At 38.9% G+C, this 143,753-nt stretch overlaps 8 protein-coding genes across 11 annotated transcripts; 4 read left to right on the top strand and 4 right to left on the bottom strand.

Annotated features, from left to right (window-relative positions):
• The first annotated feature begins 1,333 nt into the window (after positions 1–1,333).
• On the top strand, positions 1,334–16,352 carry lhx6a (LIM homeobox 6a). 3 transcript variants are annotated; one of them, XM_061061652.1, is made up of 9 exons: positions 1,334–1,879; positions 2,757–2,828; positions 3,040–3,222; positions 4,917–5,038; positions 13,549–13,769; positions 14,098–14,198; positions 14,328–14,423; positions 14,613–14,818; positions 14,943–16,352. In XM_061061652.1, exons 1-9 carry the CDS (start codon positions 1,802–1,804, stop codon positions 15,001–15,003), a joined length of 1,140 nt encoding a protein of 379 aa, XP_060917635.1. In that variant the 5' UTR covers positions 1,334–1,801; the 3' UTR covers positions 15,004–16,352. The 3 variants fall into 3 exon arrangements, with proteins under 3 accessions (XP_060917635.1, XP_060917634.1, XP_060917636.1); XM_061061651.1 differs by having other exon boundaries at positions 1,335–1,879; positions 14,613–14,787; XM_061061653.1 differs by having other exon boundaries at positions 1,337–1,879; positions 14,613–14,787; positions 14,899–16,352.
• Positions 16,353–17,304: 952 nt separating this feature from the next.
• morn5 (MORN repeat containing 5) lies at positions 17,305–26,518 on the bottom strand. Its single transcript, XM_061061336.1, has 5 exons — positions 26,406–26,518; positions 26,095–26,242; positions 24,523–24,634; positions 23,942–24,073; positions 17,305–17,560 (listed from the first exon to the last, which is right to left on the bottom strand). The coding sequence occupies exons 1-5, from the start codon at positions 26,450–26,452 to the stop codon at positions 17,448–17,450; spliced, it is 552 nt and encodes a 183-aa protein (XP_060917319.1). The 5' UTR covers positions 26,453–26,518; the 3' UTR covers positions 17,305–17,447.
• A 268-nt stretch (positions 26,519–26,786) lies between these two features.
• Positions 26,787–31,434, top strand: ndufa8 (NADH:ubiquinone oxidoreductase subunit A8). Its single transcript, XM_061061106.1, has 4 exons — positions 26,787–26,975; positions 28,185–28,348; positions 29,975–30,140; positions 31,043–31,434. The coding sequence occupies exons 1-4, from the start codon at positions 26,925–26,927 to the stop codon at positions 31,178–31,180; spliced, it is 519 nt and encodes a 172-aa protein (XP_060917089.1). The 5' UTR covers positions 26,787–26,924; the 3' UTR covers positions 31,181–31,434.
• Positions 31,435–66,097: 34,663 nt separating this feature from the next.
• si:ch211-243g18.2 (uncharacterized protein LOC559906 homolog) lies at positions 66,098–75,530 on the top strand. The gene is made up of 10 exons (XM_061061663.1): positions 66,098–66,243; positions 67,862–68,136; positions 68,262–68,387; positions 68,805–68,887; positions 69,641–69,797; positions 71,050–71,214; positions 71,794–71,919; positions 72,825–73,042; positions 73,978–74,006; positions 74,876–75,530. Exons 2-10 carry the CDS (start codon positions 67,873–67,875, stop codon positions 74,989–74,991), a joined length of 1,284 nt encoding a protein of 427 aa, XP_060917646.1. The 5' UTR covers positions 66,098–66,243; positions 67,862–67,872; the 3' UTR covers positions 74,992–75,530.
• A 5,891-nt stretch (positions 75,531–81,421) lies between these two features.
• rbp4l (retinol binding protein 4, like) lies at positions 81,422–83,985 on the bottom strand. The gene is made up of 5 exons (XM_061061053.1): positions 83,896–83,985; positions 83,383–83,500; positions 83,141–83,277; positions 82,008–82,120; positions 81,422–81,919 (listed from the first exon to the last, which is right to left on the bottom strand). The coding sequence occupies exons 2-5, from the start codon at positions 83,497–83,499 to the stop codon at positions 81,696–81,698; spliced, it is 591 nt and encodes a 196-aa protein (XP_060917036.1). The 5' UTR covers position 83,500; positions 83,896–83,985; the 3' UTR covers positions 81,422–81,695.
• A 16,868-nt stretch (positions 83,986–100,853) lies between these two features.
• On the top strand, positions 100,854–111,374 carry pde6b (phosphodiesterase 6B, cGMP-specific, rod, beta). Its single transcript, XM_061060661.1, has 23 exons — positions 100,854–101,316; positions 101,397–101,708; positions 103,143–103,295; positions 104,508–104,597; positions 104,686–104,826; positions 104,926–105,000; positions 105,109–105,173; positions 105,256–105,322; positions 105,430–105,477; positions 105,597–105,746; positions 106,237–106,380; positions 106,603–106,668; positions 106,805–106,954; positions 107,036–107,143; positions 107,255–107,364; positions 108,876–108,963; positions 109,078–109,178; positions 109,296–109,403; positions 109,480–109,543; positions 109,665–109,739; positions 110,395–110,478; positions 110,744–110,888; positions 111,015–111,374. The coding sequence occupies exons 1-23, from the start codon at positions 101,158–101,160 to the stop codon at positions 111,071–111,073; spliced, it is 2,562 nt and encodes an 853-aa protein (XP_060916644.1). The 5' UTR covers positions 100,854–101,157; the 3' UTR covers positions 111,074–111,374.
• Positions 111,375–116,177: 4,803 nt separating this feature from the next.
• On the bottom strand, positions 116,178–131,506 carry fyb1b (FYN binding protein 1 b). Of its 2 annotated transcripts, XM_061060662.1 has the most exons (19): positions 131,345–131,506; positions 125,819–126,818; positions 122,802–122,928; positions 122,603–122,679; positions 122,185–122,207; positions 121,982–122,034; positions 121,239–121,371; positions 120,571–120,730; positions 120,261–120,381; positions 119,929–119,948; positions 119,725–119,797; positions 119,493–119,579; positions 118,983–119,023; positions 118,313–118,394; positions 118,102–118,201; positions 117,666–117,828; positions 117,531–117,564; positions 117,400–117,431; positions 116,178–116,841 (listed from the first exon to the last, which is right to left on the bottom strand). In XM_061060662.1, the coding sequence occupies exons 1-19, from the start codon at positions 131,345–131,347 to the stop codon at positions 116,819–116,821; spliced, it is 2,352 nt and encodes a 783-aa protein (XP_060916645.1). In that variant the 5' UTR covers positions 131,348–131,506; the 3' UTR covers positions 116,178–116,818. The 2 variants fall into 2 exon arrangements, with proteins under 2 accessions (XP_060916645.1, XP_060916646.1); XM_061060663.1 differs by lacking the exon at positions 119,493–119,579.
• A 1,176-nt stretch (positions 131,507–132,682) lies between these two features.
• On the bottom strand, positions 132,683–139,298 carry ccdc80l2 (coiled-coil domain containing 80 like 2). The gene is made up of 12 exons (XM_061061560.1): positions 138,600–139,298; positions 138,428–138,516; positions 138,155–138,328; positions 137,903–138,054; positions 136,808–137,122; positions 136,376–136,616; positions 136,092–136,248; positions 135,355–135,491; positions 135,088–135,239; positions 134,336–134,439; positions 133,511–133,591; positions 132,683–133,335 (listed from the first exon to the last, which is right to left on the bottom strand). Exons 1-12 carry the CDS (start codon positions 138,880–138,882, stop codon positions 133,004–133,006), a joined length of 2,217 nt encoding a protein of 738 aa, XP_060917543.1. The 5' UTR covers positions 138,883–139,298; the 3' UTR covers positions 132,683–133,003.
• Between the last annotated feature and the right edge of the window lie 4,455 nt (positions 139,299–143,753).

Below are 143,753 nucleotides of genomic sequence, written 5' to 3'. Positions count from 1 at the left end.
TTGTTTTCTGATAGACCATTTATTATCAGCCAAAGGGCCGCTGCAGAGCTAAGGGTTCAAAAGTCTAAAAGAACAACTCTTATATTAGGCGAGATGAACATGCAGCAGGAGATGATTTGAACATTAAATCCAATCCTACCTCTTGATATAGCAAGCCCTTTCTAAGTGTGTGTGTGCACGAGTGTGTGTGCGTGTGTGTTGCACAGCAGATCTCTGGGCTACAGACCATCCCTGAAAGAGAGATGAAACGATTGATTTGTTTATAATGTGTGTATTTAATAGATTGATTAAAGGTTAAAATGTACTTTTGAATTATTAAATTTTTTTTAAATCTGTAATGATGAATATATTTATTTTTTTCCAGGTCGGGTGTATTTGGATGGGTTATTTCCTGATACAAAAAATGCACGGTTGATTGTGCGATCCTGCCGTGATTGACACGCTGATCAAAACCGGGGCGCGCGCTCACACATTTCCTGTAATTATCAGACTTCCTCTTTGTTAAATAACTCCGCGTGAGCATTTTTATTCATCAGCATCAACTCATCTTTTGTTTGCATAAATATCCTACAAAAGAGGCTCTTTTCCGTTTTCTCACAATCGTTATGTTAGTTTTGGTTAGGCCGATAGGCATGGCCCATTTGTGTCAAAATAAAAGTCCTATTTATAGGCCTAGATCAGAGTAGCCTACAACCATGACATTTAAAAAAGTGATACATCGGAATTTCAATTATTTTGTTGAATTATTGTCTTTATAATTTTTTCTGCCCTGCCAATCACAATAGCGACATTTTTATTATGTCGTTAACCTTAATTTACATTTTTGATAACCATTGTTAGAACGAAAACAAAAGCAGTTAAAAGTGAAATGAATTAACTTTATATTAAGTGATTAATGGGTCGAATCCGTAAGATGGCTTTAAACATTTTTATTTAGTTTTGCATTATATATTTTATTCATTTATTTTTAAATAAGCCTATGGTATCGTGTTCGTTTTGTGTGTGAGAATATCCATCATGAACCTACATATGCTACAGCCTATGGAGACGCTGCATATAAAAATGTCTATTTATATGCCGAGCATGTTAACTATTATGTTGCAGTCGATCCAGGTCTAGTTGTATATTTGTAGTAGCAAATATAGCCTATGACAATTATATGAGTAACTATAATTTGCATTTGGTATTTTCTTCGCTGGCAGACGCTATAAATGTGTGGGATATCGAACAGAGTAGCAGAGTTTGACTGAGTTTCTGTCATAACTGTTCCAAAGTGTGTCCACCCTTCTCACGCATATGAAACTGTTCACCCTCCCCCTTCTTTAACTGTGAGGCAGGCCAGAGAGCCGCGCAAACTTTCACTAAAGCTCTGCACAGTCACTCCGCTCCTCTGCTCTCTTCGACTTTGCATTCTCTCCTGCACCAACGGAGCCTTGGAGTAAAAACTGCCAACCCCTCAATCTGATTCATTTCCTGTAGTCAGACTCTTTCCCTAAAGTGGATAGAGGGGGGACACGGGAGAAAGGAAGAAATCTTTCTGTTCTAAATAAGGCTCTCTGGAGCAGCAAGCAGCTCCTGCACTCTGCAAAGATTCAGATCTTATCCACTTTCTTTTAGTGGCAGTCACAACATCGCTTGCAGAGAAATAGCATTTTGCGTTCAAAACGAGCCTGTGAGCCAGTTACCCGAACCCTGCACGCATAGTACGGATGCTACAAGTTCAGACGCCCATCGCCGAGTCTTCTCCTGAATCCACGCACCGAGTTTGGAGACACTGTACGCTGTGAGACTGCAGGGGTTCATGTACTGGAAAAATGAAGTTTTGTCCCCTCTTTCAGAGGGAAATAAGATTCTATCCGAAGGAATTCCCACGAAACAGGTACAGAAAAGGCTGTGAGTTCAACTGTGCGTAAAAGTTTAAATTTGGAGGCGTAGCATATTTAGGCTCGCTGAGCCTTTGGTGTGTGAATTAGACAGATTTATTTGTGTGTGTGTGTGTGGTGATGCTGAACTACGAATGTTTTTACACAGGTCTTTTTTATAGGGTAAGGCCAATTTGAATGCAACAATTTTTCCTTTGTCTTTTAAAAAAAACCCTTTGATCCATTTTCCGTATCAAACACGAGCAGTTTATTTGCAGCCCGCAGCGTTGTGTGTGAGTTTTGTTTTGTCTCTCTGTGATGTCACAAGAATCATCGCTTGTGTACTGAGATCAGCTGCACGCGCCAGCCGCTGTGAAGAGGCACGCGCCACTCTGTTATGAATAGCGTGATTTGCGGTCCGCGAGCCCTCTCGAGCGCTGCCAATTCGCCTGAGAAGAATTGGATTTTAATTACAGCCATTAAAAATCAAATTTGCAATTCTTTGGGTGACCCGTTGCCTTTTTCTGATTGACAGTTGAAATTGACACTCTGGGTCCCTCTTATCCGCAGCGTTTCGAGCTATTTGTAATTACAGGTAGTTTTTCCCCCCTCCACTCTCGTGTCCTGGATTGCGGAGAAAATACTATTATTGTGAGAGGCATGGGTTAAGGGGAAGGGAAAAATCAATCCAAATTGAAATAGCTTCATTAAAATGTGCCTTTTGTTGCGGGGGCCCTTTAACAGTTTTAACCGGGGTTTATTGTCAGGACTAGCCTACTTTAAATAGGAGTAGCCTTGGAGAGCTGTCTGCAAATGTGTCCCGAGGATTTCTCAGCTGACGATGAGACGGGGAAAGTGAAGAAGACCTGTCGTTTACTGATCGTTGTCTTATAGGTGATCTGTACGGAGCATCAGGGCACACCGGGAGGCTCGCGCTGCAGTGTGGACTCGAAACACACGCCAATGGTGAGACCTTTATTGCTTATTTTTGCTTTGACTACATCTTCAGTTTTCAGTGCAAGTTAGAACTGATGTTAATCGCCTATAGATCTTTACACATGTGGGAATTATGCACGCGTTTTTACAAATAACATAACATACTGAAAATAGCGACATGTGCAAACTGTGGGTTGAAGAGTATTCAGTAACATTGTGTTGTGTCGATGATCTCTTGCAGTCTCATTCGGACGGAGAATCGCAGCGGTCCAACATGGAGCGGGAGGACACACGCTCGTCTCCCAGCACCCCGTCCACCCCCTCCGTGTGCTCGCCCATCTCCACCACCAGCTCGGTGCCCTCCAACGGGAAGAACGTGTGCGCCAGCTGTGGGCAGGAGATCCTGGACAGATACCTGCTGAAGGTGAGAGGCAGAGAAAACTGTGGAGGGGTGGGGGGCTTGTTAAAAAAAAGTTTTTTTATGGCCATCTTTTTAACTTAGTGACATGCTTAGTCCCTGGGAGACCTACTAGGTTTGGGACTGTTCTACTGTGTTGTTGAATAGCCATTCACAAAAAGCCTGACATTATCTTTGAATTTAATCTTTATGTGAGAATGAAAAAAACAACAAAGTAAAAAAATACGAAAAGGGGAAGAAATATCACCTAACCTATAAATATATAAACCTACCAAATAGAGCACAGTTGGACTACACTAATAGCTACACACGTATACTTTAACTTATTTTATAATTAATATAAATATATTATAGGCCTAATGAATTAATTATAGTTCCTGAATCAATCAGTGAATTAGGCCTAAATGTTTGCAGAATTGTTATATTTGAGATAACAAAATAAAAGCAGCAGAGCTGTTTTGGAGCCCGCAGATACAACCAGGATGTTTTGGTTCTCAGTTTTAAAGCCCCCGTGTAGGCTAAATACGCGTCTTGTCGCGTGCGCCCGCGTGCTTCCAGCAGTCTTTAGTATTGCTAATGGGTGTGTTTGTCAGGAAGTGAAGATCATTAGTTGATAATCTGACGGAGGAACAGATAACGCAAGGAAAACATTTTTTTTCTGTCGGCCAAGAAATACTATGACAGTTAGACTATTTCATTTGAACAGGCCAATATAATTTTAAAACCATATTCAGAATATAACAAATATTTGAATATTTTTAGAATTGTCAATTAAATAAATCTATTTATTTTTGTTGATGTGTGTAGCCTATTGAAAGCCCTCTGATGATATTATCTAAAACTTCTATTCATATGGAACGATCTTTTATTTTCGTTTTAACTGACTGAAAAACACGACATTTAAAATGTTGATAATAAATAATGAAAATACATAAAATTGATGTTAAATTAAAATCTCACTTTTGTACCATATTAACCTTAAAAAAAGTCAATCTAGTAGTAGCCTGCTAGTTCCCTTTTCATAAAACGAATTATTCTCTATAGTGTTTTATGTCAACTGTAGACACCTTAAACACTAGTTGTTTATTTAGCAATAGAAATATCTTAAGTTCCACTTCAACTTTTGTGTGTATTATGAATAAGCTGAGACTAGATTTTCGGTTGAATATATAACACAGTAGCCTAAACATGAGCACAAATAATGCGGCTAATTTCAATCGCATAGCCTACAGGCTAGGCCTATGCTATATTTTAAAATTTGCTTCTGTAAACATTCAAATTTGTTCCAATAATTTTATCAGTTATTCTAACATATTGAACATTTATTTTCAATGACTGACATTTATGCTCTGATTTCCGTTATTACTAATTGTTGTAAAATAGCATACTAAAGATAATACAATGCTAAAGAGTCTATTACAATGTTCAAGGGCTCGAAGTCAGCTGAAACCGTCGATCCTAAAACTAGGCTATAAACCTATAATAAGATGTAGACGTGTTGGCCTATAGCTTTACAAAAAATCAAAATATATTTACTCCAATATAAACTCATAGAGGCCCAAATGGGCATCGCAGATAAGCTGCAAAAAAATAAAGAAACATTATATAAAATCATCAGAGCAACACAGGCACGCTTTTAGTCCCTGCTGCAGTGATACATCATCAATGTGTGTGATGACATATCTGTCGCCTCTTCGCAGGTGAACAACCTGATCTGGCACGTGCGCTGTCTGGAGTGTTCCGTCTGCAGGACGTCACTACGTCAGCACAGCAGCTGCTACATCAAAAACAAAGAGATCTTCTGTAAAATGGATTATTTCAGGTAGGGTAAGTTTATGACCCTATTTTCAAAATACCACGTCCACTCTGCACACACAACCCTCCCTCGTCTCCCTATCTCCCCCATCTCTTACTCCCTATCTCACTCTCTCGCTCTCTTTCAAACTTGCACACATGTACAAACTCTCTCTCTCCCTCTCTCTCTCTCCTTCTCTCCCTCTCTCTCTCTCTCTCTCTCTCTTCTTTTGAGATGGATGCGGGTTAAATGTGATCTTGAAAGACCTTTTGAAAAATCCTCAAAGTCTGTAACAAAGTATTTAGTGCACCCTGTTAAGCCTGGCTGAAAGAGGTTTTGTTATGACTATTCAAAACTTAAAATATGCTACAAAAAGAAAACGTAGGCTGTTTAGGAAATTCTTTAGTTAATCTTAAGAACGTGGCAAAGACTGTGGACTTCTACTATAGCCCTGCCTACTGTGTTTTTTAACGGAGATTAACGGAGATTTTAAGAGGCGCATTGATATGTCTTTTTCCGGTTGATCGTGCCAGACCCTTGACCTGATCTTTTTTTGGCCACAAAATGAAAGGCCTACACTTTCCGTCTTGTAAGAGTGTAACTCACACCCAACACACGCACATGCACACACAAGCACGAGACGCACCCAAACACATTAGGCAGTTATCCACGCAATATAAAGCACACAGTGGCGATTTTATTATACCGAGAGGGACACTATACACTACTTATGCAGAAATCTACAAGGTCAGTCAAGACGTTGCCTAGTTTAGTTGGTCCATGTAGGCAACAATGCAAGAAGTACAAAATTCACAACAAAGAAGAATTGCCACATTTATAATAGCATACATGTTACTTCATTCCACTTGACATCGTTGTGCTTTATTATCTCCTAAATGTGGCAAAGTGAATGGTTGCTGTCAAATAAAAACATAGGCCTATCACAAAGTTGATTTTAATTGTCTGAGATTCAAACAAAGCAAAGAGAAATAATCATGTTATGTGCTTTATAACTACTACTTTATAACTACTGTGAGGCATTTAAGCAGGCAATCTGTTTCATAATAAATTAAACACAAGTCACACTTTATCTATCTATCTATCTATCTATCTATCTATCTATGTGTCTATCTGTCTATCTATCTATCTATCTATCTATCAATCTATCTATCTGTCAAGAGAGAACAGGGTTAACAATTTACAATGAACAAGTTGCATTCATTCAACATGTACTGTAGCTGTTTCTTTTTTCTACTGCTGAGGAGGAATTAGTCTTGGTTGTCAGATTTATTTTAACTCATAGATTCTAATTCACTTTCATTTTTGACTGTGTGTGTTTGTGCTTGTGTGCATGTGTGTGTGGTATCTGAGGTTAAATGGGGTTCACACCAGCAACAGTATTTAGTCAAATTCTGTGCCGTAGCCTGAAGGTGCTGCATATGTTGTATAGACCCATGTTTTGCACATCAGTTTGTGTGTGAGTGCTTGGAGCAGTGAGTGAGCTTTGGTGTGTATCGGATCGAAACCTGAGACCAGTCCACCGCTCTGAGGTTTATAATCACCAGCAATTAGTCGTCCTCCACCCCAGACCCTCAGGCCTCCAGACCAGCAATTAGACCTCCCCGAGTGCCTGGTCAGCATGTTTCTGATCTGAATGAGACTCTTATCCAAACTTAAAACACACACTAAAACAGTTATGTACACACTTAAACATAGACACACAGCTAAATATGAAAGCATGAATATGATTTACATGCCAATATTAGCAAGGAAGCACTGCAAACATTGCCTCCTTTTAAAACTCAAAAGAACGTACACACAGTGAAACACAGATAAACATACACTGAGATCTCTGTTTATTTATGCATGTCCAGAAGCTGCCAATCATTTTGCTTGTTTTTTCACAAAATGGAGATTTGTGTTTGCCCGGCCACATCATAATAATATTTTACCTGACCCTTCCCATTTAAATGCTTCTTCACCGTTCGCCCCTCTCACCCTCAGCTCTGCTCCCAGGACTGTGAGCCGCTATTGAATATGCAAAGAGGATTCAAAATATGTCCGAGTGTCAGACAAATGGTAATGAGTGGCAGCGATGAAGCTGTTACAGATAATATACTCATCAGTGAAATCCTGCATTGTAATTATGTGAAATAGAGTAGTTGTGAATGCAAAGCAATGCAATACAAGTGTTAACATCAGGATAGGGATGAAAATGATTAGCATATAGTAAAGACAGAGTACACACATTTAAACAGCCGTTTTATATTAATCTGTGCGCAGAGGGGTTCAGTGTCTGTGAACCGTAACTCAAATCGATTAAAAAAAACATGAAGTGGAACAGCTTCAAACTCAAACTCTTGAGGCTTTAATGGCTGCATTGTACTTCTAACATTTGTGAATTAGCCCATTGCCACCTAAAGCCAAAAAACAATAACAACAATATGTCGTTCTGATTGAGTTAAGGCCTGAATCAGACCTTTGACATTAGTTTTTATTAAATTAAAATCCATAAGAACCAGAAATTCGTAATTATTCAAAACAGTATGTGAAAACAAGAATACAGAAAGGCTAGTCATAAGTTAGCTCTTGAGCTACAGCTAGCCTTGGCTTAAACAAAATTATCTTAGCCGATGAGATATAGCCTATACCTGTTACCTGGGATGAAAAATGTTTTTTGATGCTCCAACATCTTAGTTATTTGTTACACCACATAAATAAGGTAATCCTGTTCCCTACATCTGTAATAATGGAGAAAATAAATGGGTGCAGCTTACAGCTAAATAAATCATTCTAAAACTGACTATTTAAGCAGAGTAGCCGTGATTAAAAAACTAAGCCTAAAATCATGTGAAAGTTAGATTTAAATCACACATTACAATCCTCAGATTTTCTTTCATTGGTAAAGTATTTGTTTCTACTGCATTCATGTGCTACTCTTTCAACCACCTTAACAAGATAAAGAATTTGTAATTTTGAATGTCCAAAGCCTGTACAATAACACTGCATTTATTCAAGTTTCACTCCTGGCTGTGGGATAACTGTACTTACTGTGTGAAGGGATGAGTGACAAGCAATGTGATAAGGAATTACATTTGATAGTCAGGCCATATTGAAGGTCAAACTGTTGACCATGGCTGTAATTTTTTTCCTAAAAATGGTTACAGTCATGAGAGAAAAATTCTCCTTTGCATAATAATATTTGATATCCTTGGACGTCACACTGGTAAAGAAAAAATATTTAGAGGCTCTGGCAGTAACAGTGCAGCTTTGCTGCAGTGAAGGGGCCTGAACAAAGGTTACCTCTGTAAATATAAACTGTATTTTGGGTTTAGGCCAGATTTAAACAAGGCTAAACACCACTGTGAGTCCAGATCCTCTGGGCTGGTTTCAAACCTCTGGAGATATTTCCTCATCTGTGTCAGCCTCTCATCTGGCTTTGGACTGACAGCTACTTTAATGGGGCGTAATAGCAGGAAATCAGACTGGGTTGCCCTCCATATATGTGTGTGTGAGTGAGTATGGTGGAGGGGGGGTATATGTGTATGTCGGGATAGGGGGGCGAAGGACAGAGCCCATGCTGTGCCTCTCAAACCCATGTCAGGCCTCAGGGGCTTACACACACACACACACACACACACATACACACACACATACACACACACACACACACACACACACACACACACACACACACACACACACACACACACACGCACACACGCACACACACACACACACACACACACACACATTCATACCCAAACCTTGTCTTTATCAGTTTCTTCCCCTGACCCCCCTCGCCTCGATCCGCCCCTCCCTCACCTCTCTCCGTAGTAACATCATCCTCGTTCTTGAGCTGCAGGCCACACAGGAAGTTGCATTGCTGAACTAATCAGAGGCACCCTGGGATACTGACAGTGTAACCAGATTCTGTGTATGTAGGGAACTTTGTGGGTGAGATGTGTGCGTGTGTGTCTTTCTTTATGTGTAAATGTGTGTGTATTGTAATAGTAATTATTCATACACCCACCCACCTCTGGTATGCTGATTAGGTATCCATAGCAACAGTGACAAGAGACAGTACAAAGAGTGATCTGACTTTTATAAAGAACTGAATTAACTGAAATTCTAATAAGACATCTGTCACACAATACTACACATTTAAATAAAGACTGCTGAGTTAATGAAGTTTAATGGAGTGACATTTGTAAAGAAGAATTTAAGTCACAGTTATGGAAGTGTTAGTGCATTAAAAAAAAAATCATGTAGGCTTTAAGTTAAATCCTAATCATTTGTAAAATCGGTGAAAAGAAGTTGACTCTAAATTATTTAGATCAATTTTCCATTCTCAGATTTCCACAAAGGCCGAACATGAACCTTGCGTTTTAAAACCGCAGTCAAGCAGGGAATATCGTTGGACAAATCTAATAAAGATTACAGTATTCTCATAGCACATCAGCAATAATCCAAAAAACGTGTACCTCCTCAAAACCTCCTTGAAGCAGCAGGTGAATTACTGATACATAGAGAAAAGATTAGACAAAAGAATGTAGCCAACAGAAGCAAATAGGAGAGATCTGGGGGGGAGTTTTGCTGTGCATGATTTCCCTCTTGTGAGTGATATGGAGGCTGTAAGGATTGAATTGCTAAAAAATAAACTGCAGGTTTTTTGTTAAAGGACAAACCGAGACACAAAAAACACAAGGAATAAGAAGGGTGGGAAGAGGGGATGAAGATGGAGGAGAAGGAGGGGGGTAAAAAAAAGGGATGATTTGCAGCTTTTCTGGGTTCTGTCTTGGAGCATGAAACTGACAAGCTGTCATGCTAGATTAGCTACAACGTTCCACAATATTTTCCTCCTTACTGTAGGAACAGACTTGAAATCCTCGTAACAATTTAAAATGATACTTAGTACATACTGAACAGTAAGTCAAGTAGACGATTTGTCTCCGGAATGGCTTTATTGGGTTTTAAGAGGTTTTTTTTTTTTTTTGCTTAAGTTGAACATATTTGTGAGAACTTAACTTGTCAGTGCTATGCCAGCTAATTTTATTTAATGGTAACTACAAATACTTTAACCTCACATACGGTAATTTGTTTGTAATGAGAAATAACAGGCGTGGTGAAATGTAGATTCTTTGACATTGTTGTATTAACAGTGACAACCATAATTCACACATTGGACGTTTCGCTCAAGGAAAGCAAAGCTGAAATGCTAATGTAAAATATTGTATTGCTGTATTTATTTCAAGTTGTAAATTGTTATTATGTAGGTTATCTGACAATTACTGAAATTATTTAATTGCTTTTCAAGTTTTCAGCAAGTAAAACACAATAAACAGTGGAAAACTGGAGGGAGATTGGGCAAAGTGAAACTGGATATCTGATGACTTGTTACCTAACATTTCAAAACAGCTAATTATAGCAAACAACACCTCCTAGCTAACATTACTTAAATTGGGACATGGTTAAATGAGATGACTTGAAATTGACTCTTACTGTCAATAAACTAAGTCAGTGTTTGCTATATATTAAGTAGTAGGCGTAAGACATAAGCAAAAGCAAATCTCAAACGGTTGTCTCATGGGAATGAGGTATCAAATATGTTGGGGTTTTTCTTGAGTCAGGCAAGTTTCCCTGTGGATTTTCACTATCCATTTATATCTTTGTGTTGGCTAGGAATGTAAACTTTTCTTATCGTGTTGTTTAATGCTACAAAACAGTAACATTTTCAGTTAGCACAGTGTTAGCCTAGCCAATGGTAGTATTCTTGTCTCTGTGTCTTTAAGTGGCTTATGTTAATGTGTGACTGTAGATAGTGTGTTATCAAATGTATGTTTTTTTACTTGTACTTAATAGTCTTTTTGGTCACTGATCAATATAAGAAGTGATGTGAAAAGATTGTTGATTACCCTTTATTTATAAAGCCTGGGGGGGAAATCAGTATAACATTATAACAGCATATAACAGCAACAACATTTGAGCCTCCCACCATGAGCATGACATCAGGGGAAATGATTGTTTGAATATGGTGAATTAAATGTGAAGGCAGATGCTGAATGAAACAGATCCTCACACGGTAGCCATTTAAAGATTCCCAACAAATATTCTCTTCCATATTGTACACAGGAAAATGAGTCTTCAGCTCAACAAGCTAATAAACATGAAAAGAGTCAGGAGTTTTTGAGATGTCAGCGATATACTATGCTTTCATCCCAGATAGAGTGGACTTGAGAGCACTGATGCACTGCCAAACCCACTCACTTGGCAACCCGTGTGCTCTCCGTCCCCATGCTCTCTCTGCCATCCACGCTATTTACTTTGCCATTTCCCTCAGCCACTTCGTTCCTCTCTCCATGTCTGCTCTTTTTATCCTGCCCTCACCAGTTCTAGCCTCCTTCATACCTTTCAACTACTGCCTGCTATTTGAATTTGGCTCGTGTTTGTGATGCTCTGCTTTTCTTGTGTGAGTAGCTACATGTGCTCGTACGACTGTCAGAAATGTTGAGTCACATACGCTCTAGAGGTCTCTGTCTGTTTTACAGAATAATCCCATCAATATGGAAATGCTTCCAATTTGAGTAAGAAAAAAACGAACATACAATCCGCTGTTATTCAGTTTTACTCTTGAGGCAGCACTTTTTCTCAAGCTGCCTCCCACTCCAGAACTGGCAGCTGCTGACCCCAACAATGGCTCTTAACCTAACCATAACCTTCTCAAACCTAAAGCCTTTTATGCTCATTAAACCCCTAATGTGCTATTTAAAAGAGGCGCTTATTCACTTTTGTTTCTAGTGTTAAGAAGGAAATTTGTATTTTATTTCAGTTGTGTTTGAGTGTCAGCTGCTCAGTGAAACCTCTCTCACTTAGAGAATAAGGATGCAGATATTTGACGTTTTCATATTTTTTTTTAAATCCTAGTAAAAGACCTAAAATAACAAAGTGATGTGTGTTCAGACAAGGTTTGAAAAAGCATATTCCTTTTTGCAATAGAACCCTCTTGTTATATTAAAACTATATAAAACAACGAGTCAATCAGTACACTGTTGTACTTATTGACCTGTTGTTTTTTTATTACAATGACCGTTGGCAATTATGTGTGAGATCTATACCTGCTGCTGTACTCTCACTAAACACCCAATGTGTTTTAAACAGCTGCTGAAATTGCTCTAGTCAATTACAGTGCCCAGCTTTTAAAAAAAGGCTCTTTTAACATAACTATATTTTTATGACAATTTTTCACAGATTAAATTTGATTTAGTCAGCGTACCACAGTTATGGTATGGAAAAGAATATTGGAAGGGAGTATTGCGTTGTATGATTTTTGTCTTTTTAAGAGGACTATTTGACATTAACAACAATAAAGAATAACATCAGCTTTAACCTTATTATTGGTGACTTCATGGCGATATGTTTCAATCCCACAATCCTGCAACTGTAGGTAACATCGAGTGCATCATAATGCACTGTTTGAATTAAATTTGCAAAAATGACAACACCCAGATGTAATGGAAGCTACTCAGCCTAAAAAAACAACAACAAAAAAGGTCATAGTTTAGACCCATTTTAACAAATTGAATTGTAGTTGGGGTGAGTGCCACACAGTGTAAATGGTAAATAGACTTGAACTTCTATAGCGCTTTTCTATTCTCCTCAAAGGGCTTTTACACTACATGTCACGTTCACCCACTCAGGCAACATTCACACACTGATACCAGAGGCTGCCACGTTAAGGACCCAACTGCCCATTAGCACTAATCAATTCATGCACATCACACGATGCTGGTGGAGCAGTGGGAGCACACTTATGTCAATAGGAATCTTATGGTTATTCAATATTTACAAATTATCTAAATCTGTGAATTTCAGACATACATTTCTTTGAGGAATTGTTGTAATTTATTTGATAAACAAATGTAGGCCGCCCGCTCTCTGACCATCTATCTTTCATCGCTCCCCCCTCAGTGCCCCTCAACCCCCTCACCCATTTAGAACAGTAAGTCAGGTGGTTTAGGTTTATATGCAGCCTGACCTCACTGTTGCTATCAGTTACAGCGCGACAATCTCGAGTGATGTCATGCAAGTCTTTCTTCGTCTTCCACTTTGTGTAAAACCACCCCGGTTTCCATGTGTGTTCCCCTGTGTCTGTGTTTGTGTGTGAGCGTGTGCATGTGTCAGGGCCTTCATGCATCAGCCAGGAAATTGCAGGTGTTGGTTTGTTTGCATTCAAAGCTCAGCTTGCAGCCGCAGCCAGGAGTCTTTTTCTGAGGGTCGATATCCTCCTCCAAGGTTTCTTCCTTAAACCCCTTTGAGTTCTGCCAAAACTTCAAATTGAAAAACATTTATTTTGACTTCAGCTCTCTTGAGATGTTCCAAAAGAAAAGGACGTTTGTTAAATTCTGTGTCCGCTACCTGGAAATGGCCTTGTGATAAAATGTGTATTTTCTCCACTGTGTTGCTTATACAGTATAAACTAATACCTCGTTCTTTTTTCCCTCCCCTCTTTTTCTCTCCTCTTTTTCTCTCCCTCACAGTAGGTTTGGTACTAAGTGTGCCCGCTGCGGACGCCAGATATACGCCAGTGACTGGGTGCGGCGTGCCAGAGGAAACGCATACCACTTGGCATGTTTTGCCTGCTTCTCTTGTAAGAGGCAGTTGTCGACGGGTGAGGAGTTTGGCTTGGTGGAGGAGAAGGTTCTGTGTAGGATCCACTATGACACCATGGTGGAGAACCTCAAACGAGCGGCTGAGAGTGGTGAGTGCTGGATCAGGCAGATTTAATGTAATGGCTCTTTGTGGATGTCCAGATGTTTGTTTAAGCGGTTATCAGAATTTGTGGATTTTATTTTTTTATATTGCAGCTCCATAAAGTTGTCATAACACAATTGACCTTTGTCTTAAGTCATTTATTACAATGTTGTTTTTAATTAACACGTTTGCCATGTTTCCTTCTGTTTCCTTTTGATTCTGGTGGATAAATATGATTAGAGGCTCACTTGGTCATGTTTCAAGAGTTCAATACCCTTTTGATACAAAATTCAAAATCTTCATTGCAGGATCTAATTTCTGTCTTTGTTTTTCAGGTAATGGTATCACATTAGAAGGAGCCGTTCCGACAGAACAAGACAGTCAACCCAAACCAGCCAAAAGAGCACGGACATCCTTCACTGCAGAACAGCTACAGGTCAGACACAGAAAACAAAGAACATGTTTTTAATACAGCTTATTATGTAAATAATAATGTCAGCAATCTCGCCTTGATTGGATCTGAGAAGCGCTTGATTTTGTGCTAATAATCTGACTCAACATGCAGATCATGCAGGCTCAGTTTGCCCAGGACAACAATCCAGATGCCCAGACGTTACAGAAGCTAGCCGACATGACAGGCCTCAGCAGGAGAGTTATACAGGTCAGTTCACACAAATACTCATCTCCTCTAAGTCTAATCTTAGTAGAGTGCTGATAATAACAAAATAAAATACTGAATATATTTTTCACAGTTTTGTCCACCCTTCATGATTTTGAAAATGTTTCAGATAAAATGAATGTATTTCAAGGATAAAGCGACATGATGTCTGGTTACATTGCGTCTTCATAGGTGTGGTTTCAAAACTGCAGAGCAAGACACAAAAAGCACACCCCCCAGCACGGTGGGGCTCCCCAAGGTCATCCCCAGTCCAGGATCCCCTCGTCCCTGCCTGATGAGCTGCATTACTCCCCCTTCGGCAGCCCTGAGCGGGCGCGCATGGTGGCCTTGCATGGTTACATCGACAGTGAGTTTGGATTTTGTGCAGTGACTCCTAGGTATTTTCTAAAGCAGATCTGTCTATATTTCATTATTCTGATTCTTTTTTTTTTTTTGTATTTTTGTGTGTGGTCTTCAGGTCATCCTTTTTCTGTGCTGACCTCTCAGGGTCTCTCTCACCAGGCCATGTCACTGCCTCAGCTCCCCCTCAGCCGCTAGCGTTCCACCACTTTGGCCCCTGTGACCCCCAAACCTCTGGATCTTGGACCTGCCCTGGAGGTCACGCAGAAGTCAGCTTGGAGAAAAGAAACATCTTTTGGTAGCCCTGACTATTTGGAAACCGCAGAAATAATTGGAAGGCAGAGGAAGAAACCAAGATTTATCCGTCCTTGTTTTTTTTTTTTGTCACTCTGGGGACAGGAATATCCCTCCTGAAGTCAAAAACGAGAAAGAGGCTTTCAAAAGCAGGAACTCACTGACTGAATTTTACACCACCTTGAGGACCTGTTTTGCTACACATGATGTACAGCATCCTCCACTCCACCGCACATCCTCCAACTTAAAGGTGGAAGGAGTTTTAAAGGACTGATAGCTGTCAGCTGTCATAGAGGGGAATATGAAAGGGGACTGTTATTGTGCCAGGCACACAGTAGACCACATTAGAGGTAAGACTCCGCCCTCTTGTCTCTCTAAGCAACCATGAAGGAAACCTACATGTAAAAGAAATATGTTGACTGTTGAAATATTTTCTTTAGGAATGACATTGTCACATCTCAAAAAATTCCAGATACAAATTTTCAGGACAAATAACCAGAACATTTGATTTTTGCAAAGTAATGAAAATAATGTGTGCCTTATCTTTTCCATTGTTATTATTTAAAACAAACGACTTGGACTTTAAATCTGCTATTGTAAGAAAATCTGATTTTATGTCTACAAATGGCATCTGGTTTGAAATGAAGGAAAGGCACAATGCCAGGGCATTTATATCAAGGCTGTAACATTAGAGGCAGTTGCTAATACATTTTAAACCGCTACAATCCAGCTACATTTCTTTAAACTGCCAGAGAAACAGAGGGAAGTTTGAGATAAGCGCACTTGTTGTTTCCTATAAAATCTGAAATGTTACAAGTTACATATTTTCATATTTCCAAATAATTGTATTATCACTAATTTATAATTTCTACAGTTGCTTGTTCAGCCTCGACGTGTGTCCACGAGTGTCTCACACACGAGGAGGACTATTGAGTGTTGGTGTATTGGTACAATATAAAACAGACTGGGTTTGTATGTGTGTGCGTATGTGTGTGTGTGTTTCAGTGTGCTTGTGTGAGTGTGTGTCCTGGGAGGGGTCGAGAGTGTGCATCTGTATTTTTGTGCCATGGCCATTGTGTGAAGAGCAGGATCCAACAAGACCTCAATGTTCATGTATTTATTGAGATGGTAAATCCCTGTAAAGCACTTTTTCCCCTCTGAAAATGGTTTTGTTTTGTTAAAAGAAACTTTGAATGAAATAAAACAAAAAAGTTTATTTGATAGACTGTGCATCCTAAATGTTTTGTGTACTAAAATGCAATAAAATAGAAAGTGATATTTTTGTGGTTATGTATCATTTTTGAGGAAATACAAATGAAGAATTATTTGAATTCTAAAGTTCCGACAACAACACGAGTGACACAAACAGAAAAATTGTCACAAAGTTTCTATCTAACTCTAGGTTAAGTCTGGGTTTAACTGGAGGGTTTTTTCAAATGATAAAACTGCAAATGATACAAAGTAACGGAATTTCCTTTTTTTTTTAATCCTGCATGATGTTTAACTGCTTCTCGTGAGCAGGTTTGGTTCACGATTAGGTCCTGGTTGTGCATTAACATAATCCTCTTATTCTGTTATAAGTGCTTTTTTAAATTTAAAAAAAAAATGTATTAGCCAAAATGCAAGAAAGGTGCATCTAAGGACAGATTCACTGCTGTGGATAAAATAATTTCATTTTTTTTTTTTTTTTAATGAGATAAGGGTAGTAGAGCTGGTAGATTGGTGTTTAATAAGTACATGATCTGCAAACTGTATGAGTGTGCTCTCTTAACATTAGCTGCACAAAAGCGAAGATATGATTTGGAAAAGTTTGTCTTTGAGAGCATGCAAATATCTACATTAAGCATTGAATTATGATTTATGATTAGTGAACTTTTCATTAAATTATCACGCAGCTGCCTTATTTGTAGACTGTGAATGTCATATTTCTACATGGATATTTATTATATTACCTTTAGCTTAGTTTGTTGGGATTCAAATGTTCATCACAGGGTATATGGCCCAAAAAATATTCCTATCTGGGATGAAAATCGCATCATAAGGTCATTTAAGTTGGACATAAAGGGAGTCCATGAAAGGCATTTTTTTTAGTTTAGATTAAGATTGTATCTAATCTGTTCCTTTTTATGGATTTTTTTTTTTAACGGGAAAGATATATTCAGTCATGGAGTATACCAGTGAGATCACAAATACAACAACAACAAAAAGCATGCAGATTTAGAATTCTCTCAATTTATTGTATCGCTAAATGAAAGAAGGGACATGTAGGCCATATGCTTTTATAAATAAAAGACAAAAACAAGTGCAACAATTCCTTTATTTTTACTAAGCTATCGCTAAAAATGAATAGGCGAAAAGAGCGGTCTGAACTCATCATTTGCTGCTTTCTTTAGGTCGGGTTGCAAAAGAGTTTTCAGGATGAACGACAACAACCTCGTCCCAAGCTTTCCGACAAGTCCGCACAATCCACTCATGCTCGGAGTCATCTGTTGGGAAAAAAATGAAACATTAGGTATTATTAAGACTTTTGCTTTTACTATGTGAAGTAACCATTCAATATTGTGGTCAATAGTGTAGTCCATCATTTTTACCTTATAGTGAATATGAAAACTGTAGGCCTAAACAAACCTCAGACAGAAGGAGCTATGTGCATTATGTTGAAATCACTTAAAGCGTTCAAATCAAATCTCTAATAGCACGTATAGGCTGCATAATTAAACCACAGGTCATTTGTGTGTGTGAGCCTGAAAAAGTGAAGTGCCATTCAAGTGTGGGGTAAATTTGTCAAATCAAGATAAGCCTGACAATTAGGAGAAAATAACTTCTCAGGGCCACTTCAGACACCAACAAATAATAACCCAAAAAATGGACGACAGTTCTTTAAACCGAAATGACTGCCAGAGGAGCTGATAATAAACCAATTTTTCATTGTTAAAACTGAAACGAGTAGCTAATTGCAGGGGAAGTGAGCCGTCTCTGGAGCGCCCGCAGCTGCATGCACTTGAGGAGCACGCGGGCCTCACCCGCAGGTTCCACAGCGCGAGGGACTCCTTTTGTACGGAGGAGCTGGTCTGTGGCTCTCCGACTGATTGTGAGTAATTGCCCGCGTTGGGCGTCAACACTAACTGCCACTTCAAGTATAAAAACACCTCCTACTTATTTCTTGTCTCTCCCTACTACCTGTTCTGATCGCGAGGTCAATTGAACGCATCGGGCTCGCGGACAGCTGCCACACAAACATCCCCGGCAGTCTTTATGACGCAGTCGTTAGCGGAGAAGGTAATTATGGAGTCTTAAGTCTACGTAGCTGCGTCATTACGTGTTGACTGACCTCAATTAGCGACAAAGCACAGCTTCTCTTAATGATAACTAGATTGGAATATTTCCCACCTCAGTTAGGAGCGTTGATTTCAGGATTAAGCTGTATGTAGGCCTAATTGGTAGAGGTGGCTGCTATTACCATGTAATATCCCCAACTATAAGTAGGCCTGAAGAAAGACAATTTATGATTTCATATTTTTCTGTAGTCAGTAAATTGAACTTTAAAACCTGCCAAATGTTTTTTATTTATTTTATTTTATTTCGTGCTTTGGGATTCTGCAGGTTAAACAAAACAAAAAATGTATAGATAGGCCTATGTTTCATATTGTTCTATAGGGAAAGTATCAAATTTGTAGTGCAAATTTAGAGTGAAAAAAAAAGGTTTGTATTATCGCCTTCATTTATTGTGCAGACCCTATCACCTTTTGAACTGTTTTCTGGTTGACAACATCTCAAACGTACCAACCTTCATGTTGGACCTTTGTACAACGTGCAAGCGAGAGAGAGTGTGTGGAAGCGATAATGGCACCTTGTTAAAGTCTGTTTACCTTAATCCTTAAAATACACTCAGAGGGAAAAGTGTTTCCTTCCAGTCTAATGGCTGTGAAGTAACACACACACACACACACACACGCGCGCGCACACACACACACAATGATTTGCATAGGGATGAATCTATGAATCTATTTTGCATTCAACATTTTTGATGAAAATTGAAAGTATTCAATAAAATTGAAAGTATACTGAAATAAAAGAGCTTTAACTCTCTGTGACATCATCAAGAGACAAACTCTGAACTGTGTCAAATAACATTAACTACAATTTGCACTTATTTAGGGTCATACTTGTTTTGGTTTTCAAGTGGAGGCTTCAGTAAAATCAAACTTACCTGAATATGAAAGCTCAAATAAACATTCAACTGTACATACTACACAAGTCTGTCTCTGATTCATTGCAAGCAGAGCAGTTCTTGGTTTTGTTTCGTGATGACGTCATAGAAAAATAGCTGCAGCTTCCTGTTTCTAGCATGGAAATATAGATACTTTTATTTAAAAAAAAAAAAATCAATCCATCCATAACATTTTACAGGATTCATTTAATTGAGGGGATTTTTCTTTGTCAACGAGATGTTTGAAAAATGAGAGTTTCAGGAAAGGCAGCGTGAGGATACGTTCCACTCCCCAGTGGCCCCGACTGATCTTATCTGTCTGTGAAACACCTCGGCTGGACGGGGACAAAGGGAGGGGCTGCAGTTCGGTCACCAGAGGTGTTTTCCTTGGCTGAGGAATGTTTTCAGTTTGGAGCTCTTTCTGTGCCGACTTTCAAAGGGAAGCGGTTCTACCAGAAACAGGAAAGAGCTACAAACAACATGGCAGCACATGCTGCTGCTGCTGAAAAGTGTTGCTGTATGTTACCATGAGAGAATATACACAACTGACCATGTGTGTGTGTTTGTTTGTAATAACTGAACACGCTCAATCAGTCAGTGGTGGAAATTTGATTGTGCAGATGTGGCCTATGTATCTTTCCCCTCATTCTTTTGAAATTACACTTATAAAGTTATGCAAATGTTTTTCATTCTAACTCTAAATGTAGGCAACCATCTTCATCAGGATACAAAATTAGGTCCAATTATGTGTCTCTGGAGGCTTGGAGGAAAGCAGATAAAAATCATCGTTGTTTTCTTAATATGTGATTTGTGTTTCAGATGTTACAGTAATCATCTCATTGTGTTTCAGTCTGTTGGCTTTATTTTAGATGGACTACTCTACTATGATATAGTGACGTAGCACTATGCAAGCACATGTTTGTTGTAATGTACTCTCAAATGATTGAACTCTGTTTAAAAAAGTATCTAATCCAATCATACTGAAATTCAGTTTTGTTATTTTTTTTGTATATCAAGCACAATCTTTGTCTTTTTAATGGAACCAGAGTTAATCCATCATTTTAGCAAAATATTAATATCTATCTGTAAGACGTATCATCTTCATTTCAATCCAGTTCAGATGTTAAACACACATGGTATTGGCCAGAATTTAGGTATCGCCATAAGATAAAGATCACATTTAAATGAGCCCCATCAGCTGCAAAGAGGACAGCGACGTCGTCTTCTTCCCAGAGACTTATTGCAAGCAAAATAAAGTAGAGATTAGACTCTCACAAAGAACATTAATCAGAAACAAAAGTCTTCAATGCTAATTTTTACCAGCTGCAGCCAGACACACTCACACACACCTTTCTTTTTGTATTTTTGTGTAAAGCATTTTTATTCAAATCACGCCTGACTCCTCAACCAACTTCTTTCCAAATCAAAAGATCAACCATAAATTGGACAATGATGTTACATTTTGCTTTTTGAAGGCTGTATATTCTAATAAGGGACATTTTAAACTTGGAATTACCTATAAAAATCACTGCCTCAAATGAAGTGCCAATATCAATTCTTATTTAATATTAAATCAGAAAATTAAAATAGATGATTTAAGTGAAATATGTCATGGGTATTTGAATGACCTGCCGAGTTGACTGTTTATAAAAAGAGTTTGTCTATGAATAATTAGCTGTTTTCCAAAGTTCACCATAAGCCATTAAGAGCAGTCCATTTAAAAGTGTTGCTTGGATTACATTCATTTGACATGCACTTCCATCAGAACTGACATTTATTCATCATGGGTCAGGATTCTGTTTTGCTCAAGGATTCTTCAAAATGTGTGTACAAACCGCCCAGCATCTGGGCGAAAAATCTGCGCTTTAACCATTTTTACAACATCATGTAAAATAAACAGGATCAGTACAGTTTGGTTCAATGCTGAGACATTCAGTGATGTCATATAATGGGGCAGTTCCCCTTTTAATAAGATTTTCTCAAACCAGCCAACCTCTATCATCCTACATTTCTACATAGTGCATCAGTATTCTTGACAAATCCCTCCATATACGCAGTCTGCAAAAAAATCTGTTCAAGTCCAGAAATAATCCCTTGCCTCTTGGGGAATATTAGAAACAGATCCCATTGTTTTGCTAGATGGCACTGTGCCAAGATGGATTGTTTGTGTGAGTTAGTAACAGTTGCTAAGGAGGTCAGGACTCTGCAATAAGCCGATTCTGGATTGTGAGTAAAATCATTGAAACAATGTTTAGTTCATGGGGTCAAAACTCGAATCATCTGCAGTTGGAACAAGTTCCATATGCATCACTTCTGCAGCTTCTCCAGATCATCCAACATGTTTTTTTTCTTTTCGCTGTCCTATACAGCCACCACTTGTGACGGCTACACGGTGAGCTCCTTCCTCTTTCCTTGCAGAAGCAGACGTCCCCTTTGAGAGGGTGGGTCTTCCCTGTGTCCCCTCGTCCTCGCAGTCCTCATCCTGGGAGGAAGCCATGGGGCAATAAATTCTGTCTTCACACCCACTCTGACAAATGTGCCTTCACCTCCCGGGTTTGAAAAATAAATATGTACAGGATACAGGAGCATCCTTCACAAGAAATGTCTACTAAGACATGAGCAGGGGCAGACAGTAGTCATAAGTAGTGCATGTGTAAGCTACATACATCCCCCACACTTGTAATGCTGCATATTAACCTGAATCAAAAGAGAAAATAGCCGTGTTGTTAGACAGAGTTTAGTTCTTCCTCTTAATTCCTTCTATTCTTCCGCTGTGTGCGTTTCTCAGCTGATCACTACCAGAGATTGTGATGATGAACAAGATTAGCGCATCAAGAAAGGAATCACAAAACATGTTTTTGTTCTTCTCACACATCCCGATGACATCCGCGGAGGATGTGGCTCTCCTCACATATGTAAATGACACGTGTGCTTGTGGAATTAATCTGTGTGATGTGGCGAGTAGCTCGTCTGCAGACAAACACTTTGCCCTTAAGGAGATTGTGAGTCTCAGCTGAACTTCTGCAAGGAATCATGGCTTTACACATGTCTGCATTTGTAAAGGTTAAAAGAAGTCAATGGAATTCACATGCAAACTAAAACGGATTCAGGAGACGTCAGATGAGACTCCAGACATTGAAGATGTGTTTCTGGTTTCTTTAAAGATGAAAGAATACAAGACTGTAATATTTCATATCTTCCTGGATTAATGCAGTGAAAAGCAAAGTTACAAGAGACCAGCAAGATTCTACAACAACCCAATGAATGTTCTTGTGATTGAGGCTTTGTTAAGATACAGCAAAGCATGTGTCTAATAAAAAAGTAGTAATGTGAATGATGCACGTAAATAAAAGTGGCCGTGTTTTCAGTGTGGTGATGTTAAATCACAGGAGACATGACAGGCAGAGGATGTCAGAATTTAGGAATTATTATCTGGACTCCTGACAGACTGCATTCACTTCAAATCAGGAACGGCAACAGCAGACGTTCGATCAGTGGAAAAAATGTGTCTTGAATTTTCCACTTTTGACCAATAACAAAAGAAAAAAAAAGTTTTTTCTTTCAATGGCTGCGGCAGCCTATAGCAGCATGCTTATCAGATGACTTGTAACCATAAGCTTCCATCAGAAAATCCAGGGATAATCCATTTAACATCACTCCATAGGTTCACTGTTATTAAATCTTTCCCATATGGACACACTATATGCGTTCAGAGATGTAGTTGTTATAAACTGGGCAAAGACATGATTTATTTTGAATCAGGCTTTATCTATGAGTGTGCTTAAGCCAGGTTGCTAAAATGGCTTTTATTTTTTTAAGAGCTACTATTTTGTACAATAAGTCAACAACAGTAACTCTCTCTGTATGTATTCAGCTGATTGTTCATCTGTGTGTAATGAGCCTGCTTCAGTATTTAACTCCCAAAATAATACAACAATATCAGTAATAAAATAAAATGGAACATCTACATGAGGAGTTTCCACTTAAGAACTGGAACAGTTTGTTCAAGTGTCATCACATGTCCATGGACCTGACTGTGTTCCTCTATATGGAGGCACAGAAACAAACCACTAGCTTTACCAGAGACGGACATTTTTGTTCTTTGCAAATAAACTAAAGGAGGTTTGAAAACATCTAAAAGAAATGATTACTGGAAATTTCGCAAAATATTGCAAACAAGCCACATAGTCACTACATAAATAAGTTGAATATTCAGCCATCTATCACTGTCTAGGTGCTTCATTTGACATTAAACTTAAGTTTGCACACTCAATTTGCAATGAAAATACATGTTTGCTCTAGACTTTCATCTTCCTCGTTTTCGTTGGCTGTTGCACCTAAGATGCCTGGATATTACTCAACAGAGAGATGGAGCCAATCTGGCTTCAAATTAGTGGAACTAAAAATGTGCACGAACTAATGTGGAATAAACAGTAAGAAAAAGAGGTACCATTCTATATCATGTTATCCCTGTTCATATCTGGATTGTGGAGTGTAGAGAATAATACAGTCTTTAGTTCAAATCCTGAAATATGTCCAGGTTGGAGGGTATCCATTATTGAAGCGATTGTTATTATTACTATGAAAAGTAAGAGGGTAGCCGTTCATCTTTAACAGCGCTGCAACAGTGGAAATAACAGGATATTTCATGTCTCACCTGCATTCCTGAGGAATCTGCCAGTGTAGGAAGTGACGACTTTGGTATTGGGGTCATAGAAACCATCGGCACAATCGTAACACCCCTCAGGAATGACACGTGGCGGATGAAGATCAGTTAGCTGAGATTCCCCTGTATGAACAAAGCAGAAGACCAGTCTTCATGAGATTTACAAGTACTCACACTTACTTCTATTCTGCTATTCTATTGCAGGCAATGTATCTTTGCATTTAATCCCTCTCCCTTGACATTGTTTTGCGTAGTCTAATTTTAATTTACCTTGTATTTTATGCTTTGTGTTGCTCATATTTTGTACTTTAATTTTGGAGCAACCTGGCTCTAGAATCACCTTCTTCAGGATTTTTAAGTAAATCGGATCATATTGTACAGTATCAGTCAGGCCAGTGATATACATAGCTCCTGAATCATTAAGCACTATATATATTAGAGAACTGAAATAATAGTTAAAGATGAATGAGGGGGGTTTGTTTGTTAGTCGGATGGAAGGAGACTACTGACACTCTTTATAAGTCACTCTATACACTATAAGTGAATACTCAAGCACATAAAGGAATTCCAACCTGCAGGTCTAAGTCCATTGCATCGCTCACTGTAGAAGCACCTATCATAACCATCGCAGTAGTCCCAGTTCTGCTCCTCGTACTGCAGACCATCAGCAAAGGTAAAATAACCCTTTTGAAAAAAGCATAATGTCAAAATAATGCTCATTAATAATAATAATAATAATAATAGCTTTATTTATATAGCACCGTTAAAAACAAATGTTTACAAAGTGCTGTGATAGACAAAGCAAATACAGCAACACAACAACAGAACAGAGATCAACAGAGGATTAGTTAGTCGGTTCATCCAAATAATAAAAGAATAAACTTACTTAAACTAGGTGTGTTGTGTATGTATTGAGTTACATTTTTTGCAACTCAAAGCAGTGGGGGAAAAAATAGATTTTGAAAAAGTCAACTGAAGAAGTGGGGTTGTTCATGATAATCCAGAAAAACTCACTGTTTCCCTGACAGTTTTCCTGGAGGATGTTTCTTTGGCGGAAAGATGCTGTGGTGAAAACTGTTGAAAGGAAGGTCTTGGGTTTATACTACTATATATCCCAGACACGGTTTCTTGGATAGATAACTTGCAGTTGAGGTTTCAGATGTCACTTTTCAGTGCTTTAAACACCACAAAAACTTTTTAATTTTTTCTTCCATTGTCTTTGGGTAAATGCAGAAGTCTTGGAGATAGAAATCTCCAAACCTCAGCAGATAAAACCAAAGATGTCAGCACAGATACATTCCACTTGAGGAAAGTGGAAAAATGTGTGCAGCCTCTAAGGAACAATACAACTTTAACTGAGAGTATGAATTAAATAGTTATTGTTCAGCAATTTTGCACAAAAAGGGATGCGTAAAACATATTTTGCTTAAGTGTTATAGAAAGAATATTTCCATCTTGATAAATGCATTTATTTTGGGTAATTTGGGGTAATTGATTAAATACATACTCAGGGCAAAAGGAAATGTTTTTTCCTACTGGACATTTTCTTCTGTTTCTTGACGTAGAGAGAATAAAAATGCAAATGGGGGGGAATAAAGGTCAAAGATCTTTACCCCAGGCTGAGTGCTTGAAGGGAAAGGTGCAACTACAGGACAACATTTCCAGAGCTTGAATTTGAGAATTGATTTGATGTTTTCATGTCTGTTTTTAATGGAAATACGTTTTCCAGGGCTGGTATGGATGCAGGTGCAGGGTCGCCTGGGCTGATGTTAGTCATGGTTTAGAGCTGCTATCATGTTAAATGAACCACAACTCAAATGTTGAAAATAATTGGGGGTGATTGCTGTTGTGGCAAAAGTCCATAAAGATTGCATTAAAGCAGGAGAGAGTGTAGTTTCATGCAGGGAAAAGGAGAGACAGCAAATAACTACACCAATAATTGTGAGTGATTGCTAAAAGGGACCAGACGTTATATCAACTATATCCAATGTGAAACACACAGCTATGCATCTTGATGCAAATATTGTGACATGCATGCAGGAACACACACACACACACACACACACACACACACACACACACACACACACACACACACACACACACACACACACACACACGCACACACACACATAACTCCTCACCTGTTTAGCTTTGCCATTTTCCCAGGTGGCCTCATATCTACTTCCATTTGGAAAGTGCAGCACTCCTTTGCCGTGGAACATCCCATCTTTCATCTCTCCCACATACTTAGTTTCTGTAGGGAAAGTGTACTCTCCTTTTCCATCCATTCTAAGGAAGAGAAGAGACAGTCGCATACAGCTTTTTCAATTTTTGCCTACCAAAGATTGCTAGTTTAAATCTACCGTAGAATATGTATTTGTTATAGGCTATATCCCACCCGGCTCTCTATGGGATCATAATATAAACATAGCCTACTAATATATCAATTTACCTGTCATTTTTTGTATCTCCTTTGTAACTGCTCTCAATGATATCCATTTCTACACTGACTCTCTAGCGCCCTTTCTTCTGAAAATTAAACCAACATGTATGAAGCGTGGATTTAATAATGGACTAGGGAGAGTAAACGCCGTGCACCGTTGCCATGGCAACATAGAAACAAAGAGCACATGCAAAACCTAACAGCTTGAACGGTTTTTCCTGGTGAAGAGTAAACGATCGACTGAAACACTCTTCAGTTCTCATCTGTTAGAAAATTCAAATTGGCAAAGCGAAATATAAGTTTTTCTACACTTTAACTGCCCCACAAGTGCGCATGCGGCGGCGGATGGAGCAGTTTGGTCGCGCTTTCGGACGCGTCATCAAACCGCGCCTCCCAGCTGACAGCAGCAGGCGCTGTAACCTTCTCCGCGGCCTCGTAGCTCGTCCTGGAGCTAGACGAGGACCTTGAATGTTTTTCTGCAGCTGTACATAATCTTTGCCGTTCGTGTTGCTTTACATACGCACAGCCATGCCCACAACGCCGGAAGCTCCTACACCACAGGAGCTGAATGTGGATGAGGTGAGTTGTGCTTATTGTTAAAACAGTGAACACAGCAGGTCAGAACATGGTAGCTAACTAGCTTCGGTAGCTAATGCTAGTTACTAGGTTGGACAAGACAGTCACTTTTAGCTGTTTAAAACTTTTGCAAGTTACGTTATCTGTCTTTAAAGTGGTGAAAGTAAGCGAGACATATTTTTTTAATGCAGCAACTTGTAAATATTTCGTACGCAATTAGTGGGCCTGAGTAATCCTGCATTGTTGTGATATCCGACTTGGCAACATTAAATAGAGGAATCACGACATCTTGTATGTTTTACTGCAGTCTGCATAGTTCATATTATTTATGTTATTTGTCTCTGCAGCGACATAAATCACATATTAGCAGCCTCAAAACAAATCTGTGGTCGGTTGTGTTAGCAGCAGTGTTATTTAGCACACTGAACTTGTCCTTGGAAGTCAGGTGTTAGCTGGCTTGTTATTTTCCTAAACAGATATGGAGGTGAAGAAGCTAATAAACGTCATGCTTTCAGGTAGCCTACTCATTTCCCTTTTCAGAATTCCTTTACCTCCCACTACTATTTTCAGTAGGTTACGTTTAAGTTACGTTTTTTTTTACATTTTTCATCTGAAATGTAATTGTTTTATTTACTTAAATGATAAATTATACAGAAACATAGTTTGTTTGTTGCATAACATTCTAAATATTTAGTAATTTGTGTTTGGTATGCATTTGCTTTAAGTACTGCATTATATTTATAATGTATTTCCAAAGGGTCATCAGTGATCAACACAATCTGTGCAATACTGCCTTCTGCAAATACTGTCTCAATTCTCAATTCCCCCCCCCCCCCAGTTAACTTCATCATTCATTTTGTACTGAAAATACCCCCTGTTTTTATTTGTATTTTTATTTTTATTTATCTTATCTATTCTGTTTAATGTGTATTTTTGAGCTTTCTTGTCTGTGCTGCTGCAATGCCCGAATTTCCCCTCTGGGGATCAATAAAGTATTATCCTATCCTATCCTAATACGCCTGTAACAGATTTTACAAAAGGAATGTCTGTCAAAACATAAATGTGTATTTCCAAAAATATTGTGGAGACCTCAAATATTCGACATGTGCCAGGGACTAAAAAAATTACCATCTTCAAAAAACAAAGTATCTTGATGAGAGTAATATTTTGTTAATTACTGTTTTCCATTTTTCTGTCCTTGTGTGTTTCTAGATAAATGTTTCATCTGCAGTGCTGAAGGCTGCCGCTCACCATTTCGGCTCCCAGTGCGACAAACCCAACAAAGAGTTCATGCTCTGCCGCTGGGAGGAAAAGGACCCCAGAAAATGTCTTGAAGAAGGAAGGAAAGTTAACGAGTGTGCACTCAACTTCTTCAGGTATTACAAACAAGATGTTGTAATGTTTTCTTATGGTTATAAATAGACACAATGTTCAAAACATCAACAGCAGTACTTCACATGTTCTTGTCCTTTTCCTGATAATACACATTCCTTTCAATTTACTTTTGGTTGAAGTGGAATGTAGATGACCTCGCCAAGTAAAATGAATTGCCATTTAACATTGAAGATTCAAGAAAGGCAGAGAAAAAGTTGTAAAGTTTGTAAACCATAAAGAGACATCAACATTCATTTGAGTTTGTTTAATAGCAGAAAAAAAATCCTCACAGTTTGTTTAAGCTTCCAAAAAACTCCTCACAGTATGTTTAATTAAAAAAAAAAAAAAAAACTCCCCCATGAGAAATATTCAGGGAGGGAATTTCCCCCAATTTAAAAAATAAAAAGATCTGCAGGTCATGTCTCCAAACAGTTGGCACTTTAGATCCAGTCAAACACAATGGCTTCCCAGACCGCTGTGACTCATGTCTAAGTCCACACAAGTTGATGTGAACATAGAACTGAATTGATTGATTCCTGTTGGCACAAAACATTATTTAGTAAAATTATTTAATTATTTACCACTGTGCAAGTGCATTTTGTAAGAGACTAATCATACACCTTTTTAGTTTTTTGTTGTTTTGTTGTTTTTTATTTTGAGGGGGGTTGTATTTTTCGTCTCATCAAATGATAATTTACGCAGGATGTGTTTTCTACTTTTTTTGCTTGTGAAGAGCTCAGCTCCAAATTCCTGAAGTAAATTATATAAATCCTTTAGTGGCTGTGACATCAGGAACACATGGAGAACACCTCTGTCTTTTTTCTTCGCTACTTTTTTACAATGGACAGTAGAAACAGATATTTCTTCAACTAGAATAATTACAGATGCTATTGTGTCTTTGAAACTGCCCTTGGGGGCTATTCGAGGAAGTGGTCTGGGTATTTTCACTTCTAACTGCAGTGTCTGTGTTTACTGAAAGTTCAAAACAGAGCTTTGGTTTGTCATCCAGAAACTAGGGTGCTTGTGTGTGTGTGTGTGTGTGTGTGTGTCTCAAACAGTTTATGTCACTGGTTCTCCAAAAACACATGACCTCTAATTCTAAAGCCGAAACAAACAACCGACACTCTCACCCCAAAGATAAACTGAGTGTTATTGTGAAAGAGCAATGCCTGTAATTATTATAATAAGGAAAGCTTTGAGCAAAGCTGTAATTACGCAGGGACCTGGTTTGATTCGTAGGTGCTTCTGGCAACTGCCAGCCACCTTTAAGTAGACTAAATTTAAATGACCAGTTAAGATGTTTCTGTTTATGGGACCCTCAGAGAACCTGTGACTTGTGAAAAATAACAAGTATAAACCAAAATTTAGTTACAGTTCTGACATGGGTGGTTTTAAATGTTTTACTTTCATCTTGTGAATTAGGTAGTTGGATAGAAGATGAAGCATTAAAAAAAATATTCAACCGCTGCATGATGTCATTTTTATTTATTTGTTCTTTCCAGAGTTACTTAATCACCTTAACCATTTATGATTTTAGCATTTTTAGGGGAGTTACAGCTCAATCACATCAATGGAGTTCTATAGTATGCTTTAATCTTACTCTTGGATATTGGATTCACTCCTTTCAGGCAAATCAAGGGAAACTGTGCTGAGTCCTTCACCGACTACTGGACCTGTCTGGATTATTCCAGCTTGGTGGAGCTTCGTCGCTGCCGTACGCAGCAGCAAACCTTCGACAGCTGCGTCCTTGATAAACTGGGCTGGGAGAGACCTGACCTGGGAGACCTGTCGAAGGTGAGACTTGTGACTGAGTGACTGTGCTGTCACAATGTGAGCAGCCTAGTTGATGGGCTCTATTCTTGCTGATTGTGGACTGTGCAAGAGGCCATGATTGGATCTGCATAGTTCTCTCGGTCAGCTGAGGGTTTGAGTTCTAAATCATGTATTTTATGATGCTTTACTTTTGATAAGTGGTTATTTTTGACAGACCCACATAACTACTTTATAAGAAGCGCTTATTAGATAGCAGCAATAAAAACATGACCAAAAACTGATCGTGACAAGAGCACATTGGACTCAAATTTCTTGACACTATATTTCTGTGACTATCACAAGAACATGACATCACATGAACGTTCAGGCCATGCGACAATCATGTTTCAAATCACATAATAGAGGAGACAAACGAACAGAAATTTGACTCCAGATTTACCTCAGGTTTACTTTTTTTGTATGGCTCCAGAACAAATGAGAAGACGTCAACTTGTGTTTCAGATTAAAATGTTGGATATTTAGAGTATATTTTGTTTTTGTACATGCTGTGACATATAGAGATAGACATTAGCATGTGAGGAACAAATGATGAGATTAAAGTTTAAAAAAAAAGACCAGTAGAAGAAGTCTTACAGTAAAAATAAGGATGGGGAAATCAGAGTAGAAGGTGGTAAGGGTTTCATGGACTTTGAGGCTTATGTGGAGTCATGTTAGTCAGCCATAACACTCAGGGATTTCTCAGTGAAGTGTAAGTAATGGATCACTCACACTAGTCAAACGAACTGGACTTCAGGGGTGAAGCGTGCTTGGGCAAAGTAAGGATTACCTAGTGTGAGTGCACCCTTAAACTGTACAGCGCAACCAAATGTTAACATTTTGTACCCTTTACAAATCATGTCATATATCTTCCATTTCCTCTTCAGGTGACCAAAGTGTCAACTCCACGACCACTGCCTGAAAACCCCTACCACTCTAGACCTCGTCCTGAACCAAACCCAGCCATCGAGGGTAAGCTGGAGCCTGCCAAACATGGCAGCAGGCTATTCTTCTGGACCTGGTGATGCAGCTTCAAAGTGTCAGTTTCCTTCCAAAGGCATGAGCCCTGTTCAAAAATACCATTGTCACCATTGTGATAGTTGAGGGGGTTTAATTCTTGAGGTGCAGACACAAGCAGAGGGAGTTTTTGCCACCTTAATGTCATGTATGAGAGTTGTATTTTTGGGCAGATCTCTTCAGCAGCTGTACATCCAGTAACATCAAAAAGTTAGATAAAGGAAGGAAGGATGGATGATTATGTGAACAAAGTCCATTGATCCAGAAAACTTTCCTGACCACTTCTGTAAATGTAATGAGTGAACAAATACAACATGCTGTTATTATTGTTGTCAAATAATAAAAAAAGATAAATTATGTTTCTTGATGAATGTCTTTATTTTAGTTGACATCTATCAAAGAGTCAGTTCCTTCCATATCAGCAAATCGAAGGCAGCACAAGCGTGTGTGCACATCTGTGTTTTGTCAGCATGTGTGTTGTCAAACTGACGGAGGCTGAGGTTGGAGGTCAAGGTTGAGGGTCACTACCTGCAGCCAGAGAGAGCTGTTTCTGCTTCCTCCTTTTCTCCCGGCTCACTTCCTGACTCTGACTTGGACTGGAAGAAGACTGGAGGAGTCATTTTGCCGATGCACGGAAAAGTATGTTATTTCTGCCCACACATATGCACACAGTCACACACGTACACACTCATGACCTTAAGTGGAAGGAGATGAAGAGCTCATTCAGAGGCATGGCGGCCTGTGGAACAAAGAGCACTGTGCCAATGCAAGCACAAAGACACTCATGTACCACCAGGACATTGTCCAAGATCAAAGTTTTAGAATGACATTATGAGGGTGCTCTGATGCATTCAAGTGGTCAGAAAAAATGTTTTTTTCTAAAGCATGCATCAGTAGTTAGGAGTGTGGTTTGACTTGCTCAACTACAAACATAAAGGGAGGTTAAAAGCTATCTTCCAAAGGTCATGATTTTAACACAAGTATTAAGAAGATTAGCTTATTCTAGCTGGAACATTGATACAATTCCAGTTGAACTTTCCACAACCTCATGCCAGAAACATCCATATACCGTTCCTATTATATATTGTTCAGTATTTCCATCTGCATATGTAGACATGAGGGTGCTTGTCTCCTTGTTTTTACAGGGTGTCACTGACAGTAGTTGCAGAAATCCCCTCTCAAGGTGTGGTGGTCTGGACCTGCTGCTTGTCAGGAAACGTCTGACGGACCCTCTTCTGACCTGGACAGTAGGACAAAGGGTGAAGGAAAGGAGGTGTGGATGAAGGGAAACACCGAGGAGAAGGGGGTGAGGACAGACGGGAGGTGGTGAAGTGGAAAATATAAGAGGTATGATGATAGAATAAGGATTAAGAAGTTCAAATAAAAGATGCAAATAGAGAGGCCTTGATTTTTTTTAAATTTTAAATGAAAAGTGGGACATGACCTCTAAGCAGGCAGACAAAGTGGGGGCTTAGAGGTTGTCCGGTGGCTGGTGTTAAGGCCCCCGGGCTCGTGGCAGGCACATCTCCATGCGACTTTCAGGAAGCAGAGGGTCATCGTTTGACACGGCACCGCCACAGGAAAATAGGCTCTGGCACAGGAAAGAAATACAATACAGGGCTTTCACAAAGCTACAGCCCACCTGGGAGCTGGACGCACTAAAATACTCAAACAACCCGGGTTGTACATGATCGTCAATATTCCCATTGTTGAGTGTCAGGTTTGACATATGAATGCTTGAAGTAGAACTAAGCGACAGTCATCAGTCAGTAGATGTTTTTTATTTTTTATTTTCCATCAGGTCACCTACATTTGAGACCAAAGATCAAGGAGTTCAAGGAGACATTAAAGAATTATTTTTGTAGTCAACTTCTTTGCTATTTTTTTGTAAACACATCTTTATTAAAATTTGTGAAATTTCCACAATATTTGTCATAAACTTCCATTTTCTGGGTGTTACATTTTTGGTTAATTAAAGTTATTTATTAACAAAGAAGAAAAAATTACAAAAACAAACGGTGAGGCAAAATGAACCTGAAAGGAGACGAGTGCTGCTCTAATCCATGAAGTAAAACAGAAGGACTCTAAATTAGTGCTTTCACTACTTACTTTCAAATAAATGAAAGTAAATGAAAATAGAACCAAACTAACGACACTGACTAATCAAATCAAACAACAAATGAACAACACCTCTAAACCTAGTGTTTCTAAACAAAATGTGAATCCTAGTGTGTGTGTGTGTGTGTGTTTCTAAGAAACCTAATACCTGACCCCAGTCGACACAAATCGAGTGCCTCATAACACTTAAGACAACAGGACAGCGTATTCTTTTTAGACTTTTAACATATACAGACTCAGACAAAAAGAGGCACAGTGGGAAACTGAACACAATGAAGCTGTTCCCTGAATGATTGCTGGCCAAGCTTTGTAAAGGTTGGAGTCAGCAGGAGCTCTCCTATAATTGGTTAATTGATTCACTGCAGCTGTGCACCAATCAGGCTTCTCCATGCAGCACAGGTGAAATGGCGTAATGCTGGATTCATGTGCTCCACGGGTGGTTAATACAAATGATCTTAACGTTAACAAAACATCTTTTGCCCCCTATGTGATGTCGGATGTGACATCAAGTTGGCAAGTCGGACACCCACTTCTTTAACGAGATTCCGAGGTGTTGATTGGAGTTGTTGTGGATTTTCCGACTCAGAAACTCTGATGTGTCCGACGCCACATTAATGCAGGGCAAGTCGTGGAGGATGCAACAACCAAGACACGCACAGACACTACAAAAGAGAGGTCAGTATACACACAAGAGAGTGGGTGTGCAGTTTGACTGCATATATTAACCAATGCATTACTTAAACAACATCACGCAAGATGGATTGCTGTTTAATTGAATATCAGTGCTGATGTGATTTCGAGCATAGCTTTGTGACTGCCGGCCATGTGAGGGAGAGCTAATCACAACCGTGCTAACATTAATTATAACAGAAAAACCTTGAGCGGGATTTTGCTTTTGTACAACCATTCCACAAATAGACAGTTTCTCTGGTTGCATATGGGGTGAGAAGTCCCAGCTTGAACAGTATAAACTTCCTAATGCTGTTGTTCTCAATGTAGCGCTAATGGAATGCATCTTGTCCAATCAGATTACTTGGTGATAACGAACTATTGTATACTTTTGTATGAGTAACACATCAGTGCACTACTCCTCCATGAGACGTCTGCTGCATCCATCAAAAGCCCCTAACATGTGGGTGCACTTGTTTTATCAAAATGTAGGTATGTTTGATTTGTTTATGTTGGTGTAGCTTCTTTGCCTTTTCGCTCTGTGATCTTTAGACTGTACATGTTGTTGAGTGCTGCTTTCATGTCTCCTCATCTCCCCTCGTACTACACAGGGTGGCTTTGAACTACCATGCAGGTTGCTCTATGTATAAAACACACACACACACACACACACACACAAGACACAAGTACCATCACTACATCCACTGCCACCACTCATCGAGATTAAAAAAACCCCGAGAGCTTCAAAAGAGTAAATCTCCAGGCTAAACACACTCACACATGAGCATGTGCTCACTTACACAGCAGACTTTGCTGTTTTTAGCGTTTGTGTTTTTCAAGATTAGCGACAAAGTCAAAATGTATATGAGACAGAACATCATCGCAGAATGAGATTTCATGAAGGCGTGCAAAGTTAACTTCCACAACATGGTTGTACCTGATCATCTTTGGTGAACTTTAACACAGGAGTTTTGCATCTTCTCTGTGCTAACTTTTTTGGGAACAGACAACCACTACAATGAAAAAAAGCTATAGTAATATTTGTTTTGCAAAGTTCAATTTTCTGATTTAACAGAGGTTGACTTCCTCTTGGAGGCTATGCAGCAATCTCATTTGTAGTAAGAGGCGTGTGATAAGAGCTTGTATTGGTATTATTTCACAAAGTGTAAAAAACTGTAAACATGACATATTACTTTTAGCTAATAGTGTAAGCAAACTGTTTTTTTTAACCCATCCAGTAGACACTGGGTCATATTAACTCTTGGGGCCATGTATCCTAGAAATGCTAGTCCACAATTCACTTACGTTTTGCCCAGTTTCTCTTCTCCATTGACCTCTGAAAGACATATCTGGCTATTTGGCATCTTAATAGGTAACTAGCATTAGCCTGTTGTTAAAAGTTAGTTTGCCATTTGGCAGTAAGCTCTCTTTGATAACCAACCGCAGTGGCTGACAACAATTTTATTTAGATCTCTGTGTGTTAACTATAACAGTTAAGATGAACCCATGAAACAAAACAATGAGCATTTGTGATAAAAAAAAAATAAATAAAAAAAATAAAAATCTCTGGGTCCTGATTGTCTGTGGGTCTCTTTGAGTCATCTGTTTCAATTTACACAATGTCATTTAAGTTATTAACTTGTATTATGTTTGAGATTTTTTTAAAATCAATAATGCTCATTTAGACTGAGAGAGTGAGAAACATTATCAAAGAAATTGGGTGTATAACTTGAATTAAATGAATGAAATTAGGAAAAACGTACACACAGACCCTGGATCCTCAAAGCCTAACTTTGTGTGGTGACGGAGTGACGGCCATGACTTGTGTTTTGCATTCCAGCCGGACACGCTTCGCAGCCGCTCTTTCATGCCGCAGTTTTGCCAAACGCCTCTGAATGCGGCGCTAAAGACAACATTTGGCAATTTTTTAAAGGTTTCACTCAAGGTGTTAGCTGGTCAAAGACAAGACAGAGCAGGAGATCTTTCGCTTCATAGCACACGGATGAAGCTCAGTCACACTCTCACTGACAGACAGTGAAACACACTGACACATGTGCATGCTGATAAACACACACAAGCACACACTCAAACAACTACACGACAACAAATACGCATGAAAGCTGCAAATTTAACACAGTTTGTATTAAAGGTAAAATTACAAAGATCAAATACTTTAAAATAAAGGGAGTTTATGGACTACACAGAGACACGAGGAGGGATTTTCCAAGAGCTCAGCCCTCTTTTGTTCTGTTTATTCCAAGTGTTTCAGAATAAAAATCCAGTGATTTCTTTTCACTGTGTGTTTATTCTGTTGTATGTGAGCAAATGGACTAATGTGAAGTATGTGTTGAAAAGAGGCGTCTAAATGACAGCTCAGGCTGTTGTCACACAGCTTAGCACTCAAGAAGTTGCGGTCTGGGAGCCTTACAGTATATTGTTTATTTGCCTGCAGGTATGTGTGTGCATGCACGAGTGTGTATATGTGTTCATTACGGGGGTATGATGAATATAAAGTGCCTGCAGCCTCAAGTGTTTGTATGTTTGTGCCTTTGTAAAGTTCATATGTGTGTGTGTGTGTGTGTGTGTGTGTGTGTGTGTGTGTGTGTGTGTGTGTGTGTGTGTGTGTGTGTGTGTGTGTGTGTGTGTGTGTGTGTGTGTGTGTGGTGCTGCAGCTCCTTCTTGGCCAGCCTGTGTTTATCTTGGCCTGATCCCAGACCTTCATCACTTCTCCGCTGATAGCTCCATTCCTCCATCCCTCCGTCCCTCCGGCTATTTACAAGTCTACCGCAGACCGCCTTTCCCTGCGTGCCAACATCCAATCCTTTTTCTTCCCCTGTCCTCTCCTCTCTTTGCTTTCACACTGTCGTCATTCGCTTTATCTCACTCTGCTCACTTGAGGAAATCTTTCCTGCCTCGCTTGTTCGTCCTCTCGGCCAAATAGACCAAATCTAGCCAAATTGGAACATATTTGCACATCCACCCTTTACTCATTCTCTCCTCTGAATCATATGTTTATGCAGTACAGTGAAGGGATTTGTCTTGCTGTGCTCCTTTTAGAGACAAAAAAAGAAGTTAAGTGTTTACAGAGGACTCTAATTTCAAACTTTAATCGGGACTTGTCAGGGGGGAAAAAAAATGCTACGACCCTGCTCCAATAGTCAAATGCTGACAGCAAAATAGCTGTTTTAGCTCACATCAAATCACATGTAAAAGGGGCGCTTGTGGCGCAGTGGTTATTGTGGGCGCCCCATGTATGGAGGCTATGGTCCTCCAAGCAGGCCGCCCAGGTTCGAGTCCCACCTGTGGCTCCTTTCCCGCATGTCATTCCCTACTCTTCTCCTGATTTCCAACTCTATCCACTGTCCTATCTCTCCATAAAGGCACAAAAAGCCCCAAAAAAAATCTTTAAAAAAAAAAAAAATCAAGTGTAAAGGGTAGAAAGACAGCATTACGCTTATTAATGTTATACTATCTACCAAGCGACCAATTAAAGCTTGGCTATAGCCGGACATACACATGCTATTAGAAACATTAACATCAGGTCTGATCAATACACTAAAGTTGCTCCCTCAGATAGGCTTTGAAACTTCAACAGGGTTCAAACTTTAAAAAAAACAAATGTCTGCATGTCCTCTCAGGATTTTCGATGCACAAATTGAAAATGTTTGTAAAAATGTGGGTGGAAACATTCTATTGTTACTACCAGGCTGCAACAAAAAAACAAAAAAAACAAGGACCCTGAAACTAAGAAGAAAAAAAAACGCCTTCATTGAAAATAGCCTTTTGGTTGTTAATTGGCCTCCATATTTTTAAAATATGACAATACCTCTCGTGTGTGTGAAGAGAGTATAGCAGTGCTCATCCAGGTAAGTCCGATTCTTGTCCTCAAACAATTTGCAAGAAAGGAGAAGAAGTAAGGCATTGGAGTATATTAATGTGTTAATAGTGCTTATAACACAGCATTATTTGCAGTGCATTTGCTTAATACTTTTGCCTTGTTTTACTATACAGTCAGTTCTGATATGTTCTTACTTAGTCACCAACACTGTTGAAAGTTCCTTTCACACATGCACCCCCTGATTTCTAGGATAATTTTTTAGAGAATTTCTGGACACCCTGCCTCCTGAGTTGTTCACTCACAGAGAGTTTTCCCTGTCTGATAGAAGGACTGCTTGATGTAAAAAGGACAGTCATAGTAATGTTTACGACATATCAAAGAATGTGAGTGGACCAACCGAGTCAACGTGTGAATTTTCCAGATTTTTACCTTCTGCATTCTCACATGGGCTCACCCCGACTTCATACTGAAATTTCACCAATGAGCTTGCAGAAAAAAGTCAGAATAAAGTTCTAAATTCTCTTTAGTTTTACTTTTTGTTAACTTCCTCACAGAAAGTCGGTAATTGGATCACTGCTCTTAGTCCTTAAAGTTCAACATTTTCCCCTATAGTGTCATCTCAAAACTACTTAACACAAATTAAAAATGACCCCGAACCACCTTAAGGTCACTTTTCAATTGTCACCTCTTATCTTTTTGACGGAATAATGGCATCAAAGAGACTTTCACAAGACTATAATGAGAACCCCCACAGCTTAACTAACACACACACACACACACACACTGAACTGTAGCCGGCAGTTACTGTATAACCCAGGCAGTAGCCAGAGTTGACTTATTCCCATGCGCTGTGAAGCCGATGTCGCCCTAATGCTGTTGTGCTTGTGGTTTCTCGAGGTACACTGAAGCATTCCTCAGCCATGCGCTCATCTAAACAAAGCTAGTTAAAGAGGACACACGGGGGCTGGAGCTCCACAGTCGTGGCGGGGCTCCTCTGGGTGGCTCCTATCTGACGGAGGGCTCACAGAGTTTTGGGTTTCCTACGCATGTCAAGGTAGGTTAGCTGTTCCCCGTGTCTGGCCGCTTGGAGGCCCTGGTGGGCTATCACTCAGACTCCTTTCCTCTCCCTCCACGCCCTTCACCCGCCCTGCAGCTCGCCTACACTGACGCACAGGCCGTCTTCTGGCTGTCGTCCCTGGTTTACATGTCAGAGTTTGCACTTTTTTCCCTGTCTGTGTTTCTCAGACCTTACATCCCCTCTTTTCTTTCCACTCAGATCATGGTGTGTCAGAGAGCTCGCTTGTCAGATTTCATTTTGATCTCAGTCTTTTCCTGCATTAAAGGAAACTCCGGCTGTTCTCCAATTGTCTGAATCTCAATACAAGAGCTGATTTTATATCCACAGGTGTTGAGGCCTTAATGAACTTATGTTGTGTTATTTTTTTTTATATCTTGCTTTCAGCCCGAATACATCTTTTCAGACTCTTAATTTTTGTATCAATTTTGAATCATAAGCTGTTTTCACACATGCACAAAACTCCTGAAAATTTCCCAAAAATTGTATGGTTGATTTTCATGTGTGAACGCATATGGACATTTTTCTGCCAGTCCCCAAGTACATTTCTCTCTGAACTTAGGGTGAGCGGATGTGTGAGACCCCCGTCGCCCTCCCGTTTGACAGTGACAGTCTCCCCCTGTGAAGTGCGTAATGTGAAATAGCAACTCGAAAGACTCAGGGAGCAGCCTGTCCTGAAATATTCAGACTCAGAATTGCAGGAGGGCATGTGGGAAAAAGGCTACATTATTTTTCCTCTTAGGCATTTTGCAGACAGAGTAAATCTTTGTAGCTTCTTGCTTTTCTTGTATTCTCTGCATTTAAAAAAAGAGCTGTTTTAAATCCTCTGGATTTCACAATAAGAACTTTTTATAGCCTTACCCATTTTGGCCTTACTAAAGTATATTTTCTGTTTTCCTGAAAATGTCTTTTGTGAGGCTCAAATGTATCTTCCCAGGCTGTTAAAATTCTATATTTTTAACAGCAATGTGTAACTGCATTTTTAAACCATGTTTTTTTTTTACCTGGTAACATCTTATAATGCTGCCCAGGTAAATCATTTCGGACTCTTGCTGTTAATTGCCTTTATTTAAAAACAAGAACTTTTTGAATAGCCAGATGTGTTTCCTGGAAATATCTTTTATGCTGTCCAATTATATCTTATCATTCTGTAGATGTTAAATAATCGTCTGGAGTTCAAAATAAGAGCTGATGTCACAGATCTAGATATTCTGCCCTTGCTGAATATTTGTATTAGTTTTTTTTTTCTTGCTCGGTGCACAAGTAGGACTCTTCAGAGATGGTAAATAACAATGTTCTAAGATTTACTCTGATATATTTGGTTGTATTGATTACTAGCTTAGCCAATGCTAACTAAAATGAGGGGAACACCTCCTTTTGTCACCTCCCGGTTGTGTGCAACTTGTTTTGTTTGGGTTGCTGTGAGTTAGCAAGAAAGAGACAGTCCAGTCCTTAAACCTCACACGTCTACGCCTCAGCGCATAAATAATCACACCACTTCCACGTTTACTGAGCCTGTTAGTGTCCTTCACTAAACAAGCCGTGTTACAACTCTGTTGCTTAGTTGTGAATGCAGGGAGTTTGTGAGTCCAAACTAAAATAACTTTTTGCAGAAGAAAAATAAACCGACAGGGATTTTTCCTGAGAGGAAACCTTTAGTTTACTATATGACATGTTTCTTAATAGTGCTAAAGTGTTCAGTGTTCTTTAAATAAACAATGTGGAGTTTTGCATAGTGGGGCATGAAAGAATGCAGGAGTCTCGCTGCCCCGCTCACACATGTCAGCAATTTGGCTGCCTTGTGTATTTTGGATGTCGAGGAAAAAAAAGGAACATTTCAAAGTAAACGAAAGAAGGAAAGTCTTATCCGCCTGGCAGCTGCGCTCCGGACCAAATTGCTTTCAGCTGATGCGCTGCAGCTCAAACTTGCTTGGGTAATGTCAAGTGATGCATTGCAATACTGAGAAAACAACACAGACAAAAAAAATAAATAAGAAGGGAGAGAAAGGCTGGAAAGTTCCAGGGCTTATTCAGGCAAAGACCACAAACCCCCACAACAAGTCGGAATGCTCATGGACACTTTCATTTTCATTTTGTATTTTTTCTTTCTTTGATTCAGTCTTCATCCAGTCTTATTAGGAGTCACTCAGTAGAGAGTTCACTTCCATTTAAACAGAACATTTCTGTGTGACGTTTCTGTGAGTATTGAAATGACTTTTAAGGTTGTACATTATTACAAGCATAAATATATATATCATACTATAATATTTGGATCGCCAACAAACATAGGAGCAGCTGTAGGCACTTTTTGTTTTCAATAAAACAAGATTCTGTTATCCAAGGATCATTTGGAAAGACAACAATGGAACTGAGATTAAAGGTGAAGATCAACTTTTTTTTAAAAGGAAGGGTTTGCAGATTTAAATAGCATTTTTTTTAAATTAACAAATTAATCAAAATTTTCTAAAGAACCCCATGAACAATAGTCAAATTATGTTGTTTGAGCAAAGCTAAGACACTTCATCATCCTCCTCTGGCTTTAATGATGATGATGATGATGATATGATTTATGTCCTATTACATTGTGTAACTACATGCTGGCATCTTCAGCCACCTGACAAACATGCACTTAATGCCAGTGCAAACAAACTTGTGGGGAAACAAATGAAGTTGCAAATGAAGAATTATGCAATATTTGTTTTTCTTCCTGCATGCAGGCGTGCTTCTACAAATACACACAAATATGAAATCCTCCAGCACATCAATAAAACCCTCCAATCACAAATGAAACTGAAAATATACAGCACAATTAGATAGTTTCCAGGCACAAACACATGGAGTGAATACAGCAATGTTTCAAGGGAAGGGAAGATAATTGAATTTTCCACGTTCAGGGATTTTAATTGTGTTTTATAATTTGAGCAGAGAACATCTGTAGAAAAAAAACTACAGATTTTAAACCCATAACCTTTTTGGGCAATTACATTTTCTACACTGAAAGCCTGTCCTTCAACTCAGTTGTAGACCTCAAATTTCACACACTAATTTTTCAGTAAGAACATCCTGTTATCCTCTTCAAATGTTTCTCTATTCAATTTCCCTCCAGGTAAACACATAGCAGAGGTGTTTCTCTAAAATCAGCTAGCAACAGACCAGAGGTCCAGCATTACATTACAAAATAGTTCAGTACACCGCTTGAGAATTTTGAATTTATGATATCATAAACATGCTTTGAATTGACCTTTGTATTTAACTCTAAAGACAATAATCAAAAGCTTAGCTTGTACCTGTGGTGACTAACTGTTTGAAGGGGAGTAAAGGTTATTACATTTTCAGTGATGGATATGATTTCACATAAAATGCTGATGATCTATTCGAGCATTCCAACTTAACCACTGAACTTCAAAAGCTTTTGTAGCAGACAGAACTACTGTGTTTGTTGTTGTGGGAACAACTCTAATAATGTCAACCCTTAGCATGACTGTTTGTATTTACAATCATTATAAATGCCATGTTTCTGGGTATGAATATCATGTCATCCCCTTTGGACAACACTTTACTTTGTACCCTCGTGTTTAGCATCTATATGCTTTATATAAATGTTCAATAAATGGTTAATTACACACTGTAATGTAGGTGTAAGCAGATGTAAAAGTGATTATTTATTTAGTAGTCAACAATGATAGCTTCTTGATTTTAAAACCACTCAGGGTTGTGTCCAGAGTGGTGGCCAGGGCTGGGATGTGCTCCTCTTGATTTCTTATTATCCACTCCTAAACTATTGGTGCTTTGACAGTTGCACAAACGTCATGAAAACGCTGCATGTGTGAACTGTGAGCTGCAATTCCTGCAGCCAGCACACAAGCATAGACTCTTTGCGCACATCCGGTCTGTCTTCATGCTTCAATTAAAACAGCTTCATTATGTTTTTTTGTTCACCATTATGTTCTTCTCCACTTTTCTGTTGATACCGTGGACATGTCGATCTAAAAACATAGCACTGATATACTCCGATATAAAGACAATACGTGTCATCATAGTTATGGACCCTGTTGATTGTTCGCCCCTTCCACATCATTTCTCCCGACATGTTTAGCCTCCAGCTGTGAAGTGCATGTGTGAACAAGCAAGTCAGCAAGAGTGTATTAGCCTCAGGACATGCCAGTCTGCTCAGCCCCTTTATTGAGAAACCAGTCAACCAGTGCTTCCTGGAAGCTAAGGCTATACATCACTACAGATTGTGGGCCATTTATACCTCCTAATTTAGTTAATTTTTCGAAAAAGCAACATAAAAATCGATGACTATGTATGTGTACTGTACACTATATTTAGAAATGTTTCAGCACAGTAAGCCAATCTGTTTAAGCACTCATTTTGCAAAACACATTTGTGTTCCTACACCTGCAGCATATAGGTACAGATAATGGCTCGCTCTTCTTCCACAGCAACTATGACATGCTGTTTACTGTGGATACAATAGGATACTTTTCAGTACACACTTTTGAGTACACAGAGGTCTGAAACAGGAAGACATATCAAAATTCACAATATCTATCTGGCTACTAAAATTCAGATTGATTTGAACACTGTAGACCAAGTAGGCGGATGAACACGTGCTGCCCCGAAGTATAGTACTAATACAAATTAGCTTGCTGGCGGTAGAAAAATTCTGAATATGGCGTCTGTTACGTCGTCATTGACTTTTAAGGTTGTATTCTTCTTCTGGTATAAGAGCGATGTATAGGCTATCTTCCGTGCTGGGACTCCGACCAGTTTGGTAATAAAGGGGCTGAGCTGAGATCTCTTGTGGCTATTACACTTACTATGACAAGTACCTCATGCTATTTATTTGTGTGTGCACAGAGTTCAGGCGGCCCCTTCATAAGTCAGTGCCCAAGTTTGGCCACTCCTTAAAAAAGTCTGGACATGCCCCTGAAACCACTGATGAATGACAATACAGTCAATGCTCACAAAGTTATATCTTCATAGAATGAGTTTAATCATTTCAAATGTCCTTATTACTAGATGATTGTTTGTTAAGAACCTTAAATAAATGTTACAGTTTTATGCTTATCGGGTGACTTTATGAAAAGTGTTATGCAACTGAGCAAGGGATTATTGTAAACATGCAGGTTGCTATGGGGAAGAATATCACTTAACATCAACATTAAGCTTAATTTGTTGTATTTTGTGATGCAGGAGGATTAGGAGGGATATTTATTTTTATTAGAAAGTATGATCGTAAAGAGTAGCAGGGAATGATTGGACAGACAAATATGAGGTAAGCAGAAGGCCACATCATATTCTAGACTGCAATTTTCTGTTTCAAAATGTTCTTGAGACGAAAACACACCCTTGTTTTCTCACTGTTGTTAATTTTAAACATGAAGAAATGACTCTGCTTGAGTCTGCTTCATCTCACTGGTTCTCACTCTGACAAAATAGTTCCCCATCCAGACTCCTGCACCTGCACACCCTGGACCTTTTGAGCAAAAACAACACACTAGTTTTATATTAAAAATAAAAAATAAAAAGTTTTGAAAACCTTCTGGTCCAACCAAACTAGCCAGATTGCTGCATGCTCGGTTGTGTGACAAGAACACAACAGGTTCACTAAAGTCTCCCCCTCAGTCCAGGCTCTGTTTACATTTAGCTGGCAGGGTGATCTGGAAGTGTTTGGCTCGGCTCTGCGCTCACTGGGAACTATCAGGCGATTTACATTTTAAACTATTTTGATATCAGCTCTGTGGAGAGTTGCCGTTTCCCTGAGAACATGACTGGCCTCTGGGCTCTGGGGCCTGTCGCACCGCCAGAAGAATAAACACAGCAAGGAGGAGGAGGAGAAGAAGAAGGCAAGGGATGGGATGGAAAGAGAGAGAGAGGGAACTTCTGTGATTGAAAAAAAAAAACAAATAAGTTTAAAGAAGGAGTCTGAGGATGAATCAAGTGTTATTGTTGTAGAAAAATAGGATGAGTGCCTTAGTTCTTCTATTTGCTCATGGATGAATTAACACTAGAAGATTGCACAGAGCATATTTGAATGGACTAACTTGATTCATCCTTGGTTGGTACTGTATTTTTAGCACTGAGAATCTCAGGTTGAGGTTTTATGAAGAGTGAACGATCCTTGTGCAGAGGCTAAAGGTGACTGAATTAAAGGGGAAACCTTCAGTCTGGGTTAATTAGGTGGGTTGTTAAGTTTCACCCTGCTCATAATACTGCCTGAAGCTGTGTTTTGTTAAACTTTTGCTGAGACTGTCAAAGGATCCGATTGGACTCAACTATTTATCTTTTTAACCTTTTTTTTTTACCAGGAATATTTGCATTAAGATAAAAAAAAAAAAAAAACCTCTTTTAAAAAAGGAGTCCTGGCCAAGAATACAGCATCAAAAACCACAAAAAGAAAAACAATGGACTAATGTCTTGCAGAAATTACAACAGACAATGAATAAGACGCATTCAGCGATCAAATGTACATACACCACACAGAGGATTCTTAACCCTAGTTTTAAAGTTGTACAATACATTTGTTGAATCTCACTTTAATTTGACATGTTCCTTGTGGTGATGGTAACACAGTCAGGTGCTTGATTGTATGATTTATACATTTATAGAAGGACAGTTTTAAGGTACTTGAATATTTGTATTCAATGCTACTACAGTACTTCTACTCCACTGCATTGCAGAGGGAAATATAGTACTTTTAACGGCAAGGTATACTTTTTCTGTTTTTCAAAATGATATGGTTACAATTCAGAATACAATTTTACATGAAATTCTGCTCACGTGATGCTTTGCTATAGATTAAATGATGTAAAAGTAGCTGCAAGATTAGAGAACACTTTACATGTAAATGCATTAAAAAATAATCATCCAATAGATTTTTTTATGGATCCCACATGGCCTGATCAGCTCTTATAATACAATTAAAATATGTATTGTTCAAATTCTTCACCTTGTTTGAAGACGGTCTCGCTTTTCAACATAGCCTAGTTTTTAAACATCTGACTTACAAAACAGTAACTCAGGCAGAAACTTAAAGTGCCTTGTGTTGGTTTAATGTTCTATTTCTGACACACACTCTGCTAATTGCAAATCATCTGCATGGCTCAATTGTGCAGCTTGCTTCCTTTTGAACTGTGTTTTACAGCAGGATCATTTCTGTAACCACCTGTGACAGTTCTAACATGAAAACAAACACTATTCGTTGTTGTATTATTATGTAAAATTATTGTGCTGTTTTGTCCGTTTCACATTCATGCATTTGGTCTTTTGCTAATGCAAATACGTAACAACCTTCAGGCAAATCAACAGACCCGCCTTCTCCGCTCCAGGTTGGATTGACCTATTATCCAAATGTGTTTTTTCAGTGTTTAGCACTATTACCCTCAGTCTGATCCCTGCGCTAAAGGGCTAATGGCTGAAAATTTCCCCCTCGGCCCGACTTCACCGTAAAATAATTGATCTCATGTGAGAGCAACTGGCACGCGTTTCCTCTTGTTTTCCTCCAGAGGTGATATCATGCGGTCAGGCCGCTTGTTCGTCACTCAGATAGCGTGATTGCTTCCGGTGCCGAAGAAAGGAAAAAGAGGGGAAAGAAAAGAGGAGATGGATGAGAGGGCAATATGGTTCTCAGTGAGGCACTGCGGTATTAAATCACACATCAGATTATGGAGAGTTATCGCTCTAAGGACAGAGAACACAAAACTGCCCTCTGGGAAGTAGCCCAAGAAAAATACTTGTTTGGTTTTTGTGACCACATGGGCAGGAAATTGTTCTTCATAAAAAACTGAACTAAGCTGCTAAATTTTTTCCCTCTAGATAAGATTTCAGCTGCAGGTTTATTTGTGTTGTTCCCCCAACACACACACACACACACACACACACACACACACACACACACACACCTTCTTTATAATATCTGAATAATTAGATATTTATGGATTAAATAGTATTTTTGTTTTCATCTTTTTTTGTAAATTGTTTTTAGATCGTTGAATTTAATTGTAAATCCACACATCAGCTTCCTATACCCTAGGAAGGTGAGTGTTCTTATATGTGTGTGTGTGTGTGTACGAGTATGTGAATGTGTGTGTGTGATTGTAATTTGATATACTTCCCTCTCTGTTTGATGCTTTGTGCATTTGTAATTATTCATTGTGAGCATCCCATGTAACACTACCCTGAGCTCGGTGTGTGTGTGTGTCCAGTACAGGAAGGGGTATGTGTACAAAGGTGCATGTGCTGTGTGTGTATGTGTGTGTGTGTGTGTGTGTGTGTGTGTGTATTTGTGTGTCCTATATGTTACATTTACCTAAACTGCGGCTCTCTCTTTTTCCTGCTTCTTTTTGACAAATTTGCGTTTCCAGGAAGCCTCTGAGGTCAGCGCAGCATCTGTTGCTACTTAGGTCCAAGATGCAGTCATGAGCACTTGCGCGCACACACACACACACACACACACACACACACACACACGCATGGTGCGGGAGCTGCTTTTTGTATAAGTTATCGGAGAACTGAGACCCAATCAGACATGAAGGCGTGTTTAAGGTACCCAAAGAGACTTTAAAGGGGAGTCCAGGTCTAGACCTCCAGATCTAAGTCAGAGGTTAAGAGGGTGTAAGAGAAACAAGTGGACCATTATTTTATTGAATACATTTTAGTATCACAGCTTTACAAACAATTACACGTGTTTATTCTTATAGAAACCTCAGGGGAAGATACAATATTAGTAACATGCAATAAAGGGACATGAAGGACACAGGAGCTCATTGAACTAAGACTCCCCAAAGTAACACAGGCTCTGGTCTAAGGTAAGCTTAAATCAGCCCTATATAATAAGCCTTATCAAAAAAGATGACTCTTAAAGGTAGAGAGGATCTCCGCCTCTCCAACCTAAACCGGTATGATTCCCCAAGAGAGAGGCCTTGATGGCTCTTCTCCTTTTGGATACATTGTTTTCATCTTCTTAGCCCGTGTGCATTTAAAGCAGAAGTGCATTCAGTCTTTATATGTCAGAATACTGACATGGAGACAGTTGTTTTCTCTCAGAGCTTCAGCCAAAGCAAACAGAAAACCTGGATGGTTGGGTTGGCCAAAATGACCAGTCCACTGCACCAGCTCCTCTGTTGCATGTTCAATCTGTCAGTTTTCATTCCCCTTCATTCACGTCTCTTCACCCAAAACCACATTCATGACCAAACATGGCCTGATCCCATCAAAGTGAAGCGTCAGACTACCTCAGTGCGAACCTCAGAAACTCCAGAGATACTGCAGCTAAAGAAGCAGAGAAGAAGAAGAAGCCGGTTTTACCCTTATGGTTTCACATCAAGGAGACACTGAGCAGAGAGATGAGAAAAGCCAGACATCATAAAAGATCTGTTAAAGGGAAACTGTTTCTGTTCTTGGTTTGGTCCGAAGCCACAGGAACTGGGCTTCACGGCCAAGTCCCCGAGCAGAACCGATGTAACCTCAGCTGGTTAAACAGAACCCAGAACCGCGAATCGCAGAGCTCTGTGTTGGTATGCAGAGGGGTCTGGATTCCAGTTAAACCTCATGTTTGGTTTTCACATTTATGCCATGAAGAGAAGCAGAGATTAATTCACTCAGACTAAATTCAAGGGATTTTACTTGATAATTCAAACAAGGAACTGTATCTAATGCACCATTTATCACCTGTGAACCGCTCCATCTATAGTAATGAAGCCAAGCTGTTTTGTGGAGCTCACATAATGGCGAGGATAAGACGAGTCTTTACACGTGTTCAAAACATACCCTTTCAGCTTATTGTTATGGACTCTAAAATATTTAAAATGTTTTTATTTTATTTTGTATTTTACCTTTATTTAACCAGGCAGGACATTAAGAACAGAGTTGTGTTGGAGGGATGAGCAAGAAAGAAGTTGCATTTAAATGGACCACCTTGTTGTTAGAATTAGCCATGATTGTTTTTTTTTTATGGATATAATTGATTATTCGCTGAGCAGGCTGTCAGCTGGCCACAGCTGGGGGGTACAACTCCTGTGTCCTGCATGAACTAACACAAAGCTTTATTAGTTTTTAGTTTATAATTGACTGTAAGTGACCATCACCTGTTCACTTTTGCTTTATTGGACAATCCATATGAATTTGATTTGATAGTCATAACTAAAACATTTCATTTATTGCACTAGAATAAAATAGTAATTGCAACAAGAGATCAGGAAGCACTCTAGAATGGATGTCAAACTTTATAAAAATTAATTTTCCTGAAGAAAGCATGAAGAGGCTGTGAGAGGAAGTGCAGCTGAAGGTTGTTGTTTGGTTCTGGCAGATCAGCAAGAGGGGAACCAATGAGTTGTCCCGGTGGGCTGAGAGTCTATGATGCATACCCTTTCACTGCAAAATGTATCTTTCTAGCAGCCACCATATTTGAGTTCCACCCTTTTTTTAGTGTTGCTCTGAGCTGTGAGCTCAGCTGCACAGAGCTGAGATGTAGAGATGTAAAGATTTTGCCCTGCAGGGAGGTGGACTCTCCGTGGCCTGCCGTGTTAACAGCACAGACCTGTTAGAGGAGCGCGGACCACCCCAACGCGGCTTCCCTCGACAAAACTCAACCAGATGTGTAATGAAGGCCGGAGTACGCGTGAGGACAGTGTGTGTGTGTGTGTGTGTGTGTATGTGTGAGTGTAATCATTTTCACCTGCAGATGCCGTGTGTGCTGATGCGGCCCCCTGTGTGGAGGCTAGTGGAAGCAACCCTGCAATCCTCTATTAGGTGAGCAGTTTCTACTTGTGCACCATTTTTTCTCTACCTTCATTTTCTGCAGATATAGCCTCAAGTCTTCTTCTTCTTCTGCCCCCAGCGTTTACATCCTGAATTAATTTTCATATATCCTTCATTTTCTTCCCAAAATCCTCCTCAACTGACAGCCCACCTCCCCCCTCCTTCACTTCTTTTACCTCCCCTCCCTCTTCCCCCCCCTCCTCCTCCTCTTCATCCCCTCTTCCCTACCTTACAGCTGTTGTTTTGGATTAGTCAAATAGCTCCTGTCAAATCCAGTGATCCCTCTCCTTTGCCACCCACAGAGCTGCAATGCACACTCAGTCTCTCTTTGAAGCACGTGCAGCGCAAACGTATTGACGTCTCTGACAGGTGCGTGTCAAGGTGTCTCTGTGGGCAGGGCTGTGAGGTTTGTCGTAGTTTCTGAGGGCTCTTTCTTTCCTTTCAGGTCCATAAAGGCGCGACGGTGCTGGTGTAGCACTCACACCTCTTGGCAAAAAAAAAAGAAAAAAAAAAAGGTTTTGTTGTTCTAAACCGGACAAGGAGCATCATAAATTCCCAGCGTTTCACTTCCCTGGAATTCACCTCACCTTTCAACTGCTCTTCTGCTTGTTCGTCGTCTTCTGCTCTTTTTCTCGAGGAGTCTTAATTGTTATTCTGGTGGAATTTTGACAGCTGCAGATCTGGTCATCCATGCCGGGGCGAGACAGACTGACACTGAAAACAGTTTTGACATGATGATGGCAAGAGTAATAGTGTTATTTCAGTCATTTGGAGAAAGGGAGTTTCTGTGTGTGAGCAGGTATTTGTGTGTGTGTGTGTGTGTGTGTGTTATAATAAGAGAGAAAGAGTCCAGTTTCAGTAGCACAGCACAGTTACACTGAAGCAGAGTTAGGATAGGTGGTCAGTAATTTGACAGAAACTTGTCAAATCTATGATGTTGTTTCAGTGATTACAGAAATATGTTGCATTTAGTTTAGAGTTTCCGTGATACAGTATAGGGGTGTGATGCAAAGATAACAAAGTAGCTGTAACTGTAATGAATGAGGGGGAAGAACATTTTGACCACATCATTCGTAATTGTTATGAAGTGCATTTTAAGTTGAATTTGTATATCTGCGTGAGTAAGATTTGTGTTTGGGATTAAGATGAGCTTGTACTCAGTAATCCACTTCAGGGAATTTCTCAATTACAGGTTCCTATATTCTTCACAAAAAGAATCCACTAAATAGCTGTTAATATGAAACATTCAATTTTGTTAATTTTAATTTTGAGCAGCTGTCAGGAACTTTAAGTTTGTGGTGATTTAGCACCCCATGTGGACAAAGAAGAAGAAGATGAAGATATACTTCATTAATCCAGCGCGCGGAAATTCAGTTTTACAATCACACACAGATGCGCAAACAGGATCCTATGGACGTGCATTAATGGAGAGATGTCAGAGTGAGGGGGCTGCACACAGCGAGCACTCCTGAGGTGGTGGGAGGGTTTGGTGCCTTACTCAAGGGCACCTTGGCAGTGCTCAGGAACTGAACTGGCACCTCCCCAGCTACCAGACCAATCTCCAGACTTGTTCTTCACCAGGACTCAAACAAGTGACCTTCCGGTTCCCAACCCCAGTCCCTACAGACTGAGCTACTGCCACCCCACCTACAAAGTATGTAGTATCAGTTTCATTAAGGGCGCAGGTCATCCAGATTTGGTAATCCTTAACAGTCTGTATCGGGAGCAGGTTCATATTCTTTTTTTTTTTCAAAAGAAGGCGGCCATGATCCTGTGACATCACGCTCAGGCTGTAAAGCTCAAATGTTATCATGTTGTACTTCTCTGTTTCAGATTGTAAGTCATGTTAACATCGAGAATCTTACAAATTGCTTTCATTTCCTGATTGATAAGACACTAGAAAGAAAATGGATACTGAAAATTAGGATAGAGATCTGGCAATATTATCTTTAAAATAAATAAAAAACATAATTTATAACCCATCTACCATCTGACTGTACAATTAATGTTAGAATTAAGCTACTCCCTTAGCTTACATTTACGTTGATAAACATGAATATGAAAGAAAGGCATATTAATTCATATATTCTAGACAATGAAACATAACTGTGTTGATAAACTGGATCACTGGTCACCAGCACAGCATTCTCAAGATTCTAGAGATGTTCTTAGCAAATCATTTCGCTGTCCATTGAACAGTAATTTCAATTCAGACTCGTTTAATCGTTCAGTTGACTAAAGGCACACATTCATACTCTATACTATACAATACCTAACCCTTGTGGGATACTGAAAGACTGCAACATTTCCCAGCAATAAATCTAAAAGTTGTGAAGATATTTCAGTCTGATCATGCTGAAAGAGAAGCGGGGGACAAACAGATCGATATGTGTGCATGATGCATGTTATTACATTCACAGTATGGAATTATAAGGACTTGAGCTCTGAAGGCTAAAACGCGGTCTCTTCTTTTGTTTTTCCATTTACAATTTACTTTCCTTTTGTTAAGCTACTGTCTGCTTTGCTTCAGCCTTTTAAAGGATAGTAGCTGTCAATGGTTCATGAGCATATAATTGATATATTAATCACACACACACACACTTAAACACATAGACTGAAGTGGTGGCTTTAATCAGTTAAACAGCTCAGTGGTAATGAGAGTCTTTCTATCTAGTCAGCAGTCAGTATTATAAAGCCATCAGAGCTTTACACGCTCCATGTGTAAGTGAGTGCATGTGTGTGAGACACAGAGAGTCATCGTTTAGTTTAATATGTAATGAAATTCAAGATATTCTTAATAAATGTCTTCTTTTTTTCAAACCTCAAAGTAAACAAGATCCTCTTACACAAATGTTTAATCATTTAAACCTTAATGAACCAGTTGTGGAAGTTTCCTTCCAATTCCATCTTTTTAACTCAAGACTTTTTAACATCTTACCTCCTCCTTTTTTTCCCCTCTTCCTTTTCCTCCTGTGCCTCCTCTCGGCCTCGTCTTTCCATCCTGCTGTATTCTCTCATCCTCTCATCCCTCATCCTCTCGGCCCTGTGTGCTCCTTCAGCCGAGGACAAGATCCGACCTCCTCCATGTCTCACAGGCTTCCTCTGAGAGACAATGGTAGGGCAAAAGAGCTGTGTGTAGAGATGTGTTGTGTGTGCTGAGAGGTGTGTGGGCCTATTTATTTTACTTTTTTTTTATGTTGTCTTAATAAGTAGCGTCTATTCAATATCATTCCTGTACAATGACTGCACATGTTTTTTTATGTATTGTGTGTGTGTGTGTGTGTGTGTGTGTGTGTGTGTGTGTGTGTGTGTGTGTGTGTGTGTGTGTGTGTGTGTGTGTGTGTGTGTGTGTGTGTGTGTGTGTGTGTGTGTGTGTGTGTGTGTGTGTGAGAGAGAGTTCGGGAAAGTGTTAAAAAAAAGAGACTGTGGCGGAGGAGTGGAAGGGTTCAGTTGATATGGCATGTATTTGCGTTTGAGAGGAAGTGGCAAAGTTAAAGTGACATTTAGAGTGGCAGAGGTAGTTTTTAAACACTGACCAGCATCAACTGATCTAAGTGTACTTATGAAGTGCAGCTATTATACACAGTATACTTTTATTATAAAAAGTGCAAAAAGTACATATCTAATACACAGATTTTTTTTGAGAAAGAGTGTGTAAAGTGTTTCATGCAAAATATTCAAGTTGGAGGGGAGTAGAGTGGTTTGTTTGATATTGAATGCATGAGCGTTAGAGAGTGTGTGTGTGTGTGTGTGTGTGTGTGTGTGTGTGTGTGTGTGTGTGTGTGTGTGTGTGTGTGTGTGTGTGTGTGTGTGTGTGTGTGTGTGTGTGTGTGTGTGTGTGTGTGTGAACATTTTGATTTATGATGCAGGAAACAACGACTCTGTCCGTGTAAAACAATAGAAGATTCACAGCCAATACTGCAAACAAACACAGACATACATATGCATTCACTTTTCCTGAAACCCTTCATATCACAAGACACACCCTTCCTGCTGCACACACACACGCTCTCTCTCTCTCTCTCGCTTTCTCTCTCTCTCTCTCTCTCTCTCTCTCTCTCTATCTCTCTCTCTCTCTTAAAAGTATAGTTACAAAAGTCAAACTAGATAAATAATGCACAAAGGAAACAGGAAATAAAAGTGAGAAGGCTTGCATGTCCACATCCGATCTTTCAGATTAATTTATGAGATGACGGCTTTGACTAGAGGAGAATAATGTCTGGTATGTGTCGCCTTCATATATCAGCTTTCCTGTTTTGATAAACTGTATCACATGCAGCTGTACGCTGTCCTCCTACTGGAAATCACCATGTTATTGTTGCACAGAAAAAGGTAGCCCCCCCTGTGTTAGCCTACCCACTGTGTGTAATCTCCATGAGACAATAGGCTTGAGTGCCAGTGTTCACTTATGGATGTACAATAACCTTTCTTCCATGTGACCCCTCCCCCCTCTGCCTCCATGGACGTACGAAGGCCCACTTCAGACGGGCAAAGACATCTTAGTGGGTTTTTACCCCCCCCCCCAACCCCCCACCCCCCATGCACCCCGAGATAAAGGTGATATAAAATACATGAGATTATGCTCGTTTCATTGAGCTTTTCCCTCAATTCTCTGTCACAATGCGGTAACATCCAATCACCTGCATTAAACAGCCTAAATATAGGGTCTGAGACTTGTTACACCACTACTCGCAGGCTTGTAATTGAAACTTTTCCATTCTTTTTTTTTTCTCATGCTTTGGCTGCTGAGGGGAGATTGGCAGCTCTGAGTGGCCAGCAGATGAAGCGGCTGGCGCGCTAATGAATAGAACACTGATTGCAGGATCCCCGAGATGCAAATTACCATGCCTGCCACCCCTGACGACCGGCAATTACCGGGCCGCCGCCGCGGACGCCTCGTGCATATTCATCGTACCCGCTGGGCATATTGATCAACAACTTACTCCAAGCAACAAGCACTGAAATGTATCATGTCAATGCTGCAAAGCTAAAAGATTCTTCTTTCTTTTACTTGTGTAAATCGACACAGCTACATCCGCTAAGACAAACCTTTTAACTATGAGTATTTACTTGAATTAATCTAAGGTATAGGGCCTAATAACCAATATGTCAGACTCACAAAAATTGAAAAAAGACATGTAATTCATTGAAAAAAACTATCTAATCTAAATTTCTATTTGATTTGCTGTGGAAAAAAGTCAGACAAAGAAGCCGTGTATTTTTACTATTAGTTTCCCCCTGTGAGCTCATTAAGGATTAGATCACTTTCATTTAGTTTGAACAGGAATCACTTCTATTTAAAAGTCAGAAATATGTTATTATACTAACAGGTATTCATTAGGGACTGTTCGCCAATAAGACCCTACACTTACCCAATCAGTGTTTAACCCTCATAACTGACAACCAAAGTTTTCTGTTTAATTTGAATCTTTCTGCGTTTTTGTTTTGGAGTGCATCCATTTAGACTCATTCAAGAAACATACACACGCACGCATGCAAGCATGCACTCTCGCACACCCACACACACTACACTATACAGACTTCAGGACATGCAATATGAATATGAAAGGGCTTCTTTCAACAACAACGGAAAAACAAGAGTGCTGCCAGCGCCTAATGGGACCAAAATGCAGGAAAGCTGAGCAACATGGGATTTTGAGCTCTCTCCCTCAAAACAAACATCCAATGATCACATTAGTGATGGATCATGGAGCTGTGTCATTACTGTCTTGTGTGTCCTGTCTGATTTAGAGCCTCAGTCCCACTCATTTGGGGGTGTAAAAAGAAAGATTTGAAAAGACAGTGACAAAAACTTCTTCTCGAGGGTCACATTTTCAGGACATGTTTATGTTAATGTATACATTAGCTTAGCTTCTTCGATAGTAGATGCTATGGATGTAATCAACCAAAAATCAACCCAAATTTCATAAGGGACCATGTTAGAGTACTTTTACTAAAATATATAACAACACCCACATCCGAAGAGTTGAATACTGGGTGCTGGACAAAAAACATATCCAAAGACAGAGGAAGACTAAGTCCACACAGTACAGTAGAAGCTGCACCAATTTACATTTAATGGGAATTATCACCATGGTGATAATTAAATGTTACTGGAAAAACCAAGGAGCGTCCAAAACGGCCTTGTGGGGGTGTCTTGAGAACCTCTTACTTTCTCTGGTCAAAACGAATACAGATCATTCTTGACCAGAATTGAAACTTAGAAGGAGGACATACTGGCTGCTGCATTGTTGTCAGGGAAACCAGCTCTTCAACAAAGCATGTTTCCTTAATGTCTGATGATAGAGTAAGGTCATTTTATGATTTAGTTCAGTAGATATCTTACATATTGCATATTAAAGGGGCTATATGTAACTTTACACTTTATACTACATGTATAAATTGTTTTTTTATCACCCATTAATAAGCGAACAGTTAACTGATGTGAAAAAGTAGATGTTCACTGTCTATCTGTGTTGCCTGTATTAAAACTTTCCCCGGGTCGTATTTTCCTCGAAAGCACCAGGAAGTCACATTTTATGCACGTTCTCAACGTCCTCCTCACTCCGCTCCGCTTACAGAGCTCAACAGTACAAACTCACAGCCAGAGGCCGTCTTCCACACAGTTCTATCCGCCCTACGAGCTCTCAAATGCGGACAAACTCGTCACACACTCCCGCTCTCAGCCAGTGCCTGCAGAGACTGTCGTTTGTAGGATGGAGAATTAATTCAGACACACAGACTCCTTCACAGACTTTCACATGTGTATGACCACTTACCTCCTCTGTAAACATTATGCCGGTAAATATCCAGTGTTTCGCGGCCGATGATGATGCTCGTATGTGTACGTACGAGCACGTACGACAAGCGCGTAATGGAGAGCGAGCAACAGGTTACTGGTGCAGTTCGCCTAACGGCCATGTGGTGTCGCTACAAACGCACTATTTTTGAAAGTTATATACAGCCCCTTTAAGTTTTTCTTAGAAAATGTCAAAGCATCATCTATAACTACTGCCAATGTGCCAGTGAGCAAAGCATCAAACACATAATAGTTGCACTGGCTCAGCTGTCAACAGAACAGGAGAAGCTCCCGGGGATGAAGCCCCCCTCCTGCGGCTGAGAATCCCTACTCCCGCCCCGCACTGTGAAAAGGATAAGAGTGTGTTCTCAGAAAAGTTTCCTTTCTAGAGAAGCTGTAATTCGCACACAAACTCTTTCCTTTTCAACTTTTCATACACTCACAAGCTCTGCATACAGATCCATATCTTAAATATAACCAAGCCTCCTGATAATAATCTTTACAACACACAGCAGTAGAATGTGTTTCTTTCACACAAAAACAACCTGCACTGCAGGCAGGAGGGGAAAAGAACTGATCGTTAAAGCAAAAGAAAAGAAAGGGCGAGGGCAGGTGCTGACCTCCAGAGTTGCTCACATATGTGGTTATCAGTATAATTATTCTGCTGCAGATTGGTATCTTCTTATCACAGAGAGGCTGGTGCACTGAAGTCCGCCCATCAAACAGCGACTAGGGGCCCAAATTACATCAATCAGGGTCTGGAGTGCAGCGGCGCTTTGAGTTCTTTAAATTGGTGGAATAACAAATCTACATCCCTTCGTTACCTTAGATTTCAACTCTAGATTGGAAACTGTGAGAAACTAAGCAGAGGTGGTAAAGAAACAGCCAAAAATGACCTGAAACCACCCCCAAAGAACAGCCTGCAACTTGTTTGCATTTTGCAACTTCTGGCTGCATCAAAGAACTTTTCAAATATGGTGTGTGTTAAAATTGTACTTATTCGAATACAAGTTCTTGTAAACAACAGATGCATATCAAACAATGAAATTTCTTGCATAATTGAATCCGCTTGCAAGACTGATTTCACAGGTTGATGACATTTTAAGAAATATTCCCTTCATCAGCATGCATTGTTTAAAAGCTCAAATCTGTCCAATAGTGTCATTTGACAGATTGCTGTGGACGACTGGCTTAGCATTCTGCCATGCTTCAGGTTATCATATTTTTGTAATCTGCAGTGATCGGGTCGTGGTTTTTCTCAATTAAATGTCCGCATTCAACTGATAACAAATACATAAACATATGTTGATTGATAGATAGATACTTTATTGATCCCGAGGGAAATTCAAAGCATCCAGTAGCAGGTGACAGAGACGTACATGACATGAAACATTTGTTACAAATTAACCACAAACCAACGCCCCCCCTCCCATACATATATATTAACTCGGAAAAAAGATGTAAAGACTACCCCTCGATGAATCAAACCTAAACCTGTGCAATTAAAAATAGACTTATAAGAGAAATGTGCATAACCCATGCAGGGATAAAAATATATGTGCAATTTAAACAAGAACCTTTAAACAGTTGAGGAAAAAATCTGAAATTAGTGTAGACCTTCTGAAGTTGTGTTGTTAATATATGTACAGCAATGTTTAAAAAGAAGGTAGTGCAAAATTATCAAAAAACAGACATTAAATAACAGTCAGTGCTAACAATGAAGGTGCAATTTAAATAATTGAGGTTAGCATTAAAGTGTCCAACTCGAGGCTGACTCTTGGGACAGCTGTGCAGCTGGGAAATGGAAAAAGGAAGATTTAGTCCAAGAGTCACTGTGTGTTTTCCCCCTGCCATAACCGTGAGGTGTTGTACAGTCGTATGGACAGGGGGACAAAAGAGTTCTTAAGCCTGTCCGTGGAGCAGGATAGTGACAGCAGTCTGCCACTGAACACACTCCTCTGCCTGCTGAAGGTGCTGTGCAGAGGGTGGTGGGGTTGTCCATGATGGAGAGCATTCTGTTCAGGGTCCTTCTCTCTGCCACCGTCACTAGAGAGTCCAATTGAGAGATGTACAATTAATCAATACTGCAAACATTCCTAAAAAAGTATGCAAGTATCAACATAAGGGTCATTTTCAAAGCATACTTTAAGACACGACAATGTGACAGTGAGCATGCAAAATATCAGGACCTGAAACTGAAGAAGCTAAAAGGAATTCATCCTTCATTAATATTACTTACACCTGTGCTTCAACACAGACTCATTAACACATAGTAATGTCAGTATAGTAAAAATCACAGACTTTATGAGAGAAATCTGCTCGAATCCACTGTAATTGATGGTAATTAAGTAATGTTTAATTCAGGACTACAATTAAGATGACTGTTTACCTGTTTTTAACTCAATTCTGTCCAACACTGTGTTTTTTCTCTGTCTTCTTCTCTGTGCGTCAGTGTTTGCTTTTCCATCCATCACCCAGCCAACATGAATGCAACTGAGTCCTGGCGGCAGCAGAATTGTTACAGGAAGCAATCACTTCAGGAGCAAAACGACTATCGAGAGGTGTCAGTCATGTTCACGGCCAGAGCAAGCGAGGCTGCTGCACAGCTTGAGGCAGAAGACATTTCAAGTCCAGTTTAAAGGACTTCATTTGATCTAAGTAAGAAAATATCATTTTTTACATCACTTTGAAAAGGAGGCTTTGCATTTTAAATGGATTGATATGCTTATTTGGTAAAAACAATTGTATATTTGTGTTTTTTGTGACTCTAAATATATAATTGGCCATTGGTCATGTGCTTAATTGCTTGGCTGATTTCAATTGAATCTCAAGTTAAATTCCCCTTTCATCATCCCAAACAAACCACATCACATTCAGTCCATATATGGTTAAATTATTGTATCATTATCAAAGTGATGACCTGACCCGGATGTTTTCAGGACCACACTGTGACCACTCTTCCCTGCTGGTGTGTGCTTTTTGGTCACATGATCACTCGTGACAGGGGTCACCAGGGGTCAAGTGGGGTCATGAGTAGTATCCTGACATCCTGCTGGTCTAATCACCTGTTTATTTTTTTAACAAGTAAACTCTGATCCACTCCAGCAGAAGGACAGAGCGAGAAAGTGAAAGTGTGAGCAAAGGTTGATTAGGGTTCGACTTGATCAAGATTCATGATTGATTTCACGTTGAGATGTGCATCCCATTGTTAGTGATGCTTTAATCTGGAATATTTTGTATCAATGCTTTTAACAAAGTTAAAATGTTTCAAGATGTAGAATAGGCTGTTTACTGGGAATACATCCATACCCCATTCCCTCTTCACCTTTTTGATCTCTGTTTATAATTTCATTGTGCGAGAGTAAAATCCATCAATCAATCAATAAACAGGCAGGTGCTGGGAGTCGTTAGTGACACTTTTAATTACAATATCTTTGTATGTCTTTATTGTCTTTTCTTTTTTTCTTTTTTTTTTAGATAGATTTGACCATTGTTTCCTTCATTGGATAGATCAGCTGAAGAGAGACAGGAAACATTGGGGGGAGAAAAAGGGGGGAAAGACATGCAGCAAAGGGCAGAGGTCAGATTTGAAGTTACAAAGTAAAAGGATATTATTAAAATGGAAAAAAACTAATCACCAGGAAAACAAATTCAACAACAGACAAACGCATTGGAGAAAAAAAAAAGTTTTATATCCTTTATTTATAACACCTGACGTTTTGTTTTGTAATTTCAGCTCTGATAAAAAAAATATTATAAACCATTCAAAACAAAAGACTTTTATTTTGAAAACCGGGGTAGATCTGGAACATTTAAAAGTATCAGTTATTAAATGTGTTTTTTTCATGGAAATATATATAAAGTCGAAGACCAGAAATGTTTATGAAATAAATAAGTAAAACTAATGAATTAGGTGTTAATAGAATTTTCTTTTTTTTTTACTAACATCAAACCCGAATGAAATAAGAAAGTAGGCTACTTAAAAATCACGGATAATTCGTTCAGATAGTCTGCTGTAATAGGAAGACTCTAACAAGCTCTACAGTTGTTTAGCTCGTTGCTGCCCTCTTTTGGAAAGCACTTTATCTCGGCTTTGTCAGGTTGTAATTACCAGCCTTCACCACACAGTGGCACTAGAACACAACTATAACACTGCAGCTCATTGACGGTGAGTGATGGGTGGCTTGAGAGGAAATGTGCACCAGGCGCAAGGGCAGCATTTTTAACCAATGATGACTGAACATACTTTCAGAAAATCAATTACAAAATGTTTTTTTATTTTCTAACTTTGTTGTCTGTTAAACCTAAATCATTTTCTGTCATGATATTAGTCGCTGTATCTTTGCTCTGTTGTTTAATTACAGCGCTGTTAACAACACAGAAACCATACATGTAATCACTATCTTCCTTTGATAGGCAAGGCAAGTTTATTTATAGAGCTGGATTATATCTTAATCACCTCTTAAACCTTTACTGATTACTCTATTAATGACTTTCATATTTGTTGTACTTTGTTACATCTCATGTTCTATATTGAGTGCGCATTTGATTTCATGCTTGTGTTTCCTTTTCTAGAGAGTTGATTTGTTTGTTAAATGGCTTTTTGGAAGTGCTTCATAACCTTTTAAAAACAAGGGATTAAAAGGTGCTTTGACACATACACGAGCATAACAAAGCATAAGAACTAGGGCTGGGCAACGATTAAAAGTTTTAATCGCGTTAATCGCATGAGTTCCTGTGATTAATCACGATTAATCGCATTGTTATACGCAAAATCCAATAATGAATTCAAAAGTAGTGTATAGCGCACTTTTAAATGTACTTCTCAACTTAAACAATGTAATCAAAGCAAATAAATACAAAACTAAAGCTTATTGCCACTGCAAGGGCATAATGTCATCCTGTTTGTTATATAAAAAAAAAAAACTGCCCAGAAAGGTTTTAGGCTAAGAGGTACAATGAAAATGTCGGGACGCCATTTTTAAAGTGGGGGAGAGTGTGACAGGTCAATTGAGAACATTGATGTTTATTGTTTGGTTATCAGGGACCCCACAAACAAATTTTTGTTGTACTTGTCATTTTGAAATTCTTTAGTTTATAATCTTTTTGAATTCATCTTCAAAGTTGCTAATGTTAATGTATTTTTCTGAACTGCAACATTATTCAAGCAGTTGATGTTGACATGTTATTAATTAAATGTGCTGCATAATCTACACCACTAGGTGGAGTCTGTGAGTGACAGTGACATGCAGGAGTTCAGAGAAGAAGAGTTTTGTTGTTGTGATGCGCTGGAGTTAGCAAGAAAGCTGTAATTATTATTCAGCATCTGAAGAGACTCATAGGCAGAGTGAATGAAGGTACTGGGTCTTTGTTAAACGCTTATTTTTACAAAATAAAAGCCAGTGAGCAACAGACTTTTACTATAAGAAAATAAATAATAAAAACTGCGTTAATGCGAGATAAAATAATTGTCTGCGATAATTAATTAATGAGTTAACGCGAAAATAACGCGTTAACGTGCCCAGCCCTAATAAGAACACAAACAACAAGAAAACAACAACAGAGCAACCCACAGATGAGACACCCAAACAACAACAACAAAAACCCAAACAGTTAAAGAACCCAAACACCTACCCAACCAACACCAGAACCCGAACATCATCAGCAACAAAATTGCTCATCATAACTCAGGCAACGCAGGACACAGGCAATTTATGTTAAAACCAAAAAGACTGAAGATGTAAGAAGATAAGTAAGCAATTAAAAGAGATCAAACTATAAAAAGTGACTAGAAGCTACAAAAAAATAAATCTTAAAGAAGATTAAACATGAGATTAAAATTATAGAGGGAATATTAGCTATAAATTGAAATAAACAATACAATTAGCTGAAGCATTAAATAGATGATTAAATGAAAATATAAAAGCAATAGCAGCAGTCAAAAGGAGCTGGACTCAGAGAGATAAGTCTATAAAAGTAGGTTTTAAGAAGAGATTTAAAAGAAGTCACTGATTCTGTAAGCCTTATCTCCTCAGACAGGTCGTTCCACAGTCGAAGGGTCCTAATGGAAAAGACGCCGTCACCTTCAGATTTAAGTCTCAACTTTACAAAGACATTATTACTTATTATGGAAGATAGATCATAACTGCTCAAGTAAAGGAGATACATTAATTTGGATTACCGTAAATCCATCAGTAAATTACAGTGATAACTCTATCATTAAGAATTGTGACCAATGCTTGATCAATATGCTGTTGCAAAAACAACATGACCTAACAAAGACTTGATCACATGAGGATGAAGTCTCTAAGCTTGTACTAGACTCTCGGCCCACCATCTGTCCTCCGGACCCAATACCTTCAAGCCTCCTGCAGACCATTTCCTCTCCGCTTAATGCTGCACTTAAGCATATCATCAACTCCTCTCTGTCAACGGGTGTGTTCCCCACCGCATTCAAGCAAGCTCGGGTCACCCCTCTGCTCAAAAAACCCACACTAAACCCAGCCCAGGTTGAAAACTACAGACCGGTTTCTCTTCTGCCCTTTCTGCTAGACCTGTCTGCTGCCTTTGACACAGTCAACCATCAAATCCTCCTATCCACGCTCTCTGAACTTGGCATCTCAGGATCTGCCCTCTGCTGGTTCGTGTCCTACCTCTCTGGGCGATCCTTTAGAGTGTCGTGGAAGGGAGAAGTGTCCAAAGCGCACAGCTTATCCACAGGGGTACCTCAAGGGTCAGTGCTTGGTCCCCTTCTCTTCTCCATATACACAAGCTCACTTGGTTCAATAATCCGCTCTCATGGCTTCTCATACCACTGCTATGCTGACGATACCCAGCTCTTCCTGTCATTCCCGCCAGACGATGTTACAGTCTCAGAAAGAATCTCGTCATGCCTTGCTGATATCTCTAAATGGATGAATGAACACCACCTTCAACTCAATCTCTCAAAGACTGAGCTCCTTGTCATCCCAGCCAGTCCCTCTATGCAACCACAGATCAATATCCAGCTTGGAACAACCAAACTCATGCCCACAAAGTCTGCCGGAACCTGGGTGTCATGATTGATGACCAGCTAACTTTTAAGGTTCAAGTAGCATCAGACCTTACCTGTCAGAACATGCTACACAGCTCCTGGTACAGGCTCTTGTGATATCACGCATCGACTATTGCAACTCTCTACTGGCAGGTCTTCCTACATGCACTATCAAACAACCTTCCTAAAAGAGCACATGTCTCTCCGCTGTTCATCTCCTTACACTGGCTCCCAGTTACTCCTCGCATCAAATTTTAAACTCTGCTGCTCGCTTACAAAACAGCGACAAAAACAGCTCCTCCTTACTTTAACTCTCTCATCCAGGTCTACACTCCCTCCCGCCCACTACGCTCTGCCAGTGAAAGGCGTCTGATCAAACCTTCACAACAGGGTCCTAAGTCTCTGACTAGACTCTTCTCCTCTGTCGCCCCCCGGTGGTGGAATGAACTTCCAAACTCCATTCGATCTGCAGAGTCCCTCTGCACCTTTAAGAAAAAGCTAAAGACCCAGCTTTTTCATGAATACCTACTAACTTAATGATGATGGTCTCCATATTATTGATGATGATGATGGTTGTGACGATGTTTTTTGTTTGATAACAATGACTTATAAGATGGTTTCTATACTGATTAGAGCTCTCAAGAACTGCAGTCAATGTTGTGCTTTGCCTCTGTGCAATGCCTGTCAGCACTTGTGTGTCCAATCGGACTCAAAGTCGATCGTTTGCTCTTACTGACATTGTTCCCCATTTTTCTAGATCCTTGCTTGTGTTGTACTTACTCTCTGATGTACGTCGCTTTGGATAAAAGCGTCTGCTAAGTGAATTGTAGAATTGTAGAATTGTAGAATTTTTTCAAGGTTTGGATTAAATAAGAAAAATGAAAGACAGGAATAATAAAAGTCATGGCATAACTTTTCAAGCTCAGATATAACTACTGAATGCAAATGGAGACATTTGCAATGCTGACAGAAACAAGGAATATTTTCATCTTACTTGAATTTGAATATGATAATATGTGGCAAAGACATGCTTCAGTCACTCTTTGTTTTCAATGTCAAACATCCCTCAATGTTTCCAGAAAACTTTTCATGGACAAAGTTCAAAAGAGTTACTGTAGATAGTTGAACAGCTGTATTAGGAGCACTCTGTAAACACAAGGCTTCGTGTGTAAATGGAAGTAAATATTGACCACAGCAGTGTGTGTTTGTTGCCGACCTTCATGTGTAATGTACACATGAAGGTCGGCCCAAAGATATATATTTGTAAGTGTGAGTAAATAAAGTAAATGAATGGCAGGAAACAGTAGATCAGTTCAAATTTTCCCCCTTCTGCCCATATACAGTAACCCCAAATTTGCAGTTTTTTTTCTGTTATACGCTAACCAGCTATTCTGGGCATCCAGACCTGTTTGACCACTCCATGATTGTTTCAGAGCAGGTTTGTTCGTTTTCAGAATCACTTGTTAAATATTTTATCACTGACAGGGATGGTCGGGTTACAGCGAGATGACTGATTGTAGGACAGGAGGGCTGCAGAGAAGCACAGAAATCTATGCGCAATAATAACATTAGTCTCTTATAGCAATGCATGCAAAGAATTAGCATCCAACTCTGCACCTCTCCTCAGCTCTACTTAGCATTTTAGCATCTTTTAGTTTATTATTTTTGTTTACAGGAAACAGTTTTAATGTTTTAGTTTCACTGCTGTCATCAACCTTTTCAACATAGTGAACACTAACAAAAAAGAAGCATTTTGAAATAGCAACAAACAACAGACTCACTTAGTTGGTGAATAGTGGATCATTTTTGGACATGGTGGAGACCAAAACAGAGCTAAAAGGAGAATAGATGTTGAATAAACATTCACATAGACGAAAAAAGCAAGTTTCTGAATTAGTAATTACATTTTTGGTCTGTGGGATGGACGTGAAGCTTAGAAGTTCTTTGTCAACATTTTCATGTTCAACATATTAACCTTGGACTTTAATCATTTTTCATTTTTTGTGTTTTCAACTTTGTTGCTTGCTTCCAATGTTTAAACCATCCTCACCTTTAAAAAATGTGTTTTGCAAGTTGTGACTTAGCTTTCATATTTGAGCTTCCACTGTGCATGCAGGATGTGCAGTTAAACACCGTAGAAGGCCGTTGATATCAAGTCTGTTAAAGAGAAGAGTTACTCTGTGCTAACTTTAGGTCAGATGTGTATGTTGTATGTTATCGATCTTTTTCAACATTACTGTTAGTTCTGAGGGCAAAAGCATTACAAATAAGCAAATCACATGTGTGATGTAAAAAAGGAAAGCGACAGGCTATAGAAACTTTCACGCGAGAGGACCATATCACACACCACATTTTATATTATGATATGGAGAGAGACTTGCAGCCTTTTGTGAGTGGAAACAAAAGGAAAAAGTTTAGAAAAATAAATAATGATCAGTTCAAATTCAAGCCAACCATACGTAGTTAATGAAACTGAGAAGACCTTTTGTATGCATTTAGATGGCTATTTCTGCAAAGTATGCATGTAGTACCTTAGCATAAAAATAAATTAATAAAAGGCGAGCAAGTGGATTGAAAAGTCTTTTTTCAGTTTGATTACAGAACTGGACACCTACCTTTGTAAAGACCGTCAGGTGTAGTGTACACACCTCCCGTTCAGAGCTAGCTCCTCCCACTTCCTGCATACCTGTATATATGCTCACCTGTAGCATCAGCAGCACAAAGCCTCCTGTATTCCTCTGGACCTCACTGATCCTCCACCTGAAGATAAACCTGGTGAGTACAATGTTTCTTTTATTGTTTAGAATTATTATTTTTTAAGAAAATTCATTTATAATTACTGAAGATTTAAAATGTCTTTCAAAAAAATCACTTTTTCTTTAATATCTTTTAATGGATGAGATTGTGAAAAACTTAAGCACTAATGAAAATAAAAAGTACAATTTGAGAAAACTCTTTAACCACTGTTTCCAAGAAGATTTTTTTTTTTTTCGTTCCGAGTTGTCATCACAGCTATCTGTGAGCTAATGACAAGATGGTTTTAGAAAAAAAGAAATGCAATGACAGTCCATTTCCTTCTGAACAAAGTGTCTCCTTGTGTCCCTGGAATTCACTCAGAATATTTTCCCGATCATTTTCCCAAAGCTGTATCTTTCATCTGAACAAGGAGCTGTCTGTCTCCTGCTTACTCCTTTGTAGTGTTGTGGGAACGGTGTTGCGAGGATCAGGTGACAGAGACACAGAGAGGTTCTCTTGACTGCTAACACACAAAGGCAGGCATGCGCGAAAAACAACACACGCGCGTGCACACACACACACACACACACACACACACACACACACACACACACACACACACACACACACACACACACACACGCAGATGCAGTGAAATATGAAATGAGGCTAATGGGACTATTAAAACATCTTTAAATTATTATTTTCAATTAGAACTAGAAACAACTTTAATGCTATTTAACCATCTAAACCTCTGAAGGAATTTAACAATGATGAAGCAGTACACCTTCACTCAAATAAAATGAAATTGACTAAACCCAAAGACTCAACACCAAATCCAAAACACCATTAAATTGATGATAACAAGCTGTTTCTTAATTGTAAAACACAACTCCATCCTCAATCTGATACTGAATATGTAGCATTTGATGCATTCATAAAACAAAAAATGGAAAAACAACAAGCAATAGAAACTGTAAAAACTACAAACTTTCAAAATGTTCTCTGGTAGGGGAAGGCTTTCATTTTTGAGTCACGATCATGTCTTTCTTTTTTCTCAATCTTTATGAATTCCCCATTAGTCTTTCCTTGAATTTAAATGGGTCTCATTATCATATTATTAGACTGTATGAGAGTGTTCTTGGTGCTTTTAAGTGCCTCTTGTTCAGCCCTTCTGTGAGCTGAACTTATTTACATTTTGAATCTACACTGACTATAGCTGAAGATGAATTTTGAACTGAGCTGAGATGGACAGACTGAAGTGGCTCCGACCTCTCAAAAAAAAAAGTCCTCTATTTAAAGGGCTTCTCTCATCATTTTCAGCAGCTGTCAGTGGTCTTGACTATAAGGTCCTATACTTGCTTTTAAGTCTGGCAAAATACTTAGAATAAAAGACATTTGCTTGAGTGCTACACAAGAGCTTTTCTCCAGCTTTAGCTCATGTTACAGTAGCTTTAAGTGACTGCAATAGTCTGGCTTTTATTTTCCTTATGACATAATTTGAACATCCGTTTACTCTCCTCTATGAAATATGAAATAACACCTCAGGAGCTGTTATAGGTGTGACATATGGGATTTTTGTGCTTCCTTTCTGTCTGTACAAGTTCATCAACAAACATGGTCTAATTTCTGCGTGTCGCTCTTTGTTTCTCTTTAGAGTCGTCCATCATGGCCTCCAGCATGTCAGTGAGGAGTTTCTCCATGAGCCGTCAACCTTCCTTCTCCAGTCGTTCTCTCATGGACACCGGCCGTGCTCGCTCCAGAGCCTCTGTCTCTTTCGCCGCAGCCAGCCCGCTGAGTCGCTCAGCCTCCATCAGCCAGGACCTCAACGGACCGACCGGCCTGCAGCTCAACGGTCTCCACGGCAACAGCGCCAATGAGAAGGAAGCCATGCAGAGCCTCAACAGCCGCCTGGCGAACTACCTGGACAAGGTGTGACTGTCAAGCTATTGGCCATCGGCCAGCAGCCTGATTGGAAAAGAAAAGGAGATGTTAGGATGATAAGCAAGCTACACTTTCATCATTTAATTTTTCTTTTTTTTCACTTCGTCTTTCAGGTGCGTTCACTGGAGCGCTCCAATGCAGACCTGGAGATGAAGATCAAGCAGTTGATGATCGACCGCATTCCTAAAGGTCACGACCTTGACTCCATGATGGCCCAAGCTCATGCTGTTGAGCAAGAGGTAGACAGTTCAATAGACAGCTTTATGTGTGTTCATGGGCAAAGGTCAAGGTGATGATGACTTAAGTTATTTTACATAGACAAGACATTCATGCAAATGTTTGTATTATAGAGGCGCCTGCAACTAATCTCCGAGTTAACTTGTGCCAAACCTAGCCTGGGTGGAGTTAATGATTGCTGTTTTTTTAAACAGTTACAGTTTAATAACACTGGAATGCGTGAACTTCTTGGTCATGAATTCAAATGTACCTATTTCTGTTGTAATCATTAGTTAATCAACTACTGTAAAAATACCCTTCACTGTTACTATAATACATACATGTGTTTATGAAGTATAGATTTAGGAGTAAAGATACACTTTAGTGAGATACATTCATTTCTGTTTTAACACTTTCCACCCCCTGTTAATATTTGTCAGGTGAGGAAGAAGACCTTGGAAAGTGCTCGTCTCATGCTGGAGATCGATAACGCTAAACTGGCCGCTGATGACTTCAGAATCAAGTGAGTGATTCAAGATTACGGCATGTTTTATTTGCATTCCTTATATAGACAACAAGAACCATCAAGTTTCATCATTGCATTTTCATTAGGTTCCTCTGAAGTTAGATTCATGTGTTGGTGGTGACAATTTGCCTCCATAGCTTGGTAGAATTCAAATAATATGTTTAATCACTGTCACATTTCAGAGATTTATTGGATTGACTCTAACTTTTGCCATTTGTATATTTAATGGTGATTCTATATAGATATATTCTATAATGTCTATATTTGTATTGTATCACTTCTTGTGTATTTCTTTAAGTCTAATTATTCTGTTTTAATCCAAAAAGCTGAGTTAGGGACAGGGGTCGCAAATTAGACATGGTTAGAAACCTGTGTGCCTCGCATCTTCTTTGTATTTTAAATATGTAGCAATTTTCATTGCATGTGTCCCTGTTAAATAAAAGAATAAAACATAATACTGATGTAGAATTTTCACAGCTGCAATCGTTGATTTCCTACTTGTTGCTGTTGTTTTTGAAAGTGCATAGAGATTTTTAAGAACACTATGTTTATTACACTGAGAGATCAATGCAGTTGTTTTTCTGCATTTATATTCACATGTTCACTTTCTATCTCCGTACCAGACAGACCTAAAATGAATATGTATGTGTAACATTATAGGTCACTTTTTATTGATTTGAAAAAAAGGAGGTGAATACACAACGATGTCCTTGTTTTTCTGCTGTGTTTCTTTGATGTGGACTTTTCTAGGTGGGAGACTGAGATGGTGATGTGTCAGTCTGTGGAGAGAGACTGTGTCGCTCTAAAGAAGGCAAAGACCGACCACGAGCAGATCATCGCCTCTCTGAGAGGAGACCTGGACAGCTTGAAAGAAGAACTTTACTTCCTCAAGAAAAACCACGAGGAGGTTTGTCAGTGAACTTGAACCACCTGTCCTCTTTTAATCCCTTTCTTTTGTTTTTTCCCTCTATATTAGAAAAGCATGCAGGGGTCCTTTAACACTCTGCGTTATTTGGCTTCTCCATTACTCAACATTTTTCTCATCTCGTTTTCATTTTGACCCCTCTTTCTTATTCTCCAACCTGCCCTCACAAACAACAAGCTGTTTGATATCACACTGACCTCATTTGCTAGACTTAAGAGGAGCTTTTAACAGCTTGAGGGGTGAGCAAAGAACATGTAAGGAGCGGGTGAAAGAGAGTGAGAGGTGGTCTTATGGTTACTACAGACAAAAGGAGCAGGTAGATCTGGTTTCCCAAACCAGCTCTTTTTGTCCAATCAGCTGATCAGTGGCGCCCGGACTGCTTTGCTCTAAGGGGATGAGGAACTAAGATAAACTTACCCCCTCTCTCCAAAGAAAGGATTGTTTCGCTACTTATTAAAACAAGGTGTGAATGGCATCACATTTATTAAGATAGTATATCACTATGAAAGAACTGTGCTGCAAAAACAGTTTAAGCCAGATTTGGTTTTGGTCAGAGACACAATTTGACCCTCCAAGAGAGGGCTTTTGAACAAATAGGGCTGCAAGTATTGATTGTTGTGATTGTTTTTCTTCTTAACTAGTTCACTGTGGACTGTGAATGCCCCTTTATCTATATATGTCAGTCCTTTTTGTTAGGAAAATAGACTTCTCACACACCGACATAGAAAAGTAGCATCTCTGGGGGTTAGCTTTGAAACTAGGTCACAGTTCTTTCTCACAGCCTTCCCTTCCCAAGCAAGGATACAACGTGCACAAAACAGAGTAAATAATGAATTTATTATCAAACCATGTCTGTAATATTGTGTTTTACGAGCATTCAAATAATACAGCATCACATTTAATGATTGAATTATGACATGTGGTGCAATGTCACAGGCAAGAGAGAGTAGAAGAGACCCACAGGTGGCATGGATAGAGTGTAACCTGTGTGGGTAAGCTGATCTCTGCTCCATTAACTATTGATGGAAAACAGCTAAATTATGAAGGTGCCCTCACATCCTCTCTGCCAGCCTGTGGTGTAGGATTCACTAAACTAATAAACAGGTGTCAAGCACATAGACCAATTATTTACACCTGGTACTGTAAGGTTTAGAGCCAGGTTTATAATGTACCCATAATGCATTCTGCTTATAAACAATGAAAGTAAAAAAGTACTGTTTCTCCACTCCGGCAGGAATTGGAGCAGATGAGGTCCCGTATTGCTCGGGATGAGGTGAATGTGGAGGTGGACTCTGCCAGCGGACCTGAACTGGGAACCATCCTGTCTGATCTGCGCTCCCAGTATGAGGGGATTGTCAAGAAGAACAAGGATCAAGCAGAGCAGTGGTACCTCAAGAAGGTGTGAGAAAACACCACATCTTCCTTTTTATGACTGCGATTATTTTCTCCAAACCTTCTAATCCACCGAAACAGGAAACAAATTTAAGATTGTGTTGATAAGCGATTTATTTTTTGGAACTACAGTACATGTATTTTTAGTTTGTGTATCATAAGCCCATCCTCATCCTTTTCAATGAGTAATGACTCAAAATCATGACTGAAAAAAAAGGATGAGGATGAGATGGCTTTACTTCAAAGGACAGAAACCTAAAACCTCTCATTCAAGTAGCTCAAACTACAGAATGATTGACAATTTTTTCATTGAAAATTGCAGAAATAATTCATCTATTTTCACAATGTTTGCAGATTTATTTTTGTTGTTTGAGTAAGCCACTACAAATGATATCTCCTGTAAATTGAATTAGATTGTCGGGATCCTTATCTTGTTGTATCAGAGTTTATGTCAAATGACCTTAAGTTAGAAAAAAACAATATTCTGAGAGTCAGTAGAGTTTGTGACATTAAAAGAATATATATATATATATTTTTAACATTGTACAGTATGTGTATTTGATGTCATATTTGTGTTACTGTGCAGCTGGAGACGGTGCAGAACGAGGTGAAGGAGAACAACGAGGCTCTGAGAGGAGCTCAGAGCGAGCTGGTAGAGAGGCAGCGCTTCCTGCAGAACCTGGAGGTGGAGCTGGAGAGTCTGCACAAACAGGTGAGCTGCTGCTACACCTGACAAGTGAAGCAAAAAAGATCCCATAAACACGCTGCTACATGTTCACAATAGAAAGTCCAACACAATGCATGTGGTGGATTTAACGAGAGCTGTTGGAGCATGACACGGTTGTGTTTTGGATTATAAATAATCATCCAGGTGATATTTCTGCATCTGGAGCTGTGCAAACAAATCTAAGACACAGAAGGCTGTGCAAACATCAAAAAACTGATTTTAAGATATGGTTATTACCTTTTCACAAAGCCCTGTAACGTGAGAGAACATGGCTCTGCTTTTATAAGGGATTTCAGTGATGACAATACAGAAAATCCAGACAGATGTTCATATTCACTCTTACACCCATTTTCTATTTGTGCACATCAAATCTGCATCACATCAGTGTCTGGGAAGAACTGTTTTGTTTTTTCTTGCCTCTAATCCTGTGTTGACAGTAAACATGTTCCTCCACACTGCTCCAGCCATTCAACAACGTCCTGGATTCAGTTGCTAAATTGTATAGGGGTTAGTTTCGGTGGTGAGATGGGTAGTCCTGTCTGAGCAGCGACTGTTTGTTTTGGATGCCAAGGCCGTATCAGTCCACAGGTATTTGTTGATAATGGTTTTAGGGGACATTTCAGACACAGGAGACAATGAGGTTGAAAAGCCAGACTTTTTCATACCAGGAAGCCTGAATCATCCCTTCACTTTACACTGGATACACAACAGTCAGTAGATACTGTGATGATGGGTAAATGCTTGGAATCACAGAATAATAATTTTGGAACATTTCTTGAAAAGAGTTATTCCTGCACCCAAGGTCAAGCACGCTATGACGATATCAAACCTGTAGCTGTGTGAATAAGAAGGTCGGATCTCTATATTCTTTTCTTGTTACCCCTCCTCAGATAGCAGCGCTGGAAGGGAACCTGGGTGAAGCGGGTCAGAAATACTCCGGTGAGATGGATCGGCTGCAGACCACGTTGAGCCAGATGGAGGATGACCTCTCCCAGCTCAGGCTGGACATGCAACGCACCAAGACCGACTATGAGCAACTCCTCCGCATCAAGCAGAACCTGGAGATGGAGATCGCCACCTACAGGCGTCTGCTGGAGGGAGAGGAAACGTGAGTTATTGCCAGTTCTTAAAGAGATGGCAGAATCATTCAAGGTTTACATGACAAGTCCGGTGAAGCACAAAATGATGTTTATTTCCATATTTGTTTACTTACTTTTTAAACTGTATCCATTGAGGTATTTGCTGTGAATTGTTGGAATGACCTGCATTCCTAAAGGGAAGTCTGTTGGGAAAAGAAAAACAATTAGCCAAGTGATCATCAGTTAAACTACAAAGTTACTAACTAAATTAAACACAACAGACCAACTTGAAGGTTTACTTGTGTAATAATGAATTAAGATAAGCTGCCAAGAACCCCAGCTTTTGTGTTTTTGCATAAAAATAATTTTGCATCTACTTTGTGTCCATTAACCACTGCCCGAACCTTAAGATGTACAAAAAACAAACCACATACCAACACTTATTGTTCTAAAGTTGCAGGTCTGTACAATAACAAAATGGCCTTAGCCTATATTGAAATCCTGAAAAAGACATTTACCTCACAAGACACATGATTTTTATGTTCAACAACACACAATGATATGTTGAAATTTTGCAACCTTCTGCTTCTGACATTAAAGGTGGACTATGTAGATTTGGTAGTGAAATTTGAAAGTTGAAGTGAAACAATTCAATGCTATATTTTCTGAACTAAATACACAAACTTTACTAAAAGAAAGAAATTGATCCCTGAAACACTGTTTGGAGCTAAAAAAGTTACCAGGAGAGTTACCGTTTCACTGTTGTTTTCTGGCGAGTTAGGCAAGCTGTTTCCCTCCTTCTCAAGTCTTGAAGCTAAAGTAGGCTAACTGGCTACTCCAGACTCATAAAGTGTAGAGAATGGTGTTGATCTTCTCGCCTAAATCTGGGCAAAAAAAGTTGCTAAATATACATCTATCTTGTTGTCAAACACCATTCTAACATTGGTTTCCTTTTGCCCTTCAGAGTCAAGGAAGTTGCGCCCCCACCAAAAAGTGAGTACTTTACTTTTTATATTCTTTTTATATTTAATAGATAAAGCAAAAAAAAAGGTTAATAATTCATTTTTAACGTATTTAAACACAGCCTGAGGATGAAACCAAGGCAGGAAAAGGGTGACTAAAAGATGGAATAATGAATAACCAAACCTTGTGGATCTAGAAGTGAATATGGGTCAGCGTTGTAGTGAGGTTGCAGACAGAAACAAACATATTGGCTTTCCTTTCACACATACCCATGAGGTGTGGGCATGGCTGTGTTATCGACCTCAAAAACAATGCAAACGCTGCTAATTCCAAACATCCTACAGCAACAAAAGTGGGTGTCAAAGCATGTATGCTTATGTTGTAACCGGCTGTACTCCCACTGACTGATGCTGAGGGATTAACAAACTGCAAGGTGTTGTGAAGATGATCAACTTCATCTTGCAACATTGGACGAGCAAACCCAACACAGAATCAGATTGTGAAGTCCTCTGTGACACAGGGAAGTTGATCTGTCAAAGTAGTTTGTACAAACCTGATGTTATCAGTGTGAAGTGCACAAAGTCCTTCATCCAGACAATGTTGAGACATGAATTTGTTACAATAAGTTAATCATGGTAAACTTTAAACTATATTTCATTTCCTTCCATCTTTTTGCTTTGTTTGTTTTCCTTCTCCTATAATCGTCTCATTTTATGTATTTTCTAAAAAACTTTTTCTCAAAGGATTTTTTCAATATTGGTTTCTTTAAGTTGTTTGATCTATGTGTCTTTCCTCCCCATTTCATCTTTTGTTATTAAACCCTTCTCATCTCCCTCAGTAATTAGTCTTTTAAAATCGCTCATTAAATCACACCACTAATCTCGCTTGTTTCCGCGCAGAGGAGCCAGATGTTCGCACCAGGAAGATTGTGAAGGTAGTGACTCAGACAATGGTCAACGGCAAAGTGGTGGATGAATCCAGCGAGGTGGAGCAGATCGAGGAGACCAAGAAGTAAATACACAATGGAGGAAGTGAATGCTGAAAAAAAAAACAGAAAGTAGCTTCAGATGATACATGGAGCAGCAGATTGGGGGGGGTTTGAAAAAAGACTAGTGTCAGAATATTACACATAACTGTGGAGGCTTATTTGGAGCATCATTTATTCTTGTATTGTTATTTTGAACAGGGTTATTGTGAGTTCTTTCTGTTCTGTTTTTAGAAAAAAAAATTTCCCGCAGTTGACTAACAAGTTACAATTTGATATATTAGAGAAATGTTACATCCAGACTCTCTGCCCACCACTGCTGTACTATAGCTTAGCATGCTTACAATAGAGTTGTGTGTGTTTGTGTATGTGTGGGTTTGTGTATAAGCAACTAACTAGCCATCTTCCAACTATTTAACTAACAAAATGCTGTCGTTAAAGGATATTTATTTCTTACTGTAAGTTTACGTTCATTTACTTTAGTGATACATCCTTTAGGTCATTTTACAAGAATATAATTGTATTTGCTGTTTTGGTGTTTTTACTCTGAATAAAGTTTCTTAAATCCATGTCACGTCTTTACCTGTCATTTTTACAGTTTTTTAGCCCACTGAAGTGAACAGAATGCCAATAGACATGGTGCCATCAGTTTGACATGACATCAGTATGAAAGATGCTCATAATAAAAATGCAATATACAAGAAAAATGATTTAAACATAGTTTTACTTTTCTGTTGTTGTTGGTTTTTTTTAAGCTTATAGAGTGACATAAAGAATGCTGATGGTTGATCTTTGCTTGTGCATTTGATTGTTGGCTCTGTATCTTTGCAAATGTTATTTAATGTGTGAGGTAACATTACAGCAAGTGTCAAGTTAATTTGGTGAATTACTACAGTATACAGTATGTTATCGATAAGAACTAAGGGAGAGCAGGTATTATCAGAATTATCAAAGACTGGTAATTTAATCAACATCAAAATGATTTCCTTATATAGAATTATCATATTAATGGTTAGAAACCATTGCTTTATATATTTGTGTGTAGTATTTGAAACCGTCTAATGGCTTGGTGGACACATCTTCTGTTATAAAGGCTAGGAGTGAAGTCATGTCTCTATCAGACTGAAATATTCTGCAGGTTTTTATTATAAAGCTTTAAAGGGAAATCACTGTCATGAGACAAAGTTGTAAACTAAAGCATTCAATGACAGAAAATAAATGTGTTAGTTTTGCCTGATGGGATGTGGATTAATGTTTTTGTTTTTAAATGTAAGACAGATAATCCTGAATGCGTGATTGTGAAGTTTTTACACGCTCAGGTTTATCTCTGAGGTGGTTACATAAGGTAGAAGGGTGCAGTCACTCATATAAAGACACATTAAAGGATTTTCTTTCCCCTGCTCCACTTGAGAGTAAAAATGTGACTCTTTATCCATTGATCCCTTAATAAGCACCTACTTTCTGAAACTAAACACTTTGTCTTGACATAACAGGCCCACTGTGACTTCAAGCAAACCCTGTTATTTAAGGTCAAGAGCTGCTGAAGGGGGTCAACATGCTCCAAAGATCATGATTACAAAATCCAAAAGATAAGGAAACAAACTGGAGCAAGAATAAGGAGGTACGTGAAATGATTAGATGTTATCAGTACTGATGTGAGAAAGAAAAACACAATACTGAAGATACATTTGATGGCTTTGGAGTGTCACAAATTTCCTCTTCTACTAAAATCTTTTCACCCCCATTGAAATTGTAGCAAAACAACTTGCATTTGCAAATTCTGGGTCATCGGGGTCAAAACTCTGCTGCCAAGCAGGTTCTTGCAATTTGTATTTGTTGTTTCTTGTCGTTGTTTACTGAGCAAACGTGACGAAAACAGTGGTCCAGCAGAACACAAAAATAATACATCAAGAGATGACCTGAGTGAGAGAGGGGCCTCTTTGAAGCAGTGGTTTTAAAACCCAAAGTCAAATTGGAATTTTACAATTCTTTAGATTAAAACTAATAAAAAAAGAAAACAAAGTAAATGTTCATGTCCTTGTTCTGTGCAGAGAAGCTGAATGTGAGCAGTGAAAAAAAAAAACTGCTGACTCGAGCCTCAGGTTATCCTCCTGAGCTGCCCCTCCCCCAGGCAGAGTTTGTTTACAGAGCTGTTAGCTAGATTTGTCAAGACCCCTGACAGATTTGCACTTTGGCGACTTGAAAGAGTCATAAAAACCGAGACAGACAGTCAAATGAGTCAGGAGGAGCCGAGCAGAGAGACAGGTAGTCAACAATGTATAGGCAAGTAAATATTTGGACAGACAGAAGGCTGGCAGAGATGTCTCACTCTGGTGCCCTGTGATCAAAATAACAGTCATTAAACCTCAGCAGCATTTATTATTTTATTGCCTGCTACATTTACAATCCAGGTGCCCATGACATAATGTAAAGGTGTCTATTTAGTGAAATACTGTAAGCACGCCCTCTGTACCTTCTGTGAAGGAACTGTTTCCCTCAAGCGGAAAATATTTCTGCTATAAAAATGAATGAGCTATTAACCTTCCAAAAAAGCTCATACATTTAGTGCTGTTAAAGGGACAGTACGTAAAGTATAGCATGGCATGGCGTTGCATGGTGCTGTTTAGAGAAGCAGCCTTGAATACTCACACTGCAGATGATGTTACAAGACACACACACTTTACCAACTAGAGAAGTCCTTAAATACTATAAAACATTTCAGTTTGGGATCACACTATAATTTAGAACATTTTCACCCCTTCACCTTGACATGGATGTTTTGTGATCTGTAGGGTTGTAGGTCCTACACATAGTACACTTATTCTTACCCTAACCTGATTTTTTTTTTATAAACAGAACTTTCCGTTTAAAGCTCACGTCAAGCCTGTCAAATGTCTGGAAACAAGATCTAGTGTGTGCGTGCTTGTGTGCTTGTGTGTTTGTGTGTGTGTGTGTGTGTGGGGGGGGGGGGGGGGGGGGGTGTCTAAGATTGATTTTACAATTTCAGATGACATATTTTTGTTGAAAGTTGATAATCAATCTGCTCTAAATTACAGTACAAGATACAGACACTCATCCCTAAAGCACCGATAACTGATTGAATCATCTCACTTACATAGAGTTTAATGAAGCTTCTGTAGCTCAGAGTACGTTAGTAGCCCACTGTATGTTATTAGTTTCTTGCAGTTATTTTGTTCACTGAGCGACAGGTTTAGGAAGATTATCCCTAAAAGAATTGCATGACTTTTAGGAGAAAACGCTGCATTCCATTTAGTAACCTGAGTAACCCCATTGTGTCATTTTCAACAACACAAGAAAGAATACATCTGTCTTGGTTTGGCTTGAAATTAATTGAAACATTTAATGACTTTGTTCCTTTTGACAATCAACTAGCTAAGTGACTTTCTTGATAAACTTTTTATTTTTACTGTTACTGTTTCACAATTTTCTGAGCTAGTTTATTTCCCATAATGTTTGTCAGTTATTTAGCGGCCATTGGGTATCCGAAAATGTTGTGTTCAGCTTTGTCTAGCTTTGCTTTCCCTGTCGAGCAGATTTATGGGATCTTGGAGTGTCTTGGATCAATTCAATGACGGCAGCTAGAGTACACAGGCGGTCGTCTTCTTTCTGATCTTCTTTGACACGAACAGAAACTAGAAAAAGAGGGAAGAAGGAAGACGAAACAGATGAGCAGGAGACACACAGATTAGTGGATTAAACGGTCTGGCAATGTTTCAAAAACAAGCACACCTTCATGTATTCTCCACGTTCAGACGCTGCAGCATTTAGAGGCTTACATCTAAAAACAGCTCCGTCATATTTCCCTTTCTTCTTTCATGTGTTGTCTGTGTGACAGTATGACATTTTAAGAGTACAACAGAAATCCCCTCAGTCAGATCAAATCTCATCCCCGCCCTTAGACCACAGACGGAAGCACAATAGAACCAATTATCTCTCAGCGCCCTACACCCTCAATGTCTTCACTCGTTTATTCTGTTAATGACACAGAGGTACCAACATGAAGCATTCCATCAAACGTATGCTCACATCCCTTTTCATTTGTTTTCCCAAATCTTTTGCTCTAGATCCTGTGAGGATTTAGCTTTATTCTCAATACCCCTGTGGGAATCTCCAAAAATACATTTATGAGACAAAAAAATCAAAACACTGGGGAGAGACCAATGACAAATATTAGACAGAATGTAGGACATTTATCATTATAACTATAAGACTGCATGTACAAATAAGTCAATTAGAAGGTCTCATAACTTATTGTCACTATGGTGATAAGTTGACATTAATTGATTGAAAATCTGCTTAAGTGAACTAGAGTAAATGTATCAAATAAGTAACACTGAATGTTCAATAATGAAAATAAATAGTTATACAGTAAAATGCCATAAACTATGAGCTTTAAAATCATTGCAAGTAAAACATGTCGCTCATGCTTTTTTAATGTTTGATGTGGTTTGACTGCGCCCTAGTGGACAAATCTTATCACAGCATTCCACAAATGATCTATTAAGCAAAGGTAGATGAGAAATTTTAAAACCTTCACAGTGTAAAAATATGTGAAAACACTTAATGCAAGGCCAACTTTTACTGATTTATATATAAATAATAAAGTCTGCCTCAGATAAAAGACAAACACATTCTTAACACAAATGTCTTCAATATGACAGCAAAAAATAAAAGACAAAAATAAAATGTCTTGAGGTTATAATATTTCTCCAAATGTGGGTAGTGACTATAGATCAGATCATTTTGTAATCTTTTCAGACCATGTACTACTATGCACAAGGCCAGATTTCCATTTCGAAGTGCAGAAATCAAACAAAACAAATTCTAGAGGCACATGTCTATGTTGTTTATTGTTAAAATGTTAAGTTTCACAAGTCCACCAAACATGATAAAAAAGGCAAAACAAATTGAACACATATCTTAATGATTAACCACTAACTTTAAAATATTGTTATGTACTTGTAGTAAAAGGTTGTCTTTAAAATATATGTATTCTTCAATGTACGGCCCTTGTTCATGGACTTTTGGAGTACAATTGCTAGGCCTCTCAGTAGAGCTCTTGAGGTGACGCTTTTAAAACCTGTGTGACACTAACAGGTAGTTTGGTGTACTTTCCACATTTAATGAATCACTGGGGTTGAGTTTTCTCTGTTTCTTCAGCCTTTAGTTTGTTAGCCTTTTCTTTTTAAGACCATCACCTCTTTACTCTGGCCTCCAGACATGAAGTTTTTAAGTGTGAGCTTCACACACCCAAGCAGATAAATCCACTTATACTCTTACCTCAGGCTTGGAGCCTGTTTATGTGAAAGCAGTCAGGCTTTCTAACATAATGTCTGTTACTTCTTAATGTTTGTGTTCTGGTGGGCTTTTGTTTCGTTTTGTTATTTAATCCAAATTAATTTGCACACAGCGAACTTCTATAATGCCTTAAACCCTAAAAAGGTGCGGGGAACAATTAAAACTATGACAGACATTTCAACTCCAATCAAATCATTCGGGACAGACAACAGTCTCCAATTTGCCTGAAGCCACTGAAAAAGAGCTTGTAATACTTATTAGGATAAGTACAATATCGGTGCTGTCCTGGAACACTTGATACTTTTCGGTTGAGGATTGAGCACCCATAGATTTGACTGTGGGTGAGAGTGTTTTACTTTTTAGATAACAGATTGTCTCATTTCCAGTAAGGCCAAACAGCTGATCCCATCAGAGGTAAGCTAGTTTACAGGCAGACTTACTGGAGCTTTGACTTGCTGGCCTTTGGATACGCACTGTCTGGTGACGATTAAGTCCCTAAGTTTAATGACATTTGGATTTCATGTTAACTAACCCCAGTCTACTTCTTTTTCCTCACCTTTTTTTTCTGTTTTGACTGGTTGTCTTCCATGAGGTCAGCCAGGACATCAGGTGCACTGTGTTGATTCGCAGTAAGGAATGTAATTGGCTTTCGCACATTACCTACAGTATGTTGCATAACATCAACAGGATTACAGAGCAGCTACAGAAACAAACAAACTGACACTGTCTGCAGTCTTTCTTCTTCTCCCTCTCTGTTGGCCAGCTTGCTATACTTATCCTGTTTCCTCAGTTGACAACATTTAACTTTTTTTAGTGATGTCACATTAAATAAATCTTTGCTGTCCAAGAGAGATGTGGATTCAGAAACTTCCTGTTATGACCCTTGACCCCCCCCCCCCCCCCCCCGGTCTAGCTCAGTGGCCTAACAGTTGATTTAGTGTAATAGGACTAAGGGCTGTGAACATCAGGCCACCTGTAAGCCTGTTACTGCTCAGTGGGTATTGTGTCGGGTTTGGTTGCATTCTCCTGAGCTCAGGAGGGATCACAGCTACTCACACAGCCATAGTGCAACGTGTTTTCAAGCCTGCAACTTTTGACACACATAAACATAAAGTGTTTTTGCTTCGAGTCGCTTTCTTAAAAATTCTTTGACAAACAGTGGATGTACATGGAGTGATAGAGGAAGAAATGGATAAAAAAAATGCAAATTGTAGAAATCCTGGTTAGACATACACAGTGTTTATCCTCCTCTCCTTATTATTTAATTGTGTCTGTCCATTCAATGCAAACCATCGCTCATACATGCAGGCCTTCTGTCACATGTATTCTCATTCTCTCTCCTTCAAGCCTCCTTTACTGCAGCCAGCTGGCTTTCTCCGCTTCACACTCTCCTCACTCTCTTCTCCTCTCTCTCTTTAGCAGGCATCAGACTGCAGGACAGGCTGAAACTCTCCGGCCAGGCAGATTTCCTCTTGTTTCTGACGGACGATGCGCTGCATGGCAGGAGGCAGACCACGGGGGTTCCTGGAGAAGATGACGGCATAGCCGTCATCGCAGCTTCCGTCTTCCTTCAGAGTGCGGCAGGCGTAGGTGATGGCATAGTTGTCGTAGTCGGTGTCGATCACCCAGTAGTTGTCATCTGGTTAGGCAGAAAGTGAACAGTTAGTTGCTGTGGAGAGGATTGAGGAGATTTAAGAGGATTGCAGGTGAATTGGTGCACAGCTGACCTCCACTGGACAGGTAGCTTGCCAGTCCCTGGTATTTCATGTACATCTTGCCAGGGGTGGCAGGGTCGGGGACAGTGTACTGGGCAGCCATGTCAGCACACACAACCCAGAAGCTGCAGCATGACAACCCAAATACACGTTAGTATTAAAACAAAAAAATAATTCTTCAGTTCAATTTTTGTGGCTGTTTCATATTATCTCAATTCACTGCAAAGTGGACACAAAAGTTGAAAAACAAAGCTGAGTAGTTATTTCTGGCAGACCAGACTTTGTGTCCAAGGATATGAATTTCTCCCTGTGTTATTATTCTTGTGGCCTATACATTTGGTCTGTTTACAGATAATGCAAATTAATTCTGGATCAAAGCTGCATGTCAAACAACTGCATGAAACAAAGCTCATTCCAGGGTTTCCTAGTGAACCTTTAGACACTGAGTAACACTAAAGGAAGCTGAGGCTATAGTGCACTGTTTCTGTTTCTCTTTTTTTAATTTACAACACTGTCTTGAGAGAAAATAACATATTACAAGTGAAGAAACAGAAAATAAAACCAGAATTATTGAGAAATTGGACATTATCGATTACAACCATCTTCCTGTTCCCACGGAATCCATATAAAAGACACTGAAAAACAACCGTCTTTATTATGTAACTTCTAACTCGCAAACCTCAAATATTTTCATTTACAACTTAATCTGCATGCAGATGATATACACATTTCTGAAAATGAGGCCTAAGTAACTTTAAGGTCATGAGCACTTAAATCAGATGAAGTTCTTAAATGTGTTTGTGAAAGAACACCTAAACCCACATTCCTGTGTAAAAACCCATTACTCCAACCTGCATTTCTTCCTAATCCTCCATAATACAGGGAAAACTCAATTTGTAGCAAATGCTGTTAAGAATGTGCTTCTAGAAAATGATACCTGTTTCCAGCTAAACTCTTCAAGGGTCTTGGTTGTGATTCTTGACCAGGATCCTGCATGTCATCTTCCCTAAATGCTGACTGCTGCTAATCCCTCCAGGTCTCAGTGTCAAGAAGGTCTCTGTGATCAAACTGACCCTTTGACCTAATAAGGGGGGCGTTTAAGATGACGATATCATCCTGGTTTTGCTTTTGATATATTTACTCACCCAAACAGATTGACACGTCCTTTGGTCAAGGCGACCATGGAGCCGTCGTCATCGATGGTGTACTCGGATGAGATGTTGTCCTGCAGGAAGAGGCCTTCTGGATCTTTCTTCTGCAGTCCGTACCACTTTCCTGCATACTGCCACAAAAAGAAAGAAATTCTTATTGTAATTGATAATTACAATTACAATTATTGTAATAGATTTTAGATTTAAGTGTTTATGGAGTTCTTTTTTTAACTCACCCTATTGGGTTCGAAGTCTTTCTTGACTGTGAAGCTGTCAACAACACAGGAGGAAGAAAAACTGCGCTCCACACAGGACAGAATGACCAGCAGCAGGGCCAGCTTAGAGGATCCCATTCTACCATCAACATGAAAAAAAATGTATTAGACCAAGACGCAGACTTTGTGTTATTTATTTTTTTGTATTTAAAAAAAGCATGGGACCAACATAGCATTACAATACTCCCAACAATCCCTTATCCTATAGAAATGTATGAACAACATATTATAATGTTTGATTTTTTGTAAAATAAACAAGGTGCACAGTGTAACAGCCAATCATATGCTGGACAAACAGAGTAAAGCCTAAAAATGCAGTTCTATGTTAAAATGTCTTGCAGAAAATGACAGAGCTGACTGAACAGAAAGTTTCCATCTCTCCCTGAACATAAACTCACATATTCTGCTGCTTACTTCTTTAAAGGAATCTTCAAATATGTCGCCACTTGTATAAAAGAAGCATTAGTGTCTTACCTGTTTAAGATCGGAGATGTGACTGTGGTTGTTACTCGACAACTGCTTGTCTTGGTGATCCACCAGAATGGGTTCTGCGTCCGTGACAGCCTTTATATACACTCTCCCCAGACGAGCTTACCACTAATTTTCATTGCTTGGAACTAAATAAGGTTCTTAAATCTAGAGGTAATCCTGTTGGGTTGAAATCCTTACTGTAATCTGGCTTCTGCGTTCAAACCTACCCAAGAGTTACAATCAAAACAATTAGACCTTTATGTAACTGACTGGGAACACAATGAAACACATGTTTGGATGGTAGTGATTTAACATAAACTGAATTTGAAAGCATGGAAAGCTTATGCAAACAATAAGTGAGGTATAAGATTTACATTTTCAGTTTTTAACTTGTAGGAAACAGCAAGACAGATCTTGAGGGGGCACATTGAAAATCTGGTATTTCTATTCTTTTAGCATGACATTACATGAGACAAAAAAACAACAACTGGGATGCACTGTCTTCATGTCCTGTTTATAACATATCAGGTAGCTACAGCCACTGTTGACCTCTGCTCCCTGATGTCTGGCTATGTTGAGCGAACCGTCTGAGATAATACTCAGATAATAGGATAAACAGGGAAATATTTGGTAGAGGAAAGTATCTAGATTGCAAATGTCAACATAAAGGAGGCAGTGTTGTACTCGTAAACCTTATTATATTCACTTCACCAAGTGTCACAGTTTTGAAAAGGCCAGGAGAAAGAAATTCTTTGTCTGTTTTTGCAGATTATAGTGTTGTCATTTTGGGATTTATAGCAAAAATTGAGAAAAGGTTGTACCAAAAGAGAGTTTCATATTGAAGACAGGTAGGCAAATATCAAAAATCAGTCTGCCTGATTAAACTTTTAGCCTGTGCAGGTTCAACAAGCATCAAGGTCGACAGTACAATATCTAAATGTAAAATATCGCTACTTCCTATACTCTTATTTTGCTGATATGACATTATTTAGCTTTTTTTAATCTGTAAATTAAAACCTCATTATGTTGTTAAATCATATACTGTATATTATTATGTTTATAAATGAGTTTATCACAAAAATGGTGAGATTGTGATGTTATCAAACTAGCAAGCTGGCCTTAAAGTGTGATTCACTTTAACTTTACATCTATGAATGCAGATATTCACGTACAGCAGAAACACACAAACACCGGTCTCTTTCACGCTCTCTGCTGCGAACTTGTGAACTCTCATTACCTGGATTAACCCCAGTCACATGAGTCTACTGCTTGCATAATATACCATTTTAAGTGGGGTTTTTTTTCTTTAGTTTCAGTCATTCAAACTGTTGCTTTCAAGCACACATAAAAGTATATAACTGCTGACTCATCCAACCGCTGTTAGTAAAGATAAAGATAAAGATAAACTTTATTGATCCCCCGTGGGGGAAATTTGTGCATTACAGCAGCTCCAGAAAACAGGGGACAGGAATATAATTATTAAAAATAAAAATAGAAGTTAAAATCAAATCAAACATATTTACATCAGTTAAATAAAAAAATACAATAATGTAAAATTACACAGTAACTACACAGGAAATGGTTATTGTTCTTTAAAAAACACACACAGTGTGTAGCATGAGGTGGTGATGCTGTTAAAGAGTCTGATTAAACAGTCTGACTGCAGATGGGATGAATGACCTGCGGTAGCGCTCTGTCTCGCAGGGTGGGTGTCTCAGTCTGCTGCTGAAGGAGCTGCTCAGGGCCCCCACAGTGTCATGCAGGGGGTGAGAGGGGTTGTCCATGATGGATGTCAGCTTCACTAACATCCTCCTCTCACCCACCTCCTCTACAGAGTCCAGAGGACAGTCCAAGACAGAACTGGCCCTCCTGACCAGTCTGTTCAGTCTCTTCCTGTCTCTCTCTGTGCTCCCTCCTCCCCAGCAGACCACTGCATAGAAAAGTGCAGACGCCACCACAGTGTCATAAAAAGTCCGTAGCAGAGTCCTGCACACTCCAAAGGACCTCAGTCGCCTCAGCAGGTGAAGTCGACATTGGCCCTTCTTGTACAGGATGTCGGTGTTGTGTAACCAGTCCAGTTTATTGTTGAGGTGAACACCCAGGTATTTGTACGTCTCCACCCTCTCGATGTCCAAGCCCTGGATGTTCACCGGTGCAGTCTGGCAGTCTTCCTGCGGAAGTCAATCACCATCTCCTTTGTCTTGCTGGCGTTGAGCTGAAGGTGGTTGAGCTCACTCCAGTCGACAAAGTCCTTGATGACCTGCCTGTACTCCTAGTAAACACGTCTCATCAGTGAAGATAAAGACAGACAAGCCAATTAAGGATCTAGAATAGAATTTAAATTCCTTCTTCTCACCAACAAAGCTCTAAATGTTCAGGCAGCATCACATCTTAATGGGCTCAAAGTGCACGTTTAACCCTTTGGAACATTGTGTTGCACACTGCAGGTATACTACAAGAATAGTACCCAACTAGTACTTTGGAATCATCTACCAGTTTGGGATCGGGGAAACAACAACTGTATCTACTTTTAACAGTGGGACATTTCCTTTATAATAAAACTCACGGTCATGGCTGCCTCATGCTTGAGTTGAACAGGCACGTGGTTATCCTGCTATAGGCTCACACTGCTTGGAGACTATACACCTAGAGCTGCAGTCCTCTGCTCCTCCTCTGTCTCCATCTGTTTTCAATCATGTCTGCTTAATATGTGTCACTTACTATGTATCTTTCAGGAAGTTTTTGTGCTTTATTGTCTGTTAGTAATTGTGGGGTTTTGTCCATCTCTCTCTCTCACACACACACTCTCTCTCTCTTTCTCTCTTTCTCTCTCTCTCTCTCTCTCTCAATTCAATTCATGCATATCAATTCAAAGGGCTTTATTAGCATGGAAAACATACGTTAACATTGCTAAACCTTAAGTCAAAATAGAACACAAAATTACGTACAATTAAAGAATACCAAAGATTAAATATTTAACTAACAGAGCTGTGCAGGTTTATGTTGTTTTTTTGTTTTTTTTTAATATAAGAAGAAGGAAAATAAATAAATAAATGAATAATAATAATTTCATTCAGCTTTTTAAAATATTTACAGATGACTACAGATTACTTACAGAAATATAAAATAAAAATATAAAGATTTAAAGAGAAAAGGTGTACAGCTCTGTGGTGTGTGTATGTTGATTATTTACAGATGGAATTAGTGCAGGGATCTCTCTCTCTCTGTCTCTCAAATAAATTACATGTAAGGGGCTTTATTGGCTTTGGAAACTTACATTAAAATTGCCAAGGCAAGTGTGAAAAATAAAACACCAGATCAAGTACATCAACATGATTTAGATTAAGAAGATAGAAGGAAATGTGTAAACTAAGTTGTGCAAGTGATCGCAGCCTTACAATCACTCATAAACTTCAACTTATAAAGACAAATGGAAATGTGTAAGTTTGCTCTGTTTAACAAGACGTTGTAAAGGATTAAAAAGTGTGTAGCCTAGGCCTACATAATTCATATAAATGTGTATTGTCTTAAGCTAAAATAAAAAAGGCTATCAAAAAGTTAACAGAGGATTACAAGATTTGAAAAATTGCATAAATACATGTTAAAAGTCTAAATAGCGAATAGGGTACCCCGTGCACAGTTCAAACACGTTCTCAGGTGCACACGGTTGCAGGATCATACCACGAAAAATAAATCAAATGTCTGTGGCACACTGAAAATAACTTTACTTTTTATTGTGAGAGAACAACGTGTTTCGCCTGTAGCGTCCTCGGGTTCGTCCTCGGGCTGCGTAAAGTTATTTTCAGTGTGCCACTGACTTTTGATTTATTTTATATGTTAAAAGTCATCTGGACAGTGGAAAAGTTCATCTTATGATGGAAATACAGTTCATTGCTAAAAGAACAAGTTAATTGAGTTAAAAGGAGAGCCCAATATATTTTGTATATGTTTGTGTCTAAAGCCACATTTCAGTGCACTACAATATTATTGCGATACTCAATAAGGTCACTAGAGGGCGCATAGCAGAATAATCCTGCAGCCGAGCTGAACCTAAGTCTAACTTTGTTGCCTCTTTGTATTTACATACATACAGGTGGGTTTATTGTCCTCTAACATGCATTGACACCAGTATAATGATTAAGAGTGTTGTGAATTTTGTCAGTAAAGTATAATGTTCGAAGTCAAGTATTTTTACATTTATGTCTGAAAAATAGAGATGTTAAACCGTACACTAGCATGCTAGGCTAGCGCACCTGTTGCTAGTAACTAGTAACATTACGGAGCACGTGGAAATGCTGAGACACACTGAAGGGTTTTGTTTTGTTTTTCTAATGATTCAGAAGTCATACAGATAACTAATGTGAACATTACATGTTCTGTTTAATGTGTGGATGTTTCTTATAGACTTAAGAAGAGACATTAGTTATGTGTGAATGTGTGATACTTGAGACTGAGTAATTCAGGTAAGAAAAGACAACAGCTACTCAGGGAAAAGATGTATGTTTAATATGTATGTTTTATATTAAAGATGTATGTTTAATATGTATGTTTTATATTAAAGATGTATGTTTAATATGTATGTTTTATATTAAAGATGTATGTTTAATATGTATGTTTTATATTAAATATGTATGTTTAATATGTATGTTTTATAATAAAGATGTATGTTTAATATGTAAAGGAAACTGAAGAGTATTCACTAACAGACTTTTATGGTTATTTACTCTACTTCAGGGAAACATTTACATTGTATTAGGTGAAGATATTGTTATGTGAAAACTATAGAAGTTACTGGATTCAACTTGTGTATTTCAATATCTCAAGAAGTCATTGTTAAATGAATATGTTATGAGCAGAATAAATCCTCCAGGCGAGCTGAACGCAAGCCTAATTTTGTTGTCTCTTTGTATTTAAACACAGAACTATTCAGGGTTTAGAAACACTCCTCCCTGGCACCCCTAGGCCAGGTCGGGGGAGCAACAACATATGTTTGGGTTTAGTTGTATATCGTCTATATCTCTGTCTCTCGGCCTGTTTCTCTCGGTAACAGGCTGATTTTTTTTCTCTCCCGTCTTCTTTTAGGTTGTTTACTGTCAAATATGTTGACCATTTTATAAAAGAATTCTGGACACACATGAACCCAAAGGTGGACGGTTTTGATTGGTTGATAAGCACATAGGCCCGGGGCAGGCTGTCAAAACAACCGCACTCACATGGCAACCTTCATATTTTATGCATGATTCCCACAATCCAGCGCAGAAATTCAGGCCATCACATCTCATATATCATTACTAAATAATCTGATCTGTATTACACCTATTTTTTTAGAATGCACCAACTCCAGTGTCCTCGACATCCTCTTCATGGAGAATCTGATCTGCTGCTGTTGACCAGGAGCTCAGGTGGTTTTAATGACATTACAGACTCTGGGTCATGTGGTGACTTGATGTATTCTTGTGTCTGGGTTTTTTCATCTTTTTTTGTACCTGAGTCTCTGTGCCTGTGTTTTCTATACTCTTTATGGTGGGACCTGGCTGAAGACTCATTTCTCCTTTGGGATAATAAAGTTGGAAGTTGAAGTCAGCTGGTGTTTTCATCAAATCTAACTTTAACATTAAGCATAAACTCTGTGGTTTACAGATGTTCTGACAAACAATAAGCCCTTTGAGCCTTGTGACAATCATTGTCCCATGAACCACAACTCCATGTACAGCATCTATATACTGTATCAACAGATACTTGATATAATGTAATAGAAGGATTGTTCATACCACACTGAAATATCCAAAACCAGTTAAAGTCCTGGTTTTAAAACCAAACTTTAGTATTATCAGAATGAATTTAAAGTACTTAAAGTGAAAGTTTTGCAGTGAAATGTTCCATGTCTTTTTAATTTTACTACTATTTCTGATCTTTGGATGATTATTAATGCTGTTTATGTTTAAGGCTGTTTATCATTTGAATGACTAAAGATGTCAGACGAATGCAGAGGAGTGAAGAGACACATATTGACCTCTGAGTTTAAGTGGAGTAAAATGTACAATCAAATGTGAAAAACCACAACCACAACTTAAATGCAAAAAATAAACTAACATTGTCTCAACCAATCAAATCATCGGAGACATTTAATGATTATTTTATGAATATATTTATTTTGAACATGTTAATGAGTACATAAATCTCTTGTGTACAACTTTTAATAACTTAGTAAAATGATGCTTTATAAAACTTAGTTTCAAAAATGAGTCAAAACACAGATAACAGGATATTTTTATTTCAATATTCATTTTGTGAAGTGTTCTTTTAAATTAACAAGCTTCAACAACAATAACATTTTACAAGTTTGACATTTTGTGAACAAGTACATTTATTTTTTAAACTTTTGTTTAAATGTAATCGTTATTTACGTTAAATAAATAAGCTGATATTTTTACAGAAGCTTTAATGCAAAAAAGATCAAATCAAGGTGAAATAATGTAAGTTTTTTTATATTTGTTATTTATTTTGGGGGATTGTTACGATTATTCTTTTTTACTTTATTGTTCCTATTTGTCTCAGTAAATTAAAAATAACCTGTAACTCAGATGTTGTTGTTTTTTCACTTTCCCTGAAAATTCAAATAACTACAATTATAAATCTGTTTGTTGCAGGTACTTTGTTAAATTCAGAGCTCGCCAGCCAGTCAACTAGCAGCTTGAAATAAAAAGTTCTGTGCTGAAATACATTTTTCACCTTGACAAATAATATTAAAAAGAATACGTAGTTGTTTTAGTGATCAATCTTTGCATATTGTTTAAATAATATATACGGACAGATGCTAGCTTATCAAACAAAGTATTGAAATATTTGAGCACAATATTCTATTTAAACTCAGTTACATTTGATTTATAGAGCCTTATTTTAATTAGATGTTAAATTGAAAAACATTTCCTACATTTTGAGAGAGAAAAAAATACTTTCTTTCATTTATAAGATAAAAGTTTTTGTTTGTCTAGTTGTAATAATTTTAAGATATTTGTAATTTTTCTGACACTAAATATTTGTACCTTTAAAAAACATCTACACAACTTACATATTGAGTTATCTTTGCAGATATTTGAGCTGTTTTTAAAGTACCAATTGTCCAATGTTTTCTCTGTTTTGGAGCTGACTTGTGGAGGGGATCAGAGGAAGCTCTGTGGAGTTGAAGGGCCCATGTGACGAGGAGCTTTCAGTTCAGGAGAGGAGCAGGAGTCACTAGTGATCATGGAGGATGAGGAGGAGATAAAGACATCTCTGGTGCACAGATCTTGTAGCAGAAGGAACTGTCTGAATGGGCCTTCATCAGCTCCTGTAGATCTGGATGTCCCTGAATTCCAGCAGGACCTGAAGAAAAGCACAAAGAAAATCTATGATATAAAGCACCGTACATCAACAAAGTCCATTAAGAAATCACACCAGAGTCAACTGTGGGGTTATTAACATTCAGGAGGAAATCAGACCTGCAAACATTTGAGATTGTTTGTGATAAGAGGTCTAGTTGAAGTTGTATGACAGAGACATTTATCATTCCTGTTGTTACTTCTTGACTTCTTCAGGTTTGATCATTTCTTCAAAACATAATCTGACAACTCATTTAAACCCTGAGACGCTCACAAATATCTCATAGAGCTGTGCATCACACTGAGTACTTTAAAGTCGAGTGGAAGGAGCAGACTGCAGGTGGAGACAGAAGTGAAGGTTGCTGGATGAAGGTGGAGGCTGTTAGGAAGAATCATCAGCAGGATTAGAAGTGGAGGTAGCTGGCTAAGGCAGGAGGCACAGGAATTTTAAGTTGGCAGAAAGCAGGCAGGGGCTTTTGGTGGAGATTTGGCCCGGGCTTGCACATCATTGTAACTGGATGTGGACTTTGGGTAGAAGGCATGGCACTGCTACTGTTTGTGAAGTAGAAGGAGGAAGAAGCTTACAGGTTTTTCTCAATGCTGGAGATGGAGGAAGGTGGAGGCAGATATGCAAGTTGCTGCATGGTTGGAGCTTTAAGTGGGTGATCCACAATCTGGTGGTGACAGCAAGTGTGCTGGCAGAAGCTTAAGGTGTCGGTGGCAGTAGTTTAGAATAAGTAGTTGGAGACTGGGGCTTCAGCTGTCTGACAGAATCCGCAGGTGGAGGCGGCAGCTGCTGATATCTGGCAGAAGCTGATGTTGGAGGCTTTGCCAGCAGTTTCATAAAATAATATGCTAGCAGAAGCTTTAAGTGCAGGTTCTTGCTTCTGTAGGTTTAAGGTCTGAGTTTTCTAGAACAGGAGGTTCATGTAGTTCTCCGCCTGAACCTGCAGATGGAGGCCAAGCTGCAGTCTGTTGGTAGTGGCAGCAGTTGGAGGCAACTATTGTTAGTGTAGTAGAGGACAAGCGGTGGATGCAGCAGATGCCTGTGTGTTTCACAGGATTGTTGAGGTGGAGATTAGGACTGTAAGTGTCTGTATGCAGTCTGCAGGTAGAGACAACGGTACAGGTGTTATTCAGAAGATTCAGCTGATGAAGGCAGACGAGTATGTTTTGTCAAAGTTAAAATTGAACAATAAGTCTAGAGCTGTCTGCCATCTTCAGTTGGAGGCATTGGTTGCAGGTTGTTAGAGTCATGGATATGATGTCTCTGGTGGATTTTGAGTATCAAGAGTACAGAGTTGCAGGCTGGTGTTGGACTTGACTGACAAAGTCTGCAGGTGGCGGTGGCTGCTGCAGGTGTCAGACAGAGACTGGCTGAAGTGGCTGGTAGAAGACGGTATCAGGATGAGTTTTTGGTTGAACTCTTTGTTTTCAGCTATCCTCTGAATCTGCAGTTGTATGCTGCGTGTGTTATTAAGGATCCCTGAGGTGGAGTTGACAAAGGCCTGTTGTTCTTAAAGGCTGGAAGTGGAGGCTAATGCTGCAGCATTCTGCCATGTACTGCAGGTGGAGGCAGAAATGTCAGGTTGCTATGACAGCTACTGGTGTGTTCTAGAGGCTGGAGTTTGAGGCTTATGCTCTCTGCCAGAATCTACAGGTGGAGGTGGCAGCAGCATATTACTGGCAGAGGCTGTTTCTTAAGGTTCAAGTTGTACCTATGTGCCAGAATCAACTGTTGGTTGATGTCAGGTGTGACAAATTGAATCAAGACAGTACACACCGGAGATTGACCAAATGGTTGTGAAATCTTACGTTTTCCATGACAGAAGTTTGTAGTTTGGCTGTGGAAGACTTTAATACTGTTCAGGATGTCAAAAGTTCTCAGTTGAGTCGTTTATTTTGTAGAAATCGTGGAGATGAAATCGTGAAACAATTTTCGTGGCTTATAGAGTTTTTGTTTGTGTTTAAATGATGATCTGATAAAAATGATGCACCTAGAAACGAACCATAGCAACCATGAAATCCTCCACATGCATACGTATTGTTACGTTCCATATATGTTAAATGCAAAATATAATGTATATGAGACTGAGACAGAGTTCATTGAGTTTATTCATTTATATGAAGTAACAACACAGCAGCTGGATTCATATGTACATCTTCAAAGCGGGAAAGGTGTCGTGTGCATTTTACACACGTGCACAGCACAGGTATTTTCGTGTAATAGTGTTGACCCTTTTTTACATGTCTACATATCAAGCAGGAGTGCACTTATAACCAGAGAACTAGTTGGATAATCATTTGAATATTGCATCTTTATCTTCAAGAGTTTTCCGGATTTTAAGCCACAACCTCATTGACAGATTCCTCCAGAAGCTTCTTATGGTTTTTCTTTTTCTCTGTGTTCAACAACATAACAGTTGAGACAAATATGCCAGGGCCATATTTTTTCCCTGCCAGCCATTTTTGTAGAAACTTTACAGCAGCAGGATCGATACGTGCATTTTCTAATCGAGAGGTGCTGTGCGCATTTTACACACGAGGCACAGGACCAGTGTTAATCATTAAATCTCCGCCTGACACGGCAACAGGATAGATAACGTTCTAACTTTATTATCTTTAGTTTTTACTACATTTGTTTTTAATTTTCTTTTATTTAACCTTTATTTATCCAGGAAAGCCCCATTGAGAGTAAAAACCTCTTTTTCAAGGGAGTCCTGGCCAAGAGGCAGCAAAAGTTACACAGTCACACTCACAACATACAGACAGCAATTCAAATTATAAAAAACAGTTATAAGTGAAGTAGGTCGTCTCAAGTGCTCTCTAGCCTGGATTTAAAAGCATTCAAAGAAATCAGTTCAGTTATTTTCCAGTCTTTTTGCAGCATGTTCCATGTAGAAGGAGCAGAGTAGACGAAAGCCCTTTTTCCCAGCTCTGTGCGGGCAAATGGAACAGACAGCAACAACTGATCATTTGAACGCAAACCGTAAGAATCAACAGTTCTCCGTGTGATTAGGTTACAGATGTAGGAGGGCAGTAGCCCAAGCATGGCCTTGTAAATAAAAGTGCACCAGTGTCCCAGCCTCCTGGTAGACAAAGAAGGCCATCCCACTCGAGAATACAGTTCACAATGATGGGTCAGGGCTCCACAGTTAGCAATAAACCTCAGAGAAGCATGATAAACAGCATCAATCTTACTTAGACATTTAGCTGAGACATTCATATACATCAGGTCTCCATAATCTAAAATGGATAAAAAAGTTGCAGTGACAAGCCGCTTTTTCACCTCAAAAGAGAAACAAAATTTGTTTCGGAAGAAGAAACCCAATTTAAGTTTCAGTTTCTTCATAAGATTGTCAATATGGGGCTTGAAGGTGAGGGAGTCATCAAGCAAGACACCAAGGTATTTGTACATATGAACCACCTCTATGACATTTCCCTCAAGAGTGGACACTGTGGGGACAGTTTGAGGTACTTTCTTAGTGTTAGTCCTGTTTGAGAACAACATTAGTTTAGTCTTGTCAGTGTTGAGAACTAGTTTTAGCTCCAGGAGTGTGTGCTGGACCACATCAAAAGCTTTCTGCAGAGATTCAACAGCTTTAGCAGGAGTTGATCCAAAACAGTAAATAATTGTGTCATCGGCATAAAAATGCATGTTAGCATCTAACACATTTTTTCCCAAATCATTAATGTACATAATAAACAGGAGGGGTCCTAATATTGAACCCTGTGGCACCCCCTTGTGGACACTCACAAATTCAGAACACAGACCATCATATTTAATACACTGAGTCCTGTCACTCAAATAATTTGTGAACCAGGAAACTACATGATCTGACAAACCCAAACAAAGAAGCCTATGCTTTAGAACAGCATGGTCCACAGTGTCAAAAGCTTTTGACAGATCAATAAAAAGTGAAGCACAGTACTGCTTTTTATCAAGAGCAACAAGTATATCATTGATCACTTTTGTAGCCACAGTGATGGTACTGTGCTTTTTCCTGAAGCCTGACTGCAGTTTTGAGAGAAGATCATTTGAGGTTAGAAACTCTTTTAGTTGATCACACACAAGAGATTCAAGAATTTTTGACAAGACACACAAATTTGAAATTGGCCTGTAGTTAGTTAAAGCTGCTGGATCACCACCTTTTAATAAGGGGGTAACAAAAGCTGACTTCCAGACGGATGGAATTTCTTTGTTTTCGATTGAGAGATTAAAAAGGACTGTTAGAGGCTGTGCTACAAACTCAGCTGCTATTTTCAAAAAGTAGGGCTCTATCAAGTCAGGTCCAGGGGGTTTTCTGTGATCTAACGTTTTGAGGGCTTTATGCACTTGCTGCACAGTAAAAGGTACAAAATTAAAGGGTTCTCCTGAAAACCTTGGGGGGTCTGTGCAGGCAGTCACAGGGGCAGCTCCTGTAGAGTCAAACAAAGAACCAGATGATACAAAATGCTTGTTAAAGCAATTTAGGACCTCAGTTCTATCATAGACTGGGACCGAGTCTTTTAGAACAAATGTCGGAAGAGCCTGAGGACTTTCAATTACAGATAAAGACTTAATCACTTTCCAAAATTTCTGTGGATTATTGAGGTTCTCAGTTGTGACAGATAAGTAATATTCTGATTTAGCCTTTTTGATAAGAGAAGTGCATTTGTTCCTTAGTTGCCTGAAAATAGACCAGTCAGAGGCAAAATCACTTTTTCTGGCTTTGGTCCATGCCACATTATGTTGATGGATGGTATCTGACAACTCTGGGGAAAACCAGGGGTTTTCTTGTCCCTTCACCCTGAATTTCCTGATAGGAGCATGTTTATTTACAATTTTCACAAAATTTTCCTTAAAGAATGTCCAAGTTAGCTCAACATCCGACAACAGACCTATATGCCCCCAATTAACCAAAGACAAATCATGGTGATAAGCTTGTTCATTACATTTTTTTAAATTCCTCTTGAAAATAATGTGTGGTTTACATTTGGGGATTTTAGTGTCCCTGCAAGTAGCAACAACACAATGATCACTCAAATCATTGCAGAAGACTCCCAAGGATGAGAATTTATGAGGAACATTTGTTAGAATTAGATCAATCAAAGTGGACTTAAGATTTGGCCTTGTAGGTAGGTTGACCAGCTGGCTAAGATTAATAGAGTCACAGAAAGATTTAAATTCATCAGAAACTGCATTTAGCCAGTCCCAATTCAGATCTCCAGCCATTAAAAGTTCATTATAATTTAATTTGGACAAAAGATGCTTCAAGGATGATAATGCCTCTTTTGTGGCAGATGGAGGCCTATAGCACCCGACAACAGTCATAGAGAGGGACTTGACTATTTCCACCTTCAATGCCAAAAATTCCATTTGCTTACAGATAGACTCAGACAGAACAATTGAAGCATCAAATCTTGATTTAACATAAATGGCTATACCACCACCTTTCTTGGGCCTGTCCGTACGATAAACATTGTATCCGAGTATGCTAATGTCTTCATTTGTAATAGATTTCATCAGCCAAGTTTCTGAAATTATCACAATATCTGCATCTGTTGATCTAACCCAAATTCTGACCATGTCCATCTTTGGTAATAAGCTGCGCACGTTAAGATGAACAAATTTGAGACCAGACATTAATTTGAAATCAGCAGGGGTCTGGATACACTGCAGCTCAGGACCAGGGTTTGATTCCACATCTCCAGACAGAAGTAAGAGTAGGACAATCATCAGTCCTCGTTTCACATTACATTTTGAAGCAGTCTTTTCATATGTTGAAGCCTGGCAATGCCTTTCCTTAAGCGAAAGAGTAAGATTATATAGAGCAAAAAAACGTTGAAATTTAGGTAAGTCCCTAGGCGGGTCCAACCACAAGTTTAAGGCCAAAACCAAATGAGACTGTGGTTGCTGAAGATGCACAGCAACATTAGCATTAGTGCCACTATAGTAAGTGTCTTGCATGCTCGGCACATAGCTAGAGGTACTCACCAAGGGGCAATTGCTTGGACTCAGGTCCCAAACAGCCAACAAACATAAAGTTAAGAAAAATGCCATCGTCCTTAACTTATAGCGCATCCGTAGAGATAGTTTATAGTTTGAGAGCTGCACAGGTTAGCTAAGAAGGCCCCAGCAGGTTAGCCCAGGCTCCAGGAGGATGTAGCAGGCTCAGGCTAGTTGGCCCAAGTAGCTGCTGCTGCTGGAGGTAGCTGCTACTGGTGGTGGTAGCTGCTGCTGCTGGTAGCTGCTGATGATGGTGGTAGCTGCTGCTGGTGGTAGCTGCTGATGATGGTGGTAGCTGCTGCCGGTGGTTGAGGTAGCTGCTGCTGGTGGTAGCTGCTGCTGGTGGTAGCTGCTGATGATGGTGGTAGCTGCTGCTGGTGGTAGCTGCTGATGATGGCGGTAGCTGCTGCTGCTGGTAGCTGCTGATGATGGTGGTAGCTGCTGCTGGTGGTAGCTGCTGATGATGGTGGTAGCTGCTGCCGGTGGTTGAGGTAGCTGCTGCTGGTGGTAGCTGCTGCTGGTGGTAGCTGCTGATGATGGTGGTAGCTGCTGCTGGTGGTTGAGGTAGCTGCTGGTGGTTGAGGTAGCTGCTGCTGGTGGAGGTAGCTGCTGCTAGCAGGCCAGGCAGGTGGCTAGAGGCTGGATGCTAGCAGGCCAGGCAGGTGGCTGGAGGTTGGATGCTAGTTGCTTGGTGGAAGCTAGCTGCTGCTAGCACACACCACCAGGTAAGATTCCAGAATGGCTCAAGGCTTAAAACAGTCCAGACAGTTCAAACAGTCCAGTGCTAGGCCATGCACTACCAGGTTGATTCCAGAAAAACTCCAGGCTTCAAACAGCCCATAAGCAGGACCAGGCCTCGGCAAACCCAGCGCAAATTAATATTAAAGTGTCCAAAAAATAAGCTCCAGAGATCTCAGAGTCGAAAAATAACAAAGCACTTGCAAAACATCCCAGACTCAACCCCAATTTTCATAAAATAGAAGACATATAACAACTTAAGACATTAAAATTCAGATCTCACAAACAAAGAGCTGGGTTGGCTGCCACGAGACGGCTGCTATGAAAACATCTGGAACACATCAGTCTTAGTAAGGATGAGTCGTGCTCCAATTGAGCTGACGGGATGTATTTTTTCTAGACACTTATCAGAAGTTCAATTGTGTAAATAGTGCAGCTTGGATTAAAAAAAACAAAAACTTCTTTGGTTAAAAAAATGTATTTATTTTATGACTTAGCTAAAAGTTACATACACTTGATGTGAAGTAAAAAAAAAAATATGTCAGAAAATCAATATGCACGTTTACCTTTAGATATATTTCATAGTTCTCCCTCGTGCTGGAGATAAAGACAGAGTGACAAATTACCCAGGTGGTAAGATATCCTGCTTTCGTCTAATAGTTTTTTAATTTGGAGGAAAAGCGCTTTATTGCACTGTCATTACCAGGAGTGATTCTGAAGTCTTTTGGGGCCCTGGGCATAATTCACAGTGGGGCCCCTCTATCCAGCTTTTATCAGCATTATGTCATAAATAAACTGACACCAACCAAAACAATTCTGAATGTTGACATTTTAATTTCCATAGTTCATGTTATTATTTTTATGATAAAGTGTGAATTTAAATTACCTTAATTTTCCGCGATGACTTTAAATGACAGACGTAGGTTTTCATTGCAATAATGCATGCCACGCTCAGAAGCGTATTGCAAGACGTGTGAGTGCTGTGTGGGGCCCCCATAGGGAGGTTTCCAACAATCGTTTGCATTTGGGGTCCCAAGCAATTGCCTACCTTGGCTGTTGACCCCCCGGTAGTGGAGGAGGTAGAGATGTCTGGCAGAAGTATCATGGTCCAGTCTGAACACAAGTTGTCCAGCAGCTCACGAGTACCGCTGCTATGGCTCTGCTGCTCCCTTGAGGTCAATGACTGCATTGCAGCTTCTAAGAATAAAAAATAAAAGTGACTCAATCACTTATTCTAAATTGGATGAGAGAAAAATATGTTATTGTCAGTGAAAATGAAAGAATATGTTTACAACATTTCTCTTCTAGCAGTTATCCTTAAACAATACACTGTAGTAGCCTATGTATACCGAAACTGTTACTGGTCACTGTAATTGGTTCTTTGGCTTTGAAGACCTCCCTTCTTAGTTTAATTATAATTCAAGTAAATTGAGGCACCATAAAAAAAATCAGCCGAGGCGAAATAAGGTTTCAGAAGTGATTAAAAAAAATCGATTTAGTAGATATTAGATAACATCATTCGTCAAGGTCTATATCGGTTTTTGAACACACATCTACAAAACTAATTTCATAGTCATTAGCCCCAGCTTTGTTTTTTTCCTATTAGCACATTTTAGCATGCCAACACAATTCACTAAGATAACAAACCTGGTGAACATAACCATTAGTGTACTATCATTGTCATTGTGAGCGTATAAATCCTCACAGACAGCTAGCTTTGTTGTTGACTGTTATTAGCTATTTAAACTATTTAAGATTTGGACCTTCTCTTTAAGCCTTACTTTTGAAGTCAGGAAAGAAAATAACTTCACTGCTTGCATCTCGTGCTCGGTTTTTGTGGCTTTACACTGGAGTCACAACAAGTACACACACTCTGTAGTCTATTATAGTGGAAGCAGATTATCCATTTGACCTTTTGTTTAAGGTGTTTATGGAACCTTATAATAGACAAGACCTCCTGTCTCTAAATGAAAGGATTAACTTTCTCTTTTTATACTTACTGGGTCCGTCTGTGTTTGTCCCTCACAACACGTTCTCATACATCTTGAATGACTGTCATAGCGTCTAGCTGTCTCTTTACCACATCAGTCTATTGGCGACATCTTTTAACATTTACAATGTCAGAATAATTATACCAGTCACTGGTGTGGAAACTCAGGAATGCAATGCGATGTAGACTGCATTAAAGAGAAAGACAGAGAGTTGGGGTGCTGAGATAATCAGCTAGTGTCCTAACTAAATAGGGCTTATGCCAGAGGAGGCCATGTTTAATAAGGACTTAAAGAGCTTGTACAATTAGACCCGCATGTGTGTGGGTGTGTGTGAGAGAGAGACACACAGAGATAGAGAGAGAGACAGAGATAGAGAGAGAGTATTGGAGTGTACACAACACAAAAGAAACCTAAGAATAAGATGATAAACATGAGACTTAAAATGCACATGGACATACAAGTCTATCTCAATTTTTCTATTAGTTTTTCCATACTTAAAAGACTCAATGACATGGAAAAAAAGAGGTTTGTTTTTTTAAGTATTCTTAAAATGTATCCAAATTCTCTCTTTTATATCAAAACTTAAAAGATTCATTGGGGTGCAGAAAGTTGCAACCCAGCTTTGCTATGATTTATATTTGATATATATGTTTTTCCATTTGAATCACTTCATCTATTAAGTTTTGTTGTACCTGCACAGTCACAACTATACTACATGTACTGAAGCACACAGGAGACTGGATCGTTTGGCCAACATATCCTTTACCAGATGATCAGGTGACAAGTTGAGCATAGGCAGATCCCTGCTAACCTTCAGCTCTATCTGCTGATGACAGAAGGATTGTTTGGATTCAGCCCTCTGCCTCCTCCTCAGGGCTCGCCCACACTCTGTCCGCTCATCCCAGGAGCAGGGGGATAATGTTTTACCTGCTCTGAATGTGCCCCCCTTCTTGTTTCCCTTTTGTCTGTAATTCTTGGAACAATTTATTTTTTATTTTTTTGTGGATAAACTGGAATACTGACATCAGTGTGCGTTGTCTTACTTGAACTTTTTCTCTTATTTCTGCTCTGAGAAGTTGGAGGTAGCTCATTTAGAGCAGAAGTGGACCAGGTGGGAGCTGCATCGCTGAGCTGAAGAAGGAGAAGACAGTAAGATTTGGAAGAAGAGTAAGAGGAAGAAGGAGCGATGGGTGTGCAGAAGGAAGATGTGGAAAAGTTCCTCAATGACAACCCTGCATTTGCTAAACAGTACTTTTCCAAGAAGATGACTCCTTCCTCCATATCGAAGGTGTCCAGAGTCTCTGAGAAACAGGTCGACTTCAGCCAGTTCCAGGAGCTCGGACAGGTAATTCATTACGTTTTTAATGCTAAAAACATGTCCAGATTTTCTTCTTAAAATGTGACTATTTTCTCCTCTTGTTCAAGTGTGAGGAAAGCCAAATCATGTACGACCTGATCAAAGACATGCAGGAGAACATCAACATGGAAAAAGTGGTTTTCAAAATCCTGAAGAGGATCAGCACGCTCATCCACGCAGACCGATGCAGCTTGTTCATGTACCGACAGCGGAACGGCATCGGGGAGCTCGCCACAAGGCTCTTTAACGTCAACAATGAGGCACAGCTGGATGACTGCGTGGTGCCACCAGACTCTGAGATCGTCTATCCGCTGGACATGGGAATAGTCGGCCATGTGGCCCTGACCAAGAAGACTGTTAATGTGAAAGATGTCACAGAGGTAAGGATGGGTTGGGAGAAAATGCACCAATGACCACTAATTTAAAACTCAAATTGATTCTGCTCTATCTGGTTGGGAGGCAGATTTTTAACAGCTCTGAAGGGTTGCATGTAACAGAGTCGTTCATTATACCTCCATCAGATGACACCACAGCTTTCACCTTCAGATCTAACACAAAACAGCTTAAACAGCTATGTTTAGGGTTGGAAAAAACTACGGATACAGCAATATAACATCATCGTGATATGTGTTATGCAATTATGGCGATGCCTTCCTAAATATACAGAAGCGTTCTAAACAGATTTCCCTGCAAATTTGACTCACCGCTTCACCACTTCATGACACCACTCACGGTGATGCTTATGAGTGAGGGCGAGCTGAATGGACGTCGATTGGCCAAAGAAGAAGTATACAGCAAGATAATATAAATGAAATACAGAGAGATAAAAGAAGAAATAGATAGCAGGATAATATCAGACAGCAGCCAAAAGAAGGGAAAGGATTTAGCTTTACCATTTGAATAGCTTAAACAAATGCATTCAGTTAATCAAATATCGTGATGTATCCAATAAATGATTGTCTTGTAATATCTCAATTATGATATTATTGTATCGTATTGAGAGATACCCTGTGATTTCCACCCCTCATTATGAAGTGATGCAATCAGGATGATTTTCACTTTGCTCATTAAAAACAAGTGACTCACTTAAACGGCACTTTGAGACGAGGTCCTGCTGAGAATCTAAATTAAACCTCCCTGAGTCTTCACACTGAGGTATGAGTCTCTTTAACGCGACCATTTTTGGCAATTTTGGAAACTTTACAGAGAGGTCACCTGTCAAAATATACCTCTTACCCCAATTTAAAGAATTATTTTTTAGCTGTAAGAATACAATTGAATCAATTGATATAGTATTTAATGCCTTCATTCATCTTTTATTTGTCAGGTGGTTTTCAATAACACAATGATGTAAAAGCACTTAACTGTACAGCTACAGCTATGACTGTAATAAGTGAACACTGTATTCAGTATTGACAGTATTCAGGATATCTACCTACAATATCTTAATGAATTCATGAATCACATTGATTAAACCATTCAATGGTTGCAGCAGACAAGTGAAATTGGAAACACAGAAGATATTAATCCCACTTCAGACATAATCCATTTATTTCCAGATCCCATCAGGCCTTGCTCTAACTGTGGATTAGATGCCTCTGGCATTTAGTCAGCAGGAATCTAACACAGATCAAAACAAGTCACTGTATCGAGACAGTGTATTCTAAAGAACGCCTTCATTTGTGTGTTCAAGTAATCCTCAGATAAATACATAATTAGCTCATTTTACTGATTATAAAACGTTTTGCTGTACTAAACAATGTGACAAACACATTGGTCATTTCACTACTAAAATGTATTTTCTTGACTTTTAGAGCCAGCACTTCAGCTCATTCGTGGATGAACTCACAGATTACAAAACCCGTAACGTGCTGGCAGCGCCCATCCTGAACGGCAAAGACATGGTGGCTGTGATCATGGCACTAAACAAGACCACGGGTCCACATTTCACTGCTGAGGACGAAGATGTGAGTCCCATATACTGCACCATCACAAGTTCAAAACACTTTTGACCCAACCTAATGACAGTGACCCTTCTTTGACCTTTTCTGTGATCATATCAAAAGACAGAGCTAAAGTACTGTCAGTGTATCACTTCAGATTGGAGGGGAGTCCTGAGCTTACTGGTAGATTGCAACTGGGACCAGTGTGTATTGAATATACGTCAGGTCTCTAATCTATCATATAAAAGGATGAAAGGATGCTTCAAAATCCAAATAAGCTTGAGGTAGTCATATCTGTTATGGATTTGAAGCAATATCATATAATTGACTTTATTTACATTATGTCACTATCAGGTAGTGTATGACATCATGAGCTACAATTAAGAAAAACTCTGCACTGAATATCATCTCACTGACAGGAGCAGTAATCAATCTATTCATTAGAACAGATACTCTATGTGCCCCATAAAAACTGTTCACCAGGGTTGTTTTAGGACTGAAAAATCAACAGGACATTTGAAAATAAACCAGTAAATACATCAAACATGGCTGGAATAATGGCCTCTTAGTAGGCATGAAATAAAGTGTTGTGTTGATGTAGTTGTAGTAATCTTAGATCCCGAGTGATAATATTAGAATGAATATTGTGTTATGTATCCTACTATACTCTCATCCAATAGAAGAGTCATTACATTAAATATTATGTAAGATAAAATCAAAGAGAGTCTCATGGTGTCTAATGTTTAATCATTGTTTTGTATTAGAAGTTTTTGTCTGAAGTTACTCGATGTAATCAGATCAGTGATCATGTTTACTGAGATATGCCTCCGTGTTTCACAGATTTTTTCTGTGAGCAAAAAAGCTTGATTGATCAAAACCTTAACGGATTGATAGATTGATACTTTATTGATCCAGAGGGAAATTCAAAGCTTCCAGTAGCAGCTTACAAAAACACACATGACATGATACATTTGTTACATCTGACAGCACCCACTATCCCCCGTCCCATATGTATATATTAACCTGAAAATTAAAAGTACCAAGAAATTGACATTTAGGGGATTACTGAGCTTTTTGTTTTACAACTAGTATCTTCTTATGTGTCGTTCTGCAGTGTATGCATTTATGTTTATCCCATATTCTTACTCAGCACAGAATCTTATATTGTTTGTCAATGTTCTAAATCTCTGTCCTATCATGATTTTAATTGCTTTCCCTTTCCTGGTTTCCCTTAAGCTCTTTTTAAAGTATTTAAAAATTGCCACTTTGAACTTGAAGATCTACCACCTGAGCTACCTCCACAACTGTGAGACACGTAAAGGACAGGTGAGCTGTGACGTCACTCTCAGAGTTTTTTTACTCTTCATACAATGGATGCTTGACATGACAGCTGTATGTTTGATATGTTCCCTAGCTGCTGCTGTGGTCTGCCAACAAGGTCTTTGAAGAGCTGACGGACATCGAGCGACAGTTTCACAAAGCCTTGTACACGGTCCGAGCCTACCTCAACTGTGACCGCTACTCTGTGGGTTTACTAGACATGACAAAGGAAAAGGTAATGTGTCTCCCTCTTTTTTTTTTACCTGTAATATACGATGATTTCTGCTCATTCATCAATCAGGATTAAGTACTAAACATTTCAATCTTCTTTCAGGAGTTCTTTGACATCTGGCCAGTGTTGATGGGCGAGCAGGCACCTTACGCCGGCCCTGTCACTCCTGATGGAAGGGTATACGGTTTCTCCTTTCATTTATCTCACAATAAGATGTCTATCTAGTCGATGTCGCTCTATTTTTCTATAACTTTAATGTCTGTTTTTTATTATCCCCCCCCCCAGGAAGTAATTTTCTACAAAGTGATTGATTATATATTACATGGAAAGGAAGACATCAAAGTAATACCGTAAGTACAGATCTTTCTGGAGCCCGTGTTTGGACCAAATCTGGTTACATCTCAGTTAGTTTGTCCACTTTCTCTCACACAGCAATCCGCCTGCAGATCATTGGGCCTTGAGTAGCGGCCTGCCTACTTATGTTGCTGAGAGTGGTTTTGTACGTTTAGTTTCATTGCATATGTACAAACTATTGAATCAGTTAGAAACTACATAAATACATCTTCCCACTGTGAATAACCTGTTTTTTTTTTTTCTGCTCGGTAGATTTGCAACATCATGAATGCGGCTGCAGATGAAACGTTCCAGTTTCAGGTAATAAATTCAAGACAGCAAAACTGAAGTGTAAGAAATATGACGACTTTAACTTCAGGAAACCAGTCCTGAGATATTCAGAGATGTTAATATTCTATCAAATGTTGTTCTTGTTGCAGACTGAGCCACTTGACAGCAGTGGTTGGACCATCAAAAACGTCCTCTCGCTGCCGATCGTCAACAAAAAAGAAGAGATTGTCGGCATAGCCACTTTTTACAACAGAAAAGATGGAAAGCCTTTTGATGATCAGGATGAGCAGCTCATGGAGGTTTGTCATTAAGTGCGCATTGCGAAGTTTTTGTATGCACTTCCCTGGTGATTGACGAGACACTAGGTTTCAAAACTAGGTCATCAATCATCAAGATGTAGTTTTAAAAAATGTTTACGATGACTCACTTTTATTCAAGTATGATCTTGCTCTTAATGTTTTACTTTGTTCTGTGGTATGATAGTTTGTATCATGTACTGTTCTGTCTGTTTATTGTTGTGTTTGTTTGGTACTGTTTCATTTGTATCTATTGTTGAGTCTAATGTATTTTAAAGGCCCATTTAGGGACAGGCATTGCTAATTAGCTTAGGCTATAAATGCTGTAGTGTGTGGCAACGATTTACTCGCTCCATACTTGTCCCTATACAAATAAACATGAAATAATAAAATAAATGAAATGTGTATGAGGCAATGTAGTTTGGACTTTGTCTCTGAATCATCTTAGCCAGACACATATTGAACATATCGTGCTGACGTTGTGTTTTCTCAGGCTTTGACTCAGTTCCTGGGCTGGTCTGTTTTGAACACGGACACTTACGACAAGATGAACAAGCTCGAGAACCGCAAAGAGATTGCTCAAGACATGGTGCTCTACCACGTCAAATGTCGAGATGACGAGATTCAGAACATCCTGGTCAGTGCTCGAGTTTAGATCATAATGTAGGAAAACGTTTAGGATTAGAAAAAAAATCAAGTGTGCCAAACACAAGAAAACAGAAACAGTCAAACCTCTCTGTTAGTGTGACTGTTTTACTTTGTGAGAGGTTTAAAGTACCTTCAGTATATACTGTGTCTGTGCTTGTTGAGGCGATTTAGCACATTCATTCATAAATACAACTCATCTCATCCCTCCCAGAACACCAGAGAGGTTTATGACAATGAACCCAGAGAATGTGAAGAGGAAGAGCTCTTAAACATTCTGGTAAAACGTAAACTTTTCTCATTTTTTTGTCCACACATTTATTGTCTTTATACTTCTTTTTTCATAGATTTGTCCAGAGATTGATGCTTGCCTTGTATTTTCTTACTGTGCTTTGTTCCCTTCATTTCCATTTTAGAAAAAAGACCTACCTCCGCTGATTAAGAAGTTTGAGATCTACGAGTTTCGCTTTGCAGACTCTAATTGCACAGAGATGGAGCTGGTGAAGTGTGGGATCCAGATGTACTATGAGGTCGGGGTGGTCAAGAAGTTCCAGGTCCCCCAGGAGGTGATCTAGAAACATAAATACACGACAAACATACAATATTAAACACCAGGAACACATATTTGAAGAGTTCTCTGTTGTCAGGTGCTGGTTCGGTTCATGTACTCGGTCAGTAAAGGCTACAGAAGAATCACCTACCACAACTGGCGCCATGGCTTCAACGTGGGACAGACCATGTTTACACTCTTAACAGTACAGTATATTTCTTTCTACTCTTTTGGATATCTGTGAATGTCTGAGAGCCTCAAAAAAGAAAATGATCTAAAGTTTGGGCCTTTTCTTTTTTTTTTTTACTTCCCTCAGACTGGAGCGCTGAAGCGATACTACACTGATTTAGAAGTGATGGCCATGATAACTGCAGGCTTCCTCCATGATATCGACCACAGAGGGACAAACAACTTATACCAAGTCAAGTCAGTGGTCTTTGATACTTTATAGTTTCTTATTAAAGAAAGAAATCCCACACTTTGCAAGATCGGTGCAAACACTTTAGTGGATGTAAAAGGTTCACGGTTCAGCGCATGATAAGACTGCACAATGAATTGTTTTTTAAAGGCTCCGTCTTGCTACACACACAAACGTATGGGAGTAAAACCATTTCAATTCAAGTAGAATGAATAATTTCCCTGATGAGACCAAAGTGGAATACTTAAGTATCACTGTAATATACAAGCTATAGTAGGAATCAGTAATTGAATGAGGTTTCAAACTGTAACTGTGTTTTTAGAACAAATCGGGGCGGGACTCTTTTTCAATCTGTCACTTATCAACCAATTAAAGGTGTTGTAAGCTTCAATTCATTTTACTACAACATGACCGATGTCATGCAAAGACTTAAAACTGGATTGTGATGAGATATCTGATCATCATCATCATGTCCAGTTTTATTCTGATCAAAGGTACATTTCTTGTGTGATAATGTACTTAAAGAAGAGACACATTAAACGTGTCATTAAACAGTAAAAATGCTGGTGTAATGATTAGCATCACAAAACATTTGCTAGGAATTAATACATTGCAATAATGTTATTAAGGTGGTTCTTTGTGCTGTTAATTACACTTGCAGCATCTGGCCTGTGTGTTTTGTGTTTTCATGCTCGAGTTATGTGCGTTTCTGTCTTCCTGTCTCAGCTTACATGGTCACATTGTAGCTGGAAGAGAAACCAATCATTGTACTCCAACCATTAATTAAAAATAAATTCAGTATTTGTCAAGAATCTAATAGAGTATCACAAAACATATTACAGTATTACTGTGCATTATTGTTTTAACAACCTTAACACTATTTGAAATAGTCTACAGTATATCAACAATGCATCCATGTACTCAATTCTACCTCAGATCAATGTGTTTATTCCTCAGTCTTACATGTTATTCAATTTAATTTCAATAGATTTATTTAAAGATTTAAATGAATCTTAAGCCATTGCTGCCATGGTAACGCAGATTGTTTATAATAAAAAGTGCTTTTAGGCTTTTAAAGTCATTAAAGTTCTGTCTAATCTGAGGCTTCCCAGAGCAAAATGGGACTACTCATCTTAAAAACATTTATTGAGAGTGTACAGTATGTACATGCTGTGGCTGTTTAAATGATCGTTATATTAAAATTATTTAACCATGAAAAACAATAAGGGCAGCACTCCAAAATTGTATTTTAATTGCCACACGGACGTTTTGAGCAGACGCTCTTCTTCAACGTGTGACAGGCAAATTTTTCAGTACTACTTACTTACAGTAATTGTAACACGCTGAAGAAGAGCGTCTGCTCAAAACGTTCATGTGGCACTTAAAATACAATTTTGGAGTGCTGTCCTTATTGTTTTTCTTGTTTGAACATTTTTTCAGGATTTAAGCAACCAGTTGTTTTACTTTGAAAGGTTGTTTTTTTCCCCCCTTTTTTCGACCGAAATGATTTAACCAACAGATCTGGCAACCCTCTGGCCAAGCTTCATGGCTCGTCCATCTTGGAGCGACACCATCTAGAGTTTGGAAAGTTCCTCTTGGCTGACGAGGTGAGAGAGAAGATGTGCACTGGAGAATAACAAACCCTTCCTTTTTCTTTACTGTAAATGTTTTCATCAGCCTTCATTTACTAACATAGCTCTCTGTTCTCGCCTCACCTGCAGTCACTGAACATCTACCAGAACCTTCACAGGCGACAGGTTGAGCATGTGATTCATCTCACCGACATCGCCATCATCGCCACTGACCTGGCTCTCTATTTCAAGTCAGCTAAGCCTCTCAATTACTTGCTCTACTTTTTGCCTATTGCTTCATTTTGGTCAATACTATAAAATATAGAATGTTAAAGAGTAAACTAGTTCCTCTCAACATACCTTACTAGAAAGAGAACCATGTTCCAGAAGATCGTGGACCTTTCACACACGTATGAGGATGAGAAGAAGTGGGTCGACTTCATGACTCTAGAAACAACCAGGAAGGAAATCGTCATGTGAGTACAACAAGCTTGAAAACATTTCTTTCTCTTTTTAAGTCTTTCTTATCATATAAATAGTTTTTTGTTTCAGGGCTATGATGATGACAGCATGTGACCTGTCAGCTATCACCAAGCCTTGGGAGGTTCAGAGTAAGGTGAGACGCACAAATGTGGTAAAGGGGTTACTTTCTAGGTGTCTGCAGGGGTTGATGATGTCGTCTATATGTCTATATGTCTATGTGTCTATGTGTCTATGTGTCTATGTGTATCTTTCAGGTCGCCTTGTCTGTGGCAGCAGAGTTTTGGGAGCAGGGTGACCTGGAGAGGACGGTATTAGAACAGCAACCTATTGTGAGTTCATATAATTGTTATAATAAAAGTTTGCTTATTTGGCAGTGCAGGAAGCATAATGTTTAGTGTGCATGCCCCATGTGCTGAGGCTACAGTCCACCAAGGGGGCAGTCCGGGTTCTAGTCCTACCTGTGGCTTGTTTCCCACATGTCATCCCCCACTCATTCTAGCTCCGATTTTTGACTCTATCCACTGTCCTATGTTTAAAATAAAGGCATAAGTTGTGTAAAAATGTGCCTAAGTAAAAACGCATGTCATGAGTTAACAACTGGCTAGGCTATTAGCGGTCTGATATCCATTTATATGCAAGTTAAAGATTCCCATCACATGTGTTGAACCAACAGCCAAAGCCCCGGAATATTCAAGAACCAACAGTATGAAACTGATAAAAGCAGGAAATAGGCTTAAACACACTTCAGAGGCTGAGATCAGAAATCTTCTTCCTGTTGGAGTTCTGTCATTAGCAATGTGCTCGTTGCTGCCACTGCTGGCTGAAAGCTGTATTGCAAACAGTTCAGATGTACAAAACCTTTAAAAGGCCAGAAGCACAAAGTCTTACTACTCTGAATCAGAACAGTAAGACTTCGTGCCTACTCTATTTATTTCCCTGATGTTCATATGGAGTATGTTTAACCCTTTCTGTCTCTCTGCTCAGCCCATGATGGACAGGAACAAAGCAGCAGAGCTTCCAAAGCTACAGTGTGGTTTCATTGACTTTGTCTGCACGTTTGTCTACAAGGTAACACTTAATATTTAGTTCTAGCTTAGGAACTAGATTTTTAAAATGTGTGTTTTTACATGTGTCTCACCAGTTATACAGTTGTATGACTAGCAGATGATGTTCCTGACTCATTAGTGTCATTTATTGACAGCAATAATAGTTGAATTTCTACCTGGGCAGATCGGTGTAACGATTTATGAATGCTTCCATCCCCTACTTTAAAATGCTTGTTTTGTTGTTAAAACAAATGTTAGTCTTACCTGTGCTTGCTCTATCTTTTCAGGAGTTTTCTCGCTTCCACCCACAAATCCAGCCCATGCTGGACGGCATCCTAAACAACAGGAAGGAGTGGAACGCTAAAAAAGAGGAGTATGAAGCTACGCTCAAAGCCTTGGAAGAAGAGAAGGCTGCAAAAGATGCAGCCAAAGGTGCAATGAAAAACACGTTTCACATTTATGAACGATATTAAAGCTGCTACAGGGACAGTTACTTTATCTTACATTCACATTAATATACAGATCTAATATCTTGTTTGTTGTGTATTTTTCCACCAGGTCCTTCCAACAACCACGGTGGTGGAGGCTCAGGTTCCAAGACCTGCTCGGTTTGCTAAAACATCACAAAGCTGTGCACAAGATGTGAATGAACATGGTCCGTCAATGACCGACAACTTCAGGATCACCTGAGAATCAAAGCCAGCCACTCTGACTGTCTCAACTCCAAGGAAAAAATGTCCAAATGAAAAAAAAAGGAAGACATAAGTGAGAGCACAGCTTTTTTAATACATGTCAAATAACTAAAAAAAAGGATAGAACCAAAACAAAAAAAGACTATAGACTATAGACTATAATAAGTACATTATTTCTTTTCACTGTGTTTCTGGTGTAGTAATCAAAGAAAAAATAGAGTTTAAACTTCTACATTCATCTGTATAACAGGTGAGGCCCGTGTGAAGTCAGGAATATTTAAGTGTACACACTTACAGAGAATACAAAGTCACTGTTGATAGAATCATGTTGAGCCTCTGTTTTACACATTTTGTATATTGTATATTAATATATTAATTTTAAGATAGAACCTTTATTCAACTCTGTATATATGTTTACTCGGTATTTTATTTGATACTGACTTGATCATTTTAACTACTTCCAGTCACTTTCCATTGACAAATGAGAGTCTGTTTACGTTGTTTGCGGAGAGCCAAAGGTAGATGAAAAGCTTAAGCAGTTTAAGATGTATATTTATAAAGGTAAAGTAAAGAGGTGATGGCACAGAAATGTATTTCTAGTGGGTACAAATTAGCCTGTAGTTGCTTCCTCACGATGCCTTCACACTGTAAATACATCTGGGAGCGTAGCGGAGATCGTTTATATATATTACACAGTTTGAAGTACAAATGTCTTATTAAGACAATATAAGAAAATATGGGAACACAAGTTGCTATTCTGAACTTAGGTTGGTTCCAAATAAGGTTAGTTTTATTACTATAGTTACACGTCCAGATTGGAAATTCATGATCGCCAATGGACCAATCCCACAGTAAACAGCAGCAGGATCAGTACTACAGCAAGACCAGAGGTCTACATCAAGTTCTGAGGCCAGTGTTTTGTTCAAGGGCAATGGCAGGAATATCAATAATTGTTAACAATGTGTTTGTTACAAAAACATGTGTGTGTGGGGGGGGGGGGGACAAAGTCCACAAAAAAGGGTTGGGTGAGGTCAAAGACCTGAAAGCAGGAAATGTTGAGGCAGCAGTGTTAACCACAAGACCCGTCTGTCATCTGCAAAACGATCTCAGCAGACAGAGTCACGGGCAAAGAGATGTTTGAGACAGCTTCTTGAAGTGAATTTCACATAAAACCTTCCACCCTGTAAATATAAAGAAATATTTTTCTAGTTAAAATAGAGATGCTTATTTTAAATAGTAAAAGTTGTATATGAAAACACCTATACCCTTTAATGCCTGATGTGTATTTTTGATCATGCTTGCATACATTTACAGATGTCAAAGTATGCCACATATGGGAAGGAGGAGGAGGGAGTTTATCAGAGATGGTCATGTAATATTAGAAAAGTACCTTAATTGGTAATGGTATTGTAACATGCTGTGTATTAATCCATTCCAGTTTTAAATAGACTTAAATGACGACATTTTAAAGCTTGACCCCTTCATTTGTGCAATGATGATACAATAAAGCAAAAATATTCTGGGGGGAGGTAACCGAGTGCTTTATTTTCCATGTGGTACTTAAACGTGCTCATGAATGTCTATGATTCCTATTGTTCAGTAACTCACTATTCACAATCCTTTAACAGACAAATCACACGCTTAATGTAATTTAAAGACAACGATTTTTCATGGTAGTTCACATGTTGCAACTTGACACTTTTTGACCCAACATGTAGTCATTTAACCCTCACAATAACAGTTATGTATTGTGTACTGAACATCATTATGGTAATCTTGAGTTCATAATGACTGATCTAATATAACAACACAGAAGACTAGCAGGGAACACTTCTGTCCACACTGCACTTTCTACTACTGGTACCTGACCCTAATCCTGGGATTGCTGCTAAACTAGGCCAGGATTAAACCATGCTCTTCCCTCAGGCTCATCTCTTACTGAAGGACAGGTACACAACACACACACACTACGGCACGTGTTGTAGTTTGTACTGTTGTTGCATTTTATGGATATCACAAACTACACCTAGCTTGAAAAAGTGAAGGAGATCTGATGAATAAGATCATATGTACTGGTCTGGTTCCATGTTATTTTGTATTTTAATACAAAGTTGAAACCTAACAAGAAAAAAAAAGACAAAAGAACTCAGATTTTTACATGAAAAATAATTTGTTTTTTATTAAGTTTGGAACATATTGAGAGCGGTCCAGTGATTGTTCATTTCAGGATGGTTTCAGAATTTGCTGCAAAGAGAAGAGAAAGAACAAAAAGGTAAATACAACATTTTGTGGAGATGTTGACAGAATGTGTGTTGCCTTTTTAGAATGAACAACAAATGAAGCTGTGTTTGTTTGACAGGTACGGAGAGGGTTCACCTTCAGAAAGCTGTTTGTAGATGCGCTCTTGCTCCTCTCTGAGCTTCTTTTCTGCTTCCTCAACCCTTCTCTCTTCCTCAGCAATGGGCTTTAGGTAGTCTAAACAATAATAAAAACACTCTTAATATTTATGACAAGTGAGGGGCCAGGTGAAATGTCCAGTGTGTACGGATAAAAGCAAGTAGAATTACAATATTTCACTTTATCAGTATTTGTCTTATAGATCAGAGCAGACATATCTCAGACACTCAACCAAATCAGTAGTTCACACATTAAACTGGTACATCTAATAACTAATAAAAAAAGATAATTATCCATTATCACTTAGAGAGTAACCCTTTTCCTGGGGGGCTTTTAAGTATTTTGAATTGTTGTGAGTTAAGTGATGTGACTAGTGTTAATATTTTTGGATAAGAAACTGACATATGGCAAATAGGATGGCATTGGATTATTTTAATGACTTTGAAAATTAGGTTTTCGATTTCCAAATGTGCAGCCAAGTAGCAGAAGAGAGGTTAGACATGATAATAAGTAAACCAACTATAGTTTGCACAACTAAATGCTGATGCCATTACATCTGTTGAAAGGGGCCAGAACAACAAGTTACACATTTTTTGAATAGAATAGAATAGATGTTTATTGCCATTTGCACAGGTACAGGACAGCACAGGTACATTGGAATTCTTGTGCGTTTCTCCCTGAGTCAGCTTCTACAAAAAAGTTAAAATTATATATAAAATAGAATAGCATTATAAGAAAAAAAGTAAATTAAAATAAACTGTACAGAAGTTATACACTGACTTGACTGTAATAATGTCATTCAAATGTATTTTAAATATATATATTTACGCAAACTGTTTGTCTAATGTAAAGGCTTGGATATACAGAGTACGCAATATCCTATTTCATTGATTTAACTGTACATTGAAATATTGGACATTGATAGATTATCTCTCTGGCGCATGCGCAGAACTTACCAAACCGCTGCTTGCCGTAGAACACGCCGAGCAGCAGGGCAGACCACCTGGCCGTCTGAAAGAAAGGTGAAGCAAAGTTGAAAGCAGAGTGGGCAAGGTTAGCTTTGAAACAAATGTGTTGTTAGCAGGGAATTAATACACTTTAATTAAATTGAACCAGACAGATAACCACCTTCTTCTGTTCTCTCGTAAGCGACCACAGCTGACCTTACAGACATACAGCTCAGGTAGCTTTGAGAAGGGCGAAGTCCAGTCTGTCTCAACTTCTTTACTAACATGCCAAATTACTGTGGTTATTTGGCTAAAAATCATAATTATTATCACGACTTTATTCGCACACGACAAATGTTAAAGACGACCCTGAGTTAAAAGCTGCATTGCAGAGTAATGTTCACATGTGACGTCACAGTCTCCCAATGACATTGCTAGCGAACATTAGCAAACATGCTACAAGAACAACAAACATGAAGGTCAGTTCGCCAGTGTCTTGAGAAGAAGTCTAGTGTTTAAAAATGATTTCTTCTCGCTTTATATACAAATCACATCAATAACAACTTTTGGGCAAATCATTTGTGTTATTACCTTGATGAGCGGCGACACTGCGACAGGAGGAACCATGGTGAAGAGAGTACGTAATATCCGGTCACGGCGGAAGTGACGCTTAATTTACTGTTTTTTTTTTTAATTGGAGGAAAAAACCTATAGACTGTAAATATTACAGTAAAATACAGTACAGTAAACATTACAGTAAAATAAAAAAAAACCTTACAGTCTATGGAAAAAACACAACTTTTTGTTCTATGAACCCACATTTAAACATCTACAAGTGCAATTTAGGTTAAAATGTTATGTTTACTTGCACTGTTGTTAATTTACTGCTCTGTGTGCCTTTGAATTGCCCCCGGGGACAAGTAAAGTTTTTAGAATTTAATTGAATTGAATTGAATTGAAGTGCGACATCACCTCACTTGTTTCTGTTCTGTAAAGACAGCTTTAGCTGTAACTAAGACATTTTGTTTCATTTTTTATCTTAATCCATAGTTTCTATGTTTCTGTGATTTTCTTCAGGCTATACCAAATATTTACAGTCTATGGGCTATGGGCTGGCTATACCAAAACAAAAGAAAATTATAAACAATCACATAAAACACAAGAAAGTCATGGAAAAGTAGAACACTTAAAAATATGTAATTTACTTACAAACGAATTCCTGCTCAGTTTAAACAATTCATCACAAAATTTAGATTTTTCTGTTGATCAAACCATTTGTTAGTCAACCAAGCTCTTAATATCAATGTTGTACCTTGAAACCTGTGTGAGAGCAAAATTGAAGGTTCTACTGCAAATTCAGATCTGATTGTGAAGTTAGGTTTTTGTAATTCCTGATGACTGCCACTAGATGTTACTGAGTCGCTATATTGCACATAAACAGCTAAAGTTATGATTTGGGAGCTACAGTTTTTGACTTGCTTAAAAGGACAGTTTAAATGGCTCTAACTTAGCCGTATGCACATCCTACCACTGCAAACACATCACTTATGTTTACAAGCATCGAACAGGAGCAAAAAAATAGTAAGTTATATAATACTTAAACAGGTATGTACATTATTTTAGTGGCTCCATGGTTAAAGAAATGTACGTTAAGTCTAAATGTTAAAATTAAAGACCAGGAAAACCAGAATCAGAAATACTTTATTAATCCCAGGCGGGGAATTTGGTCGTAACAGTAGCTCTCAAACACAATATAGAAGTCGTAAATATAGAAATATATATATATAGGCCTATAGAATATAGAATTTAAAAAAAACATATAAATATAATAATCAGAAATAAGTACCAATGCAAATAATGTTTACATATTTGATTTAGATATATGGCTGTATTCAAACTGTAGAATACAATAAATGAAATTAAAATAAATGTACATACAGAGCTGTTGAGTTTGTAAAAATTGTGAAAACAAGGAACATTTGCAAATACTGTTGAATGATGAAAGGAACGACTTTGTTGAGATGTTGCAGGAAAAAAACTAATCGTAAAATATCTTATTATAAATGAAGTTTTTGATTTTGCAATTTGAAAAAATCACATTGTTCAAATAAAATCAAACTAGCCTCAATCCAGACCTCTGAATGACACCCAACAGTCCAATTTATCCAGACATTTAAATTTAGATAAATAAATGACGAAGTAATTATTTACAATAGCAATACAATCTGAATATCAATAATTAGCTCCAGATGTTAACCACCAACTGACAAAATAAATAACGTGAACATTTCAGGGTGCAACAATAAACCCAGTGCAGGATGGTTATTTAGTCGTTGTCATAGATGCAATCTGAAAATGAAACAAAACGTTATTTCAAATGGTTATTTCTGTTAAACATACCGTAAAACTTCAAATAAAAGCCCATCTCAATTTACAGCCCAGGCCCTGGTTGCTGCACGTTTTGACAAATAAAGGCAGCTCTCAATCAGAGACCCTGTGCATTTAGTGCTGAAATAGTCAAATATAAGGAGCAAATACAGCAAGTCACAAGAAATAAAGATGAACTTAAACCTCTGTCCAAGAAAGACAGAATAATGCTGGAATTCGTACCAACCGTGCAGCAGGATACTCTTTTAAAAAGCTTGATCAAATTAATGATTTGTAATCTAATTTGTTTTATCAATATCCCAAAAAACATCTTTCCCATCTTTTCTGTGCACCAGTTTTGTTTGAAAATGATTACAGGCCTGTCTCATACTGATGCCTGCCCCAAATAAAGGCAGGGTCATTTTGTAGACTGAAGTTAATAAAACCCTGGGCGATTAATAAAAGTTTTACGGTTATCATAAAGTTCCATTGAGTTGATAGTTGAAATATAAAAGTATGGCAAACTGCCAAAAAACATACCATCTCCAATATCATCGTAGATATCTCCATCACTGTAAACGGGAAGGAAACAATCAGTTATCAAAATATTGAAGAAGTCTCTAATTCTTAGACCCTGTGTGTATGAATGGGTGTATGTATCTGCTACTTACTCATTAACAATGTGGCTGGTCAACACATAACCGACTGTAAAAATACAAACAGACAAATTAATTTTGTGGTGCAAAAAATAAAAAAAGACACTGAGTTCATATTTGAATCCTTCACACCAAGCAGCAGATACTCACACTTGCCGTCCTCGTTTCGACAGATCAGTTTGTTGTCCACAGCTTTAACTATGACGTCCAGTTTCTCTCCTGCTCTGACTTGAAGGTCTTTCCCGCCCCACTTCTTATTGTTTAACGTCGGGATTATGTTGACCTGGTACAACACCTGGATCTCCCCTTCATACTGAAAAAGAAATCACATAGCCGAATAATACATTTTTAATTTACAGCATTAATCCCATTACATGAATCAGAACAATATAGGCAATATTTGAATGGTCTTGGATTAAATCATTGTTTTTTAATTGTTGTTATAGATTCAGTAAATCAATTATAGATCAACTGTTTTTCGCACTAGAAATATTATATTAAAAATGTCCAGTTTTAGTGTGATCTTGGTGAAAGTAAGTTAGAGGATCAATGTAAGTGCATAAAAGACATAATGTAAAAAACAAACTTTAAACTTCTTCCTGAAGTCCTTCTCCTCTTTTTCAAACTTTTTCTGCTTCTTTGAGTCCAGCTCCTCAGTCTGTCGTTTGCTTTTAAGGGTTGGAAGGCTGCGGAGCGAAACGTGTTTGAAACAGTTTGAACACACGCGTCAAACCATGTGTATGAAAATTACTGAATTATTGCAGGATCATTTTATTGTAGGGCTGATTCTAGTCTACCTGCTGACTGGAGGAAGGGGAGGCAAAGTTTGCGAGTCAACGTCATCGTATATCTCCTCGTCAATTGCTGCTCCCTGCTGATCTGTGATCACAAAAAGGAGAACTTTCAGACTCTTTACATTAAAATATGTTCATAAGGGTGCAAATAAAGCTGAATAGGTTAAACAACTTGATCATTAGCTTTAAAGGACATGAAGAGACTAATTGGGGGACATTGTATTTTGGCAATTAAAGCTTGAAAGCTGACTTTTTGTTTATTCATTTAGAGCTGTAAAAACATTTCTTGTTATAAATACAATGCTTCGGGTTTTTGAGTGGTAGTGGTATAAAACAGAGATGGTATAATGGGTCAATGATTCTATTCCATAAGAGAAAAACAAGTAGAGAAGATACACAGATATCCAGAGGGATCCAAGTTATTGCAAACTTACAAATCTAAAATGTGCTTGCATTAGCTGACATAAATCTCTGTTCCTATCAGACTGTGTGAAGCTGCATCAGCAAAACTGCTGTGTGTATTGAATGAGTAAGAATGTGATTACACATAGCCTATTCATACACAATGAAACACGTAACTCAAATGGCAAGGATTCAAATCAGCACATGTATACATCATTTCAAACTGAGAATGTAAGTCCATCCATGTAAGTATTTTGACAGTGAGTGATACCTGCGTTCCCCTCTGCAGTGAACTGGCTGGGTGGAGGCACTCTGGCACAACAGAAGAAAAATGATTAAAAAGTGACATCATTTATATCACAACAGTGTTATCAATAGACGGTAGTTACTGATTAAAGATTGTAAGCAGCCAAAATGAATGATAAAGTGTAACATCATATTATAATCAGTGTTGTTAAAATATGCTTTCTGACGGTGTTAGCACAGGATGTCCTGATTTGTGATTAGCCAACAGTCATGCATTAATTACAAACATGCAAATTACTTTATTAATATGAATATTAGTAAAATCACAGTTCATCTGCATTGATGTAATTACAGGAACTAAACTTAGATTTTAATTTGTAATTTCACATCCTGCAGTGATTTTCAGTAAGATGAAAAGTGTTGAAACTGATGGGCGAAAAAAATTATTCAAAAAAGCAAATGAATGTGAGAGTAATTAGGGATTAAATTAGTGGCAGTAGATCTGTGATCAGTCTTACTACAGAGTGTATTTTACACTTTAGTGCTGACAGGGCGTTTACTCCGCTCGAACATCCGCAGGAAGCCTCGAGGCTTCGTAGGAGAAGACCTGGGATCCAGGGGACTAGAGAGCCAACTGAGGGTTAAAACCTTACCATCTATCCTTCTGCATCAAAGCTTTTGCATTCACTGTTTGTTTTTAAAGCTCAAGCACATGAAACTCATAGGCTTGAATTCATTGAACACACATTAAATGAAACAGTTCTCACCTGACTTCCAGGTTTGGATCAATTACATCGTCATATATTTCTCCTCCATCTTCTGGTAGCGGGGGTAGGACAACTACAGGACAAAATAAAAAATATTTTGTAATAAGTGACATGTTATAGCTCAGTCGAACAACCATGACATTATCTGAATACTGTAACTGTATATAATGAAATCAATCTTATTCTGTAAAATGTGAAGCATACCTCCTGGTCCTTTGAGCCCACTAGAGAGAAAACATTTGACAAACAGAAAGAAGTGATAAACAGGTGTTACATGAAGTAAACAAAGTATGAAAATAAAACTGGATGGATTAATGATAAAATGCAAAAATTCAGTTAACATGAATATAATTTGTTTTAACATTTTGGAAATAGATTTATCGACTTCTTTGTTAGGTAAGAGACATCCAAAAGACAAACCATTCCAACTGCATTCTCTAAATTTGACACAGGTGACATCCAGTAGGAAGTGTAATGTGTACTGTAGTACTGCATCTCACTGTTAGTTAGTATATGTTATTTGACATTCTTGGTACCTGTTGTCATGAGAGGCCACGTCGATGTCGTCATATACCTCAGGGTCGTAGGCCTGCTGAGCTTTGTGATTCTTCAGAGTGTTAAAGTCAATTTCCACTGAAGTCGTTTTTACATAACCAACTGTTAGAAATAAGAGAAGAGTGAAACACTGATTTATCTTTTTCTAATTAGGGTTCTGGTGTAATTTATTGCAGGTTTGTGTACATATAAATGAAAAATAAAAATATGTACAAAATTAAATATTTATTGTTTTGTATTTACAGATGGGACCTGAATAAAGGAAAAATGGGGACAAAAACATGAACTTACTGGATCCATCCTGTATCCGACCCAGCCATTTCCCTTCTGGGTTGCCATGGACGCGGATGATGTCCAGACTGTCTCCCTGCTTCAGAGCCAGGTCGGTCTTGCTGCCTCGACAGTCCACACAGGCTTTCCCTTGTTGAATCGCCTCCAGGGGACCAACCAACTAACACACAAACATAAAAAACGTAAAAACACATTACATAAGCAGAGAAAAGAACCAATGACATGAAGAGCAGCCAAAGTTAAGTCATTAGGTCTGGCAACATATGGATTTTACAGGCCTTGGAAAGAAGGGGAAACTGCAACATGCTGTTGTGTACACAGAGAAAGTCTATTACCTAGACTCATATGAGTAAATGAATACCTTTCTATTGTCTGTCATGTAAATATGAAGTCTGAGGAAGTGGATGCTAAGCTTAGCTTGGCTTAGCTTAGCTTAGTTTAGCTTAGTAACAAATGTTTGATATAGGTGTAAACAGCTTATGTACATATAAATAAGAATTCTTGTTTTTAATGTGACAGACCTGTTTTTGCTGACACATTAACTTCCTGTTAAAAGCATGTTTCAAGTATTTCAGCTAAATCAGTCTACACAGTTAGCAGATAGAATGTCAAGATGTTCCTCTGAAGTTGTATCAGCTTTAGTTGAGAGTTCCTTTTTATTTACTTACTTTGAATTTCTTTCTCGCATCTTGTTCCTTCTTCTCACGTTCCTTCTGCTCTTTCCTCTCAGCCTCCAGACGTTTCTTCCCCTCTTTATCCTCTTTCTCTCTCGTCTTTTCTAGTTTCTGTTCAGCTGCTTCCCTGTTTTTTTATATATAGAGAGAGAAAGAGTGCACCACAAGTAGGATTAGACAGACTGCCAGATCCAGTACCACTGTTTTATAGAATGGGCTGAAGAGTGGTAAAACAAAGAATTTACACCAGCATAAAAATGTATTTAGCTGATTTTAAGTTCAGATTTATGTCTGAATATCTTAGCCAAAGTCTAGGTTTTCTTAGATCAAAAACACAAATAATAACTGAACATAAGTAAATACACCTTATGATTGGGAACTAGTGCAGCAAGGAGCTGATTTCCACTGAAAAGCTTTTCAGATTTAATTTTGGGTGATGCCAGGGTGCATTATTAGTTGAATCACAAAAAGCAAAAGTTTCTCTTCCTTTCTATTTCTGTTATAATAAGTACACCCTACTACTTAAAATGACCTCTTGTAGTGTCCTTAACCATCCACCAGAGAGTAGTGTTGGTCTAGGCTGACATTAATGCAGCTGACCTGTGACCTCAATATACGTACACATGTATGGATGGAGTGAAAGCACACAATTAAAGACAGGGCTGCTACATTAACAGGCCTCTACATTTAAAGACAGGGCTTAAACTGTGACGAGTCGAGGAAGAATGGTCTCTCACCATCGTTCATCAAGATCCTCATACATCTCTCCATCATCACTGACACTTTCCACCTGGGCCAGAGAAATCGTGAATCAAATCAGCGATCAGTTCGGTCAGTTTATTGAGTTTACAGTATAAATCAACCGATAACGATTTGATTGTAAATGGATTAAACAACTTCAGTGTATTCATGTGAGTGAGAGTATTTCAGCGTGCCTCACCTTTGCCTTCTGACTTGGATGGCCTAAATAGACACAAGAAATCAACATTACAAGAACATATGACGGTAAATGGACTTGAGCTTATATAGCGCTTTTCTAGTCTTCAGACTACTCAAAGCGCTTTTACACAATGATCTTTTTTTAATCGCTACAACATTCTTACACATAGAATAAAGCTATGTCTCTTAAACTAAACTATTGATAAAAGTAACAGTGTTGGCAAAAGCATGAACCTTAAAGAAGGAAACAAATGGGGAAAAGTAGGAACGAGTACTGCTTAGATATGATAACTGACTACTAACTACGGAACAAGCTTCAACATCACATAGTCGTATTGTGTCTTCCTGTGCTAAAATACATACTAACAATACAAGCCTTGTGGTTTCTATGAAGTATTGAATTTGATCAAATAGTGAACCTGTGGATGATGGTAGAGGAGGAGGGGGAGGGCTGCTGAATTCATCAACATCATCATAGAAGTCGTCTTGCTGAGCCCTGGAAGGGAAAGTCAGGATGTTAGTTTATTGGAGCAGCTTTATCCAAAAAAGAAACTTACAGCATTTATCATCGATTGATTTGTGGGTGGGAGGGTGTTTGTCATGAATGATTTGACTTACATGGCTCCAGGATGACGCGGAGGCAGACTAGGAAGCGCAGGCTGTGGAGGTTGAGTTGGGGTCACATGGTTACTATTGTTACTGGGGTGAGAGGTCGGGAAGAGGGGTTTCTTAAAGGCGCCAGGACCTGTGACAAAAAACACATGGTGTTCAAGTAATAATGTGGAATATCCTTTTAAGCAGACTAGCTCTGTCATATAAGTATTTATTTGTCTATATATTTATAAATTGATTGACAATCTTCTCACTCCCAATAAGGGAAACAGGGTTGATTGCCAATGAGACACTTCTTTCCCCTAAAATAATGAGACAACATCAAAGTACTCTCTGGCAAATTAAAGACCTGCATTTGAAATATTAGGTACAAAAACTTTTAAGAAAAACAGTTAGAGTCACGAAAGAAGAATGATTCATGATGTATCTTGTTAATGTGTTGTATTATTATCAGGGATGCATGATAACGTGAGCATGGCAGAGGGGGAGCTTATTTTTATAGTTATACTGTTGAATTTGTATTTAATAGAACTATATCTTGAAAGCACATCATTCGTTTTCAACTATAGTAAAAAGGGAACAAGTATAAGTGTATAAGCACCTCTGATGTGCAGTGAAGTAAAAATATAAAGTAAACTCAATGGATACATTTCAGTAAGTAACTCGAAGTTGTACTCAAGTACTACTACCAATAATGTTCATGTTTTTTCTTGGAGAATAAAATTAAGTAAAGCATAGTGTCCACAGAAGATAAGTGCACAAAGTATGGGAACCAACATTTTGAAATGCTAAAAAAACACATATTGCTTCAGAACTCATCACAAAATGTAGTTAGAATTGTTTTTTTTAAAGTGCATAACCAATAACCAAAATAGGTAGCATCCTCAAAACAGTAACCTTTAGTTTCTGTTCATATTTCACCACATGTTTTCAGCTAAATGGCGATCAAATCAGATCAGCTTTGGGCCTATAAACAGAGCCTCTCACTAGACACTCTCCCTGTTTACTTACTTCCCCATGTGGTGAAACAGACTCAGCTGTCAGAGTGATGGGGGGGGGGGGGAGGGGGGAGAGAGAGAGAAACTGGTCAGGGAACTTGTCCAGGGGAAATGCGGAACCAAGAGTGTTTTTTGTTCATTTAATCTTTCATCTGCAGCTCTGAACAAATGTACAGCCTCTCCTTCTTAAACTGCACTTTGTTTGTAAAAATGCTAATTCAGGGCAGGGCAGTGTAAAAAAGAGGACTTATTCTACAAGGGGAAGTTGTTGTCTGCTTGTGACTGAACCAAAGTGACCTTAATAAAATTGCTCATCTCACTGTGACCACAGTTAGTTGTGAAGCAACCCTTTTCGCACCTCCGACATGCTTTCACACAAAGTAAGCCTGATAGTTGAAGAGCGAAACCTAATTGTTTGACAGACTTTGACCAGGCCTGTACCCTATGTCTCTTTGACAGCATCATCTGATCAGCTCCTGGCTCATCTAAAAGTTTATTATGTAACTTTTTTTTTGTTTTACTTGTTCATGTGGAAAAATCATACTGTTGTCTTATTTGAATTGGTGTATTTGTTGCACACTGATTAGAAGCAGAGGAACAGACTCATACATATCATACAAAATGGAAAACAAATGGTGTAAATGCAGCCAGAAATAGTGGAAGTATTCTTGCCTGCAGGGCCCCATGTGTGTCCCAGCAAAGTGTCAGACCTTCTCTTCTAGAACCCAGCTGCTCTCTCACACACTTTTTGTCAGCTGTTTGTAAGTAAAGTCACTTGTCCTATTCAGTAAGTTGGAACGACTTGTATACTTTTTTTTTTTTAAGTGTTTTTCTCTACACCATTTAACTTCCTTTTATTATTTGGAAAAAGCTGTTGTGTTTGATAATTTATCAAATAGGTTAGGATTCATTTATTTTTGCACCAAAGACCTGAAAAATGTGTCAACCAAATAGTACAATCCAAGCTCTCGATTAATCAGTAACCTATAACGTATAGCCATTCAGAAACTCTGAGGTCATGAGTTCATATTTTTTCATTTAAAAACCCAAACTTTGCCTACATATCCTTAAAAAATGTTGAACTCTACACTTCTTAGCCGGTTTAGAACGGAGCTTTTTACTGCCTGCAAAGTATAAATCAGGAAGTGTCTGCTTCATGTAAATTAAGAAAGCGCATATGTGAGTTTTCTGTCACCCTAAAAGTGTGACAACATACTGTTAAAAGTTTCAATCTTCTTTTTTTTGTAAGGGGTGTTTTGGAATAATTGAAGTAAGAGCAACTTGCACTCTATTTTCAGTGATAAAATGATGCTGATAACACAAAACAATGTTTGTTCATTAGTATTTAACAATGTCTAGCTTCAAACAATGAATCTGATTGGATGGAGCTAAATAAGGTATAAATATGTAAAAGTGATAATTTTTTAGGTTGTTCTGTTAAACTGAATATCAGCACTTTGAGATTGTCTTGGTCAATCAGCCTGTAACCTCAAATGTCACATATTATGCAAAATACACTTTACCATGTTTTGTCTAACACTAATATGTATCTAAATTATGAGAAAAGTCCATCCTACATCTTTTACCTGCTCCAGAAAAACCGGCCCGTTTGGAGATTTTCCCTGTGTGACATCACCAAAGGGCAGTAACCCCTCCCCTGCCTTCTCCCCGTGGCATAGTGCAAGAAAGCCCACGCCACCCAAGCCCTTCCAGAGGTGCGTGATCGAACACAGCTCGTTTGCATTTAAAGCTTTATAGACAGAAACAGCCTGTTCTGAGCAGGGCTGAACTTGAGTATTTTATAGGCATGCTAAAATGCAGGATCGGGGTGATTTTTGGCAAGAAACTTCACAGACATGTTTCAGGGACATCCAAGACTTACTTGTGGATAAGGAGTATATATATGAGACCTTTAAGTCTATTAACCAACCACAGCTGTGTGTATATTTAGTACAACAGCACTCCTTCCCTGTGTTGTGGCATCTCATTTAAACAAACAAAGCTGTAACACAAACTCCAACCTACCATCATTTAGTGCCTCAGCACCTCTTTTAAAGTTCTCCAGGTTGACTTGGGGGGGTCGGTTCGGCTTTGCAGGAGCATGGCCCAAGGCTAAGCTGTTGGGGAGGGGGTTACGCTTTGGGCCTGAAGTAGCATCACCTTTAACCCTGGTGGTCTGAAGTGAGGTCTGAGATGGCTGCTTAATGCTGGGTTTTTTACTAGCAAGAGGTTTGGGAGGTGGGGTGGAGTTCGTGGCAGCAAGGGGTGGCTTCTTGGCTCCATCTATTTTCACGTCGCTATCTGGCGGGTCAGTCTTCTCCTTCTCCTTGTTGAACATATTCTGAGCATTCCTGAAGTTGGAAGGGGGCTTAAAAGTAGAGTTTGGCAAAGGAGGCTTATTTGCTGGGTCCGCGTTGGATCCCACGGTCTCTTCATTGTGCTGCCATAACTTTCCAATGCTGCTGCTCGGTTTTTGCTGTAAAGGAAGTTTGTGTGGTGCGGAACTGGTTACACCTCCTGCGCTGTCTTCTTTGAGCCAGCTGGGCTTGGAAACCGCTGCTGTGGAGGGTTTAGGAAAGGTGGGTTTGGAGTCAGACATGGTGTGGCTGAGGGAGGGCTTGTTGACAGGAGGCTTCTGAAGAGTGCCTTTACTTTCAGAGGCCTGTGAAATTGGCGTTTTAAAGGGTACCTGCTGTTTACTACCAATAAAAGGTTTGCTACTGGTGTTGGTGTCGTCCTGGTTGCTTCCGAACCGGCTAGCCAGGACTTTAGGTTTGTGCGGTTCATTTGCGTCTGTGTCACTCTTAGACGAAGCTGTACTTTTCAGATAAGAAGGAGGTTTAGGAGGGACATTTATCGCACTGCTTGAAAGGCTTTCCAGGTGAGGTTTCTTTGTCGGTATGGTTGGGCCAGAGGAGAGGGTGGGGTGCAGGGGTTTTTTGGGATGGCCCATCGTTGTGGAGGAAGTTTCGTCAGCGCTGGCTCCACCCGCCTGGAAGCGAGCCATCATGGCCTTTACATCACTCTTGGAAGATGGGGAGAATAGATCAGAATAACAGTTAATTACCAGAATACATAACCAGATTTAGATTTAAGATGTGCTATGCATACTTCTAGAAATTAAAGATTCTATTGCAGACAGACATCCGACAACAGATAAGAAAATGCTGGCCAAAGCATAAGAGGAATTAAAGACACCAGGTGCAAGGCCTTTCCTTTACTTATTTTTACACTTCTAATCAAGTCGATGCAACTCCCACTCTCTGTGGTAACTGTAACTCACCAACCATATGAAACTCATTTCAAGCAACTACACACGAAGCTGCTGAGGAGGTTCAGGATGTCTGCTTATTACAGGGTTTGTGGTTCAGTCATAGTAAATTGTCCTTAAAACAAGAAGCTTTTTTACTCAGTTTAATACAGACGACTCTTTAAGACCCTCCGTCTCAAACTCGTGGATTCGTTTTAGTTTCCTAACATTAATGTCCATCACTTATGAAACCAGGTTGGATTCAGATGAAGGTTTCACTGTATAGTTACGGAGGTATGTTAGCCAGCTGAAAGAAGGCATGAGGACATTTTCTTTTAGAATATGACACATACAGGAACAGGACAGGATCAGCATATAGACAAGAGTAACCATTTTGTCTATGTGGGCCAACAAAATCCACTCAAACTCAAAGTTTCATATATCTTCCTTAAGAAAAAGACACTTAAGCCTACGTTACTCCTATAGTGACCAGACAAGCGCCTGTTTGCGAATGTTTGTGCTTTGCTTTGTTATTTACGTTAATGCTCCTCGTGTTCTTTTTTCTTTTATTTAACAGGAAAGTAAAACTCTGCCCACTTTAGTTCAGCAGAAACAAGGAACACTAATGTGTACCCAACACAAAGAATGATGTTCTTTTACTTATTTAGCTCCGTATAAGAGCGCTTGAGGCAACAGCACCAATGAAAGCAGAAGTGCTGCATCCCAGCTCATGAGTTTCCTCCATTCAACAAAATAAAGTCATCACCTTAATAGTTTTAAAGCTGTTATACAGGTCATGTGGCCTTAAGGGGGGGGGAGGGGCAGGGAAGCATATTTATGCATTCCTCAAATTTATTAGAATGTTTAAATAAAGTGCAAATGTAATGTCTAAAATATTGTTTTAGTAAAATATAATATGTTAAATATAAAGCACTTTAAAAACTATAAACTCAAGAGTGAAAACATTTGACTACTGATCAGGTGACACATGTGTAAAGGCTTTATTACTTCTCACTGTTTGCATGGCCTACCTGGCTTATTGTTTGTTATTTAAACATTGGTTAATAATATACCTTTTACACATTTTCAAGGTTAGGTTAACAAATTGTACTTTTGTTGAGTGTTAGATGAAGAAGAGGAAGCCTGGTTTGGAACTGAATGAGCTTTAGTGAGTGTTTGACTACATGTTTCGGGTCAAACTGGGGTCTAAACAGCATGCTTGGTCACATGACTCATACATCAGTCAAGTGGCGGGTTCACAAAGTTTCCCCGTTGACTTACAAAGCAACAGCCGCACCTTTTAGCTGGAGGCTGGTTTGACCAGAGCCAGAGACACCATACCAGGAAGTAAGATATTTAGTGGAGATAATGATTATAAAGACACCACCACAGCTATTCCTACATCAGAGCAGTAATAGCGAGGGAAACTGTATAGAGAAAAGTATAAATGTACAAAATGGAGCTAAATGGGAAGTAAAACCACAGGGTACAGGAGATTCTTTGTTTCACACAGTCGCACGCAGCTATAAAAGGGTAAACAGTTACACTTACAGAAAACGAAGCAGCTGCCAGTAAGGAAAATATGTTACTTACTGTAAGCTTGAATAGTTTCACTGTTTTATATATCCTGATATCCCACATCGTCTCTGGCTGGGAAATTTAGTCTCCCTGGCATCTTCAAATCTTTTCTCTTAAAAATGTTTGTAAATGCTTTTGGGATGAAGATGCAATCTTCACAATGCTGCCTAACAGAAAGAACGTTTATGGAATCAATCAATCGATTAAAGCGTTTTACTGCTTATAAAACAGACTGAAAATAATACTCATGTGTCTTTATGACCCATAAATGCAAACAAGATCATCAAAGAAAGGATCGGCTGTTTCTAATATTTACCGCCGGAAACTCCTGCCAAAGTGTAAATGTCAGACAAAGCTGCAAAAAGAGCCTTTCATTTAAAAAATGAATATTCAATGTTTTATGCTTTCCACAGCTAAGATTTTAAATCAGCAAAGTGGTGTCAAAAGGTTGTGCCAGATAGACATAAACACATTTTTTCTCACATCTTTATATAGACCAAGTTCTTAGAGTTTACCAAACAAGTGCAAAAATTGGTTGCTTAAAAGTGCTTAAAAACAGTGAATATAAGCCATATTATGCAGGTCTACTTTAAATCTATTGGAGGTTGTGTATTGACTGATTTGGGTGCAGTGTCCCTTTAATGGTGTCGGTGATATCCTTGCAATAGTGGCATAATAAAGCGTGTTAAGCCTGACATGTAACAGAGGAGAAAGAGAGGCAGGTTCACACTTCTGTTTTTTAACCACAGCAAACTAAAAATTACCTAATACCAGACATTTGCAATTACTGCTTCTCTAAACGTTTGTGCAGTTGCAATTTTGTAAAAAACCTAAATGTCCTGTCAAGCCCGGGAATCCCCGCTCTATAATGAAGCAAAGCAGCTTATCAGAACCAATTTACCATCAGAGCAACACTCAGAATATGTTCAACAAGGCGAAGGAGAACTATGCCCTGCGTGCCACATAAATGAATATAAATGAACAGACAAAGCAACAAACTATTAAAGTCTTGATTGTTCGCAAACTGCTCCAGCCACTGGGTAGCTGAGTTAGTAGCATCTCAAGTTGTTGTGATGTGCGTTTTCCTACAGTCTGTCTGGCATAATGAACCACAGGTGTTAACAGGGCATCAGGTGATCATCTGGCAGGTAAAGCCTGGCAGCAGAGCAGCGAGCGAGCCGGTCAGGTGCTGAATGACGATGGCCATGTCAGTCAGGCTGATGTTATGGGTTACTCTCAAATCACAAAAAAAAAATATTTGGTTGAGGGGACATTGGAATTGCAAAAGTATCGTTCAGTTCCTGCAATTATTGATCGTATAGTGGGCAAATTCATGGTACAAATACGATAGGCTGCACCCTTCATATTAGTTGGTTTGAATGGAGTCCAATCGCTGAATTGTATCCAATCCTAAATTCACCTGGATGCTGTCATTGGCTGGGGGAAACACCCAGAGTCAACCAAAACAAACCAAAACATCAAAATCCAGGCATCAAGTAGCACTAGAATTGATGTTCTCTGATGGTCACTGTTGATTCTAAGGTCATTTATTACTTTTACAAGTGCTTTTTCAGTACTGTGATGTTTTCTGAAACCAGACTGGTATCTGTCGTATATGTTGTGATCTGAAAGGTATTTGTCCAGTTGAATGTAAACAACTTTTTCAAGTATTTTACTAATGAATTGGAGGTTTGAAATTGGTCTGTAGTTACTGAGTATTGAAGGATCTAAGTAGTTTTTCTTCAGCAGTGGAGTAATAACGGCATTCTTAAGAGAAGAAGGAAAAATGCCGTAGAGAGGTATTTCTAATGTTTACAATGTTATCGATGAGGCAATGTGAGACAGTTTTGAAGAGTTTGGTGGGGAGAGGATCGAGACAACAGGTGCTAGGTTTCAAATGCTGAATTATTTCCTCTACATTTTTTGAGTGTGTTGGGGAGAAGTTAGACATTGTAGTAATGGCACTAAGTTGTTGCGAAGGTGTGGGAGGGGGCCCGGTCATGTGTATGTTTGAAATATCATTTCTATGGTGGGAAACTTTTTCATGAAAGAAAACAGCAAATTCTTCACATTTGGTGTTGTGAAGAAGTTCATCAGGGATGGATTTGGATGGATTAAGCAATTTGTCAAAATAAAATGAAATATAAATTATGCATTGTTTGGATTATTGTTTATCAATTGAGAAAAGAGACTAGAGCCTATACCCAGTATTCCTTTTTAGAAGTGCGTTAGAAATGAATAAGGTCTTCTGATCAAAGTAAAGAGGAACCATTGTTTCTATTTCCAGTGTGACGCAAACTGGAGCTTAAGTCATCTTGCTCAATGTAGTTGAGATCAAACTAAAAACAGCAACCCGAACAGTGACTTTTCCTGGTTTTTACTTTTTTACTAAAGAAATTTGACAAAAGAGGCCTTAAATATCCAACATGTTACACATTTTAAATTAAGTCAACACTTTGTTTAAATAACTTAGTCCTTTAAGCCCTTTAGTTAAAGTTTTGATAAATATATATTTGTTAAATATATATGCGCACTTCTTTGTCACAAAGAAGTAGTCATGAATGCATTTGAAATAGCTATAAGAAATGTAATGATTCCAATGGCGTCTTTCCTATATTGAACAATACCAAAGACCTCCAGAGTAATTCTATGATTAAAAAAAAACTCACAGCTTTTCAAATTCACATCAATGTACTGTATAACTGGAGTTTATTTGTACTCACCATGTTGAGGATTTATTCCCTGGCCCCACTGCTCGGTCTGAATGGTTGGCGTCTAGTGTGTTTGTTCAGTTAATCAGGGTGAGTTTCTGCTGCTGTCAAAGAGAGAACTACGAGGTAGTGGATGACTTAGTGACAAAGTACTGAGAGTGTGAGTCTGTGTGTTTGTGGGTGGATATATACACCAGCTCATGAGCGACTTCCTCTCTCAGTAGCCTGTGTGTTCTGTGTGAGTGTCACAGCCTCTGTTATCTGTGTGTTCAGATCTCATTGATTTGCCTATCCCTGGCTAACTCCAAGCAGTTTCCCTCTGTGCTCCAATACTAATAAAACTAAGTTTTGTTCAACAGCAACCAATTTAGACATTGTAAATATGATATTGTTATATTGTTGATATTGATCATCATCATTGCTTATTAAAGGGCGGCTGAAGCTGATGGGAATGTCATTGGTTTTACTCATATTTGGTCATAAAATAAAGCTTTGCTCGATGAAGAGTAAGTGCATTGCCAAAGTCCTTAGGTTTTCACCTGTTGGGCCATTTTTATGTGGAACAGATTTAATGGAAATTCTTCCAAAAGTTGTGGAAATGTTTTACTTAAAAGCACAATTAAGAACATCCTTGTGTTGCAGTAGATAAGGGTACGTAGCATTCATCCTTTTGGGGGCATGAATATCAATATAACATTTTAGGCAATTTTCTAGAGAACAAGTATTAGTCCATGCCTATGACATTAAATCATGGCTATATGGAGAAAAACAATGTTGAAGTAAGAATTTAAGTCAGTTAAAAGCACTTGAAGGATTCTGGCAATCTGGTGTGTGTCATGCATCTCGACTTCAGACTGTCGACCAGATTAGGCAGGAGCATAACCAAAAATGTTTCATCAGACAGTAGAAGGAGGCTTTGTGTATAACAGTTGTTTCTCATCTGGATGTCCTAGTTGTCTTGGTGTTATGTTGGGGTGATAAGACAAGACAGTACATGTACTGGCAATTCATTTTGTACAGTACATTGTGGCGTGCAGACTCTCCCAGGATGCACTGGGAACAGGGCATTCATCTCGATCTCCTCCACCATCCATCTTACTTAACATGACACAATATGACACATCGATCCACCTGGCTGCCATATATTTGCATTGTGGGAGGACCATCATGCATCATGCAAATGTAATTATTCTTTTTTTTTTTTATATTTGGATTGCATAACATTAAAATGTAGTTTCATCATTTGATATGTCTTCTTTGTGAACCTTTTAGACTGTACTACATTAGAAAGTTTGGATAGAAAAGTGTTGCCAAAAAGCAAGATCTGCTTGGCGATGGATGGAATTTCTTCCTGCTTCATGGATGCTACAATCACCACATATTCAAAGAACACCATCATTTATTGAAAAAAAAAAGATTTGCTTGAGTATTACCAATTATATTATTGTTCTGTGTGCCATTATTATTGCATAAACACAAAAGGTCCATGGCTTGTTATTTGGTGTCCAACATCATCTTTATAAAAAAAAATCCTCTGAGTCATGAAGGTGAGTATTGGAGGCCGTTGTTTAAAAGTTTGTTTATGTGGATATTCATGTATTTGCTGTCTCATCACAAAAATATAGATCACTCTTCTTTACTCCATTACATCTTCTTCCTCCTTCATTCATATCATTGCTCTGATCGGTGATACAAGTATGTCTCGTCCGACCCTTCATCATAACCTCCATAATGCCCCTCACCACCTCCTCCTCTCCCTCTGTCATCAGGACATTGGATCCCCAGTCTCTTCTGCAGCTTCTCCTCCTGGAGGCGGAGCTCCATGGAGTCCACCAGGTCGTAGATGCTGTCCAGTGACCACATGGGTGATGGGAACCACGCTTTGACATCACTGTCTTTTCCCACAAACAGCATGCTGAAGTAGTCTTTACTGATCTTCAGCTGTTCTCTCACATTGTTGACTGCATCTCGAGTTAACGGCTCAACTTCACTCTGACTGCGGCCTAGAAGATGAAAGACAGGGGGAACGATGCAATGCAATGAGAATCTCCTAAAAACACAGCTCGGCCTTAATGTTTGACATGTTTCTGTGAAGAAAGTTGGCAATAAATAAATACAGATTTCATGTTTCAGTCACCTCCAAATGCACCTGGACTTCCTCATATCACTGTGACTCACCATTTAGGGGAAATAGCTCAACAGTTCCTGATGCTTTGTCTCCCACTCCAGTTAGCTTCAACATGGCAAAGTGCCGAATACCTGTGTAAGGACACAAAACGCTTGTAACATTAATTTAGGTAACACACAGCTTAGTGTCAGGTGGGAAACATGATATTCTAGTATGAATAATACGAAACAAATAATGTATCAAAAAAAAAAGTACAACCTGGCCCATTTGTGTTTTGTATTATATGATGGGGACAACACAGGACTTTTAAGTGTATATCACTAAGCTACAGGGGTTCTGAATCAGTTTGTTAAAGTTACAGCCTAGCTGATACCTTTGAATAACACAGGCTAATAAGCTACTGTTTACAGACTCATTTTACTGATGCATGATAAATGCATCAATTTGCTTATTTAGAGTGAATTTGACACTATAAAAATAAAAATTTATTGATTGATTGAATTGATTGATTATAACTGTTTATGACTGTTTGGCATACAGTACCTCTTTAGTGTAAATAAAAAAAATTTGGGAGAAAAAAAAAAGGCACGACACAACATTTGGGCTTCCCACTCTGAGCGTGACATTAGGGGTATATGGGTATATTATCTTCATCACTTTAATTTCTTTAATTAAAAACGCCTGTGCAAGTTACAAAAATGCAAGTGCAATTTATGAAAACGGGTGCAAAAAATAGAAAGAGCATGGGTTTAAAAAAGGGCTTCGTAGAAGGGGAACCAAACTTTCTCATAACATTTCCATGTTTCACAAAAAGTACAGAGCAGACAGACAGACAGTGTAATGTTCAGTACATGTAAATGTTGTTTGTTACTGACCCAGGTGACACTCCTGTCCTCTGAGAGCAGAGAGCTGCTGTTGGAAGGAGTAATCATCCTCAGAGGGAGCAGAGACGAGCAGCAGTCTTCTCTTAGACATGAACCTAAACAGCAGATAACACATTGTTTCAGCTTTGAATGTTTTAGTGTCAAGGCAATCAAAGTCTTAGCCTGTCCTTGAGCCATGATGTGTTCAGACACATTAATTTAGGACTTCTTGACAAAACCAAAATTTGTAAACATCAACAAATAGATTTTACAATAATGAGAGACTCTGCTAAGCTAACTTTAAGCTAGCTAGCTATTATCATGAAAGGATTTAGCTTCTGCTAAGATTTATTTACCAAAATGTTAGCTCAAATTTTAGCAGCAGTTGTAACATTTAGAGGGTATTAGCCAAGGCAAGATGAGGCTATCACTAGCTATAGCTTTACAGGGTTTGAGTCAGTGTCGTCAGCTTTGTAGCTAGTTGACCATGTATCTTGACTTTAGCTGTGTTTTGCCTTGTTTTTTGGTGCACTGTGTTTTTTTCCCTGTGTTTTCAGAAGCTGGTCGTGGCTTCCTGGTGCTTTCACCCTCATCAGTGACTGCTTAAAAACCCAGGTTGAACTCTTCCATGCTGCCAGATTGTTTCAGCTCTTCACGTGGGCCTTCCATACATATAATTCATTTTTAACCTGTGTTACTGCATTTTGGCTCTTTGGGGCAGAGCAGTTCTACTCCAAAGATTCACAGTGTCAATGCATTTGTACCTGAGCAGTACATTTTCAGCTCCAGGCTGTTGCTTGTCTTTTGAACAGACTGGACGACTCCTCCTCTCCTTCTCTTTTTCTGGACGCCTCGAGGGAAAGTTGTCAATGAACTCAAAGAGAGCAGGACTTGATGGAGGAGCCTCAAAGACTCTCTTGGGAAAGATAAAAGCTAATTAGGCAAAAAAAAGCACTAACAAACACTAACAAAGTCTATTGATGGATATTTGTAGTCTCCAAACATGGGATAAGAGGAGGAGACAGTCTTACATCAGCCTTTATATCGTAGTCTGTGATGGTCATAGAAAAGAGGTCGGATGAGGACAGGCCAAGCTCTGCTCTTAACAGAGAGATCAGTCCTGGAACTGAGAAGTGATCTGATTGGTCACTGAGTGGAGGCTCAGACTCTGAAACGCATAACAAAGATACAAATTAACTTTTGCATAGATGCACGGCAGGCAGACACAGTAACGGGCAAAATATCACGCACAACTAAGATGTGTTGCCTGCTAAAGCGCCAAGCAACACCATGGTTTTAGTGCCCTATAGCGCCACATCACAGAGTCGCTATAGCTGTGACTGCTGTTTTCTATTAATACAGCTGCTCCTCAGAAGCATTTCAAGACATCTCAAAACAGTTACATAAGAATGTCTAAAGAACATTTTGAAGGGAGTTGGAAAAGCAACAAAAAAATCATATAGTAAAGTATGATCCTCGCTACAACGAATCAAAGAGAGTAATTCACAGTTTCAGGCTGTTGAACTTCACAGTGGCTGATCCTCTGCTGCTGTAACTATGAATGCATCACATTTGCATTTGGTCACACTTAAATGAAATACACAATGTTTTCCTTTACTCCTGTACTTTAAAAAAAAAAAACCTGCAAACTTTCCCAGTTACTCGAAACCCCTCTGGTGAAAACCTAACCAAATCTTTAGCATGCAAATGTATTAAAAAAAAAATAAAACAATATACACAAAGGCATAGATGTATTAAGCGCTTCTACCAAGCTGATGGTGTTGCAGTGAAAGCATGGCTTCCTTTCCTTCACCCACAATGGTTGCCACGGTGACCTTCCTGATAGCGAGGCCACAGTGTTGCTTCTCGTTCTCCTCTTTCTGCTGCAGGTACAATGTTGCATCTCTACTGGGCGTAGAGATCAACTACCACCCGTACAACATAAACACACAGATCAATTACTCCAAATACATGATAGGACGGTGCAGGACGGTGCAGATACATTGATTTAGATTTGGGATAAAGGTCAAAAGAAAATGTGAAAATTCTCACCATTAATCTTCTTGTCCCCTTAAAGCTGTCCATAAACTCCCTCAGGGCTGTTTTATCCTTCTCACTGGCCTCTCTGTTGGACTTTTTACCTCTTCCTTTCCCTTTCTTCCCTTTCTTCCCTTTGCCCTTTTTCTTGGAGCCTTGTTTTTCCTGTGTGTCTTCCTTTACATTGAGCTCTTTTATATCTTCACTGTTTTTCCCTCCTTGTCTTTTCTTTCCTTCTTCTGCAGTGGAGTCTGGCCTGAAGTAGAGAAGAAAAAGACTTTGATGTTCCTCCAGTTCTAAAAAAAAAAAGCATCTCTGTCTGGTGAGGATGCACAAGACACCAGATGGACAGACAAAATCTGAGCGGTTTCAGTGAAATCAATCAAACATCCACACTGTCTGCTATGCTTGAAAAAAAATGAAAAAAAGATGAAAGCTGACTAGCACCTGTTTTTCTTCACTTCCTCCCTGCTCTTTGACACAGATGGAGGGCTGAGGACCTTTTCCTGTCCTTTAGATGTGGCTCCACCACTGCTTGTGACCTTTCCCCTCGTGGACCCCACAGCAGGCACTTTGCGGATCACAAACCTAGACCGTCCACTCAGTATATCCTGGATCTTACTTTTCAGAGCAGCTTTTTTGTCCAGGGGAGGTTTTCTTTGTAAAGGGACAACAGAGGTCACATTTCCTCTCCTCTGAGGGCTGAGCACCATCTTCTTCATCTTCTTCCTTGACACAACCTTCTTCTTAGCTGTTTTACACCTGAAAAAAAGTCCAACCAAGTTGCGTATATATATTTTTCATTACATCAACAATGTTCATCAGCCAAATATATTTCAATAAAGCATTATCTGAATATTCTTTCATCATAACAACTTTATTTTATTTTCCTATAAAACTTTTCAGTTGTCTGATGACTCATTATGCACTCAGGGGCATTTACAAATTTTTGGACTTATAAAAAAGTTTTGTCTAAGCTAACAATCCAATTAAATTTATCCAAGCGTCATCTCCCGCCCTCTATCTTGTGATTGGTTCTATACTGTTTCAGTTGGAAATACGTCACGACACAAGGGTTGGATACTCACGATGTTCCGTTTCATGGGGACTTCAAATTAAAATTGATGATAATACAGTGTCCTTAGGGGTGTAGCTACAAAGTTGTCCTATAATATGGTCATGTCAGGATGGAAAAACCAAGATGGCGATTGTGAAATTGCTAAAATTGAAGCTCCAAAATGTAATCTGCATCCACTTCTTTAATATGCTGCTTGACCAAGACACTCTTGTAAATGAGATTGTTTAACTCAATTAATGTTTTTTCCTGGTTAAATAAACTTTATAAAAATTAATAAAAACATTTCAATTACTGTTCATGATAACACTAAAAAAACACTATAGCAATGCACAACACTGATACCACTTTAGTGTTTTGCAGTTTTCCTCACTTTGCTTCTATAAAACACACAACTACTATTGATATTCAACTGAATAGACTTCCTCAGTTTTCATTTGGCACATGACACTGGTGCATTATGGGACCTTAAGTTGGATCCTTTTCTTGTCATCTTCTCCAGCTTTCTCACGGGGAACTGATCGATGAGCTCCAAAATGGCCTCAACACGGACCGGATAAGGGAAGCGCTCACTGACCCGAAGGTTCTTCTTCAGAACCAGCATGGTGAACCCTTCCTCCTGAAACAGTGGATGTAGCAAGGCAACAGTTAAGGCAGCTAGCCAAATATGAGAAAGTAAAGAAACTTCAGTATCCTGTGGAAAGATTAACTTGGTGTACCTGGTTTGTAAGATCCAGATAGTGAAGCAGTTTGGTGACTGTGTCAGGGTCCAGGCTCTCCACTGTGGCATCACCTTGGAAAGTGGTTCTCTGGATGCGACCTTCCATCATGGCGTTCTGGATGATGGTGATGATGAATGTGTCTCTCTCTGCTAGACGACAGTTCAGCCCTTTCTGAGAGAAACACAGACACAGAAAGAAAAAGACTTACAGCTAAGAACGAAATAATGATGTTTCGTAATATCCTTGTGAGATATTAAATAGGATCAGTACCTGCTCCATGTCTTCCAGCTGTTTCTCCATCATACGAAGGTAGTGGTCATTGTGAGACGGGGCTGTTATCAGCCACAAGCGTTTTTTACCTACGTGAGAAGAAGCATAGAGGTACTTTTAAGTAGAAGAACGGACAAAAAAGACAAATCAGCTCCCCAGTATTGCGCCTTGCCTGCAAAGTCTGCAAGAAAATCCAGCTCCGGCCCCAGGCTCGATGGCGGCTCTCGAGCTCCTCTGTTGTCCCCATGTTCTCCGTCTTCATCCAATCCCAGCCTCTGCTCTATTCCTGGAGGGAGATCTGAGTAGTCTCCCCACTCTCTCACATTTGGGTCCAGCTGATCCTTGGGCTTGCTGCGACTGATGCCCTGCCAGGCAGTGAGCAAACTCGGGTAGCTGAGACTCCACAGGGTAGCAAACAACAACAGAGGCAAGTGCGAGTGACAGAAGTAGAACATCCTTACTGACACGAGCGAGCAGTTGTTAGGTTTGTCAATCAGCGGGATCTGTTCAGCAGCTCACAAAGAATGCATGTGTGCAGCGTTGTGTTTGACACCCTTATGGCTGCAGGGTTGCATCTGCGGCAGACAAGATGCATTCACCAGCTGTTTAAAAGAAGCTCCAGATTGTCGGTCACAAACCTGCCAGCGGAGAAACCTCCATACTTTAAATCCAAACTCAAGAATGAAGCATTCTGCGGCCTAAAGTATGCAGGTGGACCGAATCTGGAATCATGAATCTTAGAGGTAAAAAGACAGGAAAGACTGCAGTGATGTTAACCCCTCTCACCAGCAGAGAGAGACTGAGGCTGAGGCTTTTTCCCTCTTTGCAAACACACACATGGTCCTGGTTCACATTATACCCGGGGGTTGTTAACAGGAAACTCCTGGAATTCACTTCGACTTCAAAGCTCTTTCTTGCTGGAAAATCCACCCCCCCATTCCCTTGCTCCCTCCCTCCCTCTCTCTCATTCTCTGTCTCCACACACATGCCTCTATTATTTCTGTATCGCGAAAGTACAACATATACTCACATGCAGAATATGAAATGCACTTGAAAACACAGTTTTACCCATGTGCGTTTGTGTGCATGCACACATGTAAAAACTCATTGTTGCATAATATCAATTAGACAGTTTGGGTGAGTTTGAGGACAACCACCCTACTGTGTCTTTGATCGACCCAATGAAACCCCACCTGTTTTAAGGGTGCTGTGAAGCTGACCCTGACCTCTGACCCTGAAAAAAAGAGCAAGTGAAGAGACAATATTCCTTCAGAGGTCAGTGAAATGTCAGATTACTGTAGCTGTTTTATTATAGCTGGTGACATTTGATTCCACTTGACAGTTTTGATTCTAACATGTGTTACTATTTCAACCAGACAAGCACTGACCTGATGTAATGAAAAGAAAAACAGCAGGCTGCCTCACACATGGTGAGGAAGAAAATCTCAGAAAAAATGCTTCCTGAAAAAGTGTTGGTGGAATGAGGGAGTTAATGTGGGAGATAAGAATGAGTTTGGTTTAAAGCTAATCATTTAACAGGAGTTAAAGCTTTGTTAGATAGAGGAATTGTCAGCAGCCATAAATTACTCAGACAGGCCATCAGACGCTGCAGTTAAAGTTCAGACCAGTGCAAAGTTGTAATTGGGACCTCAGGCGAGTTAACCAGGTATACTTAACGTCTGAAGAAGAGGTATTTATCCCACCTATTACCACTACAGAAATGCTCTGCCAACACAAACCATAAACACACAGAACCAAAGCCTGAAACTGCTCTTTTATCATTTAATGCTCAAAGGCATGGTTGGTCATTTTCTCCAGATACACTTTTTAAGATTTTGGTTGAAATTGTCTTGAAAGGTTCTGACAGAAATTAATTATTTATGTGCTCTGAAATCCGTCATCTGTAGCAGTTGTAAGCCTGTAAAAGCTTTGACCAATGTCTGCTACGAGGGACCAATCTGATGAACCAATCACGCCTCCCTGTCTCCCTGCTCTTTCTCTACCCCTTGCGTGCATGAGCCCAAACTCAAAGCGCGTCACCGATGACGAGTTTATACTGCGACTTTGTCGTTGGCCATTATGTACAATAGTCACTGTACTGTATTATGATAAAGTTTAGTGTTTACTTACGGCTGAATGAGCACTGAGGGAATTCTACTTTCAAAATCATGCTAGTTTTCGAAAACACAGTTTAAATTGATTTGATTTCTACCTATGATGAGCCCTTAAATGGTCCTTCTAACAGTTGCTGCAAGTCTGACGCCACAACTCTGACAACCTTGCCTGTTGTACACATACGTGACAGTGTCAAATTCAAACTTTAAAAACAATCCTTTTAAAATTGCATTTAATCATAAAAATGTGGAACTGAACATTATAAAAAAAAAAATCAATTTTAGTTGCTTGTTGTAGAGGTTATCTCTTAAACACTAAAATGTCCAAAATAAATATCAAGCTTCCTACATCTAACAAGGATACAATTACTCTGAATTAAAGCAGAACCTTCATTTCAATGTATTATACCAAAAGAAGAATCTCTGGCCACAGACATAAACCAAAACGATTAAGTCATGGAGAAAAATCATATAGACAAGAGAATAAGACATGATATTATGTTTTTATATTTCTTCTTACCTGAGGATGAGTCAAAAGTCCAGATCTAATGGTTCTGGATCTACACCAGTCCTTGCTGGACATAATGTTGAACTACTGTCAATGGAAAAGTTGTTTCTGTGATATTAAAGAAGGTGTCAAATAAATGATGAAGGATGCATGAGCACATGTGGCCACAGGGAGAAAGAAGACGTTTTTTTAGAAGTAAAGTAAGATATTGCTCTGTTGAGACCTTATAAACCGACAAAAAAAATGTACAACTCTTTTGACAAAAGAATCCACGTTTCATAACAGCCCCATGAAATACCCTTTATCTCAGGGGTTTCTGTCTACTAAACAGAACAATGTAGAGCAACAGGTTTTTCTGTCAAATATCTTCTTCAACCTCCTTCCTGAACCCTAATGTGACATGTGTTCTTTGTTAAATGTATAGTTTTGAATATAAGAAGAAGTTGAAATGAGTGGATAAAGGGGAGAAAAAGAAAATCAAAGACATGTGGGCAAAGTCACTGTAATTAGAAGAGCTGTTTTTAGGGAGAAAAGCTGAAATGAAAACCAGCCGTAGCAACAATGCATTCCTCTCTATGAAAATGATAAAGAGAACCAGATGACCAGTGTGTGTCTGAGAGAGAGCATAGATAGGCTAGTTTATGAATGTATACTGTAATTAAATGGAGGTATTGGCTCAGAATGTGAAGATAAGAAAATAAGTTATTGCAATAGCACAGAATCAATGTTAATATGTATACTTAGCAAAGAATTAAAGGTAAAATAAATCAAAACTATCTTCAAAGTGTCTCTGGTAAAGACATGTCTGACATCAAATTCACACAGAAACACAACACAGATGAATATTTGGTGCTGGATGAATGCCGTTGACTCATCAAACATCCAAAAAGGTGCTATCCTAAACCTAAAACATGGATTATAACCTGTCTACATTTATCAATCAATCAATCAATTTTTATTTGTATAGCGTCAACTCATAACAAGTGTTATCTCGAGACACTTTACAAGAAGCAGGTAAAATACCTTACTCATTGTTATGTTACAAAAAGCAGGTAAAAGACCTTACTTATTGCTATGTTACAAAGATCCGGCCTATCCATCATGAGCACTTTAGCAAAGCAGCAAAAGTTACAGTGGTAAGAAAAAAACGGCAGAAATCTTCGGCCGGATCCCCGGCTCATGACAAAACAGTCTTCACAGGCCAAGACTGCGCCGGGCTTGGAAAGGGATAGGGGGAGAGATTTATCAAATCAGTTTCTCATTTGCAGGATAAAATGTCACTTAAATTAAACAAAAAATTGATGAAAATAACGTCGTCATATGATACAAAACTCTATGAAAGAGCACCTCTTAGTAGACACATAGTAATGCAGCGCATGTTCTAACAGTGCTGTTCATGTAAGGTGAAAAGAATTGATTTGTCCATGAAGAAGTCATGGAGGGTGCCTGAGTTCAACAAAAGGTAACGTCCCTGCAGCTAAATGATGTTGGTTGTGTCATACTTCCTCGATTGGGAAACAATATGATACTGTAGATCATATTCTCCATTTCTTAATGTACTGTTGTTTTTTTATTTAAAATACATGTGAAATCATCGATTCCAGTATCCTGTACCCCACATGTGTTTGTAATAACATGATGCTTTTCATTAAACATCTAGCCTTTAGATCGGTCCAAAGCCCCCTTCCACTGACCTCACTCCCCCATCCAAATGATTCAATATCTGGAAACACTGGATCCTATATACAGTATAGGTGTACGATAGGTCAGGTCATGGACTCAAAATGAGTAACAGCTGTTTTAAGGGGGAACCATGGTGGGGACGCTGTTGCAAGTGGAAATCTTTACATGTATATATTTTAACAGAAGAACTCAAACATTAGACTAATTCAAAAACTACAGGTAGTATTAGCACAAACAATAAAGTGTTTACTAGTGAACAATTTTGGTAAAGAAAATTAAATACAAAATAAGGTATTTAACATTTCACATATTTAATTAAAATTATATATTTACAAATGTAACAGTTGTCACTATACAACATCCATTTCATAAGACAGGTGCGTAGGAGAGCAATGTGTCCATCAAAAACTTAAAGGTAAACTCCCGCACACTGTCTAACTTGCAAACAAACATTTATTGGCATTGTTTCAGTTTCAGTGTGCCTGGTACAAAAAAGAGCCTATTCCACATCGAGTGCTCAGGAAGCAAGTTTAACATGATCATTATCATGGCAGAGGGGAAGTGTCTTTTCTGGAAGAAAAAAAACTTGGTTTAAATGACAGACAGACATTTTATCTTGTGGATTTTGTACATTTTGTGTTTTTTACACTTTGCATTTTTAAATTAGGCTACATTTTATAGATGTGTAATTGCTTCTTATGTTTTCTTTTTTGAGCTCTTGCTATTATTTTTTTTTTGCTTTATTTCCTTTGTTAACTGTTTCAAACCAATACACCAAGACAAATTCCTTGTGTGTGTAAATGTACTGTACTTGGTGACTCTGACTCTGATATAAAGATGGTTTAACAGCGCCCCTCAGTGGAAATCTATAGAGTTGCATCTTCTGTTCATCCTCAGTTTTGAGACGCCATTTCCAAAATTATAGTAGACACGTAAACATACACTTATCAATCTGTCATTTTCATTGCATATTAATATTTTGTAGTTTTGGTTTGTACTCATAGAAAAGTGTTCTTGTGCA

Source organism: Labrus mixtus, chromosome 17, assembly GCF_963584025.1.
Source record: "Labrus mixtus chromosome 17, fLabMix1.1, whole genome shotgun sequence".
Classification (NCBI taxonomy): domain Eukaryota; kingdom Metazoa; phylum Chordata; class Actinopteri; order Labriformes; family Labridae; genus Labrus; species Labrus mixtus.
Note: the sequence above shows the minus strand (reverse complement) of the source record. Positions and strands in the feature narration are given on the sequence as shown.

Bases quoted from the DNA above. Each gene is read 5' to 3' on its own strand.
- lhx6a (XM_061061651.1), top strand. From the start codon at position 1,802: ATGTACTGGAAAAATGAAGTTTTGTCCCCTCTTTCAGAGGGAAATAAG. The intron at 2,829-3,039 runs GTGAGACCTTTA...GATCTCTTGCAG, and splicing joins ACTCGAAACACACGCCAATG to TCTCATTCGGACGGAGAATC. The intron at 5,039-13,548 runs GTAGGGTAAGTT...TCTCCCTCACAG, and splicing joins TGTAAAATGGATTATTTCAG to TAGGTTTGGTACTAAGTGTG.
- si:ch211-243g18.2 (XM_061061663.1), top strand. From the start codon at position 67,873: ATGGCCTCCAGCATGTCAGTGAGGAGTTTCTCCATGAGCCGTCAACCT. The intron at 68,137-68,261 runs GTGTGACTGTCA...TTCGTCTTTCAG, and splicing joins TGGCGAACTACCTGGACAAG to GTGCGTTCACTGGAGCGCTC. The intron at 69,798-71,049 runs GTTTGTCAGTGA...CCACTCCGGCAG, and splicing joins TCAAGAAAAACCACGAGGAG to GAATTGGAGCAGATGAGGTC.
- morn5 (XM_061061336.1), bottom strand. From the start codon at position 26,452: ATGGATATCATTGAGAGCAGTTACAAAGGAGATACAAAAAATGACAG. The intron at 24,074-24,522 runs GTTGGAATTCCT...TTGTTCATACAG, and splicing joins CAATGGACTTAGACCTGCAG to GGGAATCTCAGCTAACTGAT. The intron at 17,561-23,941 runs GTGAGACATGAA...TTTTCCCAACAG, and splicing joins CAGATTCCTCAGGAATGCAG to ATGACTCCGAGCATGAGTGG.
- ccdc80l2 (XM_061061560.1), bottom strand. From the start codon at position 138,882: ATGTTCTACTTCTGTCACTCGCACTTGCCTCTGTTGTTGTTTGCTACC. The intron at 135,492-136,091 runs GTAGAAGCGCTT...TATGCGTTTCAG, and splicing joins ACTGCAACACCATCAGCTTG to AGTCTGAGCCTCCACTCAGT. The intron at 133,592-134,335 runs GTCAGTAACAAA...GTCCTTACACAG, and splicing joins AGGACAGGAGTGTCACCTGG to GTATTCGGCACTTTGCCATG.
- pde6b (XM_061060661.1), top strand. From the start codon at position 101,158: ATGGGTGTGCAGAAGGAAGATGTGGAAAAGTTCCTCAATGACAACCCT. The intron at 106,955-107,035 runs GTGATCTAGAAA...CTCTGTTGTCAG, and splicing joins AGTTCCAGGTCCCCCAGGAG to GTGCTGGTTCGGTTCATGTA. The intron at 107,144-107,254 runs GTACAGTATATT...TACTTCCCTCAG, and splicing joins CCATGTTTACACTCTTAACA to ACTGGAGCGCTGAAGCGATA.
- ndufa8 (XM_061061106.1), top strand. From the start codon at position 26,925: ATGCCCACAACGCCGGAAGCTCCTACACCACAGGAGCTGAATGTGGAT. The intron at 26,976-28,184 runs GTGAGTTGTGCT...GTGTGTTTCTAG, and splicing joins AGGAGCTGAATGTGGATGAG to ATAAATGTTTCATCTGCAGT. The intron at 30,141-31,042 runs GTGAGACTTGTG...TTTCCTCTTCAG, and splicing joins ACCTGGGAGACCTGTCGAAG to GTGACCAAAGTGTCAACTCC.
- rbp4l (XM_061061053.1), bottom strand. From the start codon at position 83,499: ATGGGATCCTCTAAGCTGGCCCTGCTGCTGGTCATTCTGTCCTGTGTG. The intron at 83,278-83,382 runs GTGAGTTAAAAA...TTTTTGTGGCAG, and splicing joins AAGACTTCGAACCCAATAGG to TATGCAGGAAAGTGGTACGG. The intron at 81,920-82,007 runs GTCAGCTGTGCA...CTGCCTAACCAG, and splicing joins AAGCTACCTGTCCAGTGGAG to ATGACAACTACTGGGTGATC.
- fyb1b (XM_061060662.1), bottom strand. The intron at 120,382-120,570 runs GTAAGTTCATGT...TATTTCTAACAG, and splicing joins TCGGATACAGGATGGATCCA to TTGGTTATGTAAAAACGACT. The intron at 118,395-118,982 runs GTATCACTCACT...TTGTGATCACAG, and splicing joins CACTGCAGAGGGGAACGCAG to ATCAGCAGGGAGCAGCAATT.